This window comes from Branchiostoma belcheri, unplaced genomic scaffold (genome assembly GCF_001625305.1).
Source record: "Branchiostoma belcheri isolate BF01 breed outbred unplaced genomic scaffold, Haploidv18h27 scaffold36, whole genome shotgun sequence".
Classification (NCBI taxonomy): Eukaryota; Metazoa; Chordata; class Leptocardii; order Amphioxiformes; family Branchiostomatidae; genus Branchiostoma; species Branchiostoma belcheri.
The window spans coordinates 286,996-426,465 of NW_017803976.1; the positions used below are offsets into that span (position 1 = coordinate 286,996).

The 139,470-nt window shown below is 41.3% G+C and overlaps 15 protein-coding genes across 21 annotated transcripts in view; 6 read left to right on the plus strand and 9 right to left on the minus strand.

Annotated features, from left to right (window-relative positions):
• The window catches only part of LOC109476145, a 12,832-nt gene extending 7,091 nt beyond the window's left edge, over positions 1-5,741 (minus strand). The window contains exons 1-2 of the mRNA XM_019777040.1: positions 5,697-5,741; positions 5,150-5,220 (exon numbers count right to left, since the gene is read on the minus strand). The gene's annotated coding sequence lies outside the window, so the exon portion shown is untranslated. The remainder of the gene's footprint in view (positions 1-5,149; positions 5,221-5,696) is intronic.
• A 1,509-nt stretch (positions 5,742-7,250) lies between these two features.
• On the minus strand, positions 7,251-10,816 carry LOC109476147 (PHD finger protein 24-like). Its single transcript, XM_019777042.1, has 7 exons — positions 10,619-10,816; positions 9,849-9,927; positions 9,308-9,414; positions 8,832-8,924; positions 8,474-8,613; positions 7,929-7,979; positions 7,251-7,502 (listed from the first exon to the last, which is right to left on the minus strand). The coding sequence occupies exons 1-7, from the start codon at positions 10,814-10,816 to the stop codon at positions 7,394-7,396; spliced, it is 777 nt and encodes a 258-aa protein (XP_019632601.1). The 3' UTR covers positions 7,251-7,393.
• A 1,483-nt stretch (positions 10,817-12,299) lies between these two features.
• LOC109476012 (PHD finger protein 24-like) lies at positions 12,300-27,684 on the minus strand. 2 transcript variants are annotated; one of them, XM_019776822.1, is made up of 9 exons: positions 27,470-27,684; positions 19,116-19,218; positions 18,052-18,234; positions 17,127-17,205; positions 15,704-15,810; positions 15,060-15,152; positions 14,056-14,195; positions 13,571-13,621; positions 12,300-13,027 (listed from the first exon to the last, which is right to left on the minus strand). In XM_019776822.1, the coding sequence occupies exons 1-9, from the start codon at positions 27,634-27,636 to the stop codon at positions 12,919-12,921; spliced, it is 1,032 nt and encodes a 343-aa protein (XP_019632381.1). In that variant the 5' UTR covers positions 27,637-27,684; the 3' UTR covers positions 12,300-12,918. The 2 variants fall into 2 exon arrangements, with proteins under 2 accessions (XP_019632381.1, XP_019632380.1); XM_019776821.1 differs by lacking the exon at positions 27,470-27,684 and adding an exon at positions 24,539-25,040.
• A 2,397-nt stretch (positions 27,685-30,081) lies between these two features.
• LOC109476149 (tripartite motif-containing protein 2-like) lies at positions 30,082-35,074 on the minus strand. The gene is made up of 3 exons (XM_019777045.1): positions 34,448-35,074; positions 33,972-34,005; positions 30,082-31,833 (listed from the first exon to the last, which is right to left on the minus strand). Exons 1-3 carry the CDS (start codon positions 34,861-34,863, stop codon positions 30,082-30,084), a joined length of 2,202 nt encoding a protein of 733 aa, XP_019632604.1. The 5' UTR covers positions 34,864-35,074.
• A 944-nt stretch (positions 35,075-36,018) lies between these two features.
• On the plus strand, positions 36,019-60,762 carry LOC109476110 (ubiquitin-protein ligase E3C-like). Of its 3 annotated transcripts, XM_019776988.1 has the most exons (26): positions 36,019-36,464; positions 37,397-37,450; positions 38,507-38,581; positions 39,032-39,172; positions 40,760-40,872; positions 41,415-41,575; positions 42,607-42,763; positions 43,428-43,681; positions 44,784-44,938; positions 45,489-45,673; positions 46,655-46,741; positions 47,418-47,572; positions 48,008-48,137; positions 48,319-48,409; positions 48,759-48,863; positions 49,561-49,660; positions 50,009-50,103; positions 51,074-51,224; positions 52,047-52,291; positions 52,990-53,111; positions 53,748-53,838; positions 54,806-54,904; positions 55,840-55,929; positions 56,667-56,733; positions 57,384-57,514; positions 58,395-60,761. In XM_019776988.1, exons 1-26 carry the CDS (start codon positions 36,384-36,386, stop codon positions 58,563-58,565), a joined length of 3,306 nt encoding a protein of 1,101 aa, XP_019632547.1. In that variant the 5' UTR covers positions 36,019-36,383; the 3' UTR covers positions 58,566-60,761. The 3 variants fall into 3 exon arrangements, with proteins under 3 accessions (XP_019632547.1, XP_019632549.1, XP_019632548.1); XM_019776990.1 differs by lacking the exons at positions 36,019-36,464; positions 37,397-37,450; positions 38,507-38,581; positions 39,032-39,172 and adding an exon at positions 39,183-39,334 and having other exon boundaries at positions 58,395-60,762; XM_019776989.1 differs by lacking the exons at positions 36,019-36,464; positions 37,397-37,450; positions 38,507-38,581; ... (1 more) ...; positions 40,760-40,872; positions 41,415-41,575 and adding an exon at positions 42,119-42,146 and having other exon boundaries at positions 58,395-60,762.
• Positions 60,763-62,322: 1,560 nt separating this feature from the next.
• LOC109475965 (peptidyl-prolyl cis-trans isomerase FKBP9-like) lies at positions 62,323-76,697 on the minus strand. The gene is made up of 8 exons (XM_019776770.1): positions 76,390-76,697; positions 73,288-73,433; positions 72,198-72,367; positions 71,166-71,332; positions 65,444-65,644; positions 64,037-64,182; positions 63,330-63,499; positions 62,323-62,674 (listed from the first exon to the last, which is right to left on the minus strand). Exons 1-8 carry the CDS (start codon positions 76,569-76,571, stop codon positions 62,498-62,500), a joined length of 1,359 nt encoding a protein of 452 aa, XP_019632329.1. The 5' UTR covers positions 76,572-76,697; the 3' UTR covers positions 62,323-62,497.
• LOC109476085 (CMP-N-acetylneuraminate-poly-alpha-2,8-sialyltransferase-like) lies at positions 66,511-68,969 on the plus strand. Of its 2 annotated transcripts, XM_019776944.1 has the most exons (4): positions 66,511-66,686; positions 67,174-67,260; positions 67,694-68,260; positions 68,666-68,969. In XM_019776944.1, exons 1-4 carry the CDS (start codon positions 66,529-66,531, stop codon positions 68,928-68,930), a joined length of 1,077 nt encoding a protein of 358 aa, XP_019632503.1. In that variant the 5' UTR covers positions 66,511-66,528; the 3' UTR covers positions 68,931-68,969. The 2 variants fall into 2 exon arrangements, with proteins under 2 accessions (XP_019632503.1, XP_019632504.1); XM_019776945.1 differs by lacking the exon at positions 67,174-67,260.
• A 1,507-nt stretch (positions 76,698-78,204) lies between the features above and the next one.
• On the plus strand, positions 78,205-84,466 carry LOC109476082. The gene is made up of 4 exons (XM_019776940.1): positions 78,205-78,280; positions 80,503-83,290; positions 83,487-83,553; positions 83,675-84,466. The coding sequence occupies exons 1-4, from the start codon at positions 78,213-78,215 to the stop codon at positions 83,971-83,973; spliced, it is 3,222 nt and encodes a 1,073-aa protein (XP_019632499.1). The 5' UTR covers positions 78,205-78,212; the 3' UTR covers positions 83,974-84,466.
• Positions 84,467-84,562: 96 nt separating this feature from the next.
• Positions 84,563-91,852, minus strand: LOC109476084 (U2 small nuclear ribonucleoprotein A'-like). The gene is made up of 10 exons (XM_019776942.1): positions 91,609-91,852; positions 91,252-91,292; positions 90,174-90,280; positions 89,146-89,224; positions 88,749-88,795; positions 87,940-88,042; positions 87,346-87,425; positions 86,560-86,632; positions 85,781-85,889; positions 84,563-85,176 (listed from the first exon to the last, which is right to left on the minus strand). The coding sequence occupies exons 1-10, from the start codon at positions 91,688-91,690 to the stop codon at positions 85,121-85,123; spliced, it is 777 nt and encodes a 258-aa protein (XP_019632501.1). The 5' UTR covers positions 91,691-91,852; the 3' UTR covers positions 84,563-85,120.
• Positions 91,853-91,974: 122 nt separating this feature from the next.
• On the plus strand, positions 91,975-95,165 carry LOC109476083 (protein MAATS1-like). The gene is given in 5 exon segments (XM_019776941.1): positions 91,975-92,375; positions 92,378-92,650; positions 92,652-93,638; positions 93,970-94,095; positions 94,449-95,165. Coding segments are annotated over 5 exon segments (2,268 nt in total). The 5' UTR covers positions 91,975-92,159; the 3' UTR covers positions 95,115-95,165.
• A 920-nt stretch (positions 95,166-96,085) lies between these two features.
• On the minus strand, positions 96,086-101,110 carry LOC109476011 (elongation of very long chain fatty acids protein 4-like). Of its 2 annotated transcripts, none has more exons than XM_019776820.1 (9): positions 100,995-101,110; positions 99,977-100,036; positions 99,580-99,767; positions 98,865-98,945; positions 98,660-98,716; positions 98,056-98,170; positions 97,473-97,600; positions 96,715-96,849; positions 96,086-96,178 (listed from the first exon to the last, which is right to left on the minus strand). In XM_019776820.1, the coding sequence occupies exons 2-9, from the start codon at positions 100,032-100,034 to the stop codon at positions 96,143-96,145; spliced, it is 798 nt and encodes a 265-aa protein (XP_019632379.1). In that variant the 5' UTR covers positions 100,035-100,036; positions 100,995-101,110; the 3' UTR covers positions 96,086-96,142. The 2 variants fall into 2 exon arrangements, with proteins under 2 accessions (XP_019632379.1, XP_019632378.1); XM_019776819.1 differs by having other exon boundaries at positions 99,977-100,039.
• Positions 101,111-102,081: 971 nt separating this feature from the next.
• On the minus strand, positions 102,082-104,377 carry LOC109476009 (NADH dehydrogenase [ubiquinone] 1 beta subcomplex subunit 7-like). Its single transcript, XM_019776814.1, has 3 exons — positions 104,148-104,377; positions 103,397-103,565; positions 102,082-102,543 (listed from the first exon to the last, which is right to left on the minus strand). Exons 1-3 carry the CDS (start codon positions 104,269-104,271, stop codon positions 102,453-102,455), a joined length of 384 nt encoding a protein of 127 aa, XP_019632373.1. The 5' UTR covers positions 104,272-104,377; the 3' UTR covers positions 102,082-102,452.
• Positions 104,378-107,602: 3,225 nt separating this feature from the next.
• On the plus strand, positions 107,603-126,740 carry LOC109476104 (dihydropyrimidine dehydrogenase [NADP(+)]-like). Its single transcript, XM_019776976.1, has 20 exons — positions 107,603-107,718; positions 109,541-109,651; positions 110,050-110,226; positions 111,842-112,003; positions 112,451-112,647; positions 113,276-113,357; positions 113,740-113,830; positions 114,215-114,322; positions 114,711-114,880; positions 115,627-115,837; positions 116,710-116,894; positions 120,016-120,231; positions 120,802-120,966; positions 122,061-122,213; positions 122,871-122,991; positions 123,474-123,736; positions 124,167-124,343; positions 124,992-125,138; positions 125,857-125,989; positions 126,407-126,740. Exons 1-20 carry the CDS (start codon positions 107,674-107,676, stop codon positions 126,625-126,627), a joined length of 3,135 nt encoding a protein of 1,044 aa, XP_019632535.1. The 5' UTR covers positions 107,603-107,673; the 3' UTR covers positions 126,628-126,740.
• Positions 126,741-130,060: 3,320 nt separating this feature from the next.
• LOC109476120 (GTP:AMP phosphotransferase AK3, mitochondrial-like) lies at positions 130,061-137,812 on the minus strand. 2 transcript variants are annotated; one of them, XM_019777014.1, is made up of 7 exons: positions 137,614-137,812; positions 136,889-137,009; positions 136,226-136,423; positions 134,315-134,434; positions 133,344-133,516; positions 131,170-131,288; positions 130,067-130,599 (listed from the first exon to the last, which is right to left on the minus strand). In XM_019777014.1, the coding sequence occupies exons 2-7, from the start codon at positions 136,968-136,970 to the stop codon at positions 130,473-130,475; spliced, it is 819 nt and encodes a 272-aa protein (XP_019632573.1). In that variant the 5' UTR covers positions 136,971-137,009; positions 137,614-137,812; the 3' UTR covers positions 130,067-130,472. The 2 variants fall into 2 exon arrangements, with proteins under 2 accessions (XP_019632574.1, XP_019632573.1); XM_019777015.1 differs by lacking the exon at positions 136,889-137,009 and having other exon boundaries at positions 130,061-130,599.
• A 37-nt stretch (positions 137,813-137,849) lies between these two features.
• Positions 137,850-139,470, plus strand: part of LOC109476119 (pumilio homolog 3-like) — a 14,545-nt gene continuing 12,924 nt past the window's right edge. The window contains exons 1-3 of the mRNA XM_019777013.1: positions 137,850-137,924; positions 138,378-138,687; positions 138,935-139,064. Of these exons, the coding sequence (XP_019632572.1) occupies positions 138,390-138,687; positions 138,935-139,064 (428 nt within the window). The 5' untranslated portion in view covers positions 137,850-137,924; positions 138,378-138,389. The remainder of the gene's footprint in view (positions 137,925-138,377; positions 138,688-138,934; positions 139,065-139,470) is intronic.

The window sequence follows — 139,470 nt, forward strand, 5'->3', positions numbered from 1 at the left end:
GGCACACCCCAGTTTATTTGGCATCTCTATTCGAAGCTGCACACCCTCAAATCTAGCGACCGTCTCTGGCGTGGAATAATTCGGAAGGAGAATAACTGTATATGGGACGAAAGGATATCTCTTCAGCTACAAGAGCAACGGAGTTTGGTTTCTTCAACCTTTTTAAGTTTGGTAAAACCAACGGGAAAACATAATTTTCACTCCAAAATTAATGCCCAAAATTGCGAATTTTCGCGAAGGATAATCTCATAGAAAAAAAAATTTCCGGCAGAAATGACTGATGCTGGCAGAAAGACCCAAGCCTTGACTATACCCGAGTAAATTATAAAGAAAATTCTAGTACTGAAATTTTCTAAACAGTCCACGGCGCGAGGGGCTGCAAATCCACCCCTACGAAGCCGCAGAGCGAAATCTAGCTCAAACGGGCGGATTACACTTGGCGCGCAAGGATACCCGGAAGTAAGGTTCGGAGCCAAAAGAAATTTTCACCCCAAAATCACCATTTCTTACACTCTTCAGCAATGTTAATGTTTAATGATACTTCGTGGCAGTTTATGAGAAATGTCACCTCAAACTTGGACCCTCAAAACCCTTTCGTCACTTTTTTACAACGGACTATCACGGACAAGAACTGGGGTGTGCACCGATTACTACCCTTCTTCCAACTGACTTCAGTGTCCTCTCTTGATTTAAAAGATTTCATTTAGGAGGCATTAGCTGCTTGGCTTTTTTTTTCAATATACAGAACCCGAAACGCCAGATACTGTGCGACAACAGATTCTTTGGAGTAACTCAAATATCATCCTTGATGCCAAGCCTATTATTTGTAATGCACTTTTGAATAAGAAAATAATTTTTATGAATGATTTGTTATCAGAAGATGGACACCTGATGCCATTCCACGATTTTTGTTAAGTGTACCCTGATATTTGTAATCAACTGCGATACCAACAGATAACTACTTCAATCCCATTGAAGCGGAAAAAAATTGTTAAATAGAGAGCTATCAAGAAATTTAGTGTGTGTACCATCGATAAAGGATTATGATTGGTTAAGAAAAGATAAGATTAGCAAAGCTATCTATAATTTATTTCTCATGTCTCTGAACCAAGCTGATGTAGCGCACAAAATTAGACTATCGTGGTTTTATTACTTCGACACACATAGAATACCTTGGAAAACAGTAATACTATGTAAAAAGTCTACTATCGACCCTAATTTAAGATATTTTCAATATAGATCGTTATATAAATACCTACCCTGTAATAAAATGATTAAAATTTGGAAGCTGATTGAATCAAATTTATGTTCATTTTGTGGCAGTGATGAAGAAAGTTATTATACATGTGTTTTATGTATGTATTTACTAGTATGTTGTCCCCTTCTGAAGGAAAGTGCAGGAATGGTTATTACAGGAAACTGGTTCAAATTTAAAATTAACTTCCTTAAATGTTATTTTTGACCTGTCCAGATGAGCAAAACGGTTAACAAATTTGATCATTTTATTAGGTAAGCTTTTTATCTTTCAGTCCAGGGCATCTAAAATTTTCAATTTCGAAACAACTAGCAATTTTCTATCAAAAGACAGAATACCTGATTGCGTCTCGGAGAGGGAAGCTGGAGAGGCATCGGGGTAATTGGGGTACCTTATGTAAGGCTTAATTATAGATATTGCTTTATGTATTAGTCATTTAATGCATATGTACTTTACTTTATGTAGTAGCCATTTAATGCTTATGGTCAATTAGAGAGGCTCTATGTCTATGTGAATGTTTGATTATAGTGAAAATAAATTAAAAAAAATAATAGCAGTCATCCGGCATGCGACTGGTTCCGTACGGTCGATGCCACAAAACGTCTAAGTACAGTGTGTCGACCTTTTATTTTAAAGCATCTAAAAATATTGCTAAAATGTCCAAATCACCATGTTTCATCAGGACCTCAATATCTAAAAACAAGTCGAAAAAAATCTATCATGAGGATCGTGAGTTATATCTGCGACGAACAAACAAACAAAAAAACGGGACCAAAAACAGAACATTCGGGTGAAATGATCCCTTCCCCCTCGGAGGTAAAAACCTTAATTATCCTAAAACAAGAGTTCCGAGATCTCATACCTCCATGAAATATGGGCTTGATATGTAAATGTAAATTTCTTCTTTAATTACGCAAATGACCTCTGCATTAACATAATATATGCATGCACCTTGGTTATATGATATGGTGTTTTAAACAAGTGTCAACACCGGTCCAACAACACCGGTCAATGTATGACCTCTACTAACGCGCGTGTACTAGACATCGAACAATGATATATTGACAAAAAAAGTTCAGGTTTTAAACGTGTCGACATTTACACAAATCAGATCGTTGGTGGTTAAATGTCTCAAACGCTATGAATAATACACATCTTGTTTCGAGTACATCACTTGTATCAAGTCGGTATGTAAGTTAGGAATGCCTTTTTAACAATGGCGTTCTAGTCTATTATGAATAGCGCCATCATCGGACACCCGGGCACCAAACGAGCTGGAATAAATTCTGACCAAGGACAGGATGGCTGTGCTTTTGTCCCTGTTTTATCAAACAAGAACGTGGCGATGTCACATGAACATAACTTTATACAGGGACTCAGAATGCGCACTGTTATGCCTGTTTTCCCAAAAGTGAAATATCCACACCTATACCGATATATCTAATAATGCTCCAATCCTTAATAAAATTTGCCTCGAAATAAGAAATTATTGTGAGAAACAAAGCAAAATGTAGTGCAATTAAGTACAGCAATTAACAGATAAATGCTATGATCTGTACGCCTCTGGACTTTCTCAAGACTACGGTCATTCAGCTACTTGCGAACAAGGTGGTTGGCCGTCGAAGTTGCCTGTTAATCTTATAAGTCGCGATCGTCTGCGCCAGCTGACTATAAAATTTAAAAGACCAAGGTCAGTAAAGCCCTGCATTTGCAGAGGAGAATAGGGTACGTTTAAGGCTACTCCCGATCAAGCGCCAATCTTGGACGGAGATTGATCTAGAACAAAACCACGGGAGACCCTGGAAGTATGACAGGGGCTTTACGTGTAGCTTGTCTCGTAACGAACCACAAAGACACGCATAGTAATTCAAATTTACGCGTGAAAGTTAGCATTCGAAACCTATAATTAAATTACTGTAGGGCTGTCCATTCAAGGAAGAGCCATCAAGATGTCCAGAGAAATGTGAAGTGCTATCAATCACTGAGCTACGTCGCGGGATGATCCGTTTCACTGCGTTTAACACAAGTGTCATTGCTACACGAACATCAGGGCTTTCTTCGGTGACAAACTCAGTGCCACAGAAAACAAGAGTTCCACGATCTCATACCTTCGCCAAATGATGTTAACCCTTCCACTGGAGGAATTGTACATGTTTACTCATTTGTTTTGCAAATAAGAGCCTCATTTGCATGGATTATATCAGTTGATCATATTCTCCACCCAATGAAAAAAGGCTATTCTAGTACTTCCACAATGAGGTCATGATTTGAGAGAATGTTTATTGATGTTCACCTTTTAATATACACTTAACTTCCAAATGCGACAAGTATGAAATTATCAGCATATACTATGAAATATAGCAATTTACCATTAGTTATACAAATTAGGTATTCATTTACATAATCTATATCATTATAAGATGTTCCTCTCGTTCTTAATTACATGACAACGTGGTATCTTAAAGACAGGTAAGCTGCGGGGCCCCATTTTATTTTTGGAAAAACATAAACAGGATGTACACCCCACTAGCACCTATACATGATATTTTATTAACGTGCTTTCAGAAAAGTGTAATTATAGTGTTTATGTGTGTGTCTCTGTACTTATTTCTCAACTCATCTGTGCAACAGAAATCCTTATCCGATCTTCTTTTTTTGCAACAGCTACGGGCAAAATCCTTCCAAAGAGGGAGTCGATATAACACTAGTCTGTTCCAAGCTAATAACATGGCAAGAGTGTTTAAAGTTAAAACATTTGGTCCAACACAACGTTAACATGGCAGGGAAATGACATACCTATCCTACACGCAGCGGTTTAATAGACTGACTGCCACGTACAACAATCTATGGTTTTCGTCACTGTCTCTGCAAAAGTGCTTCACGTGATGTCCAGGACTCTTCCCATTGGTCCGATGGAACCCTTATCCCATTATGAGCTAGGTAAGGCGACGTGGAGAGTAGGATCCTCATTTGCATGAATTTGATATTCTCCAAAAGAGTCTTGCGATAAAGAATGCCATTCTAGCATTTCCCCCTAAATTATGCAAATGAGGTCCTGATTTGAATACGTTATGTTTAATGATTTTCACCTTCACTTAACTTTCAAATACCACTTTAAAATGACTTTCTAGGCTGTTACCATTACGAAATTATAACATTATAACAAATCAACTCTTCATATACATAATCAATATCTGCCTATGTTTCTCTCGTTCTCAATGTAACAAGCTTCAATACTCCTATCATGGAATGCAGCTGATTTATAGAATTTCCTCATAAATCATGCAAATTATATCAATATTTGTATAATTGTCACATAAGTATGTCAAGCATCACGTAAGCTACTTACAGACCAAAAAATCATGACGATCCGTCAACGGGTTCTTCAGTTATCCTCTTTTGAATATTGAACAAAAAGCTCCTGCAGTTCTAAAGCAAGCCACTAGGGGGTCACGTCATTTCTTCTCCAGCACAAGAGCTATATGCCACCCAAGTTTCGTGACCCTAGCATGTCTAGGTAATGAAATATCAAAACCAGACGTTCAGCTGCAGTACCGTAACAAGCTGCCAGGGGGCCCAAAATCTCGTCATTTTGAGGTCTCATCAATACCTACTCACCTACCAAATATCATTACAATCCATAGAAGCCTTCTCAAGTTATCTTGTTTACAGACACACACACACAAACACACACACACACACACACACACACACACACACACACACGAATGCCTCTGAAAACATAACCTTCTTGGCGAAGGTAATAAGGGAAACTTATTCTTTGGAGGGTCACCAATTCTAAAACTTATAATGCAAAGGAATAACGGTGGTTCAGTAGAGAATGCAAAAGCCGTGAACTTAGTTGGGGACTTATTCCAGACGATCACAACTTACCTGTTCAGTTGGTTGCACGTAGTGACTGGAGAATGAGTGTGCTGCCCTTTCTTCCAGACTTTTGTTCTAGACTGCAAAGTTTAACACATATGTATGCAAATCATCTGCCAATCATGCATTTTGCTTTAAAGAAAACGTTCGTTACATCAGCTTCTGGAACAATTAAGTTTGTTATGCCATGTTTCGTGTGTGCAATTATACTTTCCGCGAGCGGATAGTCCTGGCTGTTTTTTTGTTAATTTCCAGGAGTATTAAAGTCAGCAGTGTTCGGGCGTGGTCAGGGGTCAAATTTAACTCAAAGTCGATTCGTATAGAAAAGTAGGTGTGACAAAATCTGATCAGACTGTTTCTGAACTTCAACCAACATGTCACAGAGGCTTAATACATGTAACGTTACATCATTAAAGCATGCAGATACTTATCTATAATATATAGGTTACACTTCTAAGATATGTTATTTAGTGTCAAGAGCTACTTTTGGAAAAAAGAACTGAACTGATTCGAACTTTAGAGGAGACAACAGTGAACAGACAGAAAACAAACTTACTTGTTCTAGCAGGCCCAGAACTCTGCGACGTCCAATTCGTGTTGGTGTTCGCGTGAGAATGAAAAGGTGTTGTCAGAACGCGAATTCCTCTACCACCGACAGTTTTGCTCAACCAATCGATGCGTCTGACACGCAAGAACATTACTTTACTCATCCAATCAGCACCTGCCTTACTTCAAAGTACGAGGATTTATGCATGTCTGCAAAACATGTTTTGTACCTTCAAGGCTGAATGTAGATATTGTACTCTACCACTCCGTGCTCAAGGTGTTACTTACATTTCCTGCTGCGTGGCCACGGAAAAGTAAAAAGAACAAACAAAACCATATACATGTACCTAACCAAACAGATGGTACCAGCTTGGTATTTGCAATGTTGACTTTTGAAGAAAACTTTCCGCTGGTTCTTTGTAAGAAAAAGTAACGCATAATTGCGCACATGTCTATCAAACGATGTTGTTGTCAACCTTCGTAGTGCTCAACAAAGGAAGGAATGTCTCATCAAAGAGATAATGTCAGCTTGGTATTTTGCAATATTGACTTAAACGAAACTCTTCGCCTGTTCTTTGACCGAAATATATACATAACTGCCATCAAAGGTCTAGGTCAAGTTGCACCTGTGTGTGATACAACAGTACTATACTGTTGTCTGGTGTTTAAAAACAATCCGAGGGACATTTTTGTCCAGATTTATGCATGTCTGCAAAACATGTCTTGTACCGTCAAGGCTGAATGTAGATGTTGTTCCCTACCACTCCGTTCTCAAAGTGTTATCTTATCCTGCTGGCCATGGGAAAGTAAGAAAACAAACGAAGCAATATACCTCACCAAAGAGATGGCACCAGCTTGGTATTTGCAATGTTGACTTAGACGAAAACCTCCGTCAGTTTGTACCAAAATATTTTGGGCACATGTTCCATGTATTACATGGAACATGTGCCGTATGCATCAAAGGTCTAGGTCGAGTTGCACCTGCGTCTTACTACAACAGTCAAGCTTATTGTTCTCTGTTGTTTAAACATTTCGAAAAGCATTTTTTGTCAATGTGGTGATTGTTATCTTCTTGTCAACCATGTATCAACTATCACACACCTTTATTCACAATAGACGGGCATTCCACATACATTACGCATACTGGGCCTAGGCCGGAATGAATTTGTTAGATATTGAAATTTAATTTGTTTTTATACCCCGTGATGACTATGATTCGTCTGTTTACTAGACCTTTTGTTACTTGTTACAACGCATACCGTACCAGGTGCCTTGAAGGGCTCTATTTTATTTATTCACTGAACCTTGAAGTTTAATAAGATGGGGAGCCCCATTCAATTCTGTCAATTGAACTTGTTTTTCAAGATGGACCATACTAAACACAATACATGGCATATTGTAACAGTCTGAGAAGAGAAAACAAGTTGCTTTATTTACACAGAGTTGGGAAATGGAACATTTTCTTCTGAGCCATGTCCGCATGACGGTTACGTACTGGAGACAACTACAGCGTCATTTGAAAAGCAAATCAGTTGAATCAGAATCATAACGGGCAAGCGCTAGCGATTTCAATCTTTTCTATTTGATAATGAGACCATCACAGTGCTTTGGTTTGTCGTAGAGGTTGTTTTGCCGTTATCCCAATGCCATTTCTTGTGTGCGAACATAATGGTGACGTTTAATTCACATCAGTGTCTGTCCGAGATTTCAGCTTCTGTGTGCAGTCGGCAGGAAGTGTTTTTTGCCGGAGATGTTGGGACGTGCAGATAGGATGGAGATGGCGTGTTCTCGGAGGAACGTGTCCCACTGAACTATCCTGTAAAATACATGTACATAACTGTGTCAGTAACACTGTTATATTCAAATAATGGTTAAATGTATTCAGGTTACAGCAAGTACAATAATAAATTTGAGGGGTAAGTTGCAGTGACACCCACTCTCCAAGCAGAGGTTGTGGGGGAATGATCCTTAGCTTTTTATATATGGCCCGTATTATTTTGTCGCTACCCCCGCCTTGGGTCCCTATCTGGCTAATTTGGTACTGCCTGGCCAATTTGATACTCTATTTTTGAGACCCTAGGATCTGCTTGGAGACTAGTGACACCATCGTACCGGGTATATATTATCGGAGTCACTGAAATTGAAACGTAAATTTGATACTTGATCAATTTTAGGTTTAGGTTTCTTTCCAATATCAACCTTGTTAAAGGCTGTTAGGCCACAAACACATCTGTATACCTACCCAGGCTCCACCAGTAGGTACTTGGTGTAGTCTCCATCCTTGGGTTCCAGTCTGCAACAGAAAGGTGAGATTAGGGATGGTTCATTTGATACTTGTTTGGAGGGGAGGATAATAAATTTGACATAAACAAAGCACTGTTCAAGATACTTGATAGGATGGCCTGAGACTGATTGAGTAGTAATTGTGGAGTGTGTTTGTGCATATAGGGTGAAGCAATGTCTCGATGGTGGGTACAGAGCGTTTTTGTATCTACCCCTTTACTAGTGTTTTGATGGAATAACCCTTCTTGAACAAGAGGTACAAAACGAATACACTGACGGCTATGGTCCTGTCCTTGGTGCTGATATGTTGATCAGAGTAGGTGGACTCATTGTTCAACTTTTGTTCTTCCATTTTGTCAAGCACTCCTTCAGTTTTGGGAGCACCTTTCAGCCGCCATTGTATTCTAGAGGTAAAATTAACTGCAAAACCGCTTATTTTAAACCCTGGTAGTATAGATACACAAGGCCCCATAGCGCCCCCTTCACGTCATGTAACAAACCTACCCAAGACCATCCATCCACTGCTTGATGACTTCTTGGTAGTTATCTTTCAGGATCATCCCCTGGCCGTTAAAGTCTTGTTCCTTGTAGATGTCCCGGACGCGCTGGATCTCTCGCGGGGTCAGCTTTTTGAGGAGGTACTCCTGAACGTTGCAACAATAAACCTGTCTTTTAAAAATGCTTGCAGTTCAATCATGTTCCGCATGGGTGTCTCATTGCACAGTGTAACAGACCGCAAGTTCCAGATGGTGTCTCAACGATCATGATCATGAATACGATCGTAGAATGTTTTATCAAAGCAATATTAAAGAGGCAGGGTTTTTAAAAGATGGAGATGTAGAAATGGGCTTTATTAACTTACTTTGGGCTTCTTCTGCAGGAAACGTACGCTCTCTGCCGTCACAAACTCCCACCAGCCGATAGACCCGTCTCTGTTGATGTCGATGTTGTCGAACTGCGACAGAAAATGCCAGGACATTGTAGCCAAACGTGTTAGACATTCCAATACAACTACATGTATACAAGGCTTTTGTTGATAGAATTTCGCTTAGTCGGCGTTTTGGTACAGTGTTTCCTACATGTTACTCACATGGGACCTCTATCATGTACAAACGTTTAGTATTGTTAATTGTCCTCCCCTAACGGTACCTGATGGCCTTGATTTATTCGTTGTTTAACTTTTGTTCGTCGTTTTGTAGTGATAATGTAGTGATCATAATGCACCCGTGGGATTGTGCTTTTCTGAAACAGAATATTGTATTAATTTATTGGATACAGCTAGCTGAAAGCGGCGTTATATCAGCTGCACACTTATAAAAAAAGGAACTATTTTCCTACCGCGTCTCTCGCCTGTTGTTCCTCTGCCTCGCTCAGTTCTCTCCCCTTCATCTGACGGCACAAGTTCTGTTGGAAGGTCACGAACTCATCCACAGTCACCTGTGTGTCTGAGGCGTAAACATTGGGAACAATTACGCTCATTCGCTCACTTCCTTATGATTTTTCTCTTTTGAGCTTCCAATTTCATAGCTTTGTATATGTAGCAATTATAACGTGACCTACGGACACTTTTATTATAAAGGTGGCTTCGAGGAATGCACGTAGTCTCCACCAGACTTCTTTAGCGGGGTGAATAAATCGTAGAAATCGGCCTAAAAAGAAGGTAGCCGGCAAGAGAAGCTCCATTTCCCCGCAATTTTAAATGGAGCTTCTCTTGCCGGCTACCTTCTCTGGCCAATTAATACACTTTTTAGGCCGATTTCTACGATTTATTCACCCCGCAAAAGAAGTCTGGTGGAGACTACAATGCACGTGTGTGTCTATGTTATGCAGACCATGCACGAGCGCCCCCTAGCCCACCACTAAATGTTGACACCCTTACTCTGGTCGGGATCGTGCTGGTCGAAGTTGTCCATCATGAGCTGGGTGTCCTCTTCCTCCAACAGGGAGCCAATATTTTCCTGTGGTTTGCAGATAGATAAACATAAAAAGAATGGGACAAGGAGCCTATATATGCTTTCTTCATGTGTTAAATCACCCATTTAATAGCTACGATGACAGAAAAACTTACGGTGTTGTTTCCTGTATAAATAAAAGGGAAGTCTACACGGTTTTTCTAGGGGCGTGCCCGTAACATTAAGCCCAGTACGTAATCAGGATCGGATACACTTTCGAGTGGATGAAGGCAGTTGCCTTTGTTGTTTTGAAGCCAAGCGAGGTGAAAGGGGAGGCACAACTGTATCTTTATGAAAACATGAGCTCGGGTTACGATCTCTTGCTTGTCCCAGTATGAGCTGTATTATAAAATTCCATACAAAAATCTACTCAGTAAATTACTTGTACGCAACAACATATGTACACGTCTTCGTATTGAAAGGAATAACTGATTTTTGAAGGTTTTGAGGTTTGACCTTTTTCCATGTTTTGACTATTTCCATCAATCAGAGCCTCAGAACTTTCTGGCATCACAACATGCACACACACACACGCTGACATTGACCACTTGAGTAGCTGTATAATACGCTGTGTAAGGTATATATTCTCAAATATGTTACACGAAGTTGTGTCGCAAAGTAGTCCATATGTTACCGTGCGTGCGCTGGAACTATTTGTGAGCGTCAAATCAGCGATCTTAAACCTCCTAAAACTCACGCAGTTGAAGCAGCTCCAGCCCTTGTCTGTCCCCGCGTTCTCCATGGCGGCCATGGCGTGCTGGTCCCCCTTGTTCTTCCTGGTGAGGCAGGACGTGTGGCAGCACCGCCCGCACACACGGCACTCCAGCTTCACCGAGCTGTCGAACCCCGGGCAGCCGCGCACATGGCACGAACGGTCCGCCGAGGTCTGGGCCATACGGTGGGGAAGGAGTGACGAAGCGTATTCAATAAGTTACTGATGTGTCTGTGTTGTCTTTGTTTAGAAGAAAGCTTCAGTCATAGCGACCTATAAATTGATACCTCACCTATAGCAACTGTCGTTCCGTTCCAATTAAAGTTTATAAAACAGACGGCATACGGCTATACACTTGTCATGTAGTATACACAGATCATCAATCTGAGGCAACACATCTCAACATACCCTTCAACTACATACATACAATACGTGTTTATTCATGAACCTATCACAAGACTAAGAAATCGACATGTAGAACGTAACATTATTCGGGGATCTGTAGCGGCTGGGCCAGCAATAGTACTCAATAATGTAATGTAAGCCCTACAATATCCAGCGCATTGGCATTACGTCTGTGTCAAAAATACTGACCATGGCAGCCTCATACAAGTACCAGTGACCCTCCCCATAACACATGAGGTCCGCTTCCTATACAACAATGCTATGCGTTTTAAAGTATTCCCTTTTGTACATTACTTACATCAAGCTCTGCGTCATATGAAAACATCTTCGATTCAGACTCACACACTCTCCTTTCTCAGCTTCTAAGCCGTTCTGTAACAGCTTTAAGCCGGATTACAGCAGGTGTATCAGGGAGGAAAACAGTTTACTTTAGTTCAGAAACCTGATAACTCCCCCCACCCGCCATGAATGCACGTGTTTGGGGTCTAACTTGTATTTCTTAAGAAGGTTACGTCGCACGTGGTGTAGTCTTTCTGTGTCCATTCAACATGTGACGCCTGTGAGGAAAGAAAAACACTTCCAGTCATTGTAGGTACGTCACGTTGGTAAGAGGCCCGTGTGTACCTGTAAATATTTCATTGGAAGAATAATCCTGTCCAAAATACGTATTTTAGCCTTGCGTCGGGACTGGCGTCTCTTTGAGTAGGACGCGAATGTTGGTATAGCGAAGAAAAACATAGATTTTTTTAGATCAACAAACTAATCTTCTTCTGAGCCAACTAGACCAGCAAAACTACTTATCCCCCAAAATAGCACAAAAGAAGAGCTTAGCCATCGTAGTTGGAGGGATTTTCTGATATTACCGCATTCTTACACCCCTGAATGAGGTTAACAAGCTGCCACTGTGTCTATAAACTACTTTTCTCCTGGTCAGATTTGGGTCAAGTGACAGGATTATCAAACAGCGTCTCTCCTTTTTAAATGGCTTCTTTAGTAAAGAGCATGGTGATAATTTGATCAGGCAGAAGTCGAGCAGACTGTAGTGTTACCGCAAACACTTTCGTTGAACTGGTTCTGAAAGGTTGAAAGACAACCTAGCAGGCTAGCGCTGAAAAAAAAACGCGTTCCCTCAGTCTTTGAGGGGGAGAGTAGGTATCAAAAACCAAGCAAAAACAAACAGCTCTTACATAGAGAGGAACTCAGCTACAAAGTTGCAAAGATGGAGGAACATTGTCATGATAACATTTGGATTGTACGTTTATTCAGACAATATTATGTCACAGACTAGTCCTCTGTATTTGAATCAGCAGTTTTAATGTTATAATTCTACTGGTATAAGCAAGTCTTTCAACCTGGCGATCTCACAGTGTGTTGTAGATATTCTACTACAAGCGTCTTTTTACTACATTTGTAGAGCGGCACAGTAGAGCCTAAAGTTAAGACATTGATGATTGAAGACTTTCCTACAATAGCATCAGTGTGGTATAGCAACGAAAAGTCACTGAAAGTCCTGAATTCATGAAGCAAACTAGTTTTGCTTCATGTAACTGTGAGATCTTTGTAGAAATCTACAATTGATGAAAGGCAGTGCCTTCTATTCTCAAACTTGCTTGTTTGTTTGTTTGTTTGTTTGTTTGTTGACATCTCCAACGTTCATAAATGTTCATAAGGATCCTTGTTGTCCGTCCAGATACAATCACTATCTTCTTTTAATTGACATGTTTCCCACTCACTCAGGTTCCCTCGTATGTCTGATATGTCATATCAATGCCTAGCTTATCGTTTGTGCAGTGCTTTACTACATTTGCCCATTGTTCCATAGTTCATATATCGTGACGTTGCTCACATCGCCCCCCTCCCCCACATGTGTCACAGTCCCCTCAGCTCTTTCTCTTGACAGGTAAGAAGTGTTGTTTGCCGACGTTGTTGGGCCGAGCGGCGATGATAGTGACTGCGTGTTCCCGGATGAAAGTGTCCCAGGGGATCACACTGGTGGAAAACAGAACAAACTCTCAATACTCAAGAATTTTTTTTGTATCTCATTTGGCCATGTTGATTTAATTATATGGATGACATCCTCTGGTAACCCCGAAACTGATGCGAGCGTGCGAATAAAAGTTTGGCAAGAAAGAAAATGCTTTCATTGCGAAATCTACGTCTTCAAATTCATTTCTTTAAATTTTTGTCTTTTTTGTTTGATTTTAGCATTCTACGACATTGGTATTGTTTTCCAATATTTTTTGCAACTTACGGTATATATTTGCTCATTTTGTAACTGTTTTGTACGATTTACAGTATGGTACGGCTGAAAATTCATGCGCGCGAGCGGATGTCATCCATATAATCAAATCAACATGGCCTTACCTGGATGTCTAACCTTCATCGACGAAATCTCAATATATTTTGTTGAAAAACACTAAAATAAAAGTTCATCTTTGTAGGTATATAACGTTTACATTATGGTGAGAGATCCAAATTAGATGCAAAGTATGAAATACTCTATTTAGTCTCTAAACATTGAACAACATATACCACGATGACGTCAGCAGATACTTAGAGTAGTCTCCATCCGGGGACTCCAGGCTGCCATGGAAACAAAACAAGATCATGGTCAGGGTTGTACCCCAGACATCAGTCAGAAAGGGGGGGGGGGAGGCAGGATAGCAATAATTGCCATAGGGGTGCTTCCTGCCCTCTATATGCTTACTTCATTCGTGCATCTTAATAAGATAGTTTGCCAATATCCACTAGAGGGAGGGTGTTGAAAATGGCTCGAATTCTATCTATCCCCATTATTCCCGCCATTTTCATGCATTGTGATTGGTCCTCGCGATAGCACATTGTACACGTGAGATATTTCACTTGCTCTGTCCTTGGTGCTGATTCGTCAGTCATGCCCTGTCACATGATGACATGAGCCTATGGCATCAAAGATACCACCAGTGACATGCCTATTCAATTCAATTGTATTATTATAATGAGTATATATTAAAATCATGACGTGTGACGTCACCCACCCGACACTGTTCATCCACTCCTTCATGACTTTGACCGCCTCGTCATAGTCCAGGACGCCATGTTGGCTCATGTCGTTGACCTTGAAAATGTCCCGGATGCGCTTGATCTCTCGCGGCTTCAGCTGCTTCAACACGTAGGACTGGCGAAAAGACAATACAAAAGTTATTCCTAAATAAATGAGCGTGTAAGATTCTATCATCTTTACCAAATAATCGTGATTTTTCAAATCTCATTTTTTTTAATTCAGAAAAACAACAATAGATACAAATGAAAGGACACAAAGTGACCGCGAACTCAAGTTAGGAAAAACTTCTCGTAGCTACTTTTACAATAAAAAATTAAGGTATTTTACAACACGTTTGAGAGACATAGTTGAAGCGTGAATCAAAACTCCCATCCCTGAGGAAAAGAAAGCAAAACAGGACATATATAGCTGAGAGCGTTTATTTTTTGTTATGTAGTTTTGTGTGGCTAACACAATTTTACAGTTGATGTCATAGGAACAAACAAACTGCCGCGAAGAACTAAAAGTTGTTTTGCATTGACGTTTGTCAGTAAAGCCTCGGTCACAACCCACCGTACGTGCTTCTGCGTGCTGTCTACGTGGGCAAACGTAGGGCATTCGTGCGTGGTGAGTACCACCTCCGTACGGAATCCTACAGATTTTGGAGCACGCAGACACGCCGTAGAACTTTAAGTGCATGTAAAACTGTTTCTACGTGGGGTCTGCGGATTCACCACCCGTACGTGCGAGTACGTGCGACGCGCGTGCCCCGTACGTGCCGTACGACCTTATGCAATCGTACGAGTGACGTGCGAGTGACGTGCGTCGACGCCAATCCTTCCCCACGTTTTCAGAAAAAACGTAGCAGACGTAGCCTCCCAAAAAACGTACGGACAATAAAGCACGTGCGGCAGGCTGTGACCAAGGTGTAAGGGTGTTGAAATTGACTATGTGTCCAAGAATCTCGTTTATTACATGACGCCATAATCTCAATCTTACCTTTGGTTTTTTCTTGAGGAAGTGGATGCTCTTCGCCGTGAGGAACTCCCACCAGTTGATGGCGCCGTCCCCGCTGATGTCGATGTTCCCAAACTGTCAAGAGAAATAAAATATGTACAGTCAAGGACATTGTACACAGATAATGTCCTTGGTACAGTGTAGGTACGAAATGAAGGTAGTGTGTCAGTATATAATTGAAATAATTGGTACCAAGTATGGAAATGTGCGTGAATTGAAGCAACGAGGATGGTGCCCAGGTCAAATTAATTTTCAGTATAATACAAATTTTAACGGCTTTTGGTGGCAAATGTGCTGATGTTGTCACATTGGCGCACCAAATCCGTAGTGTGTTTTTAGCACACAATTAGACAGATTAGCCTAAGAGGCTCGGTGGGCGCCACTCCACCGTACAGGTGGGGAAGTCGTGTAAAATGCCTTTCCCAAGGGCACAACGTCGGTTGGTTCCGAGTCCAACCATTGGTTCCGAGTCCAACGCTCTAACCGTTGCGCCACCGACGCCACTACGCCAGGTAAAATTCGTTTTACATCAACAGGAAAATGTAGTATTAAAATGCAGTGTGAAGTACATGTACCCTCCCCCTTCCTTAATACTTCATTCATGTCCAGATAAAAAGATGTCGCACCAGTTCCCGTTCCTCCTCCTCCCGTTCTTTACTCAGCTCGATCCCCTCCGACTCCAAACACAGGTCCTTCTGGAACTCTATGTACTCCTCTAGGGTGATCTGGGTACCTGGGAGAGCGAAGGAGATACTAGTACAAAGTTGTAGAAAAGCGTATGGCAAGCGCAGAACGTAATTGTCTTCGTCAGAAGGACTATGAAATTGTCTCGCCGGAGTGTGGGGAACTGCGAATTTTGCGATATAACTCTGGAAGGCATGATTCGACGTCCATGATTTTTGGCAGGCAGATTACCGCTGTTAAGGCCGAAGTCAAGTACAAGTTTTGGCTTCGTGGGGGGTCCGTGCGTCACGTTAGTGCACCTTTTGTGTTTGTGGCCTGTTAGCAAGATAACTCAAGTATTTGTAAAATGTTGATTATAATTCTTGGTGTGGTGCTTACTATTGTCGGGACCAACGTTAAGTTCGTTACTGAGCTTCGTGGGGGGTTTCGTTGTGACTACAGGGGGCATTTTGTTAATTTTTCTTGTGAGCAGGATAACTTTTGTATGTGTGGATGGAAGTTAATGAAATTTGATAGGCATATTACTGTCGTGGTCTCCAAGATTGAGTTCAAAGATGAGAGTCGTGGAGGTCGTTATGTCCCCGTAATAGGACCTTTTGTGTTTAGAAATCCCCCACCTACATCTGCTTGGAGACAGCCGACAGCTGGATATAGCGGGGAACCCCATAATGGGATGGGATCAAATGACGTTACATTGAGGGATTGTACTATAACTTCAGCAGGGGGGGGATAGGTTGGACATATGTCAGGTTATTTCTACGGCCACACTAAGTAATTGCTATGGATGACGTCCACTGGAGACCTTAAATCTAATTACCTTAAATTTAAGGCAAGCGCGCAATAAAAACACGAAGGGCCGAAAACGAGATGCCTAGATTTGGAATATACTAACTGTAGAAGTACAAATGTTAGGACACAAAGAACACAAGAAACAAGTCTTCTATTTGTCATAAAGACAAATTAACAAAACAGCAGTAGTCACCCTGTTCTGGTTCTTTCCTTTATAACATCTTCTCTTTTTATATTTTGCGGCGCTGTCGTGACACTTTCAACACAGTAAGAATTTCTTGAACGTTTTTTTTCCAGTAACAGTCCAAACTCAAATAACGTAGGGGGGAGGGGGGGCTAACACGGGTGACGACGCATCTGTATAATCTGCGGCAAACCGTTTCAGGGTGTTCTGTACCATAAAAATAGTACAGAGATTCTTTTGTTCTTTAGACCAAATTGATTATTAAAAAGATTGAAGAATACGCATGTTATTTTCTCTAGAACGATGTACCTCTGACGAAGACATGAGATCTCCGACCTCTAGTTTGGCAATGCTAAGAAATTTTAAGAGAAGATAATCAAATTAAATCTTACTCTGGTCCGAGTCGTATTCGTCGAACTTGTCCATCAGCAGACTTGTTTCGTACTCGTCTAAAAGCTGGCCGAGGTTTTCCTGAAAACCGGAAACGAAATTAAAGGATCAGTCATTGAATACTTTATTCGTTAGCTATAAATGATTGCTAAACTTATTATAGTACACGTTCTTCAGAGATTTTCTGATATTCAGTCACCAGCGTGAAACCCTGGCTGGAAAGAGCTAGTGAGAGAAAGAATAGAGGGGGAAGGAGAGAAAGAGAGTGAGTGAGTGAGCGAGCGAGCGAGAGTGACTGGGTGAGTGAGTGAGTGAGTGAGTGAGTGAGTGCGTGAGTGGGTGGGTGAGTGCGTGAGTGAGAGTGAGTGAGTGAGTGAGTGAGTGAGTGAGTGAGTGAGTGAGTGAGTGAGTGAGTGAGTGAGTGAGTGAGAGTGAGTGAGTTTGTTTGTTTGTTTATTTATTTATCCAGGATATACATGTCGCCTGTATGGCGGTTTTCAAAGATTCCTGGGGGAGTGAGTGAGTGAGTGAGTGAGTGAGTGAGTGAGTGAGTGCGTGAGTGAGTGAGTGAGTGATTGAGTGAGTGAGTGAGTGAGTGAGTGAGTGAGTGAGCGAGTGAGCGAGCGAGCGAGCGAGCGAGTGAGTGAGTGAGAGTGAGAGAGTGAGTGAGTGAGTGAGTGAGAGTGAGCTAGTGAGTGAGAGTGAGTGAGTGAGTGAGAGTGAATGAGAGTGAGTGAGTGAGTGAGAGTGAGTGAGTGAGTGAGTGAGAGTGAGTGAGTGAGTGAGTGAGTGAGTGAGTGAGTGAGTGAGTGAGTGAGTGAGTGAGTCAGACAGAGACAAAGATACAAAGAGTCAGAGATGGAAGGAGACAGAGAGAGGGAGACAGAGGGGGGGTATATTTACTATACACAAGTCTTAACTCCTTACACAGTCGGCACAAGTCCATCCGGCCTCGGTGTCCGCGCGTTTGGACGCCTCCATGGCCTGCTCGTCTCCCCGGTACCGCCGCTCGAAACAGTTGGTGTGACAGTTCCGGCCGCACACACGGCACTGGATCTTAGCCGACCGCTCAAAACCTTTACATATCGTACATGTCACGTCCACAGTGATCTGAAAAAAAAAAGATGCAAACAACACTCGCAAGTCCGACAAGATTTTAATCTTTAAAACGTTGAATTTTCAATTTGTTTTTAGAAACGACAATGTGTGTTTTTTGACGATATTGAAGTCGTTGCCGTGCACAGATTTTGTTGGCAGTTTTGTGGAATGTGGTATACATGTATTATGCAGCAAAACCAATGTTGGCATGTCCAAAACAGAAATATAAAAAAAAATTGCTGCAGTATCAATGAAAGCCGTCTAGGGGGCCTACAAACGTTCGGATCACAACACCTATTCCATGACATGCCAAATACCATTACAGTTTAAATCTATAGCTAAGGCACGACTTTTGTCTCAAACCCTTGTCCACGCACACACGGACATACAATGTCACTGAAAACACATGGGTAACCTCTGTTTTACGGGATATCACGTTTTTCAGAGAAAAACGTTATCGGATTACTAGTAATCGATTGGCGCCATATATCAGCATACTTATGCCCGTAGCCAGGGGGGGTTCGGGGGTTCGGGGGTTCGGAAGCCCCTCCCCCACAAGTCTCAAAGGTCCACTTTTTGGTCCACTTTTTATGTGAAGGTCCACTTTTTGGTCCACATTTTATGTGAAGGTCCACTTTTTGGTCCACATTTTATGTAAAGGTCCACTTTTTGGTCCACATTTTATGTAAAGCTCCAAGATTTTTCTTGAAAAAATGGACTGGAATCGTAGAAAAACTGCTCCCTTTGTCATTGAATAAAAATTTTTCAAAATTTTCCGGGGAGCATGCCCCCGGACCCCCCTACGGAACCTCGCGCCTTCGGCGCTCGAGGTCCCCTCAAGCAGTGCGAAGAACCCCCCCCTTCAAAATCCTGGCTACTGGCATGATACTCACCCGTGGTTCCTCGTCATACGGGATGGTGTAGTACTCCTCATCACGGGGCAGGTACGTCTTCCTCTGCCCGGACAGGCTGAACACTTTACCGCCGCCACCCGAGCTGAAAAATACACAGCAACATCACCACACGATAATCTCCAAGCAGATACTTTGGTGGTTGCAATACAGTATCAAATTGGCCAGACAGTATCAAATTGGCCAGACAGTATCAAATTGGCAAGACGGTATCAAATTGGCAAGACGGTATCAAATTGGCAATACGGTATCAAATTGGCAATACGGTATCAAATTGGCAATACGGTATCAAATTGGCAAGACAGTATCAAACTGGGCCAGGTAGTATCAAATTGGCAAGACACTATCAAATTGGCAAGACACTATCAAATTGGCAAGACGGTATCAAATTGGCAAGACGGTATCAAATTGGCAAGACGGTATCATACTGGCAAGACGGTATCAAATTGACAAGACAGTATCAAATTGGCCAGACGGTATCAAATTGGCAAGACAGTATGAAATTGGCAAGACAGTATGAAATTGGCAAGACAGTATGAAATTGGCAAGACGGTATCAAACTGGCAAGACGGTATCAAATTGACAAGACAGTATCAAATTGGTCAGACGGTATCAAATTGACAAGACAGTATCAAATATTGGCCAGACGGTATCAAACTGGCAAGACGGTATCAAATTAACAAGACGGTATCAAATACGCCACACTCTCCGGGGTCAATGGTAACTCAGTAATGGTAAGTATGTCAGTCGGGTGGACAATTTGATCGCCCCCTGCCCCCGAATGCATCTGCTTGGAGATTGACCACATGACAGAGCGAACATTTAAAGACCTTTAAAGACCAGCCTTAAGTTGTTTTCTTGGTTGAACGTTGTTTTTCTGATAACTCAAGATATGACTCAAAGTTTTCAAGATGTTTTGTAGTTAGAAATGACTGGATTCTTCTGAAATATTCAGATGCGGATTCTGATTCAAGAAGTTTAAAAATTTTCGCCACTAGCTACGAGTTTTAACCAATATTTCACGATGTGCTGTCCTTACGAATGTTTTGGCCTCCGTCTGCCTAGTTGAAAGTGCAAAGTACAGCACATGTAGACAGCCTGACACTCAGAGTCGTGGGTACGTAATTGCTTGTTCGCAAATATTAGCTGAGTTATAGAATAGGACAACGAATGATTTAGTCTGACAAACTTCATTATTGCTCCAATGTCCATGACATTCTTTGTTCAGCACTTGACGCGATCAAGTCGGTTGTAAATAGTCCTAATTATAAGTATCGCTGAGGCCACAGCAAGTAATTTTATGGATGACTTCAGGTGCGATTAATTTTCGCCTTATTTCGGAAAAGAAAACAAGAAATTTTGTTGCCTTCGGACAGTGGTCAACATGCCGAAAATGGGCAAAGATGTCTGTTGCCATGCCGGAACGTTGATGGCAGATAACTACGAAGAGAGGAGACAAGAAAAGGCTTTGATTTAATGTTTTGTTTCCTACTTTGATGCAGTGATATGTGATACTGGCTGTGTATATGTGATGTTCCAACTGAATCAAAAGCATTTGTACAATGATTGAGTCAACATTTTAAAATGTAGGGACCTTGTTTTTTTTCGGCCCGCCTTGTTTTTTTCGCTCGTTCGCATTAGATTTGGAATCTGCGGAGGATGTCAGCCATTAAATTTACTTGCTGTGGCCTGACTTTCCTCTTGTTTTTTTTTAGAAAACAAGCGAGTCAGAACGAAGTACATGTACTTACCCTCACTAAGGTTAGTTATCAAAAGGTCAAAGTCAATACAATTCATACAGGTATAATATTATCTGTGTTAGGTTTAAGCACTAAGCCGTCGTCATCAGCCAAGCATTTGGATGAATGTTTAAGAGGCTTAATACATAAAAAACATAATAGAATTCAAACCGAGCAACAATGATCTGAAAATTCATTTTGCGTGGTTGGTTCAAAGCAAACAAAACAAGCTTGTATTTCCAATAGAATTCTTTCTCCTGCATAATTTCACCTAGTAACACAGTACAGCATGTCATCTACACACTGTACGAAAACAAAATCCAGATTTCGCCTCTAAAGTGTCCTATAATGCAAGAATATCTTTAAAACTTAGCATCTCGATATGCCATACCCTGGATGCCAAACTAGTATCGGGCCGTTAGTCGTTTTCCTTCGGCAGCCAAGAGCCCTTCGTCCGCCTATCTAAATTACCGCTACGGGGGAGTTGAGCCCGGGAGTTTTGTCCGGTCCGTTTGTAGGGCCAGCCAAACTCCCCCCGGGCTAGACTCCCCCGTGGCGGTAATTAAATTTACACCAGCGGGCGAAGGGCTCTTGCGGCCCGGAAAACGAGTTCTGGCTTCCAGGGTAGATATACCAAGATGTTTCTCTTGTAGCTACATTTGAACCGTGCAGAATTGATTCTGAAGGGCTGTTGGCATCCCTCGTTGAGAATTCGCGGACCCGTAACCCATCTGTCGTACTGTGTGCTGACGGGACCCACAGACTGTAGCGCATTCAACAACGTCCTTCAGAATAGTCAGCCTTTAACAAGGTGTTGCATAAAATCACTTCACTAGAAACGCGGACCTCATCAATGTTGTGATGACGTTCAAGTGTATATTTTGAGCAACCTTGAGAAAATGCAATAAAAGCATGCATACTGGGAAAAAATGTTAGTATACTATGCCTACCTGCCTTGTAGTATACTATTACAACTGATACTTCAAAGGGTAATAGAATGGGCGAACGTTGTGGTGTCCAAACAGACTTTTGGTCCGGCTTGTCTTGTTTTTTTTTCGTTTCTAGATCTTACTAGCTAAGAGTTGAACAGTAAAAACGCGTACAACTAGAGGGGCGAATGGGCCTGAACGCAGAAACGGCCACACGCGCGCGCGACAAAACTAGCCCGGCCGATACATTATCTTTGAAATTAAAGCCGTATAAGATGAATATATTCAGAAGATACAATTACGTCTATCTTACCATACCTTCCACAAGCCATGCCTGACGAAACAGCTGCAGAGACCAGAGTTACCCGTCGTCTTATAGGTCGGGCCCGAGCAGATGTGTCGTTCTGTTCTAACGCCCCGGTAACTTGTCTCACCGTTTTATAAGGGAAACGGATATTATATACTACATGTATATGTATGTCTGGAGTCATTTTTCAATCAATTTGTCACGAGATTACATATTAATCTACATTATACGGGATGAAACCAAAGCTTTGGAGGGGAAACATTGTGTTCAATATCTAAGAAAATCAACGTAGCTAAACGTAAGGTCTGTTTTAAGTCAAGTATCAATAGTCAGTTGGCACCTTAATCTTTGTTGGAGACACACGGCTTTCGCTGCTGCCAATTTGTGTTTTCCTTTTAATCCTGAAAGGGGGTGTTTGAATGGTTTTGCCGTGTGTTTTCTTTGCGTCAAACACGCAAACATGTTTTGAGTTTGGGTCGAAATTAATCGTAGCGTAAATAATTAATAAAGTTTAAAAGTAGCTCACCATACATACAGTGATGGCTGGTATTGTATAGATGACTTGATTCTATTCCGATCCGTAGCACGATATTGTTCCAAAATGTGATTTCTTTCTGATGTCAAAGGTACCTATTGCCTATATACTAGTCGTAAAAATATATGGTCTTTCAGATCGTACTTTCTTGTCTGAGACACACAATTTGTGGACAGACTTTTGCGACAAACTGACGACAACCTGTGACATACAGTGACATAAAAAAAACACCATGACATTTCAAATAGCGCCGGGGAAAGTAGTAAATCAATTGTGTAGACTCGGGGGGAAACAAAAGAAATACATTTGTTCCGATGACATTAAGGTGTCGGATAGATTACAAATATATCAAAGGGTCTATCTTATTTTGATTAATGATAATCTAACGATGTATAGGTCACAGGCAAAAGGTTGGTGTGATATCGCAACAGACACTGGATACAAAATAAAAGTAAATATAGTTGTTGTTTGATTGTATTTTCCGTTATCGTACAAGTGGTTATATCAACATCACAGAAATGTATGTGCCATGTGTCCGAGTTCAAAAGAATATTTCCTTGTTGCCAGGTTTTTCATTCTTTAGCAGGACTTTTTGTTACCAAAACAAGTTTTTTTCCTAGCGTCATATACAAACAGTTTCTCTTGCCTTGTAAAAGAATTTGCAGGGTTACATTCGTATAATTTGCTTGTTGTTCTATCAACTTTTATGAAACATACATAAAAATGCAACGGACTGAAAAATTTTCCCTACAAACCAAGTATGTAAAGGTTGATAAGGCGGGACACTGGCTTAGTGTAATATTTCCATTGGGGAAATTTTTCAAATCTCGAAAAGGTCGACGAGAGGTCCTGTCTGTCAGTGTCTTCATGTTAGAACAGTCTCTACCGGATTGACTGATTGGCGAAACTCACGCTACTGCAATATGCAACCCAACAACATGCATGGCCGGTACTCTTCAGTATTACCAAGTATGATGGTCATGGTACTATATATAGCCTCCTTGCTAGCAGTCTCTAAAGAGAGGTGAATTGGTGGTGGGGGCATTTCACACTTAAGCCGGCGTTTCATACATGTGATGGGCTTACTTCTGATGGCATATTAATTCTCGGTCTTCAATTTGTTGTGCGCCGCCTCAAAACAGAGTTCTGAGAACACATATACCCTCATAAAAATCACATTATATAGAAGCAACCCAAAATGCTACTTCAAATTTCGGGGGATGCACTAACATACAGCTATCCGTTTATTGTGTAAGATGTATATACCCAAGAGGAGACCCCCAGACTCTTTGGTATATGGGGCCTACCATCAGGATTTCACAAACCCCAGACCTAGAGGAAGACCCCCTAAAAGATGGAGGGACCAGATAGTACAGGATACGGGGTGGTCCCTCAAGTACGCTGAACGAAAGGCTAAGGACCGTGACGCCTGGCGGGAAAAAATGAAGAGGAGCAAGGGGCCAGTTCTGGCCTAAGCATTTAGGCAGTAGGCAGTCCAAATCAGCTTGGGCTGTATATTATGTATATCTCAATTATAAACGTTTGCTATCGACATTTATATCGTGCACGTGGGCTTAGGCTGATAAATAGTCTCTTATAACTAATTCATTCTGACTAACCTTCAAACACAGCTACTTGAACTTCTGTATAGGTGCGGGAATTTATAGCCGGTGTTTTAAATCGTTGTATGGCAACGACACATCGGCGCCCTTTCTTGTCAAAAGCGTTAGAGGAATGACAGAATGTTGCGAGAACGTCTGATCCGACATTGTGACAAATTGAATATAAGACGAGGGAGCAAAACTTGTTGGTCGCTGTGAAACCGCCACCCGCAAACTAAACAGGTGCCCCTTGTGTAGAAACGGTTGTTGTTGTTGTTTTTTCTCTCTACTCACCTCTGAGTGGGTTTGTTGAAGGCGTTTTTGGCCCTCTCGTCGCTGTTCCTCCTCCTCACGGACCAGGTCGTGAAGGCGCACACGCGGACTTCGGGCGCGGGCAGACCCGACTTGTCCGGCGGCTTCATGGCGTGGGCCATCCGGGCAAAACGCACGACTCGCGCCCACTTCTCCAGAGACGGGCGGTGAGGGGTAGGCTGAGGGGAGGCCATGACGCCCATTCACCGACAACTGGGTAACGTTCACACCGCGGGACGAATTCCCAGAGCCGAAAGACAGATGCCGACAGGAACAGGACGACTAGTACTTGAGTGGATAATGTTGAGACACCTGGGCACAAGGGTTTCCCCTGTCGCGGCTATTGTCAAATGTGGTCTCTCCCACGGCAATTTGCAACTTCCGCAAACGTTGTCGCCGCCGGTGGTTCTGACATTGCCGGGACCTCGCTCTGAACAACGCCGCCTGAAAACTCTCACACTATCGATCGACCTAGAACCGCAGCTTACCGGCTCAGCCGTATGATGACGTACTCCACTTCAAGCAGAGCTTTACTGACTGGCCCACTTGTGTTTACCTCTCACACACGCACACTTCTGTCCGCTATATGTCCACTTCTGCAGGCTTTCTACACCCTGAATGGCTACGTGGTAGTGTGACGCCTGAGAACATAACAACAAACACCCTCCAAACCCGATTACTAAGTTGTTAATCGTTAATTGACAGGCGTTTGTTGCAGGAATAAAAGGTGCTGATATTTCAGGAGAGGGTGTGCTTTTCTATATTATCCCCCATTATGTACGGTACAGAGGAGTTTTTGAAAGACATATAAATCTTGATTCAGACAGGGTGACGTGACGATGTGACCCTGTAAATGTTTTATAATCCGCGAGGCAAACGGAGGCTGACGTCGGCATGTTATTTTTATTAACAGTCGTTTGTTGCTATCAATCTCACGGCGGCTCCAGACGCTTTGAAACCCGGTATAAAGGCGCATTGTGGTGAACTAGCTGTGTGTCGTCATGAAATTCCTTGCGTACCCTGTGGCTGTATCCAACGTGACGTTGGCCTTGGCCTTCTGACACCTTGTTGAGCGAACAGTATCGCTCTTTCACAACCCAACGGTAGCCTCCACCAGGCCTTTCTACGGGCAGTACGGCTCGTAGAATTCGGCGAAAAAGAGAATAAAATGGGCCAAGGGAGTCCGGCCGCGGGGAGGTAGTTTCTTTCCCTCCGGCGCGGTCAGTCAAACCTACAAGGCGGCCAAACTCCCTTGCAAATATTCTCCTATACATAGCCAGCGTAGTTAGTCTGGTAGAGACTAAGCCAATGGTAGGACCGCACTTGTAGTCATACAATTTAAGGAGGAGTAGATATGGATATTGTAATCTTCATCTCCAAGCAGATGTAGTGAGGAAAATCGTGATATTTTCTAGCTGATCCATTTCTTTTCCGAAACGAGACCAGCCCTGGCCTTTATATCGTTTTATTACACGCAACGTTACATGTCGCAATCTATCTTGCTGTCCACCGCATGAGTTATTGTAGCCATATAAGGCCACAGCAAGTAAATTTTATGGATGACATCCTCCTCATACTCTAAATCTAATGCGATAGGGTGAAAAAATAAGGCGGGATTTCTAAATTTTCAACTTTTCAGATCATAAACCTTGTTAAACAAGATTTGAGGCAATTGCAACAAAACATGGCATCGCATCACAACCAACAGGTCTTTATTCCAACATTTACAACATTTTGTTCATTTTCAGCATGTTCAGGGGTGTCAGAGTATACAGTGCAATCGTATTAGTATACAGTAAATTTTACTAGTAAAATTGAAACTGTATACTAATACGATTGCACTGTATTCCGTAAGATTGCACTGTATTCTGTAAAATTGCACTGTATTCCGTAAAATTGCATTGTATTCCCAAAAATATCACTGTATACTCTGGCACCCCTGATGTTGTTCACCGTCCAACATCAAGGTCAACAGAATTTCTTTTTTTTTTTGGTCAGAATCAGTCGAAAATCAATGCGCGCGCTTTAATTCATCCAAAAATATTACTTGCTGTGGCCTACAGCACCTAAAATAGAACAAGTGCCCCTAGAACGTGAAGTAATGATGGTGTTTGCGGTGTAGCTCAAGTGTTTGATAATCCCTTAACTACCGACATGCCAACGTGCATATGCATCATCTCGTGCGAACTACAAAGCAGACGACGATGCCAAACTACATTCAATGAGCCTCTACCAGGCTTGGTGGGGAGGCGGCTGGAAAGAGTAGAAATCGGCCAAATAGAGAGATAAGCATGCCAAGGGAGTTTGTCCGTTGAGAGAACATTTCGCCGCACCCCTTGGCATGCTTATCTCTCTATTTGGCCAATTTCTACTCTTTCCAGCCGCCTCCCCAAGCCTGGTAGAGGCTAAAACTACATGTCAATGCAGCAAAGAGACCGTGAGTCACAGCTAGCTACCAACACAGAAAAATCTAACTGACCGTAAGATTCCTCCGGAAGTTACTGAGTAATAATTTCAAGATTGAAAGTTAGAATTCTGTTACACATATATAAAAAAGTACTTGGTTAGGCCATATTGATTTGATTACATGGATGACATCAGCTCGTGCATGAATTTTCGGCCGTTTCCAAAAAAAAGTTTTCAACCATACTGTAAACCGTACAAAACTTTTGCAAAATAAGCAAATATATACCGTAATTTGCGAAAAAAAATATTGGAAAACGATACCAATGTCCTACAATGCCAAAAAGACGAAAATTTAAAGAAATGAATTTGAATCGTAGATTTCATGATGAAAGCATTTTTTGTCAAACTTTTTTTTATTCGCACGCTCGCATCAGTTTTGGGGTTCCCAGTGGATGTCATCCATATAATCAAATCAACATGGCCTTAGATACATGTCAAAGTACACACCTTGATTTGGGACCCCAGGCCGTCTGTGCAGCAGCGCCCCCTGCCGTTCTCTTCCAGGGACTTGCATTCGCCCCGGCTTCCTTGAACGCCTTGACAGCGGTTAGCATCTTGGGCGCGGCCAGGGCCTTTCTTTCCGCTCGGGTCTTCTTAGACAGCGGTATCCCCATGGCGATGTTATTTCCTCCACAAGCATGCCAGTTCGATGTGACACCTGTTTTTTGTACTCGTTTGCCAGGTTACGATTGTACGCGACAATCAAATTGTCCTGCAGGTATTTCTACTGTGACGAAACCATGGCTATGGAGAGACAATCAATTTCGTAACAATCTTTGCAATTCTAGAACACCGTCCTCTAACGACATAGACAAAGGCAAGAAGACAACGTGTGTTCTTATGATCCGTGCCTTAGGCCACAGCAAGTAATTTTTATGGATGACATCAGCGCGCGCATTAATTTTCGCCTGATTTTGGAAAAAAAAAAAACAAGAAATTTTGTTGCCCTCTGACAGTGGTCAACATGCCGAAAATGGGCAAAGATACCTGTTGCCATGCCGGAACGTGGATGGCAGATAACTATGAAGAAAGGAAACAAGAAAAGGCTCTGATGTAATGTTTTGTTTTTCACTTTGTTGCAGTGATATGTGATGTTGGCTGTGTATATGTGATGTTTCCACTGAATCAAAACCATTTGTACAATGTTTGAGCCAAAGGTGGGAACCTTGTTTTTTTCGGCCCGCCTTGTTTTTTTTCGCCCGCTCGCATTAGATTTCAAGTCTGCGGAGGATGTCATCCATAAAATTTACTTGCTGTGGCCTTAATACACATTAGTATATATACACCACAAGACTTTGGCATCGGTCTTTCATAAATTTCCTTGAAGAAACGTACGTTAATGTTTTAAGAAGACCTGACAAAGGACCAGACATAACAACGAACAGTTGAGTTCGTCCAAGTATTGCCGTACGTTTTCCGTTACCCCCGACAAAGTGTTCGTGTGTACATCTTAGGCCATGTTGATTTCATTATATGGATGACATCCTCCGGGAGCCCCAAAACTGATGCGCGCGTGCGAATAAAAAAAAAAGTTTTGCAAAAAAAAAAAGTTATTTTCATTATGAAATCTACGTGGTCATGAGGGTTGAGCAAATGGCACAGAATATGGTTTGGCGAATAATCTAGTCTTCAAGTTAATTTCTTTACAATTTCGTCTTTTTTCGTTTGATTTTGGCATTCTACGACATTGGTATAGTCTTTATGAATTTTTTTTGTAACTTATGGTATATTTTTGCTCATATTGCAACTGTTTTGTTCGATTTACAGTATGGTTGAAAACTTTTTTTTTTGGAAACGGCCGAAAATTCATGCGCGCGCGGATGTCATCCATATAATCAAATCAACATGGCCTTACAAAGGTGACCCTTGGCTTGCTTATTGTTAGACAGCCATCCGATACTTGTGAAACGCAGGTTTGTTTATGGTTGTAGAATGATACTGTGATTGACAGTTGTCTTTTATTTGTAGTTGATAAGTGATATTCTGTATCTAGATTACATAAAACAAAAGGTACAATGCAATTGAAACTAGAAAGGCAAATGCATAATGTTAACCTTCGCATATGGTAGGCTCTGTTGATTTTTACTCAAATACATTTATATATATGGTCAGAAAGGAAATCCCTCCTACCGATAAAATTGCAACATCATGTAACACAACACCGATTACCATGGTGACAGACGTCAACAAATCAGGTCATTTCCCAGGGTCAGAGGTCAGTGTTTGGAATGGAAGAAGAAGAGGAAATGTAGCAAAAACAATATGTTTTCCTTCGGTAAACATAACGATGGAACGTTATGCGATTCAAACGAATCTTTATGTTCCTTTTTTTTTCAAATCATTATTTCATATTTTCCAAGCAGATCTTTGGGTGGCTACAAGACAGACGTTCTAGAACGGCACTTCTCTATTGTTGAATAAGAGTAACAATCGAGAATCCTTTCCAGAACCAAGCTTTGATCTAGCATAGAACTGGCTGTTTTATTGAATGTTTGTGCGGCGACACCAGACACTGACATCAGACGCGGTTTGTACATCGTATCTTGTTCAATTCATGTGCAGCCACAAAATTACCTGACGTTATATCTTTGCGTGAAGTATTGTGAACTTGTGAAGTATTTACCGTAGTTTTGCACTTCACTTATCAATGACATGTTTTTGTATTTGAATATATGTATGAATGAACATTTTATATATGTCTTATTCCTCGCCCCCAAACAGTTAATTGTTAACACACAATTCAAGTACAAGCCAGCTGGACTTTGACTGGAAAAATATTTTGTCTGCCTGGCGACTACTATAAGAATTGCAGTGTAGATTGCCTATTAAAATAAGCTTTGTGTACGTACCGTACATGACGTAGCCAATAAATAGGAAATACTGGAGCAAAATAAGTTAATGAACGTTAGATGTCCAAGTAATGAGATACACAATAAAAAAGTTACTCCAGCAACTGGATAGATGTTGAGATTTTGAAAACTGTCATTTGGTTTTATAACACATGTACGTTACATACAGTGCCAGTGCTAAGAAAAATTTTCTTGACTAACTTTTTCTTCTCATATGTATCGATATTTTTTGACACAGTGGTTGTAGGTGTCCGCTACAAAGATGTGCCCGTCCTCCGTGGCGACCACGCCGTGAGGAATGTTCAGCCGGTGTTCTGCGCTACTCACCACCGACAACACCTTCCCGTCGTCCCGGAACACCTGGACCCGCTGGTTGTCCGTGTCCACCACGATGATGTGACCGTCCCTGTCCACGGCCACTCCGGCCGGGCAGGAGAACTGCCCCAGCTTCGGTCCGTACGAACCGAACTTGCGCTTGAAGTTCCCGAACATGTCGAAGACCTGAATGCGGTGGTTGGACATCTCGGCCACGACGATGTCGTCGTTCTGGTCGGTGGCGACGAAGTACGGCTGTTCGAACTGTCCTTCCCCGGTCCCCCTCTCCCCGACCGTCCGGACGAGCGTCCCGTCAGGTGCCAGCACGAAGACGCGGTGAGCCTTGGCGTCGGCTACGACTATCCAGCCGTCCTGTCGCACGGCTACCCCGTACGGCTGCCTGAAATGTTCGCAACGAAACCGCTGGAGAAGCTTCCCCTCTGCGGAGAATATCATCACAGTGTTCTCCTCCCACTCCACTACCACGATGTCGCCAAGAGGACTGACGCTCACGCCTGTAGCATGAGAGGACAACGCCGGAAAGGCATGGAGACACCTCCCGTAAGGGTCGAAAATCTGAATCCTCGCGTTAGTCGAATCCGCCACCACGACTTGACCTAATTTGTCTATGGCGATCCCGATTGGCTCTCTAAAACGACCTTTCCTCGTTCCTCTCTTCCCAAACTGCAGGACGGGGTTGTTGCTCTTGACGTTGATGACGTAAGGGCTACCATTCACAGGGTACCCGTCAATACTGGCCACCACGCAATGCTCGCCGGCTACCCGCGGTCTCCACTCCACAGACCACGTACCGTCAAGCCTGGGTTCAACGTTCGCCTCTTGTATACCACCCGTGGGTTCCTTTATCTCAATTTCTACATTCCCGCTGTCTGTGTGACATTTCTGACCGTGTTCGTCTCGTGGTTGCACTTGGATCGTTGTGAAAAATCCCTCCGTCGCGTCTTCTATAGAGAGTGTTGAGTGTGGGGGAGAACAGGGAGAGGATTGGATATAACCAGCGTCGATATCCTGTAACGTTTGCAGACATGTTTCGTCAGCCCTGTACACGATTAGCGTGTTCGTTTTTGAATTAACGTCGATCTTTCGCGATAGAATTTGGTCTAGGTTTTCCTGTATTTGTTTCTGTACATGCACGAGTTCAGCGTTACTATGGTGGGCCAAGGTTTGACCGCAAAACTTCGCCTCGGACTCTAAATCGGTTAAAAAGTCGTCCAATTCACGGGATTGCTGAGTCAAGGTCGCCATTTTGTCGGCGCTGACTCGTTGAACCTCTTTCAGGAGGTCGATCTTCTTCACTTCCAAAAGTGCGGTTAATTTGTCAAAGAAATCTTTGATGCCCTCCTCGGCCCTTTCTTTCTCTAGTCCAAGAGTCTCTTGTTGCGATTTGACCTTGTCAGTGGCTCTTATAATATCCGACCTCAAGTCCCAAACTCTGGTGAGGAGCTCCCGAAGGCTGGTTCGGTGCCTTTCGGCAATTTTCGCCAACTCACACAGGTCATGGTCGGGTCCGGGGTGACTGTCCGACTGCGTGCAGCGCAGACATAAGAGGGTCTCACATGTATTACAGTAGGACGTCACGACTTGGTCCTTATGTACGGGACACAGCGTGGCGTCCTGAAAATTAACCTCCTTTTGGCACAACTCTTCATGATCAACCGCAGAGACGTCGTGAGATTTTGTCACGGGCATGTCTGACTGTTCCTCAGTACGACAACCTTCCCAAAGAAACAAAGAACAGTCTCTGTATCTAAAAAACCGATTAAAAAAAAAAAACATACACGGCTGAAAGTTCTGAGTGTCAACCTCCTACCGTACGGGGAAACTCGAGCGGTTCCTTCACGTAGAAGTTGTTGGGCAGACCCTCGACACCGCCCGACGGAAGAGCGAGGACAGCACGGCACGTCGGTCACCCGAGGCCGCCACTAGCCCGCTGAAGTTTCCTCACAACAACTCCAGACAGATATCTAGAACGCATGCAGACACGGATCTGGAAGAATCCTATAGGCTCCTAGTAACGTACAGGTTACGTACAAGACACAACGTCAGCGTACACGCCAGGAAGTAATCGTCGAGCTCTCGTTACCTTCTATTTGTTTCACATCCGCCATGTCTCTATTTGAACCGTTTATAATTACATGTACAACAGTGAGGCGTGTCAATGCAACGCCTTTCTACTATGAGTAATACCTGATCTAGTACTTGTACGTGCAAATTTTTAAGCCTTAAGGCCCTGTGGCGATCCTCTTAAGTTAAGGGGTGAATTCTAGTTGTGGGTGTGTGGATGGGCATGGTTTATAGAAATTTGCTCAAAGAGCATAACAAATATTATATCCAAACAAAGATGTTCGACCAAACATTCATCTTTGGGGAAAAGTCCAGGCAAACGTTTGTTTTTGTTTTACTACTTACCTTTAAGATTATTGTTAGTAATTAATTGTATTTGTTATTAGTTGTATTTTAGATTTATGTATGTTTTTATCGGGACAGGGGGCATTGAAAAGGCATCTGCCTGTTCCCACTGTCCAGTCCTTGTGACAAAGTTGTGATAAATAAATAAATAAAACGGCGACGGCCAAAAATTGCCCTGTTGATCGCCCCCCACCCCCTTGCAGCGTTGTGAGTCACAGGTCAGGTATTAAAGGCGGCTTTGATTCAACCGTCAACTATGCGGAAGAACAATGGAACAGATCAGATGTACAAAATGAAGGTGTGTAACGGGTGTCATTTGAGTTCATGATGTCATTGTTCGGACGAAAAACATGCATTGAAACATCAAGTGTTTTGTGTGTGTGTGTGTGTGTGTGTGTGTGTGTGTGTGTGTGTGTGTGTGTGTGTGTGTAGTGTGTGTGTGTGTGTGTGTGTGTGTGTGTGTGTGTGTGTTTGTGTGTGTGTGTGTGTGTGTGTGTGTTCACTTTGAAACGTTCGAAGAAAACTATATGTGCTGCCGTACTCAATCAGTGGAATCAGCGTAAGAGTACACATCACATATGATATTAAGGCATAAGACAAAATATCCATAAGTAGTATATACATCTCGCAAATAAAGCTTTCACTAGCATGTGTTTAAAAAAAGCTAGACAAATATTTGTAAAAGATAATGTGAGATCAATTGATAACATTTATACAGTATGACTTGTTTTGAATATCTAAATGGCATTTAAGAAACTAGAGGTGCGTCACTTTACTAGGAACAAAATGTATGTACATGTGCAAGATAAAACTGACATGGTAAGTACATCAATCATACAGGCTGAATGGACTGTACTGGCTAGCAGAATAAAATCTTACTTAAATAGTACGAGGTCTTAGAAATATAAAGAGTTAAAAGAGAAATTATTCACACAACGTCTACCTTTCCGCCTTTTCTGTGATTAAAGTTAAATATACATACCGTCCTGTACTACCATATGGTTACTAGTAGGTCATTCTGAATCGATAATACGGTGTAAGGGTCTCCGTTAGATATACGTGCATTTTGAAAGACAAAAGTATATGTATACAGTATATGCTAGACTTTGCGAGGCCTTTCTTCGACATTTCTTTGGGGATCGAAGTGAAAATACGTATTGGCCACTGAGTACCTCACGATAGTCAAGAGTCAAATGCGTCATTATCTGTCTTTCACTTTCATTTTCACATTGTTTATCGTGTATAATATATCAACTCGTAGTTCTCGGAATCTTTTGAAGTATTTAAAACTGCGCGATTTCTCGACAAAGGCAAATAATAAACCTAAAACGGTTACTTGTAACAAGGTTTCATACACCTTCTTCTTGACAGGGTTCTTGTCTACTGAAGCTTCAGTCGTCCTTCAGTTTAGTTAGTGTCCTTCTTTGGTGAAAGTTTCCTCTGTCTTCAGAGCACCAAGACGCGATGTGTTGTGTATATTTTTGTACTGCTCTATATCTAATGTCAGTTGGCGGAGTCGCTTGTGTCTGACCCGTCGCTGCTTGTGGTGACGTCTGTCACTTTTTGGTCGAGGACAGCGTCACTGTCGCGACACTCATTCGTCAGGCATAAACAGGTCAGCGTCGCCACTTCGTCAGGGGTGCCTGTAGCTTTGTACTTACTAGGATCACAGAACTCCTCTAACGTGAAGAACCTCATCCCCTGGTAGATCTGAGTAGCCCGATCTCGGCAGGTTTTGCAGAGGAAGGACGAACAGTCCTGGCACCAAGATGTCGCCATGACCTTGGACGGACAGAACTGGCAGACCGGGTGAGAGTCCCCGCCTCTGAACAGCTCGTTTAGCTGCACGAGGCTGCTGATGTGACTGTTGTTGAGAAAGCCGTCCACCCCAGCTCGCGGTACGGCCGTTATTCTGTGACAGGTTGGACAGCAGAAGGCACCAGTTTCCCCACCGACATATCGCTCCAGGCAGTCCCGGCAAAACGTGTGAAGGCACGGCAGCTCTTTGGGGTTATCAAACCGGTCCCTGCAAATCGCGCAGTTCAAAATGTGCTCTTCATCATGGAAGACTTCGGCTTGAGCGATCGCCATTTTTGATGTTGACGTAAAACAGCGCACTAATTGGTCAGTATTAACTGGATTAGCTACCGGTGATTCTGTCACTACTTCGGGTACAACAAAGACCGTTACATAACGAGTAATGGATTGTGACACACAAGTTTTCTTCTTGAGAGTCACCACGGGCATGTTTTTCTACGCTGTGATTGGACAACGGCATGATATATTAACTGTGTCATGGAAACCATGTTATGGTTGGGATCAACCACCTGTGCCATAGGTTCAAAGTCTACATACTCGGGTTTGGAGGGTAAATTAGTCTGTTGACTTTGGTCTGTCAATAAGTCTGTGTATGTTGACTTTGTGTCTGTCTGTGGGTACAATGTGAAATAGGAGTACTTGAAAACTGCACACTTGAGGTATTGTTTATTAGAATATGTTTTTCAAATACACAGCATTAATTGCATGTCATTATGCGGAGAAATATAAAGTAAAGTTACAACTATCATATATCCATCCGGATAGTGTGTTCTTTGCTCCAATTGCGCTGTAACGAGAAAATAAGCACCTTTTCTGGCCGATATCCAACTAGAGCTACACGACCCCATACCTTATCCAGATAACCTTTACGACTGATGAATTATAAATGTATGCAAATGACGTCCTCATCTGCATGAATTAGCGCGCGCATTGATTTTCGCCTGATTTTGGATAAAAAAATAAATTTTGTTGCCTTCTGACAGTGGTCAACGTGCCAAAATTATGGGCAAACATGTCTGTTGCCATGCCGAAACGTGGAAGCCAGGTAAATGGTGATGAAAAGAGGAGATAAGAAAAGGCTCTGATTTGATGTTTTGTCTTTGATGTAGTGATGTATTTCATTCCTTTTATATATGATGTTCCTGAATCAAAACCATCAATACAATGATTGAAAACTTTTATTTTTTCAGTGACAATGGATGTTGTAATTGTTGGCAGTAAACTTAGCACAATATATTTACCATTTTGTTTAACTTTAATATGATGTCAAAATTTTAAAATGTAGAAATCTTTCTTTTTTTGGCCCGCCTTGTTTTTTTCGCCCAATCGCATTAGGAGGATGTCATCCATAAAATTTACTTGCTGACCACGATTGCTATGCCCCCGTGCGTCACAGACTGAGAAGAAAAACATGCATATGAAATGATTCATTTCAAAATGTCGCTTTGTCTTCTTGTTCTATTATTACAGTGTAGTGATCAGCTTTAGTCGCCCTTTGAATGCCCTTTTATATTTCTACGTACTACATGTATGTGACATCATCCATTACGACGAAACTTTGCGGCAGGTGTATTGCGTCATCACGAAGACGTCATCGTGATGGTGCATTTTTGATGTGACGCCATCAAAACATGCGGTGTTCCCTCACATACACAACAATTTATAACCTACATTTTGATTGGTTCAATTTGACCTGACCCGTCCTTTCAGCCAATGAGGGAGAGTTTCACATCTCCGTGGTTGTAAACAGAAGAAGACGACAAGACAATACGTTTCTAGCAAGTTCTAAGACAAGTTACTCAGCTTTTTAAACACTAAGGTGTTACTTGAGCCAGCACGGATATTTCTTTTACTTTCGAAGGGCTGGATATCGAGATCTGAACTGTGTGCGACGTTATTTTAAGCGTAAACAAGCTGACTTCCGATGTCCCTGTGTCTAGGAGAATAAGATGTACACTTCAAGTTTCAGTGGTTTCAGTGGAGATTTCCGAACAAGACCTACCGTAGCGTTAGGTGGAGCGAGCAGGAAGGTAAGGATGTGTCGTGGACTTCTGCATACATCTGATCACACCACGGCATAATTTTCTGCTTTTGGTTTCGAGAAGCAAAATTATAATTTCACGTAGTGGGGAGGGGGGCATTATGACTTGAAAAATATTATACATTTTGTAGACATTATAATCTATAAACCAAACTGCCTTACGCTAATTTCTGCATCAGTTCGTGTTGACTATAACTTCATTGCCGTCAACTACGTATCTTTTGTAATTATCTAATTGCTATGATTTCAATCACTCATAAAATGTAAGGATGTTTCCATGTGTGTTCTAAAATAAGATAAACAAGGGAAATCGTAGATTTCAAACCTCCGGGTTTTTTTGTGTTCTATTGGTTTAGGTTATTTGTTTGTGTGTAGTATGAAAGTTATGTGCGTAATATGTTTGTATGTGTTTGATGGCTACTGACGGTTGGTTCGGTATGGACTGTTGATTAACGTGTCTCACAGTCTGACAGCCTGCACCGTCACCCGCGCCATTACCCCCGCCGTCATCCCGCGCCGTCATTGCTGCGCCGTCACCCAAAATTTTTATCGGAACCAGACACCCCTCTGTTTGACCCCTTTTGAATGCTAAGACCCAAAACTGCAACCGCCCCATTCCTTAACAACATGGTAATTACCATTTTCAGCATGGCGGGGGTGTCCGGAGCACTTAAAAACCTTTTATTTCGACGCCCATAAACACATATGCAATTAAACAAAAACGTTCTGCATCATCTGTAGCCCAATAGCAATACGTATACCGAACCACAGACAAATCCGTCCAGCCGATCGCGAGAAACAGCTGCTGACAGAAATGTTTCGAACCATAGTAAAACCTCCTCGCGGAAGGATATCTCCTTCCCCGGAGGTAATAACCATGCCTATAACACCTTTGGTTACACCTTGTTGTGTTCTTTTCAGGAACCCCGGGATGTACTACTGAAGAGAGCTCAGGTGGAAAGAGAGAAAAGAGAGGTAAGCATGCCCGTAGCCAGGATTTTGAATGGGGGGTTCTTCCCACTGCTTGAGGGACCAGCGAGTGCAGTAGGTTCCTATATAATATAAGGAGTGTCCATATAGAATACAACACGGGGTATTCCGTATCGCCCGAGGTATCGGCCCGACCGCGGGTCGGATCGCCCGCAGGCCGGAGGGCGATCCGACTCGCAGGAGGGCCGGGACCGAGGGCGATGCGGAATACACCGTGTTGTATTTTATTTATGTCATACCCACCCAAGAAAACACGCCTTTCAGTGCAAGATGAGCCAAAAGTTGGTGCCACTAAACCCTAAAATGCAACAACATCAATTCCAACGTCCGGATTCTGTATTCGAATTTTCGAAAGGGGCACAAGTGGGTAGGGCGAAACGCGTTCGAATCGTTTTATGGAAGCCATGAAAGCGTTCGATAACGGGTTCCGGACCGGGCCGTCCCGTAAAGTACGGCCTGGTCCAGAACCCGTTATCGAACGTTATCGCGGCCCAGGTATGATATAAGGGGGTATACTCCCCCGGAAAATTTTGAAAAACGAAACTTCTGAAATGACATTTCGTGCATTTTTGAGAGGATTTCAGAGAAAAAAATCAGAGATAACTTTTTTATTCAATTACAAAGTAGGCAGTTTTTATATCCTGCCAGGCCCGCTGATGATACGAATCACTCACTCACTCACTCACTGTCCGGTTTATCGTCTGTTGTTCCCCGTCTTCCGAGGTTAGACGTGCTTGCACAAGATCAGTCCATCTAAAGAGAAATCTTGGACCCATTAGATAAAAAGTGGACCAAAAAGTGGACCCCCCGACCCCTCTGGCTACGGGCATGGTAAGGGTTATTTATGATGAATGAGGATCAAGGCCCATATTAATAAAACATAAAACAACAACTACAACAACTACAGTCAACTACAGTTAACAACTACAGTCATGTAGAATGTAAACCTTGAAAGACTTTGAACTTTGGGTCTAAAACAGTTTAGTACTTTTTGATGATGCCCATTCACTTCCTTTTACGTGTATATTCCCACTGTTACAGGAGCAGAGAAGACGTCAGAATGCCAGCATCACTATCCAGTCTTACGCACGGGCCATGTGGGTCAGGAACGAACAGGTAACAAAAAAAAATAAAAAACCTATTATATATAAAAAGAAAAACTAGAAAGGTAACATTTGCAAAGCAAATGCATAATATTAACCTTGGACATATGGTCTGCTCTGTTAATTCTTACTCAAACACAATTGTGTCTAAATCCCTCCTGCTATGAAATTGCAACATGTTGTAACCCAACACTAGTTACCATGGTGACAAACATCTGGCTCAGGTCATTGACCTTATTTGTTTGGAATGGAAGAAGAAAAAACAGAGCAAAAACATTATGTTTATTTTCCTTTGGTAAACATAATAATAATCAACCAAACCTAATTTCTTCAGGACCGCAATCAGAAACACATTATTTTCGTAGGTTCAATCAGATTGTTACATGTCACTAGAATGTCTTAGATGAATAGTCAATGGTGGTAGTATGTCCTTACTAAGACCTGTTGAAATTCCCTCCCACAGAAAGACCACCAGAGGATGCTGTATGATGCCTGTATGACAGACATGGAGAGGGGACAGGTCACCCCTGACCCAAGTAACCTGTCCTGGCTGGCCAGGAGGCTGCTGTTCTTCTACACACAACAACAGGACACAGACAGACTGGTCAGTATACAGCACACAGACAGACTGGTCAGTATACAGGACACAGACAGACTGGTCAGTATACAGGGCACAGACAGACTGGTCAGTATACAGGACACAGACAGACTGGTCAGTATACAGGACACAGACAGACTGGTCAGTATACAGGACACAGACAGACTGGTCAGTATACAGCACACAGACAGACTGGTCAGTATACAGGACACAGACAGCTAGATTGGTCAGTCTAGCTGTTAGTCATGGTAGCACACAGGACATAGACGGTCACAGGACATATGTATTTATATTTCAGTCCATACCATGGTATGGATGAAATATATTGTGTTCCCTCATGTTTCTCCTTCTCCTCCTTCTCCTCCTGCCAAACACTCAAAGGGATTCAACTCCGCCATCATTCAGCCAAATGACCTGATATTTGGCATGGAGGTAGAGTGGGCCAATACCCCCAGACGTTTTTTTCATTTTTTTGAAACATGCCTTTGAAAAATTTTTATGAAGGTTTTTTGGGGCATTTTTCGACAAAAAATGGATTTTTGGATCCTGAGCCCTGGTATTACAACCAAATGATATGACTTGACTTACTTAATGATATGACATTCGGTATAAGGGTACCTTGAACGTGTGTCTACAGAATAGCAGTCATGTATTTGGCATACACCACTTCCAAATGACTCATTTGGGGGACTTTAATGGCTATTTTCAGCAAAAAAAGGGCCAAAAGTGCTATACCCGTTCCATGTTCTATCTAAAGAATGGCCGGTTCCATCCATGGAACAGTGTTCCACTGCGGGTTACCTGAGGTCACATTGCACCTAAGTGGTGAGTGATGACCCACACATTCAATTTTATGTGCCTAAGACCTTCAAAATGTATCAAATCTCATCATTGTTAGTTTTTTAATACCTGTAATAAGATTAGTAAAGCTTTCGAGATTCAAAGTACTTGTTGTTGCATCTTTGTTCTCATATAGCTACTATTTAATTCATTAATTTGAGAACCTTTGCCAGTTTTGCACTGGGGTAAGTTTGGAATAGTCCACTTTTGCGTGGGAGGGAGATGGACTGAAATACATTGTATGCTGTATTTGCTCCCAAGCAAATGTCGGCCTTTCTAGTGTTTATTTTATTTTATGAAGATTTACTACATTTGTGGAAGTATTGACATAACAGGTGACTATCACCTCTTCAACATGTCAAACCTGAGACCAGACTGTAAGGTTTGAACCACTCACACTGGGAAGGTCCCCTACTCTTTTTGATAAGTGCGTTGGGTTCTTTAACGTGTGTGGGGTGTGGCTCTCCCAAACACTGGACCTCCATTTAATGTCCTATCCGAGGGACGTCCCTAATAATATAAGCAAAGCTAGGTACTCATTTACACCTGAGTGAAGTGAGGAAAGTCATGTAAAGTGCCTTTCCCAAGGGCACAAGACACACGACCCCACCCCATGTATTATATATGTAACAGAATAAACGAGTTCACAAAAAAAGTACTTACATCACCAGGATGTACATCATTTCTGGTAACATTTGAACATGTTCTAACCTTGACAGTGAAATTTACCCTGCTGGAAACTCCCCTTCCCAGGTGAAACTGTGCCAGCTGTTGCTGAAGAAGAAGAATGTGGGCAGTCTGGTGTGTACCATCGGGAAGGACACATGGACTCACCAGATCAAACGGATCTTACTGCTGTCTTCAAGGTTAGATTAAGTAATCATTCAAACTTTATTTCTTGGTAAGACTGACATCCATGTTTACCATATCTAAATGTAATTAAAAGCAGGTAGATTATTAGATAGCTTTAAACAATGTTAAGAGTTAGATTTTCAAGGGTGTAATAGGTCGTTCGGTGTAATATAGCCAGCTGCCGCCGTGCCGCGTGCCTACGTAGCTGGTGTGTTACACCGAATGGTTATACCAGCTATACAGATACAGATACAGGTAGATGTCTTCAATGTGCATGTAAAAGCCTTAATTATTAACTTGATCAACCAAAGAGGTTATATTTTTACCAGCATTTTTTGTTTGTTTTGGTACTTGGCTTCAGAAGCAATCAAGTTTATAAATCTAGATGCCTTGTCTCATGACTTACACTGTCCTAAGTCCAAAGAGAGAAAGAGAGAGAGTGTGTGTGTGTATGTGTGTGTGTGCGTGTGTGTGTGTGCATGTGTGTGTGTGTGCCTTAAAAATTTGACCATACCTTGACTGTAATTATGTGAAACATGACTATGTTTCTGTTTAGGTACCTAGAGATGATAGCAGAGTCCCGTAGCCCCATTGCTGTTCCCCTGCGGATGTTAGAGACGTTTACAGACACCGCAGTCTACCAGGAGAGTTCCCTCCTCACTCACCAACAGTCAGAGATGGTCGTGTTAGAAACCATGGATTACCTGTGCAGTCATGGTAAGACTAAGAGTTAGAGATGATTTTAACAGTGTCAGAAACCATGGATTACCTGTGTAGTCACGGTAAGAGTTAGAGATTTTAACAATGTGTAGTCACGGTAAGAGTTAGAGATGATTTTGACAGTGTGTAGTCATGGTAAGAGTTAAAAATAATTCAACAGTGTCAGAAACCATGGATTACCTGTGTAGTCATGGTAAGAGTTAGACTTAACAGTATCAGAAACCATGGATTACCTGTGTAGTCATGATAAGAGTTAGAGATGATTTTAACAGTGTCAGAAACCATGGATTACCTGTGTAGTCATGGTAAGAGTTAGAGATGATTTTGACAGTGTCAGAAACAATGGATTTTGTAGTCATGGTAAGAGTTAGAGATGATTTTGACAGTGTGTAGTCATGGTGAGCGTTAGAAATGATTTTAACAGTATCAGAAACCATGGATTACCTGTGTAGTCATGGTAAGAGTTAGACTTAACAGTATCAGAAACCATGGATTACCTGTGTAGTCATGGTAAGAGTTAGAAATAATTCGACAGTGTCAGAAACCATGGATTACCTGTGTAGTCATGGTAAGAGTTAGAGATGATTTTGACAGTATCAGAAACCATGGATTTTGTGTGGTCATGGTAAGAGTTAGAGATGATTTTAACAGTATCAGAAACCATGGATTTTCTGTGTAGTCATGGTAAGAGTTAGAAATGATTAAACAATGGAAGAAACCATGGGTTTCCTATATAGTTACAGTAAGAATTAAAGGTGATTTGACAATGCTAGAGGAATTAAGAAACAAACTGTTTGGCTAGAGTTTAAGGACTCTATGTCAAACTATCCAGATGACTTTTGGAAATCCAGTTGCTTTAGAAACTGTTTTTTGGTGTATCTTATTACCTCGATGTCTAACCTTCACCAACATAACTTTATTTTAACTTAACACTATCTAAAATTGATACTAGTAGATTGTCATTTTTACATGTAAAAATTCATATTAAAACACAAAAATGTTCATCTTGTTGTATCTTTACCCCACAGGTTACTTCAGACATGTTGGGTCTCTGGTGAACAGTAGAATACCTGACAGCATTGAACACTCCACCAACCCTCCCACCCCTCTTGCTGCTACCTTACTAGAGTTTATAGTAAAGCCACTAACTTTGATCAGCTCACAGCAAGCCAAAGACACATACAGGTAAGAAGGTTACAATATGGTGCTGACTTCTTTGCTCTCTGTGTCATAATGTATAAGGCCATAGCAAGTAATTTTTATGGATGACAACAGCGCACACATTAATTTTCGCCTGATTTTGGAAAAAAAAAAAGAAATTTTGTTGCCTTCTGACAGTGGTTAACATGCCGAAAATGGGCAAAGATGTCTGTTGCCATGCCGGAAGATGGATGACAGATAACTATGAAGAGAGGAGACAAGAAAAGGCTCTGATTTAATGTTTTGTTTCCTACTTTGATGCAGTGATGTGTGATGTTGGCTGTGTATATGTGATGTTCCCACTGAATCAAAACCATTTGTACAATGATCGAGTCAAAATGTTAAAATCTAGGAATCTTGTTTTTTTTCGGCCCGTCTTGTTTTTTTTCGCCTCCTCGCATTAGATTATGAGTATACGGAGGATGTCATCCATAAAATTTACTTGCTGTGGCCTTAAGTAATTGATATGGATTTTTAGAGTAAGGATACTTATTAAGTTCCTAGTTTTTTTTCAACATAAGTACGCTTTCGATTAAATATTGAGGTTATCAGAGACTTCATAAAGTATGTAGACACACACAAATATATTTTGTATGTCAGCAAATGTTTTGTTGTAACAATGTTTAACATCACTTTATCAACTTTCCAGAGATACTGTCCTGTGGGCCTTGTGTAAGGACCTTCTAACTCAACCAATCACAGAGCAGGTTAGAAACTTCATCCTGCCGGCCATGGCTGGTGGGAAACAAGGCTTCCCATTTGAGGACCTTTTACAGGCATTGGCTCCTGTCAATCACGATGTTCCAGCCAATGAGGGGGAGTCTTCACCTGTCAGTCATTCTAGGGTGGAGCCATCTCCTTGGTTGCTGTATTCCTTGTTAGAATTAGGAGATTGTCAAGTAGGTGAGTGTATTTCCATGTTCTGGATTTTATTAGAGACCGTAGTACTTACTAGCAGTGAAAGTCGAAAGCAAATTAGCCTTAAGCAAGTCTCGAAATTAACTTTTCTTCCTATTGTCCCAGCACTGTCCCAAAAATAAATTTTAATTGTCCCAAAGTGAGGATGAACTGTCCCAACCTGTTTTTCGGGAGGTATGTAACAGTTACATGTATGGCTTCAACTTTAAGTCAACTTTATTTTGCTTACGTTCTGACTCCCAGGTGCGCTATAATTGCAGAGTAGACAGGACATTTGGAGCCAAAAGCCGGGATGTGTGCCCAATAAAGAATAGAAAGGCTGACATTGTGATGTTCATCATTTTTCTTTTGTCCCAATAATTTCCAAAAGTGTCTTTTTACTTGTCCCAGCCTAAATTTTAGTGGTCACTGGCCATCAGGACACTGTTAATTTCGAGCCCTGCTTAAGGTACAAAATTCTTACTCTTGTTACATTCAGCAATGAAATTAACAGACAATTAACACATATACGGCCTCCTTTGCTTCCCAAAACTATGTTTTTGTACCACAATCAAGTAGGCTAATCTTGTCTTAAGATTGACTGATTAACCAAGTGTATTAGGGTCAAGTAATGGGAGAATGAATGGTAGCCAATAACCAGTTTTCTCGTTTTAGTCATTTTAGGGTACTTATTATTCAGGAATGCGATTTACTATTCACTACTCATGTTCTTACATGTATATCTGCGTTCTTACTCCACCTTTTCAACCATTTCTATGTGATCGTTTTGCCCATTTTGCATGTATTAAAGGTGCCCTAAAGCGATATCAGGGCATTAAAATAGGAAATATTTAGAACAAGACAATCTGTATGGTATTAACACATACTGCCAAGTATCAGCACATTTATTCATATGTTTGGCGTTTGAAACAGTGCAGAAACTAGCCTAGAGACAAGTTGCTCGATTTATCAGAGTCTCCATTTAATCGGCCCAAAAATCCACCTTACTACGGACTTTTTTAAGCCTGAAAAAATATTCGTAGCCACAAGAACCACCACAGAACTTACCCTGTTAAAGTGTTATGGTTTTTCTCTGCTACGTGTACAGAGAGGTTGAACCAGTCAGCCCTGACATCGTACCTGCATGTGTTAGAGACTCTCCTGCCAACATTACCCAGTGTGGGGAGGGCCGCTAGTCACCAGGCAGCTGACTCAGACTCAGAAGAAGAAGACATGGATACCTTAGACCCCATGTTCTTAAAGGTACATGTTTTCAACTATTTGAGATACTGAGTCTACTGGTTTGTTTACATACATACATGTACATTGTATCTCTAGGAGTAGATTTTGTAAACTAGTCTATTTGGAAGTACCCTTCCCACATGTACCTGTATCACAGTAATGTGCACATACATACACCTTTAGCACACAAAAAAAACCTTTTGTGGCATCTCTATTACTGGCTGCTCTTTGATATTTTCAATTCAATAACAGCTCATAAGACAAAAAAAATGAAAATGTACATTTTTTACACAGCAGTACTGTACTTACGAGCTGTTTGCCTTTGAACTGCTTGTAGCATTTTCTGCAAAAGGCCAATGCATTTCGTAGTTTTAAGTTTAACACAAGAAAACATGGGCAATTTGTAGCTTATATCAGTATCATACACGTAAACCATCTAAGCATAGAGGTCCTGTGTTTGGGGAGAGCCACACCATTGCAGGTCAAAGAACCCACCGCACTTATAAAAAAAGTAGGGGTCCTTCCCAGTTATCCAGTTAAGCAAAACAAACAAATTCTTCATCCTCCCCAGTCGGGCAGCCTGAACTCCCCCCAGGCCCTGAGGGAACAGTGCATCGCCATGCTGGGGTCCTGGAACCACATCAACTGTTTCCTGCGCTGTATCTTCAGCGGTCTGTCCCACCCCACCCTGCTGGCCCTGTGTTCTATCTTACACACCCTCATGGCCAGGCATAACCTACAGGTCCACAAGTTCAGGTACAACAGTTGGTATACCTGTTTTAATTACAATGTAATGCATGCCCGTAGCCAGAATTCTGAATGGGGGGTTCTTCCCACTGCTTGAGGGACCAGCGAGCACCGTAGGCGCGAGGTTCCTAGGGGGGTCTGGGGGCATGCTCCCCCGGAAAATTTTCAAAAATGAACCTTCTGAAAGGACATTTCATGCAGTTTTGAGAGGATTACAAAGAAAAAATCAGAGATAACTTTTTTCAATCATTATGACAAAGTGAGCCGTTTTCCTACGATTCCAGCCTCGCTGGTGACACGAATCAGTCCATCTTTTAAAGAAAAATCTTGGACCTTTAGATAAAAAGTGGAACAAAAAGTGGACCTTTGAGCCCGAACCCCCCCTGGCTACAGGCATGTAACTGTGAAATGTTAAGAGGCCTAAGATGCATAATTCAGTGTCTATTCAGGAAGAACAGCAGAAGATACTGCCATGTATTTTAGTAGTGTACAATGAACAAAATCAATAAACATGATATGAATAATTTTGTGCACCTTGTGATATTCATATAGAATACAACACGGTGTATTCCGTATAGCCTGAGGTATCGGCCCGACCGCGCGTCGGATCGCCCGAAGGCTGGAGGGCGATCAGACTCGCGGGAGAGTCGGGACCAAGGGCGATGCGGAATACACCGCGTTGTATTTTATCTCTGTCATACCCACCCAAGAAAACATGTCTTTCAAATGCAAAATGAGCCAAGATTAGGCATCCCTAAACCCAAAAAACACAAAAACATCAATTCCAACGTACAAATTCTGTTTTCGAATTTTCGAAAGTGGCACTTGCGGTTAGAGCGAAATGCGCTCGAATCATTCTATGGAAGCCATGGAAGCCCGGGCTGTACTGTTAAGTATGGCCCGGTCCGGAACACCTGTATCAAACGTTATCACAGGCTGGTTATGATATAAAAGCATGCCACTGATTATGATTATGATGTTGTATTGCAGATTATTGTACACACTAGCCTTCAACGGAGCCTTCCTGAGGCAGCTGTATGCAGCAGTGTTGGGTGCAACCAAGACAACAGCCACGGGGTGAGCAGGGAGTGATGTTATGTCATTGCAATTGAGTAACCTTAATTATGTAACTAATGCAAAACACTACAAAAATACATATACATGTATATAGTCAGCAAAAGTGACAAAAAGTACATAATCATTGCTACATTTTAGTGCTTGGCACTGAGGCGGACCGTTGAAAGTTACACCATACCAAGTACAGCACATCGGCAGAATGTACTGCGCAAAACCCACAATGTATTGTGCACAGCACTTTGGCAGAACGCCTCATATAAGGTTGCATTTGCATATATATATACGGTTAACATCCTGTCTGTAGTTTCTAAATGTTATGTCGGCAAAGATATTGGCTGAAACAGGTAAAATTCTGATGCAACGTTGGCCTACTGTACTTCAGACAAAACTGTTTATACTGACGACTCAAACAAGTTGAAGAACAACTGTAAACAGGATTCTTAAAGCTTGACTCAGGGAGAAAATTAGCCCACCAAAAGGAATGATGGAAACAATAGATTTATCAACTGAAAGTGTTACATGTAGGTTTGATTAGCTAGGCAAGGAGTATTGACGAACAGTACCTCCAACATTAGATACAAAAGTGACTGTAGATTTCCTGTCTCAAATAAACATTGAGGGGAGAAGGAAGAGTAGATGAACATGTCAGACTGAGGCTTCATTTTTTCTTTATCAGCTCCAAGGTGCAGCTGCTGCAGCTGTTGGCAGGTGGCATCCCCATGGCACCTGAGGATGCCCAGCGAGTCGTCCCCCCGCTGTCCCTGTTCTGTTCCCTCTTCAGCCATTCCCTCATGTCCCTGCATGACATCGACTTCTATGCAGAGAAGCCAGGTATGATCCGCAGGGAAAGATTTTTGCTTTCCTTTCTGGATTTAACGTGAATTGTTATGTTTACCAAAGGAAAACATTGTTTTTGCTACGTTTCCTCTTCTTCTTCTCCAAACAGTGACCTCAATGACCTGATCCAGACTGTTTACTCTGTTACCTTGGTAACTGGTGTTGTGTTACATCATGTTGCAATTTTATAGCAGGAGGGATTTAGACTTCTGTTTGACCATATACACATGTACTAGAATGTGTTTGAGTAAGAATTAACAGATCGGACCATATGCAAAGGTAAACATTATGCATTTGCTTTGCAAACGTTACCTTTCTAGTTGATTTTTTTTTTCATGTCTCTATGTGTCTGTATTTATCCGTGTGTATGTGTTTCGGACTTGGGTTGAAGTCTGCCATCTCTGACTGCATGGTTCCCCTTGGTTGCAGACCGTTCCCACGCCATGCCGTTCCGCCTGTCCGAGCTGGTGTCCATGAGCGCAGTCCTGAGGGACGTGTGTGTGGGCATCATAGAGCTGGCCATACCTGACACTAAACCTACTGTAGGGGAGGACTATAGGTAAGGGCCATACCTGACACTAAACCTACTGTAGGGGAGGACTATAGGTAAGGGTTATACCTGACACTAAACCTACTGTAGGGGAGGACTATAGGTAAGGGCCATACCTGACACTAAACCTACTGTAGGGGAGGACTATAGGTAAGGACACTGTTTTGAACCTGAATATTGTTGCTCACAGGAAAGCCATGAACAGTGTGGGTGCCAAGGTGTCTGATGGGGCCGACCTTGACTTCCAGAGACAGACGGAAGACTGGGCACATCTGTTCAAGGTCATTTTCATTTTTTTTCACACTTTTAGGTCACATGTAAATCATGAAACAAATTGTATCCCAAATACATCGGTGAAGGTTAGAGATCCAGGTAATAAGAATTAAGATACACCAAAAACAGTGTCACTGACAAAAGGTTTATCTTATATGGTGCACCCAATTTTTTAGGTTGGGTGCATCAGTGCATCTATTCCCAAAAGTGAATTTCGAGCCCTGGTATAAACTGTTTTTTTCTTTGGCACATGTCCCAAATACCTAGACTAGTTTAACAGTAAGTCTTTTTTATCTGCTATGATAAGTTTGTAATGCAGATGAATGCAGTTAAATATTTTCTTCTATCCTCCCACAGGTGATCACCCATGTAGTTGCCCAGTTGAAAGCACGTGACACCAGACAGAGGTTCTGTCCACACGGCCACTGGCTGTCCACCAGAGTCAACATACAGGCTACCAGGGTCAGTACAATTATTCTAAGTGTCTTTTTTTTTTACCGTTTTAACGTCATTTTTCCGGGGATTAGACGTGCTTGCACGAAGTACAAGTCTTTTTGTTGAAGCAAGATTTTTACGGCTGGATGCCCTTCCTAACGCCAACCCAAACCCTAGTAGGGCCCAGGTTGTGTGGCATAAATGGTAGCGTGTTCGGCTCAGGACCAAGAGGTCCCGGGTTTGAATCCTACCATGTCACCGTTCTTGTGCCCCAGGGAAAGCTACTTTTCACGACGTTTCTCAATTCACTCTGGTGGAAATGAGTACCTAGCTTTGGTTAGGGACGTCCCTCGGATAGGACGTTAAATGGCAGTACTGTGTTTGGGGCGAGCCACACGACACGCACGTTAAAGAACCCACCGCACTTATCAAAAAGAGTAGGGGTCCTTCCCGGTGTGAGTGGCTGAAACCTTACAGTACTTACATGTACAAAACTGGTGTGTTACACCTAAAGGCAGTTTACCGGTTATGCGAAACAAACAAATTATACATGGACTTTGTATGTATGAGTAGTAGCCAAGGTGTGATTCACCAGCGAAAAGCTTAAAATTTCCTACTTTCCTTCCTCCTATGTAGCATATATACCCACAGGTAAAACATATTTGGAGGGGTCGTACTTTCCTAAGAATCTCATTGCCTTGCTGATATCTGTTACTGTACACAGCCCTCAGCCATGCAGCGTGGTCAGACCATGTCACTGTTTGGCAGAAGGAGGCCGTTCCCAGGTCTGGTACAGCTGGGCAGGAGTGACATGGATGTTAACGGTAGGTGTCACAGATATCTACTATCTCTCATACAATATTATATGTTGGCACATACCACTGCCACAAGACTAGCCCCCTGCTGTAGTGATTGCACAACTGTGTGGCCCAAGGGCTATTAGAATGGAGATGGGCGCTGCCCTGTGCAGGTATTGGTGCTGGAAAGAAGCGCCTGACTATTAGACATGTCCTACTGACTATCAGTAACTTGAAATTTTCTTGATATAAACTTCTGGGCTAGTTTTTTCGGCTGTACAAAAAGTTGTTTGTAAAAACTGTTGATTCAATAGTTATTTTGATATGACTAGAAGTTGTAGTTGGCTATCCTGATTCTTCTGTTTTCCTTGACAGATGAAGATGCTCCTTTACTGTCTGTCACGGAGACTAGACAACTCACCATCTTAAAGGAGCTACCATTTGTGGTGCCCTTCGAGGAAAGGGTCAAGGTCAGTAGTACCTATTTCTTTGTTAATGAAAATGATTCTACCAAGTTTTAAGTAATATGTTGTGAATTAATCAACATAATATGGTGAATATTTTCTGTAGAATTAAGACCACACCAATTCAATTTGTTGGTTCTCAGATATTTCCAGAAAAAATATGAAGCGACAAGGAGAAAAAAAGAAGAAGCAAAGACCGGTCTAGGCATCCTATTATAGCCCCAAATGCTACGATAGGAGCCATGAAGTCAACACAAAAGGCTGGCTTAATATCTAAGTACTGAATTTGAACTTTTAATCAAACCGCTGCATTGATAGATGGAAAAACTGTAACAACTAGGAAGAAAAGGACTTTTCTCAACTGTTGGGAGCAAAATATGAGCATATTTGAGTTAATTCAGAACCAGAATCTTTTTTCTTTGGAAAGGCCACAGCAAGTAAATTTTATGGATGACATCCTCCGCAGACTCCAAATCTAATGCGAGCGGGCGAAAAAAAACAAGGCGGGCCGAAAAAAACAAGGTTCCTACAATTCAAAATTTTGACTCAATCATTGTACAAACGGTTTTGATTCAGTGGGAACATCACATATACACAGCCAGCATCACATATCACTGCATCAAAGTAAGAAACAAAACATTAAATCAGAGCCTTTTCTTGTCTCCTCTCTTCATAGTTATCTGCCATCCACCTTCCGGCATGGCAACAGGCATCTTTGCCCATTTTCGGCATGTTGACCACTGTCATGACGTCAGAAGGCAACAAAATTTCTTGCGTTTTTTTCCAAAATCAGGCGAAAATTAATGCGCGTGCCGATGTCATCCATACAAATTACTTGCTGTGCCCTAAATCTAAAAACCAACAGATTGAATTGGTGTGGCCTAAGATCAAGATCCCAATTCATGGTATTTTTGGCTATAAGCTAAGGTTTCCTGTTGGGATGTACTTGACCTTGACCTTGACCTTGCTGTTTCAGCTGTTCCAGCAGCTGATTCTGAAGGACAAAGACGAGCACCAGGCTGACTCCATGTTCTTCCTGGAGCGGGGAAACTCTCGCCTCATCGACGTCATGATCAGGAGGAACTACATCTACGAGGACGCGTACGACAAACTCTCGCCAGAGAACGGTATGCTAAAAATCTCAGTTTTGATGTGATATAAAATTCATTGTAAGCAAACAATGTGAAAAGCAGACAAGGCTCAAATCCTTTTTTCTGTTGGCTATTAATTTATACAGTAGATTAATTGCAAAATTCTGCCTGTAATTTGTGTAATGTCTGCTCGCCCTGGCAAAACTATCATCTTTATACAAAACTATGATCTTCATACATAGGTTTTTAACTTCATATTGGTCAATTTGCTAGAGTCTTCAGTAGAAAGTAATTGCTGAAAAACCTTGGATAAAGCCACTCCGTGTTGAGCTGACTACAGTGTACTGTGAAGTTAAAATACTCTTTAATATCTGATCCTTTGTTTTTTGCTCCCCCTTCCCTGCAATGGCCACCACTGTGAAGATTAAGTTCCATAAACATGTCCATTTTCCTCCCACTGTGAAATTTTGCTCCAGAGACATAGGCCTCCTTATTAACAGTAAGGCCTAGGAAAAAATGTTGTGTTTCCTGTTTCCCGACTGACCCTAAAAAAACCTGCCAACCCTAGCCTGCCTATTTTTTTGTGGAACCCTGCAAGGGACATAAATTTTTTGAGCATATCAACCTTTTCTAGCTCCACGATCTGACATGTGAGTGATGAAACATGATTGTACAACCAGTTTTTTAACATTGACATTGAAAATATAAGTGTCCTCATACAAGTTTTACTTTGTTTAACTGCATCGTGTCACTGTAGATAAGTTCAATCACTGAAAAAAAAGATGCTATTTTTTCAGGACTGAAACAGGAAACACGTCATTTTTTTCCTAGGCCTTACTGTGTATTTTCTATTTCCAGAACCGAACCTGAAGAAGAGAATGAGAGTGAACCTGGTGAACTTCCAGGGTCTTGAGGAGGCAGGAATAGACGGAGGCGGGATCTTTAGGGAGTTTCTCCACGAGCTCCTGAAGGCAGGGTTCGACCCAAACCGCGGGTTCTTCCGTACGACCAACGACGGCCAGGTCTACCCAAACCCCGCGTCAGAACTCCTTGTGGAACACTACGCCAGGCATTACTACTTCTTAGGCAGGATGTTGGGAAAGGTGAGACCATAATTATCGAATATAACTACAGGCCTCTAAATTAACTTTTCTTCCTATTGTCACAGCACTGTCCCGAAAATAAATTTCAGTTCTCCCAAAGTGAGGATGAACTGTCCCAACCTGTTTTTCCAGGAAGTATTGTCAGTGTGACTTCAACTTGGAATTAACCTTATTTTGCTTTAGTTCTGACTCCCAGGTGCACCATAATTGCAGAGTAGACCGCAAATTTGGTTGACTTTTCCGGATCCAAAAGACGGGATGTGTGCCTGATAAACAAAAGAAGGGCTGACATTCTGATGTTGATTATTTTTCTTTTGTCCCACAAATGTCCCAAAGTGTCATTTTAGTTGTCCAGGCCTAAATTTTAGTGGTCAGTGGCCATCGGGACACCTTTAATTTTAAGCCCTTCAACTATCTTGTAGCTATCATTCTGTGCTAGAGTGTGCTACCTATTAATGTATTTTCCTCACTAGCTGAATGTTACGAAATATGTGTAAGTCTTTCAGATCTTTTGTGTTTTTCCAACACAAACACAAATGGAAAAAAAATATGTTTAATTGTACTCGGGTCTAACATGACATTTCCTTGTCTATTGTCATTAATTAACAGCTAACTTTTGACTTAAGATGTACTGGAATATAGAGTAATACCCAGGTACTATAGTTATGACAGTTTAATTGTCTATGTCTGCTCCACAGGCCCTGTATGAGAACATGTTAGTGGAGATCCCGTTTGCCAGCTTCTTCCTGTCCAAGATTCTCAGTAAACACAACCATGTGGACATCGACCAGCTGCAGTCACTCGACCCTGAAGTCTACAGGTTAGAAAACCTACCCTTTCAAGTGGTTACCTAATGTTCAGGTCCAGGTCCAGGTCCAAATTCAAGTCCAGAGGTTTTTAGACTCAGGGCATATACAAAACACGGAAGGGACTTTCCCAATGGAAAATGGGGCATCTGTTACTATTTTTGCACTGCACTACCAGGGTTTAGAAGCAAGATATGTTGTTTGCAGGGCTGGTCTGGGCAAAACTGTGGCCATATAATTTACAGAGGCTGACACTTGATGATTCCCAATGGCAATGTTTTCTTTTATTGAAGATTTCAGGTGGTTTGAACAAAAAGGGGTATGTGATATAATATATGTTAGGCACCAAATTTGTATTGGTTATGGGCTTAGGTAGCAAAGAGAAAGTTGAGCCACATTTAAGAGATGAAAAGATCAAAGGACATTGAAAAATGTTCCATAGATTGTATTTCAGATGTGAACAGTACATGCCTATTCTTAATAAAAGTATCAAACAAAGTACATAGTCCTGTATGCAAATAACATCAGAAAAAATGATGATTTTATTAATAAATACTTTAGATGTTCAAGCCATTGGGGTATATGTACTTAATATTTGTATGTTACACTGATTATCATGATACCAAATGTGACTTTTTTACATCCTGTAGAAACCTGTTGTTCCTGAAGAACTATGATGGAGACGTGTCAGACCTGGCCTTGAACTTCACCATTGTCAACAATGACCTTGGAGAGGCACAGGTCACCAACACTTGCTCTTTCTTCTATTTCAATGCCCGATATCACAAGTTTGAAGTAGTCATATTTTGCTGTTGATATTTCGAAGACAGTGTTTTTCAAAAAATAGCTGTAACTGGAATGAGATTACAAAATCAAACTGTATCTTCTTGTTGCATTATGATATATTATCATATAGCCGGACGGCGTGGACCAATCAGAGGCCCGGATACCCGTGCTGTTATTTCCCGATAACAGCACATGTGTTGTTATGGCGGAATAACAGCACATGTCGTGTTATGGCTGATACCATTATGTTATAGGGTATAGGGGCATGCGACTCTTTCTGTAAACCTTTGTAGCATTTTTCTGTCCAATAAACTTTTTTGTTTAGCTTCATTTAAACTACAATTTGCATTAAATGAAATTATCCATATTTGTTTTAAAGCGTATAATATATTCGAATGTATTTTAATGTATGTATATATATTAAAGCTGTTGTATTTCAAACAGGAATTGTGTTGATTGACAGTTTGGATAGGCTATATGATAATAATTTTAATGCACTGCCTTTTCCTCGTTGTATATGGTGTCATAACTGCATGGGCAGCTGCCATAACCACCTCATAAACCACCTCGTTCGCTTCGCTCACACGGTGGTTTATTCGGTGGTTATGGCAGCTGCTCATGCAGTTATGACACCATATACAACTCGGGGCAGTGCATTAACCCTTTATTAGCAAATAGATGTTAAAAGAAGAGTTCAGTATACATACAAGAATATAGTCTGACTATGGTGTGTGTTGTTATAATTGCAGTGTATGTAAGCTTTTGATTCCTTCAATTTCTTTATTGCACTAGCTAATTCAAATGTACATCGTGTACATGATGCCTATAAATATTGCTATCCATATCATATCTGACTTCAAACTGGAAGGTACTAGTATTTGGAAACTAACTTAAGACAGCATACTGATAACTTTCCCTCTAGGTTGTAGAGCTGAAACCTGGTGGTCAGAACATCCCTGTGACATCAGAGAACAGGATTCAGTACATCCACCTGGTGGCTGACTATAGACTCAACAAACAGGTCAGCACTGGACAACAATCTTCACTTTGTCAACTTTTCATCAAAATTGGGAGCTAACACAGGGCTCATAATACATATAGAATACAACACGGTGTATTCCGTATCACCCGAGGTACCAGCCCGACCGCGCGTCGAATCGCCTGAAGGCCGGAGGGAGATCCGATCCACGGGAGGGCTGGGACCGAGGGTGATGCGGAATACACCGTGTTGTATTTTATTTATGTCATACCCACCCAAGAAAACACGCCTTTCAATGTGAAATAAGCAACAATTTGGTGTCCCTAAACCCAAAAAATGCAACAACATCAATTCCATTTGCATTCGAATTTGCGACAGCGGTGCATGCGGTTAGGGTGAAACACGTTTGAATCGTTCTATGGAACATTTGGAAGGCCCGGGCCGTACGCGTAAAAAAAACCCCGGGCCGTACCGCTAGTTCCCACACGGGTCGGAACACCCGTATCGAACGTAATCGTGGCCCAGGTAGGACATAAATTGTTGTACTGGGTGCAACAAATTGGAGATAAAAATGGAGCCCATGGTGTAGGTATTTCTGATGTCTACCTGCACCTAACCTGCACTGGTCCATGTACTGGGTATATGCAGGTTAGTGCAGGTAAAATTGGAGCTGTGCAGGTATTTCTGATGTCTACCTGCACCTAACCTGCACTGGTCCATGTACTGGGTATATGCAGGTTAGTGCAGGTAAAATTGGAGCTGTGCAGGTATTTCTGATGTCTACCTGCACCTAACCTGCACTGGTCCATGTACTGGGTTTATATACAAATGTAGGTGAATGTGGTGAATGAGAGACATTGAATCAGTATCATAATTGACTGAGGCAAACTTGTGAAGTTTACCTCTGATGAAATTGTCTGATGCATGTTACAGTATACATTATAAATATTCCTTACTCTGCCCCCCTCCCGCCCCAGATCCGTGCCCACTGCATGTCCTTCAGACAGGGTCTAGCTGATGTGGTCAACCTGGAGTGGCTGCGAATGTTTGATGACCAAGAGTTACAGGTTTGCACATGAATTTAACATCTTTTTAACACTTGGGGTCTGATAGGTGCTGCCTCATTTGATAATTTTCTGAAGCTGCAGCTCGGATCTCTTTATCTTCTATTTATATGATATCTCCCCACATAATCATATTGTTCTGTACTATCATGGTTGTATTTTTAAAAAGGCCACACTGACTTAATTTTATGGATGACATCCGCGCGCGCATTGATTTTGGCCTGTCGCCCTCCAAAAAAAAAAAAAGATCACCTCCACCGAGGCTCTGGCCTAGTCTTAGGCCTGGTTAGTCCATGGTAGTCAGTGACAAAACGAAGCCGGGCACCCAGGCTATCGAATTCGAAGCTCCACGACTCAAGAACTCAGTACATAAGTACAGTACCGATTCATAAATACCGCAAAAAGCCAGCATGTGCCGGCTTGCCGTATACATCGCTAAGTCCTGTCGCAAATTCACAATACCAGCTTTGTATTCCTGTAGTTTAGTAGCATTTTTATTTTTGGCCTGATTTTTTTTTTATTCGCCCGCGCGCACTAGTTTGGGGGTCTTCAGAGGATGTCATCCATAAAATTAAATCGGTGTGGCCAAAATTTAAAAAAAAATTACGTACAGTTTTGAGAATGGAATAGCCCTAACTGTTGACCTCGTTGAAGGCCAGAATGCTAGAATATCACTCTTACTAGACTAGAGTTTCAATCTTCAAGCCAATGAATCTTGAAAATGTTTCTTTCCTTTGAAGGTGGTGATTTCTGGTTCCCAACAGCCTATAGATGTTGCTGACCTTAGGAAGCATACAAACTATTCAGGTAAGAACAACTAGTGGCTTAAACTTGACATACAAACTTATAATGTAGGGGAGCTAGAGCCCACATAAAACAATTGAAACTTGGAAATGTTTTGAGTCTTTTGACTATAGTTTTTCCTTGTCTTGAAAGTGTTGGATGCTGGGATGCACACAGTACATTTCTATACAGTTAACTCTGCCCAAGAAGGCCACCCAGGGGACCCAGATGAAGTGGTCCTCTTGGACAGGTCACTTAATGTCTGGGCATGGAAGAAAACATTTTGGGACTGAGAAAAAGTGGTCATTATAGCCAGATGGCCAGCTTGAAAAGTTTTTAGCAGGTTTGACTGTAGTTGTTTGCTGAATGGAGTTGTTGTTGTTGTTTATTTGTTGTATAGGAGGTTACACAGATGAACATCCTGAGTGTGATTGTTTGTTTGTTGTGTAGGAGGTTACACAGATGAACATCCTGTGTTTGTTTGTTTGCTTGTTTGTTTGTTGTGTAGGAGGTTACACAGATGAACATCCTTTGTTTGTTTGTTTGTTTGTTTGTTTGTTTGTTGTGTAGGAGGTTACACAGATGAACATCCTGTGTTTGTTTGTTTATTTGTTGTGTAGGAGGTTACACAGATGAACATCCTGTGTTAGTTTGTTTGTTTATTTGTTGTGTAGGAGGTTACACAGATGAACATCCTGTGATCGAGACGTTCTGGAAGGTTGTACGTGAGTTTACCAACAGGCAGCGCCGACACCTGCTCAAGTTTGTCACCAGCTGTTCACGGCCCCCACTCCTGGGCTTCAAGGTATCTACGTGTTTTATAATGTTAGAGTTATTAACAACAGTTGTTACTTCTAGTTAGGCCACACTGCCTTAATTTTATGGTTGACATCCACGCGCGCATTGATTTTTGCCTGTTCTCAAAAAAAAAAGAAAAATCACATCCTCCGAGGCTCTGGCCTGGTTCTAGGCCATGGTAGTTAGCCGGACAATACAGAGCCGGAGCTAACTATGGAGGACGGCACCCAGGCCTAGGCTTCCGAAGCTCCACGACTCAAGAACTCATGCAGTACATGCGTACAGTGCCGATTCATAAATTCCACAAGAAGCCAGCATGTGCCGGCTTGTCATATACATCGCTATGTACTGCCGCTATTTCACAATACCAGCTTTGTGTTCCTGTAGTTTAGTAGCATTTTTATTTTTGGCCATAATTTTTTTTATTCGCCCGTGCACACTTATTTGGGGGTCTTCAGAGGATGTCATCCATAAAATTAAGTCGATGTTGCCTTAGCATCAGTCTTTTTGACGGAATTTTGCTGCTCGTGACAGACAATTTTCCCCAAACCTCCATCTTTGATGGATACATTTTTTAGTTGTACTACATATGAAACACAAATCCATGATATCATGATTTTGCTTCAGCATGAAAGTTCATCTGAGTTGGTAAATTACACGATGAAAAAATTTCAACTGTTAAATTAACTGATAGCTGAGGAAGACTGAGTGATTCAGTCGAAAATTCTGGTGACTGAAATTTATGAGTTGAAGAACAGTTTAAATTTTTTCATTATGATTTTGCTTGTTCCATGTATTACTACTACATTACTGTACTACTGAATTGTCTCAAATACAGACTGAAAACACTGAAAATAAGTGAATTAACAGAAAATTCCCCTCCCCAGGAGTTGTACCCAGCCTTCTGTATCCACCACGGTGGTCCTGAGGAGGACAGACTCCCCACGGCCAGTACCTGCATGAACCTGCTCAAACTGCCCGAATTCCAGGACGAAGAGACCATGAGGAGCAAACTACTGTACGCCGTGGAGTCTAACGCCGGTTTCGAACTCAGCTAGAAGTTTGGGGAAACTACTACTACATGTAGTAGTTTCATGTCCTTGTTTCATGTAACCAGCAAATAGGAAAATGTACAGAGGGTGAAGGGTTTGGCTGGTGTGAAGATACTGTTGCTCAGAGAAAGACTGATACTGTTTGAAGGGTTTTTGATTGGAAGAGAGGGAAGATTTTATTCTAGGAAAAGATTACGTAACTGCTTCTCGTATTTAGAAGACATCCCTGAAAATTGGTGGATATAGCTTTGGTAGGATGATTTCTCAAGGTCCATCCCCACAGTGAAACAATGGATTCTCCCTTAGAGCACAGTGGAGGAATAGACATGATTTACATGGATGTAGAGAGAAAGAGACTTTCCTGTCTCACACTTGCAGTGAACACAACAACAGCAATTTAAATACTGTCATCAGGCACTTTTGGGCATTGTTCAAATGTAGTTTCAGTAGTGGTGAGCACGTTTGTAGCTTTGAGAGGAACGGTGTGGTGTTGCAGAGTTGTAGAATCGGGAACACAACTGCTCTGTCAAGAGCAGGCATTCTTTTACAATGATAGAGCTGGCAACTAGCCTGGCATAGTTGAAAAATGAATTGTGGATTGGTACTTGCTGGTGAAAAGGTTTTGTGGTGGAACTGTCTGATAATTTACATGTGTAGCCGAAGACAACATTTGGCCCATGAATGATGAACTGAGAGTTTGATTGAGTCTCCTACACATACTTGTCATCACATTTGAAAGTGATACTGGTACATGTACTGCCTTCCAAGTACTTTGTGTACAAAATTTGACGAACTCACTATACCCATTATGAAAGAGAGGCATCTTTTGAAAAAGTTGATAACGTAATTGTCATGGATTTAGAAAAAAAGTGAAATATATTCTGATGTTTAATGTTTATTGAAAAAAATTGTCTGACTGGTAAATATGAAATATGAAATAGGAAGTTACCAATTAACTCTCTATATACAGCGCCGTATGGCATACTGTTGTTTACATAGCTGACTAATGCTCAATGTATCTTATACTAGGCCAAAGACAAAGTTTCGCCCAGATACAAACTGACTTGTAGTCACACATCTGTAGCCTGGACAACTAAATAAACCAAAGATAGCACTTCTGAACGCACAGGTCACTACTGTCTGTAACAAACACTTAAAGAGGATAATACCTGAGTTCACACTTTCACAGACCGGCATTGCAGGATGTCATTTCCATCAACATTCAAATAAATGTGCATTCAAAAACATGCTAGGTATACGCACGTTCAATGGGGGCCCACAAGCCCTTTTCCGTAGAGCGTAATCGGCCATTTTATTTCTACGTAGAACGTAGCCGGACCGCTCTAATTCAACGTAGAGTGTATTCACCATTTTAATTCTACGTAATGCGTTGTAGCCACTTGGAATTTATCGTAAAGCGTAATCGAGAGGTTTTTGAATTCAGCGTAGAGCGTTGTCGGGACCCCCCCTTGCAGGCCCTCTTCAATGTGTTCAAATTGGTGCGCATACCAGTAAGTACATTTTCAAAACATGTTTGGATGTTGGTAGAAGTTGCGTAGGTGTGAGCTTGTCTGTTGTCTTCGTCCTTATTAACTATTACTTCAACACTAACCTTGCTTTGGACTTATCCATGCAGAAACTTTCTGTTAATTATGGAAGAAGCCAGTTAGTAGACAGAGAATCGAGCACACTTTCTAAGAACAGCTGGCTACCTGGCACATTGTAACATGGGACATTTTAGCCAGGGTTGTGGTATATTACTGGTTGAATAAATAAATTGAAATTGAAAATATTAGTTAACCATGTGTAAGAAAATTTTGCATTGGTGACTGTATATTTCCAAGTCATGTGAACCTAACAGATAATATATATTGTTAATCCCCATTCCTGTAGCCTGCTATACACATCAATGATACCAAAAGCATTTTGTCAGTTTTTAAAAAGTAACAATGATATTCAAATGCTACGTTGCATAATTTGATGCCTACCAGTAACTTACATCTAAGGCTGACTCTTGACCATCGATTTCAAAAGTCCACTTGCAACACAGCAGAACTACTTGGTCACTACTGTCACCATACATGTATGTCTTTAGATATTCATTTTTTTTGTCTTTTGTCTCTTTTAAAAGCCATCATGGAAGATGTTAAGTTGAAATGTTTCAGTACTGAAAAGTCAAGTGTTATTTAGTTGTTATTATGTTGTTTAGTTACTTAGGCCACACCAATTTAATTTCTTGGTTAACGGATTTTTCTACAAAAAATAATGGAGCGGGCGGGCGAAAAATAAATAAAAATAAAAACAGGCCTAGGCATCCTATTATGGCCCAAAATGGTACGATAGGAGCCATGAAGTCAACACACCAGGCTGGTTCAAAATTTTGACAATGAATTTTGAACTTTTAATGATACCACTGCATTGAAAGATGGAATGACTTTAAAAAGAAGTAGGAAAAGGACTGTTTTCAACTGTTCACGGCAAAATATGAGCATTTTGCAGTTGATTCTGAATTTTTATTTTTATTTGCAAATCAGAAAAAAATGAAGCGGCGAATCCGTTAACCAAGAAATTAAATTGGTGTGGCCTTAGAATAAAAAACAATAGATTTTGAGTCCCAATCAGGCTATTCATTCAATACAAATTTTATGTTCCCAAAACCTGAATTTTGTTTTTTGCAAGATTGTCTTACATGTAAATGTATACATTTTGTCGTTCCTCTTGTTTGTATTGGTGAATTGTGCTTTCTTTGATCACATTGTAAACTCGGGGTTAGGGTGTTGCATATACAAAGTAAGATAAGGCCACACCAATTTGATTTGTTGGTTCTCTGATTTTTTTAAAATACGAAGGGACAGGGTGAAAAAAAAATGACCTAGGCATCCTATGATAGCCTCAAATGCTATGATAGGAGCCGCCATGAAGTCAACATACCAGGCTGGTTTGTAATTCAAACAATGGATTTAAAACTTTTCATCAAACCACTGCATTGATATATGGAAAAATCGTAACAACTCTGAAGAGAAGGGACTTCCTTTAACTGTTAAGGACATAATATGAGCATTTAGGAGTTGATTCTGAGGCTAATTTTTTTTTGCAAGTCAGAAAAAAAGGAAGCTGGTAAATACGTGAACCAACAAATTAAACTGGTGTGACCTACACATTGTAATATTGGGCTAGTTTCTGCTTTTGTGCAATCTCACTTATAAACCTGTGGTAAGATCTATACTCTAATACTCTTGCAGTCTGTATTCTTTGAAAGTGTTTTAAGATACGAAGTGTTCTGGCATATCGTAACGTATGTTACATTTAAGAGAGATTTATACACTGATTTATTATGTATGAAAAGTATCAGTTTTTTATTAATATAGTTTAATGTCTTGCTGAGGTACATGTTGTTTCATGTACTAACATCACTTTCGAGCCAACTTGCATTAATATATATAGTACCATACGCAATGCAAATAAAGAGTGTGAAAACAGTGTATGCAAATTTTTGTTATTGAGCACGTGTGCTGTTGACCAAGGTGTATGAAAGTTACATTTTATTGGGTCATTGCAAAAATACAGGACAGTATTTAAGCAAACAGCTAATGTTTGTGCTTTCTGACCTCTTTACTGCAGTAATATTTTTCGTCGTAAGGGAGCGCTTTTGATCCATGGCCATTTTTACGTCAGGTACCCTCATGATCAACTGGCCGCAATATGCTGTTCCTATAAAGCCAACAATCAACAGACTTACATGTTGTACGCATCTCTAGCTAAAAGTTACGGTTACTCAGTCATGTAACCGTAAATCTAATACAACGAATTCAACCGTGTTCTGCAGTAGTTTTCAAAGCAATTGTATAAGTACACCAATGTACTCAAAACGACTAAAAGCTCTTTCCCTTCAAACCCTAGTCGTAGACAACATAAAAGCAGTGATGAACTGTACATCTTCAGAGTTCGTCGTGTTTGTCGTGAATTTTTGGGCCGGCAAATTCGTCAAAGGAGATGAAACCATCGGCGTCCCTGTCCTGGAAGGAGAACATGTCGTCTATAAGGTCCTGTTCTCTCCGGCCGGGTAGGAAGATGCCTTTGTCGCTGTCGGCCATTCTGTGACAATAGTTGGCAAACTGAAAAAAAATGGCAGAAAAGTAAGAAAAAAACGTCCAATCAATCCATTTTGTTTCCATGATTTATAACTACTTTCTTTATATCTTCAATTATTTATACTCAATGTTCAATTATGACTACTCAATTCCTAAGTTTGTATTATTTGGAATTTGACCATCTCAAAGACCACCGACCGATCAACTTTGTATCATGATTCTGTTTTGTTATTATTCGCAAATTGATTTACTTGTATTCCTATGTCTAATCAACATTTTATGTTGCATTACTGTCTTTGTATCCTGTTTCCATTGGCTTCCTTGGAAATCAGCCCTTTTCGACTGAAGGGACCACCCTACCCTGGAAGCCAGAACTCGTTTTCCGGGCCGCAAGAGCCCTTCGCCCGCTGGTGTAACCGCTACGGGGGAGTCTAGCCCGGGGGGAGTTTGGCTGGCCCTACAAACACCTCGGGCTCAACTCCCCCGTAGCGGCAATTTAGACCCGCGGGCGAAGGGCTCTTGGCTGCCGAATGAAAACGGCTAACGGCCCGATACTAGTTTGGCATCCAGGGTAGGACCACCCATGCGTCCAAAGATAAATAAATTCTACGTTGCTCTTTCTTAGGTATAATTTCGCCAGTACAGCTTTACGGAAAGTGGGCGTTACAATTGTGTGTACCTCTTCTTTGGAGATCTTCTTGTCCCTGTTCGTGTCTGAGTCGCCGAAGGAGTTTTGGGGCGTCTCTCCGACCCACCAGAACAAGTTTTTGGGCACGTCGTCCATCGGGTCGAGCAGTTCTATCAACTCCACCTCAAACACCAGCGTGGCGCCGGGAGGGATGGCTCCCTCTGGATGGAAGGAAACGTGTGATACAATGTATTACATTACTGTCAAAAAACACTTGACTTAAGGTTAAGCTAAACCATCGAAGATCAATCCGCCAAGTGGGTCTTTTGGTGGCTATCTCTGTATCAGTATAGCCGGTATAACCGCCCTTCGGTGTAACACACAGGCACGCGGTGCGGCGGCAGCTAAGCTATATCACACCGAACGACTTGTTACACTCAATCTTAGCACATTTAATTGCAGGAGTTGTTTAAGCTTTCCAGTGATGATGCCCCAACTGTGCTTGGTGGCAACGAGTTCCAGTCTACGAGGTCCAGGCCGTTATAGAACTGGGGGTTTGGTGGTCTTCGGCTGTTTTCTGATAAGCCCAGTTCTAAAAAAATGGGGGTAATTCAATCAGGCCGGCTATGTTCTTTATGTGCAATCAGAAAATAGCACATAAAAAAAATCCCAAAGACCCTGAAGACCCCCCAAACAGCATACTACGGAGGCTATGTGAGTATACGTATAATAATATGGGCCTTTTAAAGTGTACGTACCGACGCCTTTATCCCCGTACGCCAGATGGGGAGGGATGGTGATCTTCCTCTTCTCCCCAGCACACATCCCCTTCAGACCCTGGTCCATCCCCTTGATAACTTCTCCTCGCCCAAGGATGAAGTCAAAGGTGTTGTCGCGGTCATGACTGAACAAAAATATAGGTCATTATGCAGCAAGATTAAACTGTAATTTCCAACACAAGAAATTGGACTCACCCAAATTTTCGACTGTACAACTCCAGTCTTTGTCAAGGAATGAGCAATCCACCGCTTCCATGACGTCACGCAGATAACACACGTGACTCCGTGAGCAGTGGATCATAGATGACAGAAAGTCTGTGGCGCCCCCCGTCTCTGTTGAGGGATGGTTGTAATGGAAGCGGTGGATTGTTCATTCCTTGACAAAGACTGGAGTTGTACAGTCGAAAATTTGGGTGAGTCCAATTTCTTGTGTTGGAAATTACAGTTTAATCTTGCTGCATAATGACTTCTACCAAGGAGGTTAAATGTATTTAACCTCGGCTTCTACCAACACAGATGAACTTTCAAGATAAAAATATAGGTCAACTGGGATTTAAAACAGCCAAGTCCGTTCAAGGTACAAGTACAAGTAAACTATAATTAACTATGGATATCATGGAACAATGCCATAGAATTAATGAGCGAGGCGCCGGCCGGCATTTTGTCTCAGTTACTGTTTCTACGTGCCTCCACACCACTGACTGTTCTCGATTGACTGACACCCGTTTGTTGACCCCTGGTGCGGCTTTCCCAAACACTGACCCTGGCCTGTCTGCAAATAAACAGTCGGCCCGCGCATCTGTTTGGAAATTTATGCGAATCAGGCGTTCGACCCGACCAGGGAGTCACTTTTCTGTTAGTGTACAGTATTCAAGGGGTCCGGAGAGAATTTTGCCACCTCCACATTTCACTCTTCACTGGCATCATGATCAGCATGTGGAAACAACTAGAGCTACGTTTGCTCATGCATGCATTTGACTATGCAGACAAACCGCTATGATTGTATAATGGCGTCTTGAATAAAAATTTTGCATTGCATCGCAGAAAAGTGAAAGTGATTCTTAAATGATCCCTGTGATTCTGATGTTAAAGGGATTCTAACAAATTGTCACAAATCAGTTAAAAAGTCGACATAAAACCAAAATGCGATTCGCAGGTTATTTATGACATTTAGCAAAATCTCATTGAACAAAGACAATATACATAATTTCCTTATTATTGGATCATTTGTATCTTATCTTATTATAATGGAGCCTGTAGACCGTCTTGCAAGACGACAGGAGCCCAAGATATCTTATCTAGGTCAAGTTTCCCCAGCTCAGTCCTTTCTTCAGTCCTGGACCCTCCCCCAAGTCCTTCTGCCACGTATGCCTCAGTCATACGAACCTGGAGTCGAACTTCTCGCCATCTGGGAAGGTGCCGTTGTAGTGGTACCTCAGGAAGAAGCCGTCCCGGGACACAAAAATGCACCGCTTGGGCTTAAAAGTCACCTCGATCTCCACTTCCCCGGTATCGTCCACAGCTAGAGCTGCTAGGATTTGTAAGGCGACGGCAAGGATGACAACACTGGACACCATTTTGGGGAAACTTTAAAATCCGAGCTCAGGGACTGTCTGTCTACAGTAACAAGACTTGGCGTACAAATATTGGCACGATGCCCGGAGAGCAACTTCTTGGAACAAACTACTTAGTATTCGTCAAAGGGGGTGTTCGTTTACTTTGATACTAGTATATTATGCGTATAGAATTCATGTGAAACAAAAATCATTTGAGATGTCTTCATGTATGAGAGTTTGTATGGCCTTTTTCGCACCCGAGGAAAACCCGTGGTTGACAACTACAGAAGATTAGCAATGTATGGCGAAACGTCTGTCAGTTTTGTCCTTTGCGCTGATTCCAGACGGCAAAGATTAAGAAGGGGGAGAACCAGTAGTTATAATAACTTATATGAGGCGGGGGCGGTGTTGACGACGGAGCGTAATGCTAGCCTGTGTGTCTGTGTGTCACTGTGTGTGTGTGTGTGTGTGTGTGTGTGTGTGTGTGTGTGTGTGTGTGTGTGTGTGTTACAAAAACTTACATATTGAGATTTCCGAATTCTTGTTCTGCTGTGTGTACGTGACTCCGGGGATTGACTCCCTGACCGGTTCAATGATTCCCGGTGTCAATGTGGCAGCTCAAGGATTTGGCTCAACACCGGACCGGACCGACCGGTTGATGATCACCTTTCTCAAATATTTGCATGGTGGAGACACCTTCAAGTTATACTGTAAACTATTACTTTTAATGTAAAGATCGCCGAGGATACTAGCAAGTCAAGAGTTTGCGCATGCAGTACTTGTGTGATTTTGAAACACTGGTGGTACTATCGCAGCATGATGGTACGGTGTGGAACCAAAGGCATTATGTAGTAATGCACTCGGTTCCATGGTGGAACTAGTTGTCGTACTCGTTTTTATGCAACAGCTCTAAACATGGCGGACAGAAAGACTTGTTTTCGACTGATGGCACTGGGACTACTTTTTGCTACCAGTATGGCCATTCTGATCAGCATCAAGATAGAACGTTCGCACCAGGTTTCATTTCGCAAAGCTCGGATAACATCGATATCCACCGTTTCTCCACAGTACAGGTAGGTTGTACTAGTAATTAATAAAGGTTGCATTGGGACAAGGACATTGTCCTCGGTTGGGGTTAGAGCGGCCATAGAAAGTTGTCGACCGTTTTATGCGATGTTTTCATAAGAGTTGATAAGGCCATGTTGATTTGATTATGTGGATGACATCCTCTAGGAACCCCAAAACTGACGCGAGCGTGCGAATAAAAGAAATGTTTGGCCCCCAAAAAAATTATACTTTTAGTATGGCATCAGGAAGCTTATGGTTTTAAAGTGCAAACTAACGAAGAAAAAAAAAAACTGTAAGTGTTACCCTTACATGTAAAACGTCCTTTGCATGAAAACAAACAAGTGCTTTTGCAAAAAGCTGGCACTTCGGCGCGCAAAAAAATAATAGCTTTAACGTTAATCGTTTGACTACAGCTATGTTACTTCTTACACTTCGCCATGGCTGTGTGTGATAATACATCTAATCTGATCCCCCCGCATATATCATTCATAGGACCAAGTTCCCGACCAACTCACCACCGATGGCAACAACGAAAGCCTGGAAAACGTACATAAATGAATCTGAAGTCCAACTTATGCGGTGCGTGATCTGTTTTCATTCCTACAAACTAGGATAATTCAGGATGCAACTTAGGATAATTTAGTCACTTCTAGTGTTTAAGCACTTGCTTTAGACAAGGACATCTGTATATAATGTCCTTGATTTAGATTATAGCATTTCAGGCTCTGCTACAAAGATGCGTATTTTTTATCATTATCATTCTTTTTCTTCTTCCGTTTAAGCCCACATTCGTGTTGACAAATATTCTTACTAAAAGAGAAACGCATGTTGGGCGTCTGTGTGCTAGTAATGAATTTGGGGGTAATCCATTGATCATTGCCCATTGTCTATGCCGAGCTGTTCTGTTTTATACTATAGATATATACGCATATTCTTGGATGATGGGGCATTTTTGTGAACCGTACTTGTACGTGTTCTTAACCTCTAACAAGTCAACTTTATTTCAACATAGAAAGTGGGTTATGAAGCATTTCAACCCCGACAAAGACCTTGCCTTGGACAAGTTTCATGCCTGGCCTGGACAGCGAATCAAATACGCTTTAAAGGCTAAGCGAATCAAGCGACCGTACCAAAACATCACCCAACAGTTTTACCGTCTGTTGCCCAAGTCGTCGCCTCTTCTAGGAAAGCACTTCAAGTCCTGTGCTGTAGTGGGGAATTCTGGGATTCTCCTGGGCAGCCGCTGTGGTCCTCAGATCGACTCTGCAGACTTCGTGTTCAGATGTAACCTTCCTGCTATTGAGGGGTTCGAGAAAGACGTGGGGACAAAATCTAACTTCACCACCATGAATCCCTCTGTTCTTCCACACGATTACGAAGGATACGCCACAAACAGAAGCGTACAAGAGCGGCTACTGAAGCGATTTCGCGCCGTCGGCAACCAGATTCTGCACATCCCTGCTCTTGTATCGGTGCACGGACGTCCACAAGCGGACTTCGCTGTGGGGATGATCCGCAAAAATCACCTGCCGATAAAAATTACGATCCAACCAAGTGAAACTACTGACAAGATAGATGCGTGAGTTTTCTTTTTATTTTATCAGTCAAAGAATTCCGTAAGACACACAACGCTTTAGTTGACATTCATTTGAGAATATAAACGCTGCGCTTTATAGTTTAATGGAATAGAATAGATTAGAATAGCGGTTAACTTGTTCCTATTACCTGTTCACATATTGCATATTTACTTTTTTTTATTTTATTTTTTATTAGTTACTTTTTTTTTAGAGATAGTAGGTTCGATAAGTATATCGTACACGTAGAAGTTCCTGTTAGCAAATAGTCTTATATCACCACATTTTTCTTGTCAATGTCTGTATGCAATTAGCCCTCGGGCATGAATCTGCAATAAACAACAACCATATATATTTGCTAAATTCAAGTTGCATTTTTAACATTATTAACATGCTTTCTATCTACCTAGGCTTTGGGAGGATTCAGAATTCAAGCCGAAACGAGCGTCGACAGGAAGTATTCTGTTCGCGCTGGCCGCCTGTGTTTGCGACCAGATCCACATGTACGGATTCTACCCTTTTGCAGAGGACGACAAGGGGCGAAAGATAATGTACCACTACTATGGTTCAGGGAGAAAAATGCGTGCAAGCCACAATATGTCTGAAGAGCAGCGGATGTATCAAAAGCTCCACCAGCGGAAAGCTTTGGTACTGCACACGGAGCCTTGTCGGTGACGTTGTGGGCTTTTATCTCTGGATCAAAACTTCCGACCCTGAAAACTTACCCTTAGGCCACACCAATTTAATTTCTTGGTTAGCGTTTTTTTTAAGAAAAATAATGGAGCGGGCGGGCGGAAAAAAAATGAAAACAAAAACAGACCTAGGCATCCTATTAAGGCCCAAAATGGTACGATAGGAGCCATGAAGTCAACACACCAGGCTGGTTCAGAATTCAAACAATGACTTTTGAACTTTTAATGATACCATTGCATTGAAAGATGGAATAACTGTAACAACTAGGATGAAAAGGACTGTTTTTAACTGTTCAGGGTTACTGCAAATGTTATAATACTGAAAGGACCAAAATGTTGTTATCCATATCTTGCCTTCATCTTGAAAACATACTTCCTTCCGACCCACTCAACGTAAATGACGCCACATTATGTACCTTACTTCTTACAGGTAGCCCCAGCCTCCCTTACCCTACCAACTGCCGTATCTTTGATATTGTGTTTAACTATATCCACCACTCTGGAAGATTTGACCAATCTCAATAATGTTATGCTAGGTATTGGTGCGCCAGCCACTTTCATTTTATGATAATGCTATACTTTATGTCATCTTTATGTTTACATTTGTATTATGTTTTATGAGCAGCGGATTTACATAAGCACAACAAGTGCTTCCTATCCAATGCTCAAAAATCCATGTGAATAAAATAAAATAAAAAACTGTTCAGGGCAAAATATGAGCATATTGCAGTTGATTCTGAATTTTTATTTTTATTTGCAAATCAGGAAAAAATGAAGCGGGCGAATCCATTCACCAAGAAATTAAATTGGTGTGGCCTTAACCAAGGAGATTTAAAAGTTGCCTTACCTAACCTGTTGCGTCAACTGTCAACAGTAATATGTCCAAAAGAAAATAAAAACGTCTTGTACAGGCTCCACACAAAAAAACTAAATTTCTGAGGAGGATGAAGAACAGTCTCAATAACAAACAGGATATAGCAGGATAGGACCCATTTATTTTCTATATAAAAAAACGTACAAAATGTTACCAAAATACCACTCTGCAAAATGCTGTACACTTGCTGTACACAAGAAAACATTAAATCCATTGTGCAATTCATGGTTATCTCCACTAAGTTTGGTACATTTGATTAAAAAATAACACTGCAGCTTTGCAGAACAATATTGCAGTACAAGTTACGATCGCACATCGCCAGTTTTGTTTGCCTTAAAAGAGTTAGATTGAATACAAAATGTAGCACCAAATTCATTAACCCAACATACACTTTGAGTTGGGTAGGCAACACATTGTCATTGGGCTGTATCAAAAAAGAGCGTTAGACTCTTGTACTTAGTTCCCAATACATACAGCTACAATAAAATGCCTTTTACTTACAAGCTGCAAGATAGCCAACTTATTGTTACTTTTCCACTTTTACATCTTGGTGTAGTATTAAAGAGGTCTACTGCCATACATTTGTAGTTAAATATGGATGAAAAATATTGTTTTGAAAACTACTATGTTACCTTTATAGCAACAACTTTTCCATTCTTTTTATGTTAAAAATCTCAGTTTCAAAAGTAGGTCTCATATGGCTTTTTGACAAGAAGAACTTTCTATAATTAAAAGAAATCAAACAATATGATCTAAAATAGCAAGAGAGAAGTGTCAACAATAATACTGACTCATTAATATACAGATATCATTTGCACTTCTGCAACATAGCATCTTTTTTACGCCTCTATTTTTCATAGCAGTTTCTTTCATTAAAACAAAGGTTTCTTCAGCAAAGTAAGGGAGGTAATTCTACAGGAAAGAGCTTTTGTTCGAAAGGGCAAAGTCACTGTGGGTTATAAAAAAAAAGCGATACATTTGGGTGTTAACTATAAACAATCCAAACATCAAGGGGCTTTAACAATAAAAAAATAAAAAGTCTGGACAGGGCAACCAAAAAGTGCTGGAGATGTCTACAAATTAAAAAGATGGGGGTAAGACAGACAAAAAAAATATTCCTTTATACTCTCTAAACCTTATAACTGGCTCAAAACAAATAGTGGTAAACGTAAAAGAACTAAAAAGCATTGATGTGAAAAAAAACATCAGATATTGACTGTTCGCTGGAGAAAATTGTGGAAATTTGATCTTTCTTACTTACATAGCTACTTGTTATCTAGACTATAACTGGCTCTCTATTTAACATAGATGTTCAGTGGCAGCGAGATGTTGTTATTTGCTAGTTAGAGCTCGTCATGTTGTTTTGGGCCGGAGAACTCTGCGAAGGAGATGACACCGTCGGCATCTTGGTCCTGGAAGTGGAACATGTCTTCGATGAGGTCAGCCTCTCGGCGCCCAGCCAGGAAATTACCAGATCCCGTCTTCACTTGTTCGTAGCAGTACGTGGAAAACTGGAAAAACAACAAAGACGGTAGACATCATTAAAACACCCCTGCAGTTCCAGGACAAGCTGCTAGGGATACCAAACCTACACCACTTTTACTGACATCATCTGCCACCAAAAAATCAAGACTACAGCATGTCTAGAATGAACTACACAAAACAGGGCATTCAGCTGCAATACTAAGGGCAGCCACCAGGAGACCCCAAATTGACCTTGACCATTGTTAAAACAAGGACTTGTGGGTGCTTGTGAGTGCTTGTAGTGCTAATGTACATCAATGTTATGTTGCCTGAAACTTTGTCTTAAAGATGCTATCAAGATTTCGCCTCCCTTAAGATTCTCATTGGTACATTGAGTCTAGTCATCATCATCACCTATAGCACATTTCAGTGCCTGGTACTCAGGAAGACTGTTAATGTCTTCCATAGTCTAGTCCAGTCTAGTAGCTCTCAAGGAATTCCAGACTGAGGCCACACCAATTTAATTTCTTGGTTAATGAATTTTTCTAGAAAAATAATGGAGCAGGCGGGCAAAAAAATAAAATAAAAACAGGCCTAGGCATCCTATTATGGCCCAAAATGGTACGATAGGAGCCATGAAGTCAACACACCAGACTGGTTCAAAATTTAAACATTGAATTTTGAACTTTTGATGATACCACTACATTGAAAGATGGAATAACTGTAACAACTAGGAAGAAAAGGACTGTTTTCAACTGTTCAGGGCAAAGTATGAGCTTTTTGCAGTTGATTCTGAATTTTTATTTTTATTTTCAAATCAGGAAAACACAAAGCGGGCAAATCTGTTAATTAACCAAGAAATTAAATTGGTGTGGCCTGAGGACTGAAAAATCATGTCGTTGGATGTTTTACCTCGTCTTTGGTGACGATCTTGTCCTTGTTGGCATCCATGTCCCCGAAAGCGTCGGTGGGAGTTTCCCCGACCCACCAGAACAGCACGTTGGGCACGTCCTCGCTCGGGTCCCGCACCTCTACCATCTCCACCTCAAACACCAGGGTCGCTCCAGACGGGATCACTCCCTCTGAGCAAACAACAACAATAAATAAATAAATACATCAACATCATCATTATCAGGTTGGGGGTTCCTGGTCCCTGACCCAGACCCTCTCTCTCTCTCATTGACATATTCAAAGATAACTCCACATGGAATCATACAATCTCAGAAAACTTCATCAGCTGACAGGATTATACTCTCAATGCACAGGTTTAGACCCCATTCACACACACAGTCTGACACACACAATTTTTTTAGTGTGAACGAGGTTTTAGGTTTCGGCCTATTTTGTTGGCCTTTTTATCAGGCTTTTCTTTTTGCACTGATACATTTTTTCATGCTGGGTGGCAAATGGATACTGCCCCGTCAATTTGATAGTATTGATACAGTCTTGCCAATTTGATTAACAGGATCACACAATTGAGTGAAGTACAAGTAAGTTAGTACTAACAACATATTCATGGCAGCACCGCATGTGATCACACTAGCTAATCAAACTGTTATAACAACAAGAACATCAACACACGCGTGTAGAGCTCCCCTAACTCATGGAACCATGCTTATTTATGCTTTACCCTCTTGTTATGAGCAGCTTGTTATGAATTATGATTCTTACTCATAGCATCACCTTATCAGTTTCCACATTGAGTCTGCTTCAAAGTTCACCAAATTTTTGGAGGGGCTGAAGTTTCACCCTGCATAAACTACAGCACAACTTTGATCACCATGCTTAGATGTAAATTTCAAGGGAGAGCCTAATACAAAAATTTGTGGAATCATAGAGAAATTTTGCTACTGAAACAATAGTGAAGAACAGAACTTGTGCAAACATGAAACCAATTTACAAATTGGAAAATTTCTGACCTATTTTAGTTCGTTTGGGGTTAGACCTATTTCTGACAGAACTATAACAGGTTTAGACACCAGGCTAGAACAATGTTACACACCAACTCCAGCATCTCCGTATGCCAGATGGGGAGGGATGGTGATCTTCCTCTTCTCCCCAGCACACATCCCCCTCAGTGCCTGGTCCATCCCCTTGATGACCTCCCCCTTGCCCAGGGTGAAGTCGAAGGTGTTGCCGCGGTCGTGACTGAACAAAAATGGGGTCAACTGGGATTTAACAACATGTCAGACACCTGTGGGGAAAACACAACAAAGTAAAAGCCAAATTAGCAACAAAGGCAAGGTTAAGTTCATTAAGCTGTTGCCTAAGTACTAGAACTATGAAATGGCCTGCTAGCCTGGTTAACCAGTTACTATAATATCAGTATACGTATTTAAGCTGGAGCTAAGGTCACACCAATTTAATTTGTTGTTTTTCGGATTTGCACTGTCCATTTTTTTCTCACTTGCAAAAAAAAAAAGATTTTATGTTCTGAATCAATCAAAAGACATATTTTGGCCCCAACGGTTGGAAGAAAGTCCTTTTCTTCCCAGTTGTTTAAGTTTTTTAATGTTGTTGAAAAAATAAAACTTCAAAATCTATTGTTCTAAATATAAACCAGCCTTGTATGCTGATTTCATGGCATTTCCGGCTACCATGGGGTGCCTTGGCCTGTTTGTTTTTTTCGCCCTGTCGCTTGACTCGCTTCATATTTTTTCTGAAAAAATCAGAGAAACAACAAATTAAATTGGTGTGGCCTAAAATAAATGGTAACCAGGCTATGGCCTGCAGACTAAGAAAGACCAGATTCATACTCATAGACCCCTTACTTAGCAAGCACTAGAGGTTGGGCTCTTTCATATTAAAAAAAAAAAACATGTTTTTGTTCTGATGGCTTATTACATGTACATTTGTACTATTAAAAGGTAGTTCTTGGTACTCAACTTGAGCACCTCCACAGTACCTTTGCAGAAACTGGCTAAGAACTGACATGTCATCAGAGAAATGTTAAAAACGTACATTACGATATCATAATTATCTGCTCAGAAATTCATGACACAACCAAAGAAGTAAAGCTGGCTGAGTTTGGCTAATTACGCATACTGTAAGTGTTTGCAGTGTTTGCACCCAGCTTAGGCCATGATCATTTGATTAATATATATGGATGACATCCTCTGGGAACCCCAAAACTAATGCGTGTGAATAAAAAATATTTGGCCCAAAAAAGTTTCCTTTGTTAAAAAATCTACGTAGTCATGAAGTTTAAACAAAGGCGTAAACACACAGAGTTTTGGCGAATAATAGATTCTTTTTATCAAATCAACATGGCCTTATTTTGTGGACAAAAGAAATGAGGCCCCATGCAGAGGTAACAGGAGCTCCTGTTATTTTTGCAATTACACAGTTATTCAAATCACCACAGTAATTGTCACAGTACTATGGTAGATTTTGTAATTAACAGCAGGCTGCATTACAATCCTAGGGCCCCAGGGGATAAAATGCAAACCACTAGGTAGTGATGCATACCTAAACTCAATTTTAGGTTCAGGTCCGGATTCAAGTCCAGAGGTTTAGGTTCAGTTCCGGACTTGTAAGTCCAGACCTAACCCCAAGACACATACAAAACTGCATGTTGGCAACCTTGCAATGTTGTCTTGGTGAAACTTTGGCCACATAACATGGAGGCCAGTACTTGACGATGCCCGATGGCATTATGTTTTCTTCATTTTGCCGCAAAGATTTTGCAATCTACTGAAGGTTTTAGGTGGTTTGGAAAGAAAAGGGGTATGTGAAATTGTCTTTTATGGTAATAAGTCCGGACTCGGTTCTTGACTTTTAGGTTTTTTTGGACTTGAACCTGTACATTCTTACAAGTCCGGATCCAAGTCCAGTGAACCGGTACGCATCACTACCACTAGGTTTAGGTTGACTTGACAAAGATAATGCTGGGGACAACCCAACATCTGCTTGGAGAAAAAGCTTAGACTGACTTACTAGTACTTGGACTGTTTACTTAAAGAAAATGAAAGTGTTTGAAACAGTGTCTTACAATACTGCAAAATGGCAAAATCTATGCATCTACAGTCCATTGTTTTCTATGGTACAGAAGTATAATGTCCTTGTTGCTACCAAGGAGGTTTAGAATTGTAGGGAACCTCCTTGGTCAAGTTTGTGCCACATGTGCAAAATTTTCTACACCATCAGTCCATGTATAAGTAAGTAACGCTGCATAACTTATGCAGTTTCAACTTCAAGTGTTACAAATTAATATATGCAAAAGGCCACTGGGGGTTACCAGAAAGAATGTGTAACTTTTAAAGATAATAGGCATCTGGCCAAAATAACAAGTCCCAATTACGCTAATTAAACACAGTCGACGTGGTAATAATTGAATGCATAATTTCTAACACAAACGTTTAGCAAATATACGGCTTTGCTAAAAAAATAACCATTTTGTGTAAAGTCTTAGTTGAGAGTGGCCATCGTAGGCAAATTATTTGCGGAGGCACTTGAGTTTGAAACTTGGCAAAGAATGCGACGGGGCGGATCGTTGTTTCCGCTAGCGGGGTTTCCTTGCACGGGGGTCAGAAAACTGCCTATGTGGCACCGTAACGTTACCCCTGGGGGGTACTTGTGTATACGTAAGCAGAAGTCTAGAATTTGAGATTGATGAATAAATTCACACAACCAACAAGACTGTGAACAAAGCAAAGAAGAAAGAACAAAATGCCATTTAAAAGTACCGGTAAAACATCAAAGGCCATCAAAGCATCATTCATCAGCACCTACTCAATTAAAAAAGTTAGTCTACATGACATCCTCTTTTCTCACCCGGAGTCAGACGGCAGCTGGATCTAACTTTTATAGCTACATACCGTTACCCTTCTTGCAAAATTTATTCACTCTATGTGGCGTTTCTCTTTGCACCAAAATGGGGTCTCTTTTTTGGTCTAGAAAAACATAATCGTGTCCCTTCTGTAAAGTCAAACGTCAAGATCTATCAAAAATCAAGTTTCAGACGACGCAGTCTTCTTCATAAACGGTGAATCTAGCAAGCAAGACGAGGTAACTTTGAGGAGAAAAGTCGACGCATATGATTTTTCACTGATGCTAAGAACCCTCCCCCTTCCATGGGTGCCACGTAGGCTTCTTCTCTACCAACCTGGAGTCGAACTTCTTGCCGTCTGGAAACGTCCCGTTGTAGTGGTACCTCAGGAAGAAGCCCTCCTCGGACTTGAACGTGCATCTCTCCGGCGTGAACGTCACCTCGACCTGAACTTCCTCCGCAGAGAGTCCCGCCAGTACCTGCACGACGGCAGCGAGGATCGCAGCCATGAGGACCATTTTTAGGAGCGTTTTTGGGGAGCGAGAAAAGATGGCTGTCTGTACCGAAGGGGAGAGAAGTCAGAGTGTGTCAGCTTACCCTGCATGCAAATCAGTCTGCGGTGTCCGGTTGCCAAAACCACAGACAGGGAACAGACCCCGGGGCAAACCACCAATGTTTACAATAGGGGTGTCGTGTGAAGGAAATGTTTTTTAAAAGTTCAGTTTCCGAAGAAAAATTTACTTATCTTGCTATTATAGTTATAGTAATACATTTTAATCCATTTGATAAATTTACGTTAGTGTAATGAGTTGCTAATTGGCTCCAATTTTATAATTAGCAAAATATTTACAATATTTGTTGTCTTTTTTAGAAAGTGGGTCAGTCGACCATGTGGGGACGATTAGACAGTGGGGAACCGTTAGTGCTTTGCGGGGATAGATGCAAATCAGTGCCACGTCATATGCGGGTCCACGTGGAGCAAATGTGGTTGTGTTATGGATATATTCAAGGATGTTTAAAATCAAACCTCCTTGATATATTGCAGCCAGGAGCTTATAGCGAAATTCCCTATAGAGCTAAGGAATGGATTTTCATTGGGAGGATTCTTTCCACTGTCTGACGGACCAGCAAGCGCCGAAGGGCCTGCAAGGGGGGTCCCGACAACGCTCTACGCTGAATTCGGAAACCTCTCGATTTAGTGATACGGTTTACGATAAATTCCAAGTGGCTACAACGCATTGCGTAGAATTAAAACGAATACGCTCTACGCAAAAATATTAGAGCGGTCCGCCTATACGCTCTACGTAGAATTAAAACGGCCGATTACGCTCTACGGAAAAGGGCTTGCCCTCCCCCCCCCCCATATATAGGGCCATAAAGGGATATAGGGGGTCCGGTGGAATGCTCCCCCGGACAATTTTGAAAATTGAACCTTATGTTATGATATGACATTTCAAAGGAAAATCAGAGATAACTTTTTATCATGGAGTTAAAATCAAGATTGATTTTAACTCCATGTTTTTATTCAATGACAAACTGAGCAGTTCTAGGATAAGCATACTAGGATTCCCAGCCCCGCTGGTGGTACAATTTACTACAAATCAGCCACTTTCAAGTTGGACCTTTATAAGGGGTAGTGGGTTCTTCCGGAAACCCCCGAACCCACCCCACCCCCTGGCTACGGGTATACTGGATGTATCGAGCTAAGGACCCAATAGCCTGACTAAATCGCGCTCCTGGCGGCCGCCGCCCTAGGTTGCCGCCCCCCTTGGGGTGGGGGTCATTAACGTCCAGCCGAGAGCTTGTATACACAGGCTAAGGACCCAATGTTTGCGGAATTATAAATTGTGAAAGAGGAACACTTCAATGGCTGGTACCAAAATGGTAAAATGAGAAGACGGGCTGCACTCCAGTTGGTACCACTAGTAGTATCATGTTTGAGGCAACCAGATCATTAATTTTTTTATAACCAAAGGAGAGTACGAAAGGTGACGATGAAATGAAAGTTATTTGTACATAGGTATTACATGCAAACTTTGAGGAAAATAGGATACCCCCCATTGTGGTTGAGATGGATCGTTCCAATTTATCCGCGCACTGTGCCGTACAGAACGACGTCACTTGTTGTCGTACGCCTTCTTACTGAAGTTCCTGCCAAGATGGCTGCGCAAATAAGTGCTGCTAACCCACCCGGAAAGACGCGCGAGACCCCGGAAACGGGAGACAAGTGAGTTTTTGATTTGTGTAACGTCATAACCCAAAAACATGATAACTTTGGTGTCGAATGACGTGTCCTCCATCGTCACTGAGGTCGTGATTTAGAGATTTTCTCTCCATATCTTTTCCTTTCTGTTCCCTTTTTGTCAGAAAGAACAGGTGTTGAGACGTTTGCAACAAGATCACAAGATCATTAAGTGTTGTAGCTATAGCCTGGGTGCCATCTTCCGTAGTTTCCGTCCGCTCCCTAATGTCGCTGGGCACATAAGGGCACATTAGGGACTACGAAGGATCGATGGCACCCAGCAGGCTACAATGGACTGTTCTTAGATCGAACACATCGAACCCCCGACATGTTCTCTTTCGAACACGTCCGTCACAATCAGCGCGGGATCGGGGCTTGCATGTTGTACTATAAAATCACCCAAAAAATTCGGCTAACATAAACTACCGGACCTCAGTCTACCTCTGACTACCGTGGTGGTAACATGGGCAGATACCTGGCTAAAATTTATTAAGACTGTGAGTGACCAAGACAAGTTTCTCTTCTCAACATTCTAAAACAACAGATAAGGAATTGAATAGGAATTGAAGTACTGTTGTAAGAAGTTAGTGTCACCAAATCCAGAATATTATAATGACAACACTGGCTGGTCAAACTCTGCCTGGTAGTGTCAGAGCCTTGGTTAGACATTGGCTAATGCAGTTTAATATTTCAATTACTTGTACAGTTCTAACAGAGCTCCAGTTTACATGTACATGCTGTATCTGTTTTCTTAGACCACCAAATGGACACCACAAATAGAAGACATGTCTCTAGACACACTGACTGTCAACGCAAATTCAGCTGTAAGGAAGACATTTTCAAATTACAAATATAAATACTGACACCTCTGATTGGGCTTTTTATAAAACTTGAAATTGAACACAGGGTTGATTTCCCAAAGACTGGAAGCTGTTGATACATTATAGTTAATTTCTTGATTACTTGACTTAGGTACAATTATCTTGATCATTCTACATAATTTTGTGATGTTACTTTGAAAACCAGTAAGGAAAAATATTTGAATCCGATCGACCGGTATTATGCTAATCTGTCCCTGTCATTGTTTCAAGAGACTAGACAGCCTGGGATGTTTATGTGTTTATGTGTTTATGGGGGTCAATTCACTATTCAAGCTGCTGGAAGAGCCACAGTGGGGAGTACTTCATTGTATGTGGACCCTGGGTTCACATGATACACGTACCGACTGCCGCCGCGCGCCGCCAGAATGTCGGATTTGATTTGCAGTCCAACCTTTGGGTCGAGTTTTCGGCAGCGAAAAACTCTCCCAACAGAAAAAAAAGGTTAACTATTACTATATTTGTTTAACGGTACATCCGCAGACTAGAATTATTTTCAGTAGGAGGGGACAGAGGTAGTTTCAACTTTCAGTGAGAGCAAAATGTTTTCCCTGGCGGCCGTTTGACCCGACAAAATGCTTCATCATAAATCACAACATCCAGAGTCCTTACCTACACTAGCCTCCTTTTCAGGCGTTCCCGGATCGGTCTTTTTTTTTTTTGGGGGGGGGTATTTTCTGATCAATCGTAGATCACACGCAATAGAAGCTCCAGCCGGCAACCCTACATATATCTCCGTGGAAGAAACAGATTGCACATATATTTGCATAATTTAACATAATTATGTCAAACATTACTTACATACCAAAAATCATGACTATCCGTCAACCTGTTCTTGAGTTATCAATCTTTTCAATATTTTTAACAACCGCACCTGCAGTTTCAAAGCAAGCCGCTGGGGGGATGGAGGGGGGGGGGAACTCGCGTGACATCTTCCCCAGCACAAGACCATGCATGTCTAGATAATGAGATATCAAAACCGGAAGGTCAACTGCAGTACCATAACAAGCCGTTTAGGGGGCTAATGATTCAGAGGTCTCATCAAGACCTTCCTACCTACCAAATATCAGGACAATCCATGGTAGCCTTCTCGAGTTATCGTCGTGTTCATACACACATACACACACACACACACACACACACACACACACACACACACACACACACACACACATGTACACACACACACACACATACACGAATGCCGACGAAAACATAACCTTCTTGGCGAAGGTAAAAAAGACAAATGACACAAAATCCTAACCTAGTAACCGTTGCCATTGTAATGATTATTATTCCCAACCTTGTTTTATTTTTGTTTCTTCACAGTTTTGTACAGAGGAGGTCTCTTCTCGCCAGTCACACACGACAGACCATAAACAGTGAACTCAACTTGAGTTTTCTTCTCCCGCATCACTTGGCAGGTTCCTCCGCTGCAAGGGACGTCTTTCAAAGAGATGCCCCCCAAAGTAGTCTACCAGCCCGACACAGTACTGTTTCACTGCTCGGAGATGCCAGAGCTGGTAAGACAAGCCTGGAAAAACACCTGCTCAATCAGTCGTTTGATCCCGCTGAAGAAGCGACCAAAGGGCTTGAGTTTGACCTGGTACAGACAGATGTAACGGAGGTCAATGAATGTTGGCAAACTGTACATGTAGGGCCTTACAGCAGATACGACACCGGCCGCGCCCAGTATGTTGTCAAAGAAATTTTGAAAGAGGCTGAGTCTGTGGTCAATCCCCAGGCAGCTGTGACTGCGTTTTTAAACTACGCACTGACGATTTTAGTGACTAGCATGGTTACGGGGCCAGTCGGTTTTCAACTTGGGTTTGGTGTTGTACTTATATTAACGACGGGGATTTTCAAGCTGTTCGGCCAGAGTTACAACGTCGCCAGAATATATGGTGTTAATGTAACTCTAGTACACGTCGTACTAGTCAACCTCTGGGCAAGGAATATCTCACTAGATATCTTCTCGGCATTTGGAAACAAACCAGAGTCGACTGTCTACCCTTACCTACAGTGGGTTATGTTTGCTCTTTTTATAATCGTAATCACGTCTGTGGTTGTGATACCTTTCCCTGTGGGCGGCAGACCCGGCATGGCCCTGGCCTTCTGCCTCATGTGCTCACCTTCTCAGCTACATTTTGATGACTTGGCTTCCAATCTTTCTTTAACCTTAAATAGATTACCGTATGACTGTCTTACAGTTGCGGCCACACTTGGTGGCATCGTAGCGTCATCAAGTGGGTGTCTGGTGCCAGCCTCACTGGTGGTGTTACTAACAACGTGGTGTTTAACAGACGTTGTTGACGGCAGCAGTGAAACGTTGGAGTACGAGCTGAGTTTCGTGGCTGGATTCATTACAGGAGCAACAGGTTACGCGACCTTTCATACCATGCAAAACCTATGCAGTTCCTATCGTCGTGGTCTCCAATTGCAAGTAGTTATGGGTCCGATAGGTTTTGTCTACGGCATTGGATTGTGTTGGTTGTTTGGCTGGCAGATGGTTTTGCCATCGACGTGGAAAGATGTGTACTACATAGTGCCAAACATAGTCGCCATGTATCTTATTCTACAAGTAGAAATACAAAGGGCATATTGGGCCTTTCAGGAGATAGGAGGTTATCCGGTACTTCTAGTTAGCAGCAGCGCGAAAGCCCTTAGAAAAATTAAAGATTTGCCTCTTAAGTTGACCCTGATAGACTTTGCTGGAGATACTGTCTATCACTGCACACACCATCTGTTTTTATCCAATTCCTCAATTCAACTTATTGTCTTCAACATGGAACGATTAGCTCTGGAGCCAGACTACATCAGGCGTATTTGCTACTGGGTCCAGTCTGTGATAGCCCACGTGCAAAACCCCAATCCTCACATCTTCATTGTTGGAACACATGCACACAGTTTGCCGATAGATAGAAGAAAGTTTTACTCCAGTAAAGTAAGCAAAGCGTTGCTTAGCAATGAGACGTTTACTCAATCTATAGTGGGCAAACCAGGTAGCAAAAATGATGTTGTGTTCTGTGTGGAAAACTCCATACCCCTTCGAAAAGATACACAGGCCCGTCTCCTGCGAAAAACCATCATGGAGGTCGCCTCTTCATCCTTCCAATCCAAGAGAAACATTCCTATCAAGTGGCTCAAAGTCAGTGACTTCGTCAGCAAGTACAAATCCGGGTCTACTGACACGTGTCTCCTGGACAAACGAACCTTGTTTGACAAACTGAGACAGGAAGGCGTTACTGAAGCTGAAGAAGGAAGAGAAGAGTTTGAAGAGATGCTGAAGTTTTACGACGAAATCGGAGAAATCAAGGTCATGGGTGATGTCGTAGTCTTGAATCTGAAAGCTTTGGTTCAGCTTGTCGTTGAGCTTGTGGAGTTTGATTGTGATGATCATGACGTTGGAATCGTCCATGTCAGTTCTTTGCGTAGAGTGTGGAAATTCCTGACAGCGGAGAATTTCCTTTCCGCCATCGAACTGTTCGAGAGATTTGACATTCTCTGTCCGATCTCACAAGAGCAGTATCTCGTGCCTTTGCTTCTCGAGACTCGCGAAGAGACCCAAGCCAGGGAAGTGGAGACAGGTCGTGGCGCATTCTGGAACACTGCAGAATCGGACACGGTTCTCTATTTCAAATTCTACAAGTTCCATCCCGAAGCCATCTTTCTCCGCCTGCTTGCCCGATGTTTGGCAAGATCCCAGGAAACCCACGACCTTGGCCGTGGTGCTGACCGAGATGTCTACAGAAATGTGGGTAGATTCTACCAGGGACACGATTTCTACTACAAAGTGGAGCTGGTGTGTCAATCCGTGCAGCAGAACATGATCCAGGTCACCGTCAAGTGTGCTCCGAACAGAGGTCCTCATTCTCTACTGTCCAGACTCCACAAGGACTTGCAGCAGATCCGAGACAGGGACTTCCCTTACCTGAACTACACAGTGGGACTGCCATGTCCAGCATGCAGCTCATCCAACAACCATGAGGGAGAGAGCTCGTTCGCCCCTCCACACATCCTGAGGGTATCAGGACATGACGAGGAGCTCCCACGATCCGGAGAGAAAGTAACTCTGATGTGCCGAGGTAAAGCCTTTGACGTGGACCTAGGACAACATGTGAGTTCATCGAGGTACATTTTGTACATACTGCCAGAAAAAAGTACAGATAACGTTACATGTATGTTAATGTTATTCCCACCTAATACCGTTTGTATGCACTGTCTGGATATGCACACACGTGTAGCTTTTAGCATGCAGAGATATAAAAAGATATAAAACAAGTTAACTGCAAAGCACCCTTTCATCTCAACAGCAATCCACACTGGATGTTGCCCAGACGATGAAGCCGGACGGGAGCAGCAAAACACTCGAGCTGAGAAGTATGTTGCTATTTTCCATCTCAATTTACCTTTCAAGTGCGCTATAGTGTAACAAAATTCACTGGAATACCCAGACCATTAGAGAAGGATTGAGACATATTTGACATGTTTTTTAACACAGGTGGCCATGGCCTCTTGGACACCAAGACCATCCAACATCTGTCCATCCTGCTGGACCCTCCAGCGCCCATCTTTGGGAACAACTGGAGGATGCTGGCTGACGAACTGGGACTGTGCTTCCAGGACATCAGCTACATCGAGAGCAAGCACAACCCAACAGAGATGGTTCTGGACATGTATGCTACAAATACACAAACACCAACTGTGCAACAAGTGCACAGAGCCTTGATAGACATTGATAGGCCTGATGCTGCTGGAATTCTTGACACTACTGTAGAACAAAAGCCTTCAGATGAATGAGTGTGTCCTCTGTCTGGAGGATCATGATATCTAGACTGTAACATATCAGAACATATCAAGTGCATTTTTATATACTAGTACTTAAGATTTCGTGAGGTCCTTGTAAATAATACTCATGTAGAAGTAGACAACTTTTACATGTAGCATGAAAGTTCATCTAAGTTGGTACAAGTCATTATGAAATAAAGACTAAACCTTACTGCCAACACTGCAATGAATTGGCACTTGGTCTCGGACGTCAATTTCCGAGAGTAGATGGATCCATTCCGTGAACAAGGTTGAAGGAGACAGACGAAAATATGGGGAAAGTCCCAATTCATTGCAGTTTTGGCAGTTAAAGTTTAGTCTTTATTTCATAACTTTTAAAGGTGTTTCGCTGTTATCCACTGTGTCATATTGGCAATCACGGAGCAGGTATGATTTTGACCAGGTCATGCCCTGCAAACTATCTTTGTGTATAACAGTGACTTGTACATAACCAGGATTGCCAGATCGCAGTAAATATATGTCCTTAGCAAGGTAACATGTACCTCTGATAGAAGATGGTCACAGATAGGTAAACAAACATATGAACAGCACAAAAAAGACATTTGCATCTTATCTGATGTCTTTATTTAAGCCAGAAATACTCCTACAGTTTACCGTTGACCATCTTTTTATAAGATGGCGCATCTGATAGCCAGGAAAATGATAAGTATTACTTTACATTACCCCCTAAAGTCAAAGTATCTGAATATACAATGCCATGCTCATCAATACCTTTAAACTGTGAAAAAAAGTATCCTTTTCATCACAGTTTACCTTAAACTGTTGACATAACTTAGGCATGGACTGGCTAGTTTCCTTACACTAGTTACAGGCCTTGACTTGAGCTTAAATTCGACTGGTTAAACTAGTTCTAAATAGGTATGATCAGGAAAATCCATCCGAAAGGATACCAAAGGTTGTAGTTAATGAACTAAAATCAACAAGGAAAACAAAAGAACAAACCTAACTTTGTACATGTCAAAAGTGTTCGAAAAATAATTTGTATACAAATATTCATCAAACTGATGCCTTTGCTTAAGCAAAGTAGCCTGTTTACATCTCGTATATTATATTGTTAGTAAACAAAAAGCTTTGAAGTTTGATGAGTCATCAATGATGACTACTTTCCATTCTGTATGTCCATTTCCATGTCTTCCTCTTCTTCCTCTACTCCACCTTTGGAAACAAAAACAACAAGACAGTTTTAGAAATTTTCAGTTCAACAATGCATAGGCATAGCTACAGAATGACAACTGGACACAAACATAGATGAACAAATACATAAAAAACAATACATTGAAGGAAACAAAAGAAAAGCAATACATAGTAGATACAAGATGGATGGCAAAAATAACGAAAACAAGACGAGTTGGTATAAATCAGTTTTGAAAATCGATAGGAAATAAAAATGTAAACAATGTCAAAAATATTTCACCACTATTTCATTAGACAATCACTACAACTACACAAATATCATAAAGACTAGTAATTTCAAAAGTCTAATCTCTAAAAATGTCTAGTTTGTAGTTTGTAAGTCAATTTCTGGATTCAAGTCCAGAGGTTTAGGTTCAGGTCTGGCGCAAATGTTTTGGCAGCACAGATTTTTTGGTTATTGAAGATTTCAGATGGTTTAGATCAAAAGGGAAATGTGACATGATTTTTTTCATAGTCTGGAACTGTTTCCAGACCTTCAGTTTTTTTTAACTTGAAGCTAAATATTTTTACATGTCCGGAACAAGTTGTAACAAACTGGCCGTACACAGCACTACTACTTTGTTACCTTCGGCTCTGGGAAGTCTCTTGGAGTCCTTGCCTGGTACCTGTCCTGCCTGCAGTAGTCTCTGCAGACGATCCACTTCCTCCAGTGATGTGGCCTCAGTTATGGCTTTCTGCACATCACATCACAAAACAGAAAATACACTTCAGTGGTCAACAATAGGATATCTTGCATATATAGTCTACAATGCTAGCAGTAATTAAGTTTTATGGCAGCAGTATATAAATAAATATAAATATAAAAATCAAGGTTGTCACTTTTCGGGCATGTTTGGGACTTTTCCAGGGCTTTTTTCTGCATACCTTCACTGGTTCAGGCAGGCAGTCAAAATTACCTGCACCAGACAGGTTTTACCTACACTACAGTTTCTTTGCCTAGGGGTCGATTACAAAAAATTGAAAGGTACTGCAAAAAACATCATTCAAGTGGCACCATTTTTTATTTTACTACATTCTCTACTGTCTTCAATGATGCTACTTTAAAGACTGCAAATCAGTTTTTGACCACCACTGGTCATGTGTCCCCCTAGTGTCTAAGGCTGGTCATGTCATGGCCCAGTGCAGGTGGACATCAGAAATACCTGCACAGCCCCAATTTTACCTGCACTAACCTGCATATACCCAGCACATGGACCAGTACAGGTTAAGCGCAGGTAGACATCAGAAATACCTGCACAGCTCCAATTTTACCTGTACTAGCCTGCATATGCAATGCAGGTGGTATTTTGAGCCATGGCAGAAACACAAAGAAGAACTGGTACTGTAACATGATCCCTTCTTTACCTTGATAGCTTCCACGTCCTGGGGTGAGGGTCCTGTTCTCTTCACACCAGCAATAGGGGCTCCTGGGGTAAACCTGCATACAAATGTTCGACAATGTTAGCAGCATTATCATTACACATCTATAATCGCTTTAAGTTTAACATCAAGGAATGGTTTCTTAGGCTAGTGGACACAAGACCATGATGTCAGCAGTTTGATTCCTGGCAAGATGCTGTGTCCTTGGGAAAGGAACTTGACGACATGATTTTCCTCAGGTTTAAAATGGGTAGCTGACTTCAGTTGGGGAGGTAAAAGGTTATTGAAGGAGAGTGATCACTGATGGGATCCATATCCCAACACTATCATATGCCTACAGAACCCCACTGCCCCTACAGCCAGCATGTCGTCAGAACGTACTGCACCTGCACGAAGCCTGTTATGTATCATGCATAGAACTTCGGCAGAACATCTTATATTAGGTCATATTCGCGCAAATAATGTTAACATCCTGTCTGTAGTTTGCAAATGACGACGTTGTTGAGATGTTGACCAAACGTCCATGAAAAATCGGGGTTCGCGCAGGTGCAGTACATTCTGCTGATGTGCTCCTAAAGCCTATAAAAGGCTATAGTATGGGACTACCTTTACTACCTTTTACTTTTACCCCAACTATATCAAAATTACATAAAAGCGTATTCAAAAGTTTTCAACCACTACTCAAACTCCAGGGCAATCCTTTACAGACAATGTTGGAGATCCATAGATAATTTGTGATTCAACAGATCATTAGCAACCTTTATAACCTACGTTTTGGACTTCTTGCCTATCTCCCTGGCCAGCTTCTCTCCCTTCTTGCCCTTGAATGTTCGTTCCGCTGCCTCTCGCTCCTGGAAGGAAAGTCAAGCAGATGTGAAGCAAGGAACCTTCATGGGGAAATTTTTGGGATAGTCAAAATTCAGTTGTCTTGGTAGGCATAGGAAAAAACAATGTGTTTCCTGTTTTAGTCTTGAAGAAAGTAGGGTCGGTAGGTAAGACTTGCCTTTTATTAGACTTTGGCAATCTCTAGTGATCCAAGTTGTTATCCAACTTATACAATACAGTTTATCAAACTAAAATTGGCATCAGGACACTTATATTTTCAATGTCAATGTTGGAAAACTGTTCTATTACACAAGTGTCAGATCGATCATAAGAGCTAGAAAAGATTGATCAGCTTGAAACATTTATAATATGTATCTTGCAGGGGTCCACCCCCCAAAACAGGAAACACAACATTTTTTTCCTAGGCCTTACGAAAAAGGCCATCTTATATCCTTATGCCATCTGGTATCAAAATTGTATAGCAACCTAAATGACTAAGAGTTTATGTGACCACACTGTAAGCTGTGTTTCAACACTAACCCTGAGTCGGATGCGCTGAAAGTCCAGTACTCTGAGCTGGGGAATCTTGTGGATGACGTACAGCCTGTAGTGTTCCTTGGTGGTTACAGGGTTTCTCAGCAAACTGTGGCAGAAAAAAATGGCCAACATCTACACATTGTTGCACACCTTGTTTTTGCACAGTTCACAAGCACTATAAATACAAAATAATGATGCAATTGTTGTATGCTAAAAGTCATTCTATATCCCACTCATGAGAAAGTTTTGTTCTCAACAATATTTTCAGTTTTAAGGCCAAAATATTACATAATGCCCCTTATATCAACTGCCTTATATCATACCCGGGCCGCAATAACGTTCGATAACGGGTTCCGGACCGGGCCGTACTTTACGGTACGGCCCTGGCTCCATGGCTTCCATATCACAATTCGAACGCGTTTCGCCCTAACCGCGTGCGCCACTTTCGAAAATTCAAATACAGAATCCGAACGTTGGAACTGATGTTGCATTTGAGGGTTTAGGTTCACCAACTTTTGGCTCATCTCGCACTGAAAGGCGCGTTTTCTTGGGTGGGTATGACATAAATAAAATACAACACGGTGTATTCCGCATCTCCCTCAGTCCCGGCCCTCCCGCGATCCGACCCGCGGTCGGGCCGATACGGAATACCCCGTGTTGTATTCTATATTTACAGAGTTACAGAAAACTGACTATAACTGCACTAGTTTGTGAATCTGACACTTACTCTTAAACAAGTGGACAGTGGATTAATTATTATGGCTAAAAAAACAACCAGACTCCACACTAATGAATTTGATGAACATACTTACCTCAGGTGTGACAGGTTCTTAAATGCTGCAAGTGGATCCAAATCTCCCTAGAGTAGAAATGTGAGGAAGTACATCCAAGAAAAAGGCAAGTTGGCAACAACAACTTAACTCTAGCTGAAAGAAAAAACTTAAAAGTTGTTAATCTATTTGTTTTTTTTTTGTTTCACTTCTTTCTTTGAGTTAAACAATTTACTGTATATGCACAAAGGTCCCAAACTCAAGCTTGAATTGGAATTTTCTCGCTTCATACGTATGCACAGACACATAGATTTTATGAGTAACCCAAAAGCAGTGTATACATGTACATGTACTTTGCAGTTTCAAACTAGAAGGATATCACTTCTGTGACCAGACATGGAGTATCAAGTGTAGTGGGTATCTGTTCTTGTCAGCTTACCAGTTCTTGTACATTATTATTGGTCAAAATCAATTCCTGTAAACGTGGCAGATTCTGTTCCAGACCCTCAGCAATACGACTGTAGGAGATCAGCAACAGGAGGTACATGTTAGTACACAAGGATTGGCCCGGTATTGCAGGCTATCATACATACTCATTCACATCATGATCTATAAACATACAAAATACTGCCAATAGAGAAGTGTCACTCTGGATAATTCAATAATTTTGATGCTACAATGATTAAATGTTAAAAAGCATGTGATCAACTCCAATATGCAGTCAAACTTAGAACTGGAACACTACAGATTAAAACGTGAACTTCGTCTTGTCAGTAGTGACTTCTGAACTTAGAGACCCTGAAAAGATACTGGTAGAGGTGCACTGTCTAAGCATAGTTCTCACTAGGCTATTTGAGCATAGGGGCCCCTATGCTGTGGTTTAGCCCCCTACAACTTTTGCATAGGGCATTAGGGGTGTTTTTTTTGGGGAGAACCTTCATAAATCTTTCAAAAATAATGAAATTACACCTTTAGAATGAAACCATAACAAAGGGAAAACCTTACATCACAAAATCTGTCCCTCAATAAGTGAGAAATGTTGTCTCACGGGGTTACGAGTTTCAAAATTTTTCAGGAGAATGGTGAATACCAGATCCCCTACTATGGTCAAGATTTTGGAACTCAATGGGGGCCCGCAAGCCCTTTTCCGTAGAGCGCAATCGGCCGTTTTAATTCTACGTAATTCGACGTAGAGCGTAATTGGCGCATTTTGCGTACAGCGTAATTCGCCGTTTTAATTCTACAGAATGCGTTGTGACCACTTGGAATTTATCGTAAAGCGTAATCGAGAAGTTTCCGAATTCAGCGTAGAGAGTTGTCGGGACCCCCCCTTGCAGGACCCCCTCAATGAGCAACTTGCACCGCCCTTTTGTACCCGAGTCAACCTGACCCCTACGGCCCTACGCTGTGAAAAAAATCCTGGTGAGAACCCTGCTAAGGTATCAGTCGGTTAGTCCTGAGTCGTACCAGATCCTGTTGTTGTTCATGAGCAGAGAGCGCAGCCTCTTCAGCAGGGGGAAACCTTCCAGCTTCCTGATCTCATTGTCTGAGAAGTCAATGGTGTCAAACTGGTCCTGCAAACAAGATGATGTCAAGTCAGACTGTGACAAAGTGTTATGCTTTTTCGATGGTTTGTGGTGCAAAAGAGTTTGATGCATAATGCCATATTAATAATAGATTTAAATATGTCTGAACAGGCTTAATAACACTCATACACTCACTGGTCCAGCATCAATTATCATTAATGAATAAAAAATCTAAATATATATTGTTATCTGCCTTGTCGTGTTGAGCTTGACTTTTGCACAAACTATAGGGTAACGGGGGGTGTCCTAATTCCGACCTACCCCTAATTCCGTACTAGTTTGAAAAATCCTTGTCGCCGCGCTATGCATGGGAGCACGTGCCTATAAATAACCACAAGAATGGACAAAGTTTCTGTGTTGATATCGGTATTCTCACAAAGTTTGTTCCAGTTCGCACGCTCCGATAACAGACGATTGAAAAATCTGTATAAATTCGACGCTTGTTCGGGGGTTGACGAGCGTGTTAAAAAACGCAGCTTTGATTTTGAAACAGCCGCTTTGGAGCAAGTAGCGTAATGGTACAAAGAAGCAAGTTTGGGACAGAAAAATAGTTATAGATTGTTTTAGTCATAATTTGTGTATTTTAGATACCTAACTCTCTCCTCAGATTGGCCTTTGTTAGATACTAGGTCGGAATTAGGGCACCCCTTTTGCGATAGAACGTTCCACCGGCAGAATGACGAAAAACCTGCCGTAAGTTTCGCGAACCATTACGCTTGGGTGCAAGGCGCCACACTAAAGTGAAATACACAGCTATTTAGCTTTAATCGTTGTTATCTTTATCTGTAAATATTATAGCTCGTGTTAGGCGGGTTTTTGGTGAGACAAACCATTACCAAAGGTATGTGCGTTTGCATGGAACATAGGTCGGAATTAGGACCCCTCCCGTTAACGTTAATATTCTACTCATAATTTTGTTAGTTTCTTGTTGTTCATCATTTACATATTCATCTACTCACCAGAGTTGCTCCGAGATTCTCCAACACAGGAATCTTGTAACCTGGAGGAAAGATGGAAACGTTGACAACATACTCGCTGTGTCAGCATGGAGGTAAAAAATCATGGTCTCATATCCTTTTTGTCTGAAAATTATCATAACGTTATCAAGCCCAAAACAACAGCCCCCCCCCCCACAGCACAGTATATGCCAATTTTTCAAAATTATCGTACAAGATACAGCAAAATATGGCTGGCATCAATATGAAGAGATCAAAGATTCATATTCTACAATTGTTTGTTAGCAGGGACTTAGAACAAGCACCAAAATCTCATCAAATTTTGTTGCATGCGCGGGAAAAAACTTTTGACATGCACACCTCTGAGATCGAGCTCGTACTCCCTGACGGCGTTGACATACTGCGCCGACTGCGCGATTAACTCCGGTGTAAGCTTGACCATGGCGTCCCTCTGCTTCTTTTACAAACCTTTCGGAGCTAAAATCGTCACGTTTTAGGGCGTAACGTGGCCCAAAATACAACTTTGGTGCTTCGAAACGTTCCTTGCACGCGACTTTGTCTTGCCCACCTGGCGTGTTCCGTACGTCTAAAGCATACTCTAGCGTGATTGGCCATAATCTAGAAAGGTAGAAAGACGATTGGTGGTTTGAAGTAAATATTTCTCCATTGATTGGCTTTAATCCAGAATGTCAGGAAAAATTGAAGCATTTCCACCAATCACACGCCAAAAGAAAGGGCTACGTCAGAGCCTTTTGCGCATGCCCGGTCTCCATGGGAGCGAGGTTGCTGCAGGATAAATACGTCCTCTCCATGTTCCATTGAGAGATCGTTGTTTAGAAACATTGCAAGGAAAAGAAGACGAGTTTTGAGTTTTCTAGCGTTTTAACCGGATCGTTCAAGTCTACGACAAAATGTCGGTGACTCAGACGATTAATAAGGCGGCGTCCAACCCGTCCAGGACCCACGATTACCTGTACGATCCGCTGTTTTCTGTGTCGAGTGATCGCGATCATGCCCGGGCTACCTTCAAGGCGCACACCAGCGTCGACCGCATCAAACGTGTGCCCGAATACAACACGATGTTCAGCAGCCTGCGACATCACCCTCGCTTCTCTGTCCGTCTGGGAGGCCCACCGACCCCGTACCGGCGTACATCAACAGGCAGTGGCGGGGGTACGCAGACCAGGCGCGGGAGGCACTTGTCAGGTACACCACCTTCAACTACGACCCGAGTGTCCAGATCCCACAGGTCAGCTATCCCGATGCAGAGGTGTCCGGACGGAACAGGTATCAGTACTTCCGTCGCCCCATCATCCCCTTCCTACAACAAGTCCCGCCTGATGTGCTGCTTGCCACCAACAAAGTCGACCCCCTCGCCCCTCCGGAGTCCCAACAAGCTGCCCGGCCCCACCCCCATGACTCGCACGGTGGCAATACAGACTGACTACAGGGACAGTGAGACTCAGACCGAGCCCTACTCCCCTGAGTATGTGGTCCGTCCTGGATCTGCTCCTGAGCTTCTCACCTTGGCCACGCTCACCTTTGGGCGCGGTCTCCCCGCGGGTCTGGCCGAGGTAGAGATGATCGAACGAGCACGAGCGAAGCGAGCATGGGAGGCGACACTCCCACCCTTAAATGACGTGTCCCAGCTGGATAAGAGGAGGAAGATGATGGACGAGCAGGAGAGAAAAGAGTGGGCCATACGGGAGGCAGAGATCGAGAAGTTACAAGAAGCCCGCCTGGAAGTCCTTAAGAAGTTGCTGCAGCAGCGAGAACAGAACCACCGTGAGCTGACCACCAAGCGACTGGACCGGCTCTGGACCAAGAAGCAGCAGCACAAAGAAGACAAGGTGACAAGGATCAGGCGAGAGCACATCAAGACCATCCGTAAGCTGACCAAGAAGCGCCTTAACGTAGAAGGGAAGGTGGAGCGTCGAGACATCACCCACGACTACTCGAACCACGCCTCTCAGACGTACGCCCCCATCTCCAGAGTTGGCGTGTTCCTGGACAGGGGGTCGGAGCAGTACGTCGTGAAGAGTCGCCATTTAACGACATACGAGGGTCTCCTCGAGTTGGAGGGCTCGCTACCAGACTTTGTGACCCAGCCGCGAATCAGAGCCCCCAAACAGCGCAGCGTCGTGGGGAAGGACGGCTATGTCAAGAGGAAGAACAGGCGCGAGAAGGAGCTCGCTGAAATCTACGAGGAGATGCAGAAGAACAAGCTGAAGGGAGACGAGGCGCCCAAACCCCTGCGGTTCCTGCAGAAGATCGAGAAGCCCATCCCCCGCCCGCCGACTCCGTCAGTGGAGGTGCCATCACAGGAGGAGGAAGATCAGGAGCTGGCTGTCATCTTCCTGCAGAAACTCATCCGGGGCAAGGCTGTCCAGGTCAGTGCCAACTTTTGACACTCTATTATAGATTCTATGTTGTAGACATTATCTTGCTTTGATAGGAGAAAAATCTACTTTAACAATCTCATTGTGCTAGCCTGGATGCCGAGTGCAAGGAGCCCCATTGCACATTGGATTGCACCCAGGTTACTTCAAAAATGTAAGAAAAAATCATCCCTTTCCTCTATACATTCTTCCCCATTGGCAAGACCATCCGCAAGATGACCAAGAAGAGATAGTAATGTCTAAGTTTTAACTACTAGGATGTAGAAATTTCCTCTTTCAGAAGTCTAAAGTACTGTAACTGATTTTTTGTTGTGTTTTACAGAACATGATGTTTGAGGGTAAGGAGAAGAGGCGTGAGCTGATCCTGGAGCTGCAGTCTACACACGCCCTCCAGGAGGCGCAGCAGCAGATGAAGAAGTCTGAGAAGGAGGCCATCCTTACACTACAGGTAATAAGAACAATCTATTGGGTTAGGAAGGAGTTAATGAAAAAAAAATGTTTGTGTAAATACTGTACTTCAGACCCATGTTTCTGTTATCTGTGTCAAATAGAAAGAATTGTTTGTGTAAAAAGCAAACAAATACTAGTACTTTAAACGAAAAAGCAAAACAGAAAAACAACAAAATGTGACTGCATTGCATATTTTGAAAAATTATATCTTTATCATCTATTGTTTGAAAATAAGATACAAGGACCTTCATGATCAGTTGTCTCTTATTTCAGAATCATGTGTGTATGTGATGGATGTTGTTGTTAGTATTTTAGGTACAAATGTTTGATATCTTGTTCTGTTATTTTCAGCGCCAAAGGCAGATGCACCAGCACAAGGAGTCCAACATTGACGAGGGTCTGGCAGACCTGGAGGGCGCAGCTATCGGTGACATGCTGGACTTCCTCAGCAAGGAGCTCATCCGTCTTCAGGAGGAGCGCCGCATCCACGCCTTCTCCATGCTGGCAGAACGCCAGCGCAGGATCCGCGAGGCAGAGGAAAGCGGGCGTCGCCAGGTCGAGGAGCGTCGCCGCCGCGAGGAAGACGAGATCTTCAAGCAGGTGATCGGCGTTCACCAGGAAACCGTCGACACCTACCTCCAGGACATCATCATCGGGTCCGTGGACGCCACCGCAGAGAGGCAAGCCCGCGAGGAGGTCCAGCGCAAGGCCGAGCAAATCAACGACATCGCGTACGAGATCGAAGAGAGCCGCACCAAGCTGCAATCAGAGGAGATCGTGTCCGAGCTGGTCCACTCCTTCCTGCTACCAGAGGTTCAGAAGCAGACCACGCGAGAGAAGGTCAAGACTCAGCAGAGGAAACATCTCCTAGCAGCGCACAAAGTGGTGCATAAAGAGGGGGAGGGTGTGATGGCCATGCACGGTCAGCCTAGCTCTGCTACAGAAGACAAGGTTATGGAAGACAAGGCTACACAGGAGGGTGAGGGAAAACCAGCCTCTCCTGAGCCTGAGAAGTGATATGTAGCACAGTCTCTCATGCTGAATGTTTTGTCCTCATCATCATATATAAAACATGCTGATGGTTCTTAACAAATTGAAGTAGCAGTTATGCTTGAGGCAATTCAGACGAAGCATGCCATAGTTCAACACAGATATATAATGAATTCCAGCCAATTTGTATTTGTATATAGTGCCCGAATTCTATGCACCATGTGAAGTTAACAGCATACTTGACTGTATCATAATTTAAAGCACTTGTCACTGATTGTTTGAACAAAATGTGTATATATGTCTGAAAAAGAGATTAGCACTAACTGTATATACTTGTGAAGGTTCTCAATGGTTGTTTTAAGCATACAGATTACAGAATATGGAGTATTCAGTCTTCCGTGGAAGCCTAAAAAGTTGTATAAATTGTGTGAGTAAATAGCAATATAAGACATCAATAAATGGTCTATTTCAGTGACATGGTGTGTTTTTCACTTTAAGTAATAAGCATCCCTGGTCAATGGCAGACAAGTTGACATATAACACAACAACTTAAGAATTTAAAATCTATAATAATTTATTCAGTTTATCTGCATCAGTTTTATACAGTAGTATAAAACACACGGAATTATAACTGATATCCAAAATTGTATTATGAACAATCTCAAACTTTCACAAAATGCACCATCATTCATAGTTTTTTTTTTAAATAGTAGCAACATCAGTAGGTAAAATACAATCATAAGACCATCAAATTATGAAACCACTTTAATTTGGAATAATTACATGCCCCTAACTGTGGCTTATTCATGATGCTACTAGTATCTGCTACGGAAAACTAGACATTTGACTTACGTAATCTCTATATCTGGCATGATTAATTTATCTATCATAGCTTGATGAAATTTTGGAGGTCTGGGATGAAACAAATTCATGCTGAGAAGTAGATGACAATAAAAATGTACAATCAAAGAATCCATTCAAATGGCAATATTACTTGGCTCTGGTAGATGGGACTGAGGTTTAAAAGAGTTCTGCAAGTATGAAATGCCCACAGCTTACTGCTTCTTCTGCCTGGCTCTCTTCACATATTCCTGAAACCAAAATTGAGATAGAATCAGTGACTGAATCAAATTAGACATTACAGACAAGCACTTGGTATATCCTTACACAAGACACTTCCTAAGGACTACAATGACGTCAACAAACAAGCTTTGAAACATGTCCTGTGAATGAACCCCTCCTTCAATATTGTGGCTGTTATCTTTTTTGGTGACGTCTCAGGGAGGAGCCTAATGGTACAGTATTCTGTGCAGTTTGCAAGACTTCTAGGAATGGTACAGGCATTTTGTCCACAGGCATGTCTCTGACCCACATCTATGCCCACATTCCTAGAAACCCTTGGGAAGACCTCTCTGCCCCAAATGGCCCTACTTTCTGTGACCCCGGGGCTCGTTCACTATACACTCAGGGGGGGAGTGCACTGTATCTGTCTAGACTTAACAGGTACCAAGTCTTCCTCAAAATCATGAAATGATGGCAGTGCCATGCAAACAATAACCCTAACAGCAACCACCGTCGCCATGGCAATGTATGTTTTCATTGCCAGTCTTGTTTGACCTTGTCTTACCTGGTAATAGAAGTTGCCAAAGAGAATAATGAGTGACACCATGTAGGCCATGACAGCAATGTTGAAACCCTGTGGGAAATCACAGTCTGAGAAGAAGTTCACGGTCGTGTGGGTCAGGATGGCTACAAACTGCATCTGGAGAACAAAACACACCAAATTTGACCATTTTACATGAATTCTGAAGGATAAAAACATGATGCAACTATTAGGTTTTTTATCACAATATAATTATCAAATTTATCTTTCTATCGGCTGATGTAGTATCTCATAAATTAGCCACAACAGTCTTTTGAAATTGTGAAATCTTAGAGGTTAGAAGATTAGCTTTAATATAATCACAAAACACAAAGTTTCATTATCATAAGTTCTAGTACAAATGATATTTTTACTGAAAGGACTTGACCCTTGTCCTGCGGAGCCCAACAATCATAGATGGTACTGTATGTGCAAAACTGCAAAACAACGGTTGTTTTGCAGTTTTGCACATACAGTACCATCTATATAGAACTCTGTATAGGTACGATTTGGGGCTATTTCTCGTGCAATGCATTACACCACAGCGAAACGCAACAAATGCGGAAGTAACTACGCCACCACAGGGCAAAAAAAAGTCGGGGGTCTATGACCTAATTAAGACATGAAATTATTGAATGACATGAAAATATTGTGTAAAACATGCCAGCAGGGCAAGGGTTAAAAGCATGCTTTTTATAACAAATAATATTGAACAGAATAACAGTGGTACATTATGTACTTACTAGCTGCATGGAGGTAAGGTACCGCTTCCACCACAGGTACTTCTGCATGTGTGGTCCGATGGCAGCCATGCCGTAGTACAGGTACATGACAGTGTGGATGAAAGAATTCAACATGGCAAGGAAGAAGGCTGCGGGGAAAAGGTACTTGTTACACACAAAAGAGTCATCAACATATTAGTAAAAGAGTGGTATCTCAATATTATATACATAGCATTTTTGACATAGGCTATTTTTGCTACAATAATACAAGATTACTTCAAATAAAGGGCTAACAAGGCAATCTGCTTTGTAACTCTTACTGTCCTAACCGAAAAATATTAGGATTGAGGATGTCTAGACCTGGCAATACTGCATTGTGTGTACATGTATGGGGAATCACAGAAACACACACAAACATACATACACACAAGCCAAAAACAATACTTCTCTCCATTAGGGTGAAGAAAACGTCATTAAGATTATAAGAAGGAGCCTCACCGCTACGTACCTTTGAAACACAAGTGAGCCTCAGTTGCAACAAGGAAGAGCGTTTGACTCATTAGCCATTGAATCATTGTACAGTAGATAATGCTGAGTTACTCACGTTGTCCCCCGGCTACATACTTGACCCCTAACCACCAGTTGATGATCATGGTGCAGTGGTGATACACATGCAGGAATGTCACCTGGTTAGACTTCTTCCGCATGATGAAGAACACCTGTAACGGACAGACTTAGGTCTAGGGAAAAATCTCATGTTTCAGTCCTGAAAAAGTTAGGTTTGGTAGGTAGGGATTATCTTTTTTCTTTCTTTCTTTCTTTCTTTCTTTCTTTCTTTCTTTCTTTCTTTCTTTCTTTCTTTCTTTCTTTCTTTCTTTCTTTCTTTCTTTCTTTCTTTCTTTCTTTCTTTCTTTTTCTTTCTTTCTCTCTCTCTTTCCTTCTTTTCTTCCTTCCTTCCTTCCTTCTTTCTTTCTTTCTTATATTAGACTTAGGCAATCTCTAGTGATCCAACTTGTGTTCCAACTTATACAATACATGTTAAAAGATTCCATCAAGGAAGTTATGAATGAAGAGTTGAAGATGCCATTAATATTAATTGACTGTTTTTTCTCACAGTGCAACTTGACTGAGAAAAATACTAGTATTAGATTATTACATTGCTATTAGACTGAGAAAAAAAAATATTGCAGAAAGTGTGGTGAACTTACTGTGTCCATCAACTCAATAACCTTGGAGAAGAAAAACCACCAGCATACTCTGGCCATCTACAGACAAAGATTAGATTAGATTATCAGTAAGTTAACATTTTCATCATAAAATAACCAAACCAGGATAATTAAGACAGTCAAAGCGTACCATAGTACAGTGTATAAATGATGAACTACAACATTAAATAAAGAGATTTTAATATACCCTCATAGGAAGATCGTTGGTGGAATAGTCCACGGGTTGGCACTTTAGGCTGTATCCAGACAACCAAGCTGTCACAAGAAACTGCGAGAGAGAAAAAAATACTGATTTATTACTAGTATGCTACCTGAAACGTCTGACCATTTCCAAAATCATATCTAACTGCTTGAATAACTGTTTTTTGACGTAACTGAATTATTGTACCTTACATCAATGTGTACACTATTTAATATGTAGAGTGTAGAGTGAAAATGACCACAGGTTCAATTTTGAAAGAAAAAAACACACAGTAATACAGTAATACTGTGTTTCTATTCAGTAATATAAACCTGTAAAGAAAAACTGTGAGCGTGAAGAAATACAGTGCAACATGCTTCTTATACTAAAACTGTTCTAAAAGTCATCTGCTAAAATCAGTTTAAAGTTTAGCATAAGTGTGATCATTGTAACATGTATACATGTTAGATAGTTTAGAACTTAGAAGAATAGAAGCCCTAATTAACATATGGGCACATGAATAAAGGAGTAGAAAAAGAACCTTCTGAGCCTGAAGAAGGTCTGTTGAGTGACTGAAGAATAAACCAGGAGATTAGGGCATTGTGGTTGGTGTTAACTCGTTGGAATCCTACCAAGAGGTAGAAGGATGACCGGAGAATAGACAGAGCGTGTTGTCACAATCATAACTAAACATTACATCTAAATATCATGTTATACTTACCTCATAAAACATGTACGCAGACAAACCCACTAGGGCAAAGTTGTATGGAATGATGATGGTCTTGAGGTTGAAGGGTTGTCTCTTCTCCATGACCCTTGGCCCATAGACACAGAGTAGTACATACAGGACAAACAGAACAAAGATAGGGAGGGGGCTGTACACCAGGAACCATGGATCTGTGCGTGGATCTGAAATTTTTTGGTGTAAAGAAAAGGAGAAAATCAGAAAATATATCTATTTAATTTAAACTTAAAGCTTTGAGTTCCACCATTTCATTTCATTGTTTGTTAACTGACAATTATCAGAATCATAATCTATACAAATGTATTTCAATCAATATTTCAAACATCGGCTCAAGCAATTATTTGCTATCAAACAATATTAATTATTTGCATACCTCCATTTTCCACCATCCAGGTGTAATAGTCAGCAGCATCATGCAGGACAGTCGTCATCGCTGCTATGGGAAATTGGGGAAAGATCCAAAAGAATATTTAGCATTTAACATTTAGAAAAGATGATGATTTTAATCATCATAACCTCAAGTATTAAAATACTTGAGGTTTAGGTGATCATTATCCTTACATACACAGCAATGAGCAAAATACTGTTTGTTTTAGTTCATCAGCATATCTTATAAATTATTAAATTTAAATTTGAAACAGTTAAGAGCGAGTAGAAACAGGAAAACACCTGACTCCCAGGACGCCGAGAATTGAACCCACGCCAAACCCGTGCAGCCAGCTCACCCCACCAGCACGCTAACCACTATGCCAAAAGGTCTAGACCCATTGAAATGGATCAGTTAGTGGTGTACTTGAACCCAACTGCACTGTCACAACTTGAACATTTAGTATTTCGCATGGTTTTAATATTATCTTGAATCCGACATAACGTTACATATTTTTGCTGGTATACGTTATATGTAGCCCTCATACAGCTATATATAGCTACATATAAGACTACCAGCAAAATAAGCCCGATTCAAGAGTAATTGAAAACACTGGAAAGTATCCCTAGCCCTGCCCACCTTTTCCGTAAACCCAAAAGCCTGCCAGGCTAGCCTGCAGGCTACCCAGCCTTTTCCGCGAACCCGTGCCGCTGTGGGTCAAAGGTTGGTCGGGTCGACGCTAGTGAACACGTATCCAAGCACACAAACATCTTTTTCGTGCATATCAAAACGCACCACGACCTAACCACCCCGAGGGAACGAATTAATGTCTTCAAATTTTTTAGCCTTCAGTGCGAGCTTGGAGTTTATATATATAGAAGGAGATGGTGCGAGGGACCGTTATACAAAGGAGATCCCGCCAGAAACCACAGACTTTTGGATCGGGGTCAAATAATTTCACATATCAAAGCAACGCTACTAAATACAAACAAGCTCTCACAGCTTCCAACAACGTTGTGCTTACCTGTATAACCGCAGGCAAGCTCGGGAATGAGTGGGAACGTTTGCTTCGCTTGGTCTAGATCTCCTCAAAATTCGTCTGCAGACCGCCAGTAGCCATGGATTGTCTCACTTCCATCAGAAGGGGCATTCAAATGATGTAGTCTTTTCTCTATCTTTATAAACATGTACTAATGGCCCCAATGTACATAAAACTACGGTAACATAGTATTTGGCTACTTTAAACTATTTTGAATCAGAAATTATGTAGTGTTTTACGTGTACAAGATGAAGAAAGACCCGAGAAACAATGAAAACCACCCCCATTATCTAATGGATAGATCCACAGCAACAGTGGAGGTCGATTCCAGAGGGCCTGCAAGCCCTTTTTCGTAAGGCGTAATCAGGCCGTTTTAGACTTCGTAATTCGTAGGCAGCCTCCGCAAAAATCAACGTAATTCGTAATTGGACATTAGCCGCAAATCGTAAAGTCGTAATCACCTCTGAGACTTTAACGTAATTCGTAATATGCGGCGAAAATTTTGCGTAATTCGTAATCACTACCCCCCTTGCAGGCCCTCATTCCATTCTGAATGTTCTTGAGGGGGAAAGTAAAAATGCATTTCTTGTAAAAAAGATGGAAATGCCAGTCTATATTTGTATGGTGGAATAAACCACATTCCATGCTTTCTTCAATATTTTCTGTAGAAGATTGGAAGCTTAAATTTTTGTTCTATGGCTCAGAACTCAAATACAGGCTGTTGCAAGGGAAATATATGCTCGTATTTTCCTCTATCATCTTCTGTTCAACTATGAATGAACTTGATGTCTTTAGCTCTATTCTAGCTTGCTCTAAGCTGTCAATAAACATATCATAGATAACAAGGGGTCGTGTGGGGTACCGGTAGTGTGTTCGGCTCGGAACCAAGAGGTCCCGGGTTCGAACACTACCTTGTCACTGATCTTGTGCCCTTGGAAAAGGCATTTTACACGAATTTCCTCACTTCACTCAGGTGAAAATGAGCATGCCAGAATGATCAATATCATGATCGTGGGCATTAACAAGGAAACCAAACCAAGACCACACTCATTTCTATAGTGTTTTATTGTGTTTACTCCACACACCATACTTTGTAATTGTACTGTACATGAACAGGTAAATGAGCGATCAAAACCAATGTCACTTTACCTGCATATCAACAACTGAGGCACACAGCTACTTCAGAACTACAGTTCAATGTGTCATACTCAGTAAACAAAAAGAATTGTTGTTCCATGAAGATTTAATTTTTCTTTTGAGAGGGAATGGGTATGTATCTAACATGTCTAAATCATTTGATAAAATATTGGACAAGACTTCCTAGATGCAATTGTTGTGTATGGAGAATGATGTGTTACACATAGCAAATAAAGAATCTTCTGTATTGAATGATGTATCATAAAGAATGGGGAGAGAGATGTCTGAATAGAGCAGATGTCTTCATCATTCTTCCTCTGCTTCCAGTCTTTTCTTCAGTTGCTTCCGCTTCAGTAGCCGACGTTCCCTTTCCCACTCCTTCATGCGATGTACCCAACTGAAAAACAGGTAAAAGCAAATGTGACTGGTTGGTCAAAAGACCAGGCAATAATACCAGGCATATGGCCAAGGTTTTACAAGATACCGTTAGGCCACACCAATTTAATTTCTTGGTTAACGAATTCGCCGCTTCATTTTTTTCTGATTTGCAAATAAAAATAAAAATTCAGAATCAACTGCAAAATGCTCACATTTTGCCCTGAACAGTTGAAAACAATCCTTTTCATACTTCTTGTTAAAATCATTCCATCTTTCAACGCAGTGGTATCATTAAAAGTTCAAAATTCATTGTCAAAATTTTGAACCAGCCTGGTGTGTTGACTTCATGGCTCTTATCGTACCATTTTGGGCCATAATAGGATGCCTAGGCCTGTTTTTATTTTTATTTTTCTTTCGCCCGCCCGCTCCATTATTTTTGTAGAAAAATCCGTTAACCAAGAAATTAAATTGGTGTGGCCTTACCTAAAATGTAAAACCTTCAAGCAACCCGACGTCTGCTTGGAGACTGATCAAAGTGACAATTTTAGGTCCTTAACCATTGTTGTTCTGCACATACAGTACCATCTATATAACACCTTGTGTAGGTACGATTTGGGGGTATTTCTCGTGCAACGCATCACACAGAAGCGAAACACAACGCACATGCACAGGAAGTAACTATGCCACTGCAGAGCAAAAAAGTTTTGGGGCCTATGATCTAATTAAGACATGAAATTATTGAAAAATATTGTGCCAGGAATGCCAGCGGGACAAGGGTTAAGTCAGAAACCATCACATCAACAAAACTTCAAATGAAAACCCTTAACTTAAAACATGCCTTCAGAATAACTTCCGTTTCATACACAACTCACTCGTCAAATTCACACTGGTCCCACTCGTGCCTCTCGTGTTTGCAGGCCCAAATGTTGGGCATGTGGTCACGTCGACACATCATCCAGGCCATGTACTTGTGGGCGCAGTAGTCCCGTAGTTTCATCGGTACCCTCGCGTCCGCCATTTCCTTCTGTGTAGCTACCATCACTGTGTTGGAGGAAAGTGAGATGTAATTCATTGTTGTTTTAATCTATAGATGTAAGGATGACTACATGTACTCTGTTCCTACATGATCTTCTACTACAGTAAATTCATTTTGTTTTATGCTTTGTAATCTACAACACTGCACAAAAGCTGGTGTGTTAGCGGCCGAAGGGCGGCTATACCATTACAGAAATACTTAGTAATTGATTTATAGTACACGTCACACAAAATGATGACATCTGACATATTATTTTCACAGCAGATGTCATACGTTATAAAAGGCAAAAAACTCTTTTTATCTACTTGTACTCTGTATGCCTTTAATAAGTTACTCATGACAACTTTTCTACAGTACTTCAATAATTTGGAAATAGCCTGGCAAAATGACAAACTTACAAATAAAAGCTAGCAAGTTGTTAGTGCTAGTTAGTTAGCTTTGGTTTAATAGGGGGTGTGTATGGTTATACAAATTCCAATATACTTCCCTCAAGTCCTTTAGGCTTTTTAGGCTTTAGTCCTGAACGAACCTTTAGAGTATGACCGAGTATGACCCTTATAAAAATTATTTGTGTAACATATTTTTACCTCGTTCTTCTCTCGGCTCCTGGAAGCCGAAATTGGGGTCAAAAGACGGCATGTTCTCAGGATTCGGAGTGTAGTCCGCCTCTGACCAGTAGGCCTTGTAATTGTGGGTCATCACGGCCCCCATGTCGGCGGAAAGTTGTGTTTTATTTCGGTGGAAAAATAACAACTCCTCCTACAAGGTCTCCAACATGGCGCCCACAAAAAGTGACCTTTTTTCCTTCCCGTCATGCAATGGAATTTGGCTCTCATTCCTGCAGTACGTTTATATCCTACTAGGTGCGCTATTGCACGTTAAAAAAATAAAGCCTTGACTACGTTGTTGCAACTACATTTTGACAGTATTGTGAGGCTTTCGGTTTAGTATTCTTGGGGGAACAACAATCTAAAGTGCTGACCAAAAACCCTCTGTACTACTGAAAGTTTGAATCTAATATGTTGTGCTAACTGTTGTTGTAATGTTTACGGAGAATGATGTAACGTTACAAGTACTTGCTTGCTTATGGTTGATCTAACGTATAGTTTACTCGCTCGAGAATTTCTATTTAAGATCGATCACTTAAGTGTCTAGTGTCTATACTGGTGTCTATAATGGTAAGTTATAACTGTAAGATCATCATGTTATATATGCACGCCAGAAATTGGACAACAAAGTGGGTAACGTTACGTAGATACAAATATGTTGTTTTATTTGATCAATGACTATCTTTTTGTCTTGTAATTACGAACAAATCTGACTCTTTTTACGGGTTGATGATGATTAACTTTTGTGTCATTTCGAATCTGGTCCTGGCAATGATGATCTCCGTTTGCCTGCGATGTCACCTCTCCCATGGGACCAACTGCGCCGCTTTGCGGACTCTTGTTGAAGTGCACTTGTTGCAGGCTGTAAATGACCTCCTCAAGTTCTGCAGTGTGAGTCAGCACTCGCCGGTCACCCTGTTGCAAGCTGGTCTGGAATGGAATGGAAAGAAATTGTACCTGTTATATATCATGTGTATCCTTATGGGTGATATTTGTTCATTTTCCATCTAGTGTAATAGACAGGACGTAATGCCCAATTATGTGAGCAATAATGAGTCAGACTAGCTGATTACCAGCAGCATCGCAATCAAACATTACATATTTTTCTGAGGCCATGTTTGAATTAAATGTCCACTTTTCAGACGCAAATTGACTGTCTGAAACGATCATTTCTTTGTTTGTCTATGACCTGTGTTGATTCATAGAGCGTGGTTTATTTTATGTCAACAACGCACGACTTACTCTTAGTCACTGGGCTGTATACTTAGTGCATTCACATTCTGACATAAACCAAATAAAAGTATGTATGTATGTATGACATTTTATGAAAAACGTACGCGTGACACAAAATCCTCACCATTTTTTCTCAGAAGAGCACAAGGGAAACATAGTCATCGTGCTCTGCCCTTTTGATATAGAAAAATGACCCTCACGTACAGTTTCATAATCTGATTCATTCCATGACGAATGAATAATTTTGTAACCAAACAAACGTATGTAGTGACCGTAGCTACCCACCAGTTCATCCTTGAGAACGAGTAACTCTCCTAGGTTGGCCTGTCCCTGTTTGTCCATGCCTGATTGTTGTTGTGGTACCACCGTAGTAGTGCCCTTTAACGTTGTTAGCTCCACGACCACCTGTCAGAATCCTGGTTATGGTTGTTTAAAGTACCTCTCACCGGCCAGTCACGTCCACCATACTAGGACAACACAACTGTTCTGTGCTCAATCGGTACACTACCGGTACAAACAAACAGACCAGTCAAATTCTCACATTCTGGAACACCATTGGAGAGGCTGGAGCTGAAAAAAGGATATGTTCTTGACTTCACTTGAAGTCAGCGAGAGCGGCTTGTGCCAGCTGCATCCAAATAACACACACGGTCAGATCATGGTGTCAAAGTCTGGGGATCGTCCAATATATATACTAAAGGGGTTCTTGTGCCATTTAAAGGTAATCTTAAAGGTTTTGAAAACATTTGCGGCCATTCAGTAAACATACACTCAATGACACTGGACATTCCACTGCTATAGCGAACATCGTAAAGTTTTGTTTGACAGTATGTTCGGGCTTTGCTGTTGTGAAGAAGAACAAAATTAAAACCTTTGAGTCAACCGTGTTTTTTCTTTCCAAGGCAGGCGTTCTTTTTATCTGGTGATGTGAAAAAAAGGATACCCATAATGTGCGTTAATGATGCACTAATGAGGGCTAACCTAAGCACACGAGCAGTGCGGTAATGTCGTTTTCTTCTCTTGACAAATACATGGATTACTTCTATAATAGTAGCTTCTGACTTTGCCTAGCGCGGACCGGTGCCTTTTTTGCTATATTAATTCGGCCTCGTATATGGCCTTTCAATGCCCAAAACCATTCTAGCCTAGTAACAACCGCGGGTCCTTTCTAGTAGATGTTTCTCTTTCAGTGTTCTTTTGTGGGGCGGGGAGGTATTCACACGCCCTACCTAGTTTTGTATCAAAGTAGTTCACCTGGTGCATATTATATTGTAGTGACCGTGCTTACGTGTATGTTATTCTTTCTTCGGCTCCATTTGCAGAAAACAACGAACCGCCCCTACACAATGCAAAGCGGTCCACACACTGCTTGTCCGATACTCCCCAATCGATTGCGAAGCCTGAAGTTGCCTCGGGCGTGCATATACAGGGTCCAGTACGTTGTATTAGTATATATCGTACTGTTTTAATGTCTCAGTGCAAAGCCACCTCAAATGCATGGCTACCGTGAACTGGTACTGAGTAAAATATAGTGCTTGATATCTAAGCATGTACGCACGGCAAACATACTGCCCAGTGCTCAGTAAAAGCTCAGTCTACAACACACAGGGCGTTGCCATCATAAGAGGACGCACAATCTGAACGATATTTATAGCAATGCAAACACAGGCCGTATGTTTTATACACAATCATTATATTGCGCCGCTGTGTTTGATAAACTAGAGGTCAGAGCTACATTGTTTCCTGACGTTTCTTGTTTGCTCACCGTTGCAGACGTCCGGAGGGCAAAAGCTCAAATGCTACTGAACATATGTGATATTTACTTGCAAGGATTTTAAAGAAATCTATAAGTGTAAGATTAACGTTAACGTGAACAATATTCTAGATTAAACACATATGGCACGGTCAATATATGCCCCAGTTCACGTTGCTAAACTTAGCATCTGTAACGTTACAACAAGTGCAAAAATATACACTGCAAGCTTTCATATAGGTCTGTTGTTGTTTTGTTTTGTTTTGTTTTGTGCTGGAAAAAGTTGATTTGACCCATTTTATGTTATAGAGTGTAACGTTACCGTACTGCAGCAAGCAACAAAGAAATTCTGAACTGTAAACTGTGCTGCAGTTCAAATAAAACCCGCAAGGCAGCACTGCTGAGCCGTCAAACTGTATACATAACGTTATGCAAATCAGGAGGGATATTGACACCGTGTAAACAAGTTCACTCGAGGTCAGCTGATTGGTAGTGCTGGAGGCGGTCAGCGAGCGCGAGATGGCAACTCAGAAGTTACTGAGCAAGGATCCTCCTGATATAGAGGTACTCCTAACGTTCCTACGTGTTACGGAAATGTGTGAGAAGTTTATAAGTCTGCAGGCTTTCAGGGAAAGGCACAAACTTGGACCTTGGACGAAGGACGTCTCGAAATTTTTCCCGGTCGACTTTGTCATGAGATCACGTAGAGTTGCTGATCGTTTAAAAAGTCTTTGGTGTCGACTTGAGCATAGGGTTTGGTTACTCCAAGCTTGCATATTAGACCATGTCTTTCTTGAAGTGTAGAATTTTGCGTTTCAAGGGCAGTTTGAACAGCGGAAATCGAAGTTTTGAAAAGGGGGTGGGAGGATTCCATAACGTGATGACGTCAGCAGCCTTGCTTTGTTCAGCACAAGCTGGAAGTCATTATCTAAGCAGAAAAAGAAAACTCAGAGCTTCGACAAAACCATGGAGTTAGATGGAGATGACAAAACATACAGATAAGTTGCAACATCTTCAAACATGGATCTTGTTGTGTTGTAGCTTGACTTGGGCATTGATGAACAAATTCATTTATCTCCAAGCAGATCCCTATCGGTGGCAAAAAGACAGTATCAAATTGGCCAGGCAGTATCCATCAGCCAGAGAAGGTTGGGATTAGCAAGAAAAAAATAAAACAAAAAAAAAACGGCCATATATAAAAAGCTAACAATCATTCCCCCACGTCTGCTTGGAGAGTACAAATTCATTGCTGCTTGAATGAATATCAAGGTTGCAGGACAAGGTAATTAGGAGACGTTACAATTTGACTATTTGTCAAGAAACAAAAGATAGAGGGCTTGAGTATTCAACATTTATAAGTCTTTTTAAGTACTCCAGTCAGGTGTGACAAGAATTTGAGTTCTGCTAGTCCTAGCTACATAGCCCCAGGGGTGTTTCTGGATGATTTAACTTAATCGCTGTGGCTATTCATTGACACACCGGGTTTTTATATCCACCCCGGAATACTAGCCTCTGTGGCTGAGTTAATATTCAAACAATGAATTTTGAACTTTTCATCAAACCACTGCATTTATAAATTATAGATGACAAAACTGTAACAAGTAGGAAGAAAATGACTTTCTTCAACCATTGGAGCCAAAATATGAGCATTTTTGAGTTGATTCAGAACCAGAATCTTTTTTTTTTTTTGTTGCAATGTTGCAAATCAGAAAAAAATGAAGAGGCGAATCTGAGAACCAACAAATTAAATTGGTGTGGCCTTAATAACAGACAAGTTTATAGGTATTCCAGATTTTTCTTCCTAATAATTTTATAACTAGTAGAATGTGTAACTGAGCTACGGTGCTTGTGTACTAAAGATGGGAGGATGATGATGTTGAATTCCTCCCTCGGGTCTACCGCTTTGCAAGATATGAAGCTCCGGAGGTGAAAGGAAAAAAGAGAGGCAAGAGCACAAAAAAGGAAGTCTAAATGCTAAGACTTCAACTAAAAAAAAAACACTTTATGGGGGCCCGCAAGCCCTTTTCCATAGAGCTTAATCGGCCGTTTTAATAGTACTACGTAGAGTGTAGACGGACCGCTGTAATTCAACGTAGAGCTTAATTGGCTTAATTGGCGCATTTTGTGTGGAGCGTATTCGCTGTTTTAATTCTACGTAATGCGTTGTGGCCACTTGGAATTTATCGTAAAGCATAATCGAGGAGGTTCCAAATTCAGCGTAGAGTGTTGTCGGGACCCGGGACCCCCCTTTGCATTGCAGGCCCTCCTTTATTCTTAGTGTTTGTTTTTAGATCGTACATCTTAACAATGCCATTCCAACGTCGAACGGACACTAATGTCACTTTTAATACCTTTTACACCTTTCCTACACTTGCCACTTGAACAGAATATCCTAGCACTGAACCCCAGAGTTCTTCATCATGCCACCCTGAAGTCGTCCAAGGTGACTAAAGCTCACAAGAAACACTGGAAGAGGAACGGAGAGAAAGGCTGTCACGTGAGTTTCAAGTTAACCTTCTCCCTGCTGCCTAAGTTCCCCTAACACAGATTTTTTACCAAAAGGCTAATCATGCTAAATCTGTATGTCCTAATGCAAGTATCAGTAGAACATTTTGTAACATAAGGGTTGGGATTTTGTGAAAAATTTGCACATGAAAATCTGCAAAGAGTTTGCAAAACTTTTTGCTGTTTGAAAAAAAAAGAAGATTTTGTTGCCTTGCTGTGTGACTTGTTTGAGTTACAGCAATTACATTTTTGTATATTTTGAAAAAGCATGTAATTTGTAGCCTGGGTGCCATCCGATTTGTATTGGGGCTCCTTGCACATCGCCTGAAAAGCACCCAGACTTACACATGTAGATTTAACTTGGTAAATATTTTATATACCACCCCACAGTCATGTGGCTCGGCGAATCTGACCAAGAACTTTGACGACATCAAACACACGACGCTGAGCGAGCGGGGCGCTCTGCGGGAAGCTGCCAGGTGTCTGAAGTGCGCCGACGCCCCCTGTCAGAAGAGCTGTCCAACGCAGCTGGACATCAAGACCTTCATCAGCAGTATCTCAACTAAGGTGACAAAACTGTACTGTACACAACCACTTATTGCTCTTGTCTTAAACAAGTGGTTAAAACAAAAGTCGTTGTGAATAAAGAACTTTGCTGTTTATCATGATGTAGCAACACGGCTGGAATTTCAGAATGTAGGTATCTGTGAAAGGGAAGGGATCATATCACAAAAGTTGATACATTTTGCATGTAGCTTGAATTCCACTTGTTTCTATGCCAAAGACTATGACACATTAGACTCTCATACTCAGTCATAGTGTGGTGTGACATACAGTCTTTCTGGGTACAATGTAGCCAATTGCATAGCCAATACTAGACAATAGTTATTGGTCTGTTACCCCGGGACCAATGTACAAGAACCAAAGACATCACTGACTCTGTCATGAACCAGATTAATTCATTTAGTAATACCTGTACATTAAAATGCCGGCACATTTCAATGCTTATTGTGCACATACTTATTAAAGTCACAAGAGCACAGATTTTGTGATGTCACACAGGTGTAAGAGAGTAGAGTTGCTTGTTTTTCTTTCCGCACACATTATTTGACTTTGTCAAATTTACTTAACACTCCTGAGGTTGAATTGAAACCCCAAAGAGAAGAAGTCAACCAATACGCCACTCCCCTATTCACAAACAACCCTACAAAGGCATTATGCTTGGCACCGGACAACCATACATCCGCAAACTCGACCTGAAACCTTTTCAGTGAAATAGAACTGGTCAAAGTACAGTTTACATTGAGTGGGTACCTGCCACTACCCAAGGTCAGGGATATAAATTTTCATAATTGACTGAATCAACATTGGGATCTATTTTATCTTTAAATTTCTGGGCATATTTGATCATCTCAAAGTCTACTACTGTCTAGCCTGGCTAAAATTGTGCTCCTGTTACGGTCAGGACAAACAGCTTTTAACAAAACCTCATTCAGGTGTGCTGATAACTATCTGTTACTGTTTGACTCTGTATTTACCTGCACCTTTGGGCAGGAACCCAACATTAGGACTGTAAATCAGTGTCCTGCTTCAGTACGGCTGGCAGAGTGACTTATGCCCCAGAAAAGACTTGTGGGGAAACAATTTAGTATATCGTTGCATGTGATAAAGGTCTTTGTGCACTTGAGTATTTAAAGTAGCAACTGACTTCATGATTTGTTGATATTACCATGAGGCTCACATTTTACGGAGTAATTTTGCCCAACATCTAGGTCAGCCAAAAAACTGTTGCGTAAACATTGGAATGCTAACAATTAACTTAGTGACTGAAACTTGCAATAACAAAACAGCTCCGTCTAGTGAGGTAATTGAGTACTACACAATGACATTCTTCTTGAGCGTCAATTTGAGTCCAGAAACAAACCACAGGTCAGATATAACTTCAGTGTGACACAAATCATCTAAATATAACCACCGTACTACTGTAATTCACGATTTTTTTGCAACTTACTTTCATGTTGCATGTCACAAACCAATGTCCATTTTCTTAGACCAAGAACTTTTGCTACTGCAAACAAACTGATTTACAGTATTAGATTTCTAGCTAAAGTAACAGCAGGCATGGTCAAAGTGATGCACTGACCCTACAGAAAATTATTTGATACATTTGTATTTCTAACAGAACTACTATGGATCCGCCAAGGCCATTTTCTCAGACAACCCCCTGGGCCTGACATGTGGCATGGTCTGTCCCACCAGTGACCTGTGTGTGGGGGGGTGTAACCTGTTCGCTTCAGAGGAGGGACCAATCAACATCGGCGGACTCCAGCAGTTTGCCACTGAGGTAGGTAAATGCTTTTTTTGTGTGTGTGTATTTGTATCAGTGTTCTAGCAAGCATGACATTCTTTTTCTGTCATCTCAATTTTGTTTGATCTAGGCAGGTTCAGGGACATGTTCCCCCAGAAAAATTTTGAAATCTTGACCCTCTGAAATGATATTTCCTGCATTTTAAGGGGTAAATTTTGCTGGCAGACTATCAGAAATCACATTAATGACATCTCTTTCCACATTTTTACACAACGATTCTTGTCTGTCAAAGATGACGGATTGGACAAAACTTTTGTCCATCATGAGCAGCAAAATTCCGTGAAATGGTGGAAAGATGGGTGTTGGCTAGAACACTGGTTAACTTTGTATGTTTTTTGATGTAAACACTAAATTAAATAAATGCAAATAAGTTGATAAAAGCAATACGAGGTTGACTTATGTTCCTTTTCCTTTTGCATCCAGACTTTCATGGCGATGAAGATCCCACAGATCCAGGATCCCAGCCTGCCGCCGCTGGATGAGCTACCGGAGAGTTACCAGGCTAAGGTGGCTCTGATTGGCTGTGGACCAGCCAGTGTCAGCTGCGCTACGTTCCTGGCACGTCTCGGCTACACGGATCTCACTATCTACGAGAAGAATGACTACATAGGAGGACTGAGGTACATGATGAGAATGTTTATTATCATATAGCCTCCATTTCCCATCAGTTATCAGGATGTAGCATCATAAGTGGTGAATAATGAAAAAAGTGGTTATTTAGAATAACCGACTACTTATTGGACTGTACCATTATACAGGGGACAGGACACTGACAGTAGTGTTCATCTATTAAACAACGTATTGTAGTTTATTTTCGCTATGCTACACTCACTCGGTGGTTTATTCGGTGGTAATCGTACCTGACCAGGGATTATTTCACCATATACACCTCTGGACAGGGCATCAACTATTGAATAGCAAAGATCACAACCACTTGTTTTTAACAAGAGAGACATTTCAATGACCGTCTGTCATCTTCATCAGGGCAATTATGACTACTATTATGCAGTAACACAATAAAGCCCCAATGAAAATGACAGACAGTCACCAAAATGTTGGCTCTTGTTAAACAATTGGTTGTGAATAAAGAACTTTGCTATTTAATCATTCACTAACCTTGGTGAAATTATTTATGGAGACAAAGTTTGTGTCATGGCAATAGCTCACAAGATTTTAGTGATAGAGCACTTTGGATCCATGTTGAAGGAAGTTTTGTAGTAAATGTTGCGAACATTGTTTCTGTTTCAGTTCCTCTGAGATCCCCCAGTTCCGTCTGCCGTACAACGTGGTGGCGTTCGAGGTGGACCAGATGAAGGATTTAGGAGTCAAGGTGAGGAAAGTGTGGGGCTGTGTGGTGCAACGGCAGCGTTCGAATCAAGAGGTCCCGGGTTCGAGCCCTGACATGCCACCGATCTTGTGCCCTTGGGAAAGGCACTTTATACGACTTTCCCCACTAGACTCAAGTGAAAATGAGTATTGTCTGTCCAGTATTCGTTTCTATGTGCGGGACACAACACCAGCAACAGCTGCCTCTGCTCTGCGTGTATTGCATTGTTGCAATTTCAATAAATCAAATCAAAAATGTCCCTGGAGTTTTGTGTCCAGTATTTTTGTACATAATGTAACCTTACCTATGTTAACCTCAAGAATCTCATTCATTTTATTTTGACTTTTATTTTGACAGTTGTTGACACAATTTTTCCTGATTTCAGATTGTATGTGGGAAGGCTTTAGGTGGGGAGGGGGGCTGGACACTGCAGTCTCTGAAAGAAGCAGGGTATGAGGCTGTCTTCCTTGGAATTGGTAAGGCTTTTGTTTGTTCATCAATTCTGAACATAATTGTTTCACAGTGCTAAGTCACAATTCTTGTTGTCAATCAGAAACATTCATGTACATTTGTACATGTGTTCAATTCTTTACCAGGATGAATACGGATGATGTATTTAGTACATGTAGTCTAGCGTTAAAAAACTATACACTTGAAACCAACGCACCAACATGTATGGTGGCTGTAAAATCTTAATGATGGGAACAGATTTCAGTTCAGATACTAAGTCTATACGTCATAATTCTGCCACTCTGCCAAATACAAATACTGTTCAGACATGTAGATACCTATGTCGAAATTAATATCATTATTTGAGTATTGGAAGTTTTTGTACAAGAATAACAAGAGCTTTTTTTCAGGTCTCCCCCAGGCCAAGCGGGCTGCCATCTTCCAGGATCTGACAGTTGAACAGGGTTTCTACACGTCTAAGGACTACCTACCTCTGGTGGCAGCTGCCAGCAAACCTGGTACTCACTTTTCTAACTTTGATCTTTATACTTACTTACTGAGAGTCAACCATATATTATATTAATCCATCCATATGGCTGTCATTTCAACTGTGATGCTTGAGCTGAAGGCAGTGTTTACTAGTATACAATAAATCTGTAATGTTCATTGTGTACAGAATTATGGCTATAAGGCCTAGGAAAAAAATGTTGTGCTTCCTGTTTCAGTCCTAAAAAAATTAGGGTCGGTAGGTAGGGATTATCTTTTTTTTTTAGACTTCAGTGATATCTATATAGGGGTACAGTACAGTTTAACAAAGTAAAATTTGGATGGGGACACTTTTATTTTCAATGTCAATAAACCAATTGTACAATGTTTTATCACTCATTTCACTTTACTGGACTCCAGGCATGTGTAGCTGCAAGTCTCAGCTGCCTCAGCTGTCAGGTAACGTGATCGTGCTGGGAGCGGGTGACACCGCCTTCGACTGCGCCACATCCGCCCTGCGCTGCGGCGCGCGGAGAGTCTTCATCGTGTTCCGTAAAGGCTTCACCACCATCAGGGCAGTACCGGAGGAGGTCAGGCCATGTTTTTAGCTTTGCTTTTTAACTTACATGTACATAGATTAATGTATGTATGCAATGTAAGTAATGTATGTAACAAACACACACACACACACACACACACACACACACACTCACACACACACTCACAGATGTGTTTACTTATTCTCTTCATCACCTAGTGAGACACAAGGCCACGACTTCTTCCTTCCATCTGGGTCTGTCCATAGTATTCGAAGCTGACTGATTGCCAGGATAATCCCATGGAAGCCAGGTCTTTCGTCACAATTTTTCAAGTGGTGTTGTGCTTGCCTCCTTTCCTTTTCCCAACAGGTCTCCAGTTTAAGGCCGTTTTAGGTTATAAAGTTTCTTTCTTACACACAGACGTAAATAAAAGTCATAGTCAAATGTAAAGAGAACAGGGCTCAAAATATTTGGAGCTGTGCACTGCACCCAAATGTTTTTTGTAGGTTTATGTATATGTCAAGATGTTAAGTTTAGAGTTAACTGTAGTACTAGTATTCAGCATATTCTTAACATCTAAGTGTCAGAAAAATAGTAAAATCATTCTTGTAGTACTTTTCTTTAGAAACAAAACATGATTAGTTTTCGCTGACATTCTACTTATTTTATCTTATATGGTGCACCCACAGAAAATTTTGTGCACCCAATTTTTTAGGTTGGGTGCACCAGTGCACCTATTCCCAAAAATGAATTTCGAGCCCTGGAGAGTCATGTTTATGTGTAAACTATGTTCTCAGATGGAGCTTGCCCGTGAGGAAAAGTGTGAGTTCATGCCGTTCCACTCGCCCAAGAAGGTTGTACTGAAGAACGGTCGCATCGCGGGGATGGAGTTCTGTCGTACGGAGCAGGATGACGAGGGGAACTGGACCGTGGATGAGGAACAGGTGGTCAAACTGAAGGCTGATTACATCATCTCTGCCTTCGGATCCACCTTGTCTGAACCTGAGGGTGAGTGTGGGGGGGGGGGTTCTAGCCTCTGCACAGACTTTTCTTGCAGCCTACATTTTTTTTGTGATTGCACATGCAGCAAGTGAGTACTTTTCGGGAGGAGGGCTGTATTGGCGTCTTAAGGACTACGACGCTCACCTACTCTTCTGTCCACCAGCAAGAGTCATGGTGTACAGGAGCAGTCTACAGTACTATGGTCCTTACCTGTGGAACACTCTTCCGCTACAACATCGACAGCTCCTTAGTCTCAGGACTTTTAACAGATCATTAGAAGCAGGACTTCTCAGAACTTTTAAATGGATCATTAGGAGCAGGACTTCTCAGGATTTTTAAACGGTTCATTAGGTGCAGGACTTGACACTGTTGATATATAGGATGTTGTAATTAGTAATAGTTTATGTACTGTGTATTTGTTGTGTGTATTTTTATGTGTATCCAGGATTACCTGAAAAGCAGGCCAAAATGGCCTGAGCTGTAATTACTGGTTAAATAAATAAATTGAAATTGAATTGAATTGGGGGGAAATTGATACAGCTATCCGCCCAATACAGCTTCCCAGTGAAAAAAACTGCCAAGCTCATAATAAACAAATGTAAGTGGCAAGAAAATTCTGTGCTAGGTGTATTCTTATTAATCAAGAATATGTTCCTAATTTTGTTATTTTATACTTATTTCATTCAGGAAACATGTATATCATATGGCCCAAGACGTTTTGAACCGGGAATGGGCACAACAACCTGGTGCAGGAAGGACTTAACTAAACTGAAATAATTAACGTTACTGACAGTAACAGTTTTATTGAAGGGTTTGTCATTCTTTAAAACCTACTAAGTTGAGCTGCCTGACTGGTTTAATGTTGACTGTCTCCCCAGTTGTGTCTGCCCTGTCTCCTGTGAAGTTGAACCAGTGGGGGTTACCCGAGGTCGACCCTGAGACCATGCAGACCAGTGCACCCTGGGTGTTCTGTGGGGGGGACCTGGCCGGGGTGGCTCAGACCACGGTGGAGTGTGTGAACGACGGCAAACAGGCCTCCTGGCATCTCCACAAGTATCTGCAGGTACTGCACTCATGTACTGTACACTTTGCACTTTGGGATGTTAAAAATCAAAAGTAAGTGGTGTTGTTGAGACTGCAGTGAATAAGAATGAATGAATGAATGATCTTTATTGCTCAACAGTTGTACATGGTACTATGTATGGCAAGGATGACAATTTGGTCTTTACAATCATACTAGTCTATTTCTGGAAACTAAAACTACATAAATATAACATAAATGGCATTTTGACACGATGTACATTATTAACATTTTCTGTCTGTCACAATTCTTTCTCTCTTTTCTAAAGCGTTAACGTATTGGCCTTAAGGCACATAGATATGGTGCCGGGGCATGTAGTGGCAGCTTGAATGGAAGACTGGAGTGTCTGTTTGCAATGTGATAAGCCCATGATGAGAGGTCACTGTAGAAATAAGTAAGCTTTAAGACACAAAATTCAAAATTTACAGATGCTGTAGTCTTGCAATATCTTTAGTACGTTGTCATGGAGTGTTTTGTTTACAAACTTCAATCTTTTATGATGCTATTTTGAAAGAAGTATGGATTCTAACATTTGTCTGTTGCGAGTTTCCATCACTTTTCTGTATATCTATATAACAGTTTGTTCATGAAGAATCCTTGACTTTTTTTCTGTCACTGTGTTTCATTCTTCTCAAAGCTATCCTAAGGACACTTCCATACAGATGGAAAAGAAGGGACACATACTTCACCTAAAGGTTTGCGAAAATGACAACTAGGTACAAATGTAGTTCATCAGTGATTCTCACTTTTCATAGTTGTCTTTGTGTCTGTCTATTGTTGTGTCAGATATCACTGCTGTATTCATCACTTTTTTCAGTGAGCTGAAGGTGAGTAACAGCTTTCTTTAATTTCATGTAGCAGTGTGCAAAATATCTGGTTGCCCAGTTGCCCCGGGCAACCAAATTTTACTTGGGGCAACCTATTTTTGAACCTAGGTAGCCCAGTGTGGTACCTGAATTTTAAGAATGGCCCCCCAAAAAAACCATGCCCACTTGGCTTGCACCACTGTACATGTATCTGGCAGATGCCTTTTAATTTTAGGTATTAATGGCTATTATTAGTACAAATGTATCAGTTAACTAAAGGCTGTTAGACATACAGTCAAACCTGCCTATAGTGGTCACTCAAGGGACTGGCCAAATTTGACCACTATGGCCAGGTGACCACTATAGAGAAACAGCCGGTTAGTTGACCCCCCCCCCCCAAAAAAGGGACACATGCTTTTGAGTACCAACAGTGATGTCTTTATTCTGAAACATATGAATACATACATTTGCAAAGGTAAACCCCTTTTTATATGTACATGTCTTAGTTCAATAATTTGTTGTTCTTTTGCTTTAGTTGTACTTTATTTTGTACTTGCTTGAGAAAAAAAAGAAATACAGAAATATTGCAAGGAAACATTAACTTGACATCAAAGATACATACACTCAACATATTCAGTTCATCTATTCTGGGACAATGAAACCATTCACATTAAAACATACAAAATCACTGGTTGTCATTTACTGTTCTTGTGTACATACTAGTACTACATGTGGCTAAAGAAAAGAAAAGAAATCAAGCAACAAACTTTCAACTCCAAACAAATTTCTATCGACTGCAAAATCATTTACTCTAAGCTCAGCTTTCGACGATTTCGTCTCACTCTCTCTGCCAGTCGGATCACTTCCACCTTTTGGAATAAGTTCGGCGTCCGTCTTTCCGCTTTCGCCATCGTTTCTCCGCAATCGCCACGTTACTAGTAGTTGTTGTTGTTGTTAGTCGAAAAGTGGAAGAGAACGACATCGCCATGTTTTTGTTCTTTGGTGAACACTTGCTTCGTGCGACCGACATACGCCACAGCGAATTCCAACCACGTAAATAAGTTATTTTGTACCAAGATGCTGTCTATTTAGTTAACAGCAAAATAATTGTTCGTCAGTTGCCAGTTACTTTCCGTTTTTGGTCGTTTTTGAACATGAAAACTTAGCGAAAACTCTCCTTTGTTTACGGCTTGGGTTTCTCCCCGCGTGGGTTGTCTGCCTCTACCATTATGCCAATGTGGTAGTCAACAGAAACTTTTCTCCTTTCAGACTTATATCTTTTCTAAAATATCCACTACAGTGTTAAATTTACATTTAAAATTACTTGTAGTAATGTATTTCAAATGTTTTCATAATGTAATTACATCATTTGACGCTAATGAAGTTAAATAAAACTCGGTTTATCTACCTCCATCACAGTGGAGTCTTCCGATGACCCCAATTGACCTCCCTCTGCAGCTAACGTGCGCCATCTTGGAAAAATACGAAACGCATTTTCGAGCCAAATTTCTTGAATTATGCCCATGAAAAACGGAAGCTATGCACATATCTACGCATTTCAAGGAATCGAGAAACCAAATATGGATATTCTTAAGTTTTTTTGTAAAGATAATTGCCGTAATCTTCGCCGATCGGCCGAGTCCATTGAAAGCTCAATGCGGCACGCACGGCACTGGTGTTGGGGAAAACGCAGATATCAAAGACACCCGCGACCGCAGAAACTTCGTGTCAAAAGCCAGTTTTCCTTTATTTCATACACATATGGAGTTTAATTTTCAGTTCACATTTTAGTAATGTAGCGATCGGAAAATTATCACAAGGCTCATAACGGTCGTAGCCCGAGGTGGGGTGGTGTTACGGCCGTGGTGCTTAGCGGGTTACGGCCAGCCGCGACCGCTATCGGCGGTGTTGACATGCCGGCGGGACCGGAATGGGGTGACCGCTGACCGCGTTGAACAGTGACCGCTATAGACACGATTCTTAATGCTTACGTCAATGGGAAAAATTCAAGGGACCGGCAAAAACTGACCGCTACGGCCGAGTGACCACTATACAAAGGTGACCGCTAGTACAGGTTTGACTGTATTGTCAAAGGCTTATGTATGTAACATTACTTAATTTGAGGAAAGTAGTAACTTATAGGTGGGGCAACCTAAAATTCTGATGGGCAACCTAATTTTTGCCTTAGGTTGCCCACTGGGCAACCTGGTTCAAAAAAGTATTTTGTACACTGCTGTAATATATTTAAAACGAAAAACTAACTCCACCAACATTGTCTCTGTGCCCCCCTCCCGCAGTCCCTACATGGCCTGTTTGTCCCCAGTGAGCCAGCCCTGCCCAAGTTCTACACACCTATAGACCTGGTGGACCTGAGTGTGGACATGTGTGGGATCAGGTTTCCCAACCCGTTCGGCCTGGCCAGCGCCCCGCCCACCACCAGCGCACCCATGATCCGCAGGGCGTTCGAGGCAGGCTGGGGGTTTGCACTGACCAAAACATTCGCACTGGACAAGGTGTGGTGGTGTTTGAAATTGTACATGTGACAGTATTGTGTGTAATAATGTTGAAGTGCTACTGTTTCTATTCAGACATATACAGTGGAATAATTACAATTTTCACACGACCAAGAAATGTATGTGCTTTGTCAACATGCTGTAAAATCTGTGTCCATAATATCACCAGGGTCCACAATATCGCCACCTTGAGAAACAGTGTGCTTAAAGATATTTTAACTGCAACATACTTTTGGTACGCACTCCTTCACACATCAAATGTACATACCTTGGGTATGTTGCAGTAAAAATATCTTTAAGCACACTTTTTCTCAAGGTGGCGATATTGTGGACCCTGGTGATATTATGGACACAGATGTTACATGTGTAAGTGGTTACACATCTATTTTCTATTCCCCTATGTTTAACACTCCTTACCCCGTGTTGTTGGGACATTGGGGATCAGAACATTGGGGTGTAAGTTATGAAGTATAACTACATACTAGTCGTATTTTCAACATTATTACTTGAAGTAACTGAATGGTAAATACTTTGCTTTCTTTTCAACATTCTGCTGTTTTCTCTGTCTAGGATATTGTGACCAACGTTTCCCCAAGAATCGTAAAGGGCACCACCTCAGGGTACCACTATGGTCCCGGGCAGGGTTCCTTCCTCAACATTGAACTCATCAGTGAGAAGACGGCTGCCTACTGGTGCCAGACTGTCACTGAGCTCAAGAGGGACTTCCCTGATAAGGTACTTCATCAGCTGTGAGAAAACAATTGCATAGATGACTCTTGTCTTGAAATATCATAATGCTTTATGAAGGATAATGCAGGTAAAACTTGATCTGGAGTTCCGCAGGTATCCCTGAAGTCTAGCTGCACCTGACTTGTAATGGTACAGTCGAACTTGTAATAGCGACCACCCCTGTATAGAGACCACTTGTCCACTATGACTACTTTTTGTTGGTCCCTTGAATTTTCCCATTGACTCAAGCGTTAACAATTCTGCCTTTTGCATCCACCTGTCCAATATGTCCAGCGTCCACATGTTTTTGGTCCCGAGACGGCCCGAGGCCGCCCAGTACAACCACCCCGCCACCACGCTGCCAATTCCACCATCTCTATAGAGACCACCTGTTTATAGACAAGTGACCAAAGTGCTTAAGTCCCTTGAGTGGTCTTTATACACAGGTTCGACTGTATCTGTATTTGTTTAGCTAGTATAACTGCCATTTGGTGTAACACACCAGCTTTACAGGCACACCAGCAACTGGATATTGTCTGTGTACATGTTGATTTTTAGTTGCATTGCTGACTGTTTCTGCCTGCAAAATGCCTAACAAGGAATTGTCTATTATAATCCATACCATTGGAAATATTTCACCTGGTGCAGATTTAAATAGTGTCTTGTTGTGTATCTACATTGTATCTATCTCTTTATTGTCGGCCTGTACAGCCGAGACCCGAAGCAAGTACAGATTTCTCTCCATAGATCCTTGTCTAACATAGCATTTTCTAAACAGTCAAAGTCAATACCAGTGTCTTTAACCAAAGAGTCAGTGAAAGTCAAACTTCTGGAATGCACTCTGCCCCTCGGTTTCCACAGGAGGACGTTCGAGACTACCTCTTGCTTGGCTCTGCAACAAACAATGTCCCGCAAACTTAACCCGTTGGTGCGTGAGCTTTTCGAACGCCCGTGGAAGACCACCGTAAATAGTGTACATTGGCATGTTGTGTTCAAGATATGTTCTGAGCTCTACGCAGGAGCTTTGTATAGGTCCCATCCAGTCGTATATACCATCATATGAGTCGATGAAATGTGATTTCCCCCCCCCCCTGTTGCAGATTGTGATAGCGAGCATCATGTGCAGTTATAACAAGGATGACTGGATAGAACTGGCCCAGATGGCGGAGAAGGCAGGGTCTGATGCCCTGGAGCTGAACCTGTCCTGTCCTCACGGCATGGGGGAGAGGGGCATGGGACTGGCCTGTGGACAGGTGGGTACTCGTGGGGTCATTTGGTGTATCGACAGAGCATTCGGCACAGAACCAAGAGGTCCCTGGTTTGAATCCTCCTAAATCACCAACCTTGTGCCCTTGGGAAAGGCACTTTACACCTTCCAAAGGAAAGGAAAACCAACCACTTGCAGGTGTGCAAAAAGGCCACAAAAAAACAAGCTCAACATTCTATGAAAACCAACCACTTGCAGGTGTGCAAAAAGGCCACAAAAAAACAAGCTCAACATTCTATGAAAACCAACCACTTGCAGGTGTGCAAAAAGGCCACAAAAAACAAGCTCAACATTCTATGAAAACCAACCACTTGCAGGTGTGCAAAAAGGCCACAGAAAAACAAGCTCAACATTCTATGCAGTCTTAGATGTAAATATTTTTGAAGAAGACTGGCATTTGATTGTTGTTTAAACATCCAAAATCTTCCCCCTACCTTCCAAAGGGTAAGGTTATTGCCTGTCTGCATTTCTATTGCTATTGGGCCACACAGTTTTGCAAGCGCTACTCTATGGCAAAGAGCTAGTCAACTTGTAGTGATGTTCAACTGACTTTCTCTTTCTTAAGTGTTAAGCAGAGAAAGCAGTGTGCACCATTTTAAAAACTATTTACACAGGATGTTTTTGTTCAATGACACCTCTGCAGGATCCTGAGTTGGTGCGTAACATCTGTCGCTGGGTCAGGTCTGCCATCAAAATCCCCTTCTTTGCCAAGATGACTCCCAACATCACTGATGTCACTGTCATAGCTCAGGCAGCAAAGGAAGGTAAATCTGCCCTGTCAGGTTTCAATTTCACAAATAGGTTATAATTAGTCTAAGGTCAATACTGAGACTGAAGTTAAGCCTACAAATGTAGTCTAACTAGTTATGTATTGTCTAAACCTCTGCAGTAACAACTTTGCCATAAAATTCTTTGTTGCATTTGATAATGCATCACAGATATTACATGTCATTGCTCAGACATGTTGTAGTCAAAAGTGTATTTTTTCAAGACATTTTTAAGTCTGTCTGCTATTCATCTGATATATGTCTTAAGTCTTATTCCTGCTGCCTTTCTCCCTGTAACAATTTAAATTTGGTATCAAATGGCTTCCTCAGCAGGCTGAAGGTAAATATTAGCTAGAGCTAATGTACTCAGTCTGGTAGTAAAGTTGCAGGACTATTTGATGTTCTGTAGTTGGCTTACTTTTGACCTTGTAAAAGTTGTATGTTGACCTTGATGTTCCACCACCCCCCCCTCCCCCCAGGCATGGCTGACGGAGTGACGGCCACCAACACCGTGTCAGGGCTGATGGGACTGAAGGCCAACGCACGCGCCTGGCCTGCCGTCGGACAGGAGATGAGGACCACGTACGGAGGTGTCTCCGGGAACGCCATCCGCCCCATCGCTCTCCGTGCCGTGTCCGCCATTGCTCGCGCTCTGCCGGGATTCCCCATCCTGGCCACGGGCGGGATCGACTCTGCTGAAGCTGGACTGCAGTTCCTGCACTGTGGAGCTTCTGTACTACAGGTGACAGGCTTTCGGCTTTGTTAGAACCAATGTTTAACTACAAGCCATACTTTGTGTGTGCAGTGTCACAAGCCATCTCCAGCTACATATTTTGAAGACTATTTGGTCTCGTAAAATTTTAAGGTAGACTGCAGCTAGCAGGTAACATAAAAAAATAGGAATTGATGTATAAGTAAAAAGACATAATATAAGTATCAAGAAATATAGTTCTCTCGGTTCAAATGGCCGAAATAATCTTAGAATTACCTCTATTGGTCACATGTAAATGTGTTAGATATGTGCAAGGATGCAAGATTATCATGTCCCTATCATGGAGTTATAAGGAAAAAGGGACATAGCAGTATATTCCAATTGTATACAGTAAATAGAGAAATTGTTACAAAGAGGTGAGAAGATGGCAAAATACCCTTACTGCCCCCCTCCCCCCCAGGTGTGCAGTGCAGTACAGAACCAGGACTTCACAGTGGTTGAGGACTACATCACAGGGCTGAAGGCCATGTTGTACCTCCAGAGCCTGGACGACCTGGCCGACTGGGACGGACAGAGCCCCCCCACCCTCCGCCACCAGAAGGGCAAACCTGTCAAGGTCACTGACGTCATCGGAAAGGTACGATTCTGACCTGGTTCAAGGTCAGTCAGCAGATAGTTGTCTAGTAGCAGGCGAAAAAATTTAAATTAAAAACTTTAATTCTCTCAGACATCTTCTGGTTGTGTTTACTAAAAAAAAATAAACACTTTTCAAGCATACATTGTAGTATGTAGTAAGCATGATGATCATCATGTATTTTGAGGTGTTTTGGGTAGTAGCAGTCATGCAAGTCTTACTTTTCTTGTTTTCCCTGATGAGGATGCTTTGGAGCTGCACACTGATGACTATGACAGGACAGTTTCTGCTATTTTCCCCTACTAGTAACTAGTTACATTGCTAATGGAAGTAGACACGAGCAATTTTTTTGTATTCACAGACTGTCTTTGAGATACTTTTGAAGGGAATGCAGCTGACTGTCCCCTACTGTACATGTAGGTCTGCTGATCATGATGTGTGTATTTAGTACAGAACACTAGATTCACTTTTGATACGCTCCTGATGTCCTCATGCTTCAGAAAATTAAGAGAGTCAGCGAGTGCATAACTCATCTGACAAAGGTTGACCAGATCAACCAAAAATTTATGGTGAGTTCCCTTTTGTGTTGGACCAAAGCTTAAACTTTGCAACAATCCAATGTTGTGTTTTGTTTTGTTTTGTTTTACATAGCACCTGCCATCCTTCGGCCCTTACATGTCCCAGCGTGAGGAAATCATTGCCAAACATCACGAAACATCGGAGATTCTGGCAGAACAGAACATGCCAGAGCCGCAACGCCCCGCACGTGTGCCAGACAAACCTGTTCCAACTGTCCAGGTGGGTTTATCAGGACGAGCTCTTATTGTTTTAGTCACCTACATGTGCATGACTAGTAATAGGCTCAAGATGAATTCATTGCTGACATATTATTGAACAAAAAAATTGCTTTGTAGAAATGGGTGTAGCCTATAACTATTGATTACGTCATCATGACGTCATAATAATTTGCATAAATTATCATCTTGCAATCAGGTACCTGGAGAAAAAAATCAAGATCCATACATAGGTCTAAGTACCATTTTTGATACCTCCCCAAAATTCACCAGCATTGCCCTGTGGCTACCTTTAATTAAAGCAATCAGTGTAAAACTCCAAAAGATCCTTCTGGTATGAATCATAATTTGTGTTTCACTTTATTTTATTTTATACAATTGTATTTGACAATCAGGCTTGTATATTGCTGTACACATATTAACAGTCTTTAAACGTTTCCACCTTCAAATAAGAATAGGCTGATATACATCCTACATGTATTTTGACTTGATTCTTACCACCTTTTTTTATTAGCCCGCAACGTACTCGTATATGAATATGTTAAGTTGGCAAGAGACTGTAGGGCTCTAAATACCACCTGCATAATTATGCAGACAAAAAAAAGTCATTGACCTGGATTAGACTGTCATCATAGTAACTGGTGCTTTGGCAAACACCCCGTGATGTTTTATGTAACAAGAGGCATCTCAGAATATTCATGTTTTTTGTGGAACCATGACAGGATGTGATTGGTCGAGCCCTGTCCACCATCACCAGTTACAGCCAGCTGGATAACAAGCAGCAGACGGTGGCTCTGATAGACGAGGAGATGTGCATCAACTGTGGCAAGTGTTACATGACCTGTAACGACTCCGGTGGGTGTGCTTGTTTGTTTGTTTGTTCATTTTTTTTAGCCTTTGCTTTTTCATGAAAAACACGAAGCCATGTGGGAAGAGGTCGTGATCAAGCTCAGAAAAAATATAACAAGATTCAAGTTACATGATTGTCATCCTACCAAGTCCATAAAACATATAGTTGAAAGTAGCTGTACTAAGTCTATGTGCATCATATCTTTCCACATACATGATTTTTAGGAAACTTGCAGTCACTGTGTAGCATCCAACCGATGATGACGATATGATTTTACAAAAAAAAAAAACATACTGGTATAGCAAGAAATATCAAATTGCATATGGTTTGCATACTAGAAGGGTATTTGTACTAATCTTATAAATTTGTACTTATAAAATTCAAGAACTATAATAATGTTGTGTATGGTGATTTCTCCCCAGGTTACCAGGCCATCACGTTCGACCCTGAGACCCACCTCCCTCACATCACGGAGGACTGTACGGGCTGTACGCTCTGCGTCAGCGTCTGTCCCATCATCGACTGCATCACGATGGTTCCGCGTACCGTCCCGTACATCCCCAAGCGTGGAATCCCGCTGGCCACGGAGCCACAGGCTCCTTCCCGCCCTGTGCCCACTCACGATGGCGTCAGGGTGAACTGAACAACGCCACAGTGACCAGTTGTGTCTTGTTCTAAGACTCAACTTACAAAATTTATTCAGGCCACACCAATTTAATTTCTTGGTTAACGGATTCGCCCGCTTTATTTTTATCTGATTTGAAAAAAAATTCAGATTCAGAATCAACTGCAAAATGCTCATATTTTGCCCTGAACAGTTGAAAACACTTATTTTCCTCCTAGTTGTTACAGTTATTCCATCTTTCAATGCAGTAGTATCATTAAAAGTTCAAAATTCATTGTTTAGATTTTGTACCAGCCTGGTGTGTTGACTTCATGGCTTCTATCGTACCATTTTGGGCCATAATAGGATGCCTAGGCCTGTTTTTTATTTTTTTCGCCCGCCCGCTCCATTATTTTTCTAGAAAAATCCGTTAACCAAGAAATTAAATTGGTGTGGCCTCATGTATACTTACAACATAATAATGCTAAATTGTTTGTACTATGATATGTACTATGATAAATGATGACATAAGAAATTTTGTCTCTTAAATTTTGCACAGATCTGACATGTCTTTCAATATAGATAATGCTCAAATTTGATATTTCAATTATAACCAAAATCTATATTTTTCACTAACAAATGATATATTGACATATTAACTTTATGTTCATAATACAGGTAACATTTAAACAAATCTGCTTTGCAGATGTTGAAAGTTAATCACAGTTATTATCCATTTACATGACTAACTAATGATTATTGAGTGTTAACTTAATTGATCGGAGCACATTCCAATTTGCACCTATAGCTAGACCAAAGACCTTGCTCCTTGCGTTCATCAATCACAATTATGAAAAAGCTACATGTACATGCACATGTAATTCTACTTTAATTCTATCACTTAATTGTGTTGCATAGTTATGACTATTAAGTGACTTGAGCATTTATAGGGCATGAAATACAATGTTGGCAGAAAGAAGATCTAACATGATTAATAATTCAATTTATTGTAACAGTAATTCCAATTTTTGCTATTTGTTCATGCCCTGAGAGGTTTACAATGTTTGCTTGTGGAAATAAGGAAAATTGATACTCCACTGATTGATAATGGAATGTCTTTTGCTGACCAAAAATTTATCTTGCAATCAAGAGAATTACAAGTATACCTAGAGTAGAATACAGTGTTGTAGACATAGTGAGCAGTGCATTTAAACTCACTTGTGTGTTAAGTACTTTCTACTTCTGTTCAGCTTTGTAAGATGCACCTTTTTGAGGCTAAACTAAGTGATTTCCTATGTTTGATAATTCTCATATCCCACATTATTTTACACTGGAGATAAGTGAAGACACTTGCAATACAGCAATGTAGTCTGGGAATGTTGATTTTATTCATTTTTCACACACATTACAAATAGTGACACAATTAAAATATGAAAGTCACTTGTTTTACTCTACAAAATGCCATCATAAATCCTTGACATGTTGAAAAATAGAATTACTTCTTATTCTTCATTGTTTGTTTTCATCAACATGTTTTAGAAAATAAATACTGATTTGGAGTATTAACAGTGGCAGAGAAGTGTTTCATTTCTTGAGGTGTGCTTCTTTTTCATTAACAAATATTCAACAAGACAATAATACTCATACTTAAAAATGCATAAGGTGCATGGGACATTGATGTGGTTACATTTTTACATAAATCATAAAATATTTTTACAAGAAGTGTTGAGGTCCCAATTACATGTTGTAGTAATTGTCATTGTTGACCTAACTTTCATGGGATTGTGCTCATTATTGAAGAGATCTTTGGCTAAAATAAAGTTGTCAGTTTCTGTGCACAGGTATAGTTCTGCAGAGCAGATTTTCAACATACATTAAATTTTGTAGCACTCACATTCTTATGAAAGGTACTGAGACACAACTCACCAACACAAGTCTCTGTGAAAACTTCAAATTAACATGTGTTACTAACTTAAAGGCCCATCTACTTGTACAAATGTATGCTGTACATTGTTGTTAACTTAAAGTTAGTTTCCTTGTCCAGCCTATGGGAAGTCAGTTTACCTAATACAGCATAAAATAAACGAGTTAAATTTACATTCCCTGAACAGATCTCTTAAAATGGTGACCTGGACAGTAGAAGTCTTGATATACATTGATGTATTCAATGTAATTTAGGAATGGACTTCAGCACATAACAGTGCAAGTACATTGTGGCCACAGTAGCTTTATCAATGTAAGTATAGGAACCATTTTTGCATGAAGGTTACATGTATTCAACATGAACTTGCCGCTTAAGTGTTACAGTCAAAATACATTCTATTTGGTAAAAAAATTTGGCCCCAGAGCTGCAAGAGTGAACAGACTGCCAGACAACATGGTTGCCGAGAGAAGTAAGACCATACATGTATAAAGGTTCAATTTATGGTAGGGGTGTTAACATTGGTCAATAGTGATGCATACCTAAACCCAATTTTAGGTTCAGGTCCGGATTCAAGTCCAGAGGTTTAGGTTCAGTTCTGGACTTGTAAGTCCGGACCTAAACCCATGGCATATACAAAATTGCATGTTGGCAACCTTGCAATGTTGTCTGGGTGAAACTTTGGCCACATAACATGGAGGCCGGAACTTGACGATGCCCGATGGCAATGTTTTCTTCGTTTTGCAGCAAAGATTTTACAATCTACGGAAGGTTTTAGGTGGTTTGGAAATAAAGGGGGAATGTGAAATGGTCTTTTATGGTAATAAGTCCAGACTCGGTTCTTGACTTTTTTTTAGGTTTTTTTGGACTTGAACCTAAACATTCTTTCAAGTCCGGATCCAAGTCCAGTGAACCGGTATGCATCACTATTGGTCAATCTCAACAGGGATGAGAAGGATAAGTGACTATTATAGTAAACATGTGGCAGTCTATTTTCAAACATGTTTGTATTACCTTGTTTGTATTACAATTGTGTATTATTGCTCTGCCATCACATCTATCACACCTGTGAGTGTTATCAAGACCTTCTGTTCACACGACAGAAAAAAGTCAAATGCCAATTTGATTTCAAAAGCACCACTGACAGTAACACACTATCATTTCCCAATTGACCCATTCGACTTTCACGGATCGCATAAACTGCTTACGTCACAGGGGGGACACTTCAAATAGAAATTACGTCACGGGGACATTTCGAAAGTTCCTTTCACGGATCGCATAAACTGCCTACGTCACAGAACAAAATAACCCTTAAATTGTTGTACAGAATGCCACCATACAAAGTTGGTGCCTGTTTTCCTGTCATACGGAAAAAATAGACACTTACCTACCTTTTAGTAAAAACAATGATCTGCCAGGGGGACCCCGCAAGCGCAAGCAGCGTTCGACTTCAGCGTTCTAGAACGGCATTCTTTCGAAATGTCCCCCCTGTGACGTACGTAAGTAGTTTATACAATCCGTGAAAGTCGAATGGGTCTATTGACTTGGTGTGTCTGAAAAGGTGCTTTAGATAAGCTTCTGCTAAAACTCACTCCAGGTATAACAATGAGTTCACCATGATTTGTATAAATTATATTTATAAATGTTAGAATTTTTTTGCAAGAATCACAGTGAAAGGAAATCATTTTCACACCATTCTTTCAATTGTATAGTAGCTTTAGGGACTTTTTGTACATCTACTTTTACATAGATCAGAGAGAAATTTCCCATGTACATGAGGCCACTACACAAAGTGCAGTGTACGTACTTAATTTAAGAGGTACATTTTAATAGCAACTCACAGACAGTTACAACAATTTCTTCAACAATCAGAGAATCACTGCAAGTTAACCAAGCAAATCAGTGTAAGTACACTTTGACCAATGAGAAGGATCGTACCACAGCACCACTTTTCACATTCAAACTATTGTTTCACAGACTGTGATTGGTCATCTGTGACAGGAGGGATCTTTGTGGCCAGGAAGTCCTTGACTTTTGGGTAAATGATGTTGGACTCTGTTCCGTGGAAAGACACCAGTTTTCCAGCAGCACTGCAAAAATTATTAATAGAAAAAATGATATCCTGACAAAAAATTACAGAATATGTATGACTTTTCCAAATATTTAGCAGAATAATGATGCACTAAAGTCTTCTGTATAGGTCATTCTCAGAGGCTCACAGGGCTCAGGATAAGGCCATACCAATTCGATTCGATTTTCAGAAAAAAATATGAGGCGACGGGGCAAAAAAATAAATAAATACATGTAAAGGTCCAAAATGCTATGGTAGGAGCCATGAAGTCAACATACCATACTGGTTTAAAACAATGAATTTGCACTTTCAATTAAACCACTGCAATGATAGACCAGGTAGACTTTCTTAAACTTTTCTTCTTGGGGGAAAATATGAGCATTTTTCAGTTGATTCTGAACCAGAATCAGACAAATATAAAACAGGCAAATCTGTGAACCAACAAATTAAATTGGTGTGGCCTAACATGACAATGTAGGAGTTTTTCAATAGTTCGTTTGTCCTCGCTAGTGTCACCTCTACCAACTATCCATATATCCTACTGGCCCAAACAATTAAAGAAACAAGCCCACTTGTTTTCAGAACCTACCTGTAAAACTCCAGAAGTGGTTTAGTCTGGTTCTCGTAGTTCCTGAGCCTGGCCGTGACGGTCTCTGGTTTGTCGTCGTCTCTCTGGATCAGCTGTTCACCCGTCACGTCATCCTTACCCTGGGGATGGAAAACAACCGTGTTGTCACCATCTCTACATCAGCATGTCGGCAGAACGTACTGCACCTGCGCAAAACCCGTAATGTACTGTGCATGGCACTTTGGCAGAACGTCTCATATCATCAAAGACTTGTGCTAGCCCTTACTGTTTGAATAATTAAGATATGTTAGGTTTTATTCGACATTAGGTCTTATCCAACATTTATTTTATTGTTTGTTACTCTCTTCATGTAGTTTGCCATACATTGTACCTTGTGCAATTGTCGTGCAATAAAGTTCTTCTTCTATAAGGTTGTATTCGCGTATATAAGGTTAACATCCCGTCTGTTGTTTCCAGATGTTGACTTGGAAAATATATCCTTTGCAACAGGCTAAATTTTGATGCAACGTTGACCAAAAATCCAACGAAAACCGTCGCAAATCAGGGTTTTGCGCAGGCGCAGGACGTTCTGCCAACGTGCTCTCTACATCTAGTACCATCAGTTATCCCGGAACTGCCAGGAGTGAAATAAGGCCTTGGAAAAAAAATGTTGTGTTTCCTGTTTCCCGACCGACCCTAGAAAAACCTGCCAGCTCTAGGCTTTTTTTGTGTGTGGACCCCTACAAGGAACATAAATTTTTGGAGCTGATCAACCTTTCCTAGCTCCATGATCTGACACCTGAGTGATAAAATGTTGGTTTTCATTGACATTGAAAATAAAAGTGTCCTCATGCAAGTTATACTTTATTAAACTGTATTGTATAAGTTGGAACACTATACAGATACCACTGAAGTCTATAAAAAATAAAGGAAAAAAAGATAATCCCTACCTACCGACCCTAATTTCTTCAGGACTGAAACAGGAAACACAACATTTTTTTCCAAGGCCTTAAAATAAGATTTTGATACTTTCTGTTTTCTATTGTTTGCAATTAAAGATTTTATGCCCTCCATTTGCTTAGCATGAAGATAGGAAGCAGACAAAATCTTTACCACCCTGTCTCCTAAAGCCCATAGACCATGATATATATGAAAATGGGCATGCATTGTTTGCACATTTTCAAGGCTACAATCACCCTTGCTTTGCAAGTGCTCATTTTATTGAATACATGTACTTTGTATCAGATATCTTAGCTTGTATCAGGCTGGTTAAGATCAATCTGTGAAGGTTGGTGTCCATGTTAGCAGCTGCCGACCCTTTGGTGCCTGGTGAGACAAACAAATTCAGGACAGATAAATTCAATAGCTGAATGTAAGTACTGTAATCTGTGACAGATGCTACACTTTCTGTGATGTTGATTTGATTATATGGATGACATCTACACGTGCATGAATTTTCTTCCGTTTCCCCCCAAAAAAAGTTTTCGACCATACCGTAAATCACTTACGGCACCTGCAAAATGAGCAAATATATGCTGTCAATTGCAAAAAAATAATATTTGAAAATGATACTAATGTTGTAGAAGAACAAAATCGATTCCAAAGGAAAAGAAGAAAATGAGAAGAAAGGAAAACGAAGAGTCCGCCATTGGCCATACCATACCCTGTATGTTTAGTCATTTGTTCAACCTTCATTTCATAATGAAGGCAACTTTTTTTTTATTAGCACGCTCGCGTCAGTTTTGGGGTTCCCAGAGGATGTCATTCATATAATCAAATCATCATGGCCTTAGGCCACACCAATTTAATTTCTTGGTTAACAGACTTTTCTAGAAAAATAATGGAGCAGGCGGGCGAAAAAATAAAAACAGGCCTTAGGCATCCTATTCTATGGCCCAAAATGGTACGATAGGAGACATGAAGTCAACACACCAGGCTGGTTCAAAATTTAAACAATGAATTTTGAACTTTTAATGATACCATTGCATAGAAAGATGGAATAACTGTAACAGCTAGGATGAAAAGGACTGTTTTCAACTGTTCAGGGCAAAATATGAGCATTTTGCAGTTGATTCTGAATTTTTATTTTTATTTGCAAATCAGAAAAAAATGAAGCGGGCGAATCCGTTAACCAAGAAATTAAATTGGTGTGGCCTTAGTGATGAGAAAAGGTTAGTGTTATCCTGCCAACGTACAGGGATTTGAGGAGGGTTCCAGTCAAGGTTGTAGACCCGGCCGCTCCCCGGGTGGACCCACCGCGCGGTCAGTCTCTGTTTGATGGTCTCAAAAGGCACGTCCAAGTTCATGACCACGTCAATGTCCAGCTTGTCGGACAGGGCCTCGGCCTGGGGCACTGTCCTGGGGAAACCTGGGTTCATGGGTCAAAGGTCGGGTCACAGGTTAAAGGTTAGGATACAAGGCTGGGAAGAAAATGGGTAAAAATGATAGGAACACAGTTACATGTATGTAGATTCTGAATAACATTATACTGTCACTTTTATTTCTATTCTTTTGATAGATATGTTCACAGTGCTAACAGAAAAGAACTCTGCATGAATTGCAAGCACCTTGTCCATCTTCTTTGAACCTCAAATTATGGAAAATACATGTGCAATGCAAAATGAATCAAACAAATGCAGAGTATCAACAAAACAGTCGTTTGCAGGTGTATTTGCATGTAAAATTGGAAATAGCAATATGAAACCTATGATGCCTACTTTCCAATAATCCTATTGAATGAACCTGAACTGGTTTGGATTTAAAGAGTTTGCAAGTAGGTGATCATTCCAGTTTTGTAAAATGCATTAGAAAATGGAAATTAACAAAACCAAGCCGCAATGTAATTCCGGACTCCAGGCCAATAACTCCAGAATTATTTAAATGATTAAAAGTTTATATTTTTCTTAAGTACATGGCAGAGGGTGATGATTAAGCAGGATAATTAGTCCCCAGGGAATAGTCCAATTATATATAATTATACCATAATTATCTATAATTATATATAATGATTTTTCCATTATACATAATTTATACATATCCCTTTTTGCCATTATGCAGGATTATACATAACCACTTTCCCCATCAAACATTATACATATTCATTTTTACCATTTTACATAATTATACATAACTGTTTTCACCATTATACATGATTGATTATACATACCATCCAGCAGCCAGCTGTGGTTTGTTATTTCCCTGAGTTCGTTGAGGATGAGTTGTACCATGACTTCATCAGGCACCAGAGCACCCTGGTCAATAAACTTCTTAGCTTCCAAACCAGCAGCTGTAATAAAAAATGTTTTTTATTGTCCAAACAGTACCCGTGCAGTCGCAGCCTTTATACGGCTGAATTGATGCAGGGTATCACATAATAATACAAATCACAACAATTACAACAATCAAATAATACACATGATACACATATTTGTTCCACAATTATTTTTTGTGGAACTGTCGCAAGGGTCTGTGCGGCAGCCATTCGACGCCACAAGTTGACCTCAATATGGCCTTCCCCAACCGAAGTTAGGTACCCATTCACACCTGGGTGGAGTGAGGAAATTCGTGTTAAGTGCCTTTCCCAAGGGCACAACGTCGGGAACAACGTCGGGCGCATGTCCCGGGTACGACTCGGAATCGAACCTGGGTCTCCCCGCTTCATAGTCGATTGCTCTAACCACTACACCACCCGACGCCTAAAGGGGGGAGGGGGGAACAGGAGGAGAATTTTTTCAAGAAACATCCCAGCTGATTTGTAATGCATCTTTTTCTTACTAATGATATCCAATGTGTTTTAGTAACAATTGATTTAGAATATGTCAAAGATCTTTTCATAGTTGCCATCAAAAATCTTATGGATGAGTCATAAAAATTGATACAGGAAATAAAATAAGGAGACAGTTTTTTTGTTAAGTCAAATTAGGCAAAGCATAGTGCTAGAATCGTCTCTCTTCACTTATTTGTGGCAATTGCTACTGCATATGTATACAGTCTATTAACTTGAGTAGGCAAAGGATGGTCTGTTCAGCACTAAGGACAGGCCCTATTCTACCATTAAATATCTGCAATACTTCCTAGCTGATCTTTACTCTAACATGGAAAGCTCAAATAAACTTGAGTAGGCAAATCAAAATAACAGTTTGTTCAGCACTAAGGACAGACCTTCTCTATAACATATTGTATAATTCCCATGATGAATTGCTAAAATACAACTTGCTAATTGACCATCATTACAATATTTTGAAAGCCTGCCAGGTACCTTGGACCCAGTGTTGATGTCACACTTCAAAGAAGCCATGTGACAAGCTTCACTGGGTCAGTCTACTGAGGAAGACCAGAGTGACTGGTCAAAAGCTCTAGGTGAGAGAACTTTTTGTGTTGGACCAAAAGGTTTAACTTTAAACATGTAACTACCAACACAGATGAACTTTCATGATAACTGTCTATACTGTAGATTATTTAAGTTTCTCAGGGACTGAATTTTGTGGGAGAGAGAGGAAAGAAATCTTCGTAGTCTGCAGTTGAAACAATTTTGTACTATACAGTAATACATTGGAAACATATACATGTAGTCTTGGTGTCATAAATTTGCAGTGAAAATTAAACCACTGTGAATATTTCAAGATTTACAGTGATGACACAAGAACTAATCATTTTATTATTATTTTATTTTATTATTATTTTTATTATTAACTTAATTTCTTGGTTAACGTATTTTTCTAGAAAAATAATGGAGCGGGCGGGAAAAAAAATAAAAAAATAAAAACAGGCCTAGGCATCCTACATGTATTATGGCCCAAAATGGTACAATAGGAGCCATGAAGTCAACACACCAGGCTGGTGAATTTTGAACTTTTAATGATATATATATACCACCTCATTGGAAGATAGAATAACTGTAACAACTAGGAAGAAAAGGACTGTTTTCAATTGTTCAGGGCAAAATATGAGCATTTTGCAGTTGATTCTGTAATTTTTTTTTTTTTTGTAAATCAGAAAAAAATGAAGCGGGCAAATCCGTTAACCAAGAAATTAGATTGGTGTAGCCTTATTTACATTTCTATAGTAGCAAACCTACCAGTGCTGTTCATAATCTGTATTCTGAGAAGGTCCCCACTGGACAGGTGCTTCATCCCGAAGTCGTGGACGATCCGACCTGAGATGGTGCCCTTCCCTGACCCCGGGGGGCCCATGATGATGGCACGGAGAAGCTTAGAGAACATCTTAGGAGGAGGACAACCATCAACGGGACACGTGGGGGCTGGTGGAGGGTCGTCTAGAAGGAAAAATCAACACTTCAATTTCATCAATGCTGTACAAAAGTCAATACAGATCTAAAAAAAAAAGAACTTTGATTGGCTCCAAGTCACACAGTCTTTCTCACAGCATATATATATATAGTAACAGGGTTCAAACAGGCATTTGGAATGTACATGTACTAAGAACATCAAAATGGGAATGCATATTGTCTATTCTGTTCACCATGGTCATTATGGCCATGTTTTCAGAGTCACCAACCCGAGCTAAAATAGATGGATTCCTGGCTAGAGCCTTTATGCATGATGCCTAACTTGAAACCACTTTTGACTACAGTTTGAAGAAAATTTGGTTCATGGTTTGAACACTAAATTTACAGACAACATACAGGCCCTTGTATCGATTCAATACCACTATAGCTGAGCTACCAGTGCCTAGCCTACCACCATGCCTACTATGAAGATATCTTTAAGTTTATCATTACCTTCCTGAGCTCTGTAGTGTTGTACGTGTGACCAGGCTGGCCACGGTGTCAGAGTCAGTACCAGAAACAAACAAAGGTACATCAACGCAACCCTGCACTCTGTAATACTGCAATACACAACCTGGAACAGTACAATATAGGTCCCGAGAGGCGACATTGCTTAAAGCCAATCAAGAAAAACTTCCCATCTCTATATAAAGTGGGCCATTTCAACATTTTACAACGTATGGGTATTACAGCATACGGATCTTAATTTTGAGAACTAAATGTGAGACGAAACTACTACTTTGATTTTACTGACTTCTATTTTGTAACATCTGCAAATAATTGCTTTGGTACAAAGGTCATCCTCATCATTTTAAGACTGACCAAAGCAAAAGCTGTTCAATGGCCACTTACACATGAATTTGCCTCTATGAACTATTATGATAGAGGGAAAATATACTATTGTCAGATGTGGTTGACCGAAAATTGGTGCAAAAGTTCCAGCATAGAGTCCTTATTAGCAATGTCAATCTTCATAATCATATGATAAAGTTATTATAACACTGGTGGTACTGTTACCTTTGCTTTAGTTTCATACTGTTAACACTTCAAGTTTTAACTCCATGTTATGAGTCATAAATCATCAAAAGTATAACAAATATTTTGTATATCATGCTACACACTTGCACAAGACCTCTCAAATAGTTTCAAATTTGTTCAAGTCTACACTGGGTACTCACGTTTTTTCCTTCGCTTGGTTGAATATCTTGCAGTTTCTTGGCACACAGACGGCTCAGACGATACTCTGACTTCTCAGCGAAACCCTGAACCTCCTCTAAACAGACTAAGACGGACAACAAAAGCTTAAAACGGCACTTCTTCTTACACAACTTCTTGACGAAAACCACACAGACACACCTCCTAACCTACGACCTACTGCCGGTGTCCTAGTACTTCCGGGTTGTAACGTTACCGCTTCCGGGTTAGAGGTGAAGTCGACAGTAGGCAACGTGCGTGCTACAGTGCAGTGTGTCCCAAGAGGTTTTTGTCGGTAAGTTTTTCACATTTCTAGATGATTCAACACTTCACTACTTCAGATATATCTTAGATGCTCGTAAGTCATTCTGTTTTAACTAATGACCCACGGTTTTCTTAGGAAATTAGCTCGATCGTTGAAGAATTCAAAGTTGGGACATGTCCCGTTTCGCAAACTTCGCCCCCCTCCCCAAAGCAAAGCTACGCCGAACTCTCTGAAAACTACGAGAAAGCTAGCCTACGATCGCAGTCTCTACATAATCTTATTTTTTTTTTAGCAATATCATACAGAGCTTCTACTTGTAAAACTGTTCAAATAAATGAAAAATGTGTTTAAGATAGATGAAAAAGTTTTTATTTTTCTTTCTTTGCTGGCCATACATACTTTTAAATTATTTTAATTCAGAAGCAGGCTTCTTTCAAAATTTATTATTCCCTAACACTGGTATCACTTGATTGTTTTGTTCAGCTTTGTTAAGAAATGACCGTAACAATGGAAGACACTAAACCAGAGAAGAAGGTCAAGATCAAACGCACCAAAGGGACAGCTGCTGGCCCTCCCACCAAGAAAGTCAAGTCCTTCAACGACCAGTCTCAAGAACTCGCAGGGGGAAAACTTTTCAAGAAAGGAGACCAGAAGGGCAGGGGTAAGAAGTTTAAGAAGGATGGCAAGGTGAAGAAATCTGCAGATGGAGAGGGGGAAGAGAAGACAGGACAAAAGAGAAAGTTACCAGAGAAGAAAGGGAAGAAGAGAAAGAGTGAAGGAGAGGGAGAGAGTGGTGAGTTGTTCTGTACATGATGCATAAATTTTACTGTGTTTTTATATGTATGTCCTATTGAGTCTGTCCTAGGATGGAATTTTACTGCTCAGGACAGAAAAAAATCCAGCATTTCTGTCCCAAGTTCAATGAAATGGTCCATGATTTTTCTTGCACATTTTTTGCACATGTAGTAAGAAACTTAAGTGTTGTTGGAACAGTTCTTTGTTAATCACTTCTTGGTGCAAATGTAACGTTACTTTTTCAGGGGAAAGTCCAGAAAAGAAGCAGAAGCTTGTAGAGATGAAGAAGAAGGATCGGAAGGAGGTCCGGAGACAGCTGAAGAACAACTACCCACTCCTCAAGAGGACCAAGGAAATCTGGGAAGTCGTCAGAAGGTACTTTGTTATCACATGATTTTTTTTCCCGATGTTCTCCTTGAGTGGAAGATGAATCTGACCTGGTATGGCACACTAAAGGGTGGTTATATTATACATGTACCTGATAGTGCTGCATACCTAAACCCACATTTAGGTTCAGGTCCAGATTCAAGTCCAGGGGTTTAGGTTCAGTCCGGACCTAAACCCATGGCATATACAAAATTGCATGTTGGCAACCTTGCAATGTTGTGTTGGTGAAACTTTGGCCACATAACATGGAGGCCGACACTTGACGATGCCCGAAGGCAATGTTTTCTTCATTTTGCAGCAAAGTTTTTGCAATCTACGGAAGGTTTTAGGTGGTTTGGAAAGAAACCTAAACATTCTTACAAGTCCGGATCCAAGTCCTGTGAACCGGTACACA

Excerpts from the sequence above, each read along its gene's own strand:
- LOC109476011 (XM_019776820.1), bottom strand. The coding sequence starts at position 100,034 with ATGACGACTGTCCTGCATGATGCTGCTGACTATTACACCTGGATGGTG. Across the intron at positions 99,768-99,976 it reads CTGGATGGTGGAAAATGGAG|ATCCACGCACAGATCCATGG; the intron begins GTATGCAAATAA and ends AAAAAATTTCAG. Across the intron at positions 98,946-99,579 it reads CTGCGTACATGTTTTATGAG|TTTCTTGTGACAGCTTGGTT; the intron begins GTAAGTATAACA and ends TCTCTCTCGCAG.
- LOC109476147 (XM_019777042.1), bottom strand. The coding sequence starts at position 10,816 with ATGGCCCAGACCTCGGCGGACCGTTCGTGCCATGTGCGCGGCTGCCCG. Across the intron at positions 9,415-9,848 it reads CCAGCACGATCCCGACCAGA|ACACACAGGTGACTGTGGAT; the intron begins GTAAGGGTGTCA and ends TTTACGCCTCAG. Across the intron at positions 8,925-9,307 it reads AACAACAGGCGAGAGACGCG|TTCGACAACATCGACATCAA; the intron begins GTAGGAAAATAG and ends TTTCTGTCGCAG.
- LOC109476009 (XM_019776814.1), bottom strand. The coding sequence starts at position 104,271 with ATGGGGGCCGTGATGACCCACAATTACAAGGCCTACTGGTCAGAGGCG. Across the intron at positions 103,566-104,147 it reads GGAGCCGAGAGAAGAACGAG|TGATGGTAGCTACACAGAAG; the intron begins GTAAAAATATGT and ends CCTCCAACACAG. Across the intron at positions 102,544-103,396 it reads GACCAGTGTGAATTTGACGA|TTGGGTACATCGCATGAAGG; the intron begins GTGAGTTGTGTA and ends CCTGTTTTTCAG.
- LOC109476085 (XM_019776944.1), top strand. The coding sequence starts at position 66,529 with ATGGCGGACAGAAAGACTTGTTTTCGACTGATGGCACTGGGACTACTT. Across the intron at positions 66,687-67,173 it reads ACCGTTTCTCCACAGTACAG|GACCAAGTTCCCGACCAACT; the intron begins GTAGGTTGTACT and ends TATCATTCATAG. Across the intron at positions 67,261-67,693 it reads TCTGAAGTCCAACTTATGCG|AAAGTGGGTTATGAAGCATT; the intron begins GTGCGTGATCTG and ends ATTTCAACATAG.
- LOC109476120 (XM_019777014.1), bottom strand. The coding sequence starts at position 136,970 with ATGTACCTTTGTTTGTTTCTGGTACTGACTCTGACACCGTGGCCAGCC. Across the intron at positions 134,435-136,225 it reads ACAGATTATGAACAGCACTG|CTGCTGGTTTGGAAGCTAAG; the intron begins GTAGGTTTGCTA and ends TTTTTATTACAG. Across the intron at positions 130,600-131,169 it reads CCACTTCTGGAGTTTTACAG|TGCTGCTGGAAAACTGGTGT; the intron begins GTAGGTTCTGAA and ends TAATTTTTGCAG.
- LOC109476012 (XM_019776821.1), bottom strand. The coding sequence starts at position 24,759 with ATGGGCGTCATGGCCTCCCCTCAGCCTACCCCTCACCGCCCGTCTCTG. Across the intron at positions 19,219-24,538 it reads TTCAACAAACCCACTCAGAG|CTCGGGTGGCGGCGGTAAAG; the intron begins GTGAGTAGAGAG and ends TGTATTTTTCAG. Across the intron at positions 13,622-14,055 it reads GAGTGGATGAACAGTGTCGG|CCTGGAGTCCCCGGATGGAG; the intron begins GTGGGTGACGTC and ends TTTCCATGGCAG.
- LOC109476110 (XM_019776988.1), top strand. The coding sequence starts at position 36,384 with ATGTACACTTCAAGTTTCAGTGGTTTCAGTGGAGATTTCCGAACAAGA. Across the intron at positions 45,674-46,654 it reads CTACAGGTCCACAAGTTCAG|ATTATTGTACACACTAGCCT; the intron begins GTACAACAGTTG and ends GTTGTATTGCAG. Across the intron at positions 50,104-51,073 it reads CCTTCGAGGAAAGGGTCAAG|CTGTTCCAGCAGCTGATTCT; the intron begins GTCAGTAGTACC and ends TTGCTGTTTCAG.
- LOC109475965 (XM_019776770.1), bottom strand. The coding sequence starts at position 76,571 with ATGGTCCTCATGGCTGCGATCCTCGCTGCCGTCGTGCAGGTACTGGCG. Across the intron at positions 72,368-73,287 it reads ATACGGAGATGCTGGAGTTG|AGGGAGTGATCCCGTCTGGA; the intron begins GTGTGTAACATT and ends TTGTTTGCTCAG. Across the intron at positions 64,183-65,443 it reads GGCGAGAAGTTCGACTCCAG|TCATGACCGCGACAACACCT; the intron begins GTTCGTATGACT and ends ATTTTTGTTCAG.
- LOC109476084 (XM_019776942.1), bottom strand. The coding sequence starts at position 91,690 with ATGGTCAAGCTTACACCGGAGTTAATCGCGCAGTCGGCGCAGTATGTC. Across the intron at positions 90,281-91,251 it reads AGAATCTCGGAGCAACTCTG|GACCAGTTTGACACCATTGA; the intron begins GTGAGTAGATGA and ends TCTTGTTTGCAG. Across the intron at positions 88,796-89,145 it reads ATAATAATGTACAAGAACTG|GGAGATTTGGATCCACTTGC; the intron begins GTAAGCTGACAA and ends TTTCTACTCTAG.
- LOC109476104 (XM_019776976.1), top strand. The coding sequence starts at position 107,674 with ATGGCAACTCAGAAGTTACTGAGCAAGGATCCTCCTGATATAGAG. Across the intron at positions 113,831-114,214 it reads GGCTGTCTTCCTTGGAATTG|GTCTCCCCCAGGCCAAGCGG; the intron begins GTAAGGCTTTTG and ends GCTTTTTTTCAG. Across the intron at positions 115,838-116,709 it reads CACCTTGTCTGAACCTGAGG|TTGTGTCTGCCCTGTCTCCT; the intron begins GTGAGTGTGGGG and ends CTGTCTCCCCAG.
- LOC109476149 (XM_019777045.1), bottom strand. The coding sequence starts at position 34,863 with ATGCCCGTGGTGACTCTCAAGAAGAAAACTTGTGTGTCACAATCCATT. Across the intron at positions 34,006-34,447 it reads CTCGTGCAGCTAAACGAGCT|CTTCAGTAGACAAGAACCCT; the intron begins GTTCAGAGGCGG and ends GGACGACTGAAG. Across the intron at positions 31,834-33,971 it reads AACCCTGTCAAGAAGAAGGT|GTTAATTTTCAGGACGCCAC; the intron begins GTATGAAACCTT and ends TGCCAAAAGGAG.
- LOC109476082 (XM_019776940.1), top strand. The coding sequence starts at position 78,213 with ATGGCTGCGCAAATAAGTGCTGCTAACCCACCCGGAAAGACGCGCGAG. Across the intron at positions 83,291-83,486 it reads ACGTGGACCTAGGACAACAT|CAATCCACACTGGATGTTGC; the intron begins GTGAGTTCATCG and ends TCATCTCAACAG. Across the intron at positions 83,554-83,674 it reads CAAAACACTCGAGCTGAGAA|GTGGCCATGGCCTCTTGGAC; the intron begins GTATGTTGCTAT and ends TTTTTAACACAG.